The following is a 119,131-nucleotide window of genomic DNA, read 5'->3' on the forward strand; positions in this document are numbered from 1 at the left end:
TTCAGTACTGACACGGAAAGAGCCCAGGCTCTCAGCCAAAGATGATGCCCAAGTCCCAGGATGAAATCCTGCCTTTAAGCATCCTCTAACCTAGCCAGAGTCCAGAGGGCCGTCACCGACTGACCACAAGGTCCCGTGCTACCCACGCTCCTGCTGCTTAATGCCTTGCATGGCAAACAGCACCTTTTTCCCGTGCTGGCTCATGCTATTCCCTCTTTCAGTCCCACATGGGAGAGGACACAGGCTATGGGATCATTGCAGGGAACAATTCTAGTCGGTACTGAGAGAGTGGTACAGCCATATGAGCATTAAAATATCATCAGAAGAGCATTTGTCTTCCCAGGGCAGCTGCAGTTCCTATGTATATGTCAGGGGTGGCGGCAAACATCACTTGTTGGCAGACTGGAGAGAGATCAGTGTGAGGCCATGGAGATGGTCAGTGGGGCTGGAGCACCTGATGTATTGAGGAGAGATGGAGGGAACCAGGCTTCATTAGCCTGGAGAAGAGACGTCTCAGGGCAGACCTAATTGCAGATGTCCACTGCCTCACAGGCAGTTACCAACCTCCTCTCAGAAGTGCACAGGGATGTCTTGTCTTAAAACATCTTGTTTTGTTCCTTGTTGTAAAGGACAAAAGGGACACATAGCAGCACGGGAAATGCTGGTTGCACATAAGGAGAAAAACTCTTTCCCACGAGAGTGGTGCAGCCCTGGAACAGGGCCAAGAGAGGTGGTGGGATCTCCACTGCTGGACATGTTCAAAACTTAGCTGGACAAGGCCCTGACCAACCTGACCCTGCTTTGAAGTCAGTTGAGCTTGGAGAGGGGGGTTGGAGCGAAGACATCTAGATGTGCCTCCCCACATGAATGTTTCCGTGATTCTGTGCGCAAAGCCTGCAGCTCCCAGTCATGCATTAATCATGTCTTAAAAATTAATTTCTGAGTAATCCTGAGGATTATTTATGTGACCCTGGGGCTTACTCACATGAGTACTTAATTGAAGAGCTAAACATAAGTCAGCAGCCCAACAGGATTTTTCAGCCTGCAACAGAATCTGGTAGATGGGCATGCATGCTTTCCATCCATTCCTTCTCAGATGTTGCTCTGATATAGCATTTTCTCCAACATTGTGTAGCTATGTAGGAGAATGATTCAAATAGGCAGGCAATTATTCATGTGTTCCTGGTAGGAAGAAGGGTCATTTGCTAAACCCAAACTGCCATTTTTTAGTGTCTTCAGATCTATTTGCAGTGTGTGTTTCAGTTTCGTTTCACTTCTGCCAGGTTAGAGAAGTGCTAGAAATGAAGTTTTACATCCTTGATCTCCTGTTGATCTCTGTATTATCAAAATGTGTGGAGGCACCCACAGGAATCCCTAGTTCACCTTTACCAAGAACTCAGTACTTTGTTATTTCTCGGGAGTGGGTCTTCTCAGCACCTCTGCAACCGGTTGATCTGCCTCAGCTCTTACAGAGCAGGAAAGCAACTTCAATTTTAAGCAAAGCTGGTTTCATTCGCTCTTACTCGTTCACAAATTTCCCCTACCCCCTCACACCTATGTGTTCACAGACACGGAGAGGTGTATACCCAAGCAATCTGGCCAGGATCACTTGGGGTGACACAGTTGATGAGGGATGCCAGGTATCAAGTTCTCATCGAGCCTCCTGGGCCCCTCTTGATTGGTGATGGTAAGCTGGTTTTTGGGCAGGTCTCGTGTACTCGCACAGGTCTTGTGTGCTTGTGTAACGCCAGGGGTTACTAGAGGGTGATAGTTTTGCCTCAGAACTCTGCTTACTTCAGCATTGTTTCTCCTTGATTTGGGTTTCTTGAAGTATCAGAAAGAGGAAAGGCACAAGTGTGTTCTGGGACCTTGTTGCCATCCTGTTGTCAGAGCATGCGGCCTCCTGTTGGTAAATCACCACCTAATCTCAGCACAGGCCTCCTGGGCATGGCATAAGAAGCTGCATTCAGTCAAAACAAATTCTCCATCTCAACTTTAGTCCTGCTACAAAAGTCCTGTGAAATGTAATTAAAGGAGCTCAGAAAAATTTAGATTGGAAGGCATCTCTGGAGGTCCCTAGTCCAACCACCTGCTCCAAGCAGGGCTCACCACGAAGTTAGATCAGGTTATATCCAAGGATGGAGATCCCACCACCTCTCTGGGCCCTGTCCTAGGGCTGCACCATGCTTCTGCGGAAGATTTGTCTCTATTTTCTCAAAACTTCTCTTGGACTGGATGTCCCAAAATTGGACTTAATTCTGGATGCTGCCTGACGAGTGCCATGTAGCGGTGGAGATGCCCTTCCCTCCACTGGCTTGCAAGGACCACTCAGGCCCCTGTCAGCCACCGAGGCCACAGGGCCCCTAGCCGATGCCTGTGTCCCTTGCTGTCCACCAGGACCACAGAGCTGCTCTCCAGACCGTGGGTCCTACCCTGCACCACTGCTGGGCTCCTCCCAGCCAGGGGCAGGACACATCGTTTGCCCAGGCTGTGCTCCAGCAGATTCCTGGCAGCCCATTTCTGCAGCCTGCTGAGGCCCCTCTGAAGGGCTGCGCTCCCCTCCAGCTGCTCCCCCAGCGTGGTACCATCCCCAGTGCTCTACATCCCCTCTTCTAGCTTGTTGATAAAGATGTTAAAAAATATTGGCCTGGTATTGACCCCTGAGAAATGTCACTTGTAACTATCTGCCAGCTACTCTTTGACTGAGGGACTGCTATCCTTGAACCTGATGGTCCATCCAGTTTTCAGTCCACTTTGCAGTTCACCTGCGAAATCCGTAATTTCATCAGTTTAGCCGCAAAAGTAATGCTCAAAAACTCAAAAATAACTCCTGCAAAGATTTCCCTTCCTAAAACATCATCATTTGCAGACAGAAACGTTTCTTTTTTATCAGTTTGATGCTTTGGTGTTGACCCAGCCTAGGAATCAGCATGTCGGTATTGTGCCTGCTGTTCTGAATACCCTGTTATTGTAACAAAGAACACCCACTCGTAATTTCATACTGGCACCAGCAAAAAGGTTTTGTCATATGTGAAAACTAGCAGGGAAATCCATCTTTTGTAAACCCCTAGAGTTAGAAAGTTCATGTATTGTTGACCAGACAATAAAACATATAGCACGAAGGAAATGGACTGACAGTGCCTTGTAAACATAGTTTCACTAATTAGAAAAAAGGAGCATTGATGCTTTTATTATCTTGGGACAAAAAGTGAGCTACTGGAATGAGTTACATGCAGCAAAGAAACCTGGCTTAATCCGTAGGTTGGGCGTGCTTTAATCTGACGTCCTGACAAAGCTGTATGGTGAGTAATACCTAGAGTATGCCTGCCAAAGCTCTGCAGCCAAAGCACGACTCTACCTGTCACTCCAAAAAGGCCCAAATGAATAGCAGGACGCTAATCTCTAGGGCACCGCATAGCCTGCAGCATCTGGCTGCTACAGTAGGGAGCAGATGATGATTCCTTTCAGATTACTACAGGTGTGGAGCTCACACACACGCAGACAAATGCGTGGTTGCTCTTTGCTTGGGGTTAGCTAAAGATCTGGTATGGAAACTAACATGCTCAAACTCCCAGGGCACTTGTAGTTCACTGCCCACCATAGAGTTGCAGAACAAAAACTGACTCATCTTTCTTAGGATGACCCCATACCTCCATGCATTTCAAAGCTCGTTTTGCCATGATGAAGTATTAAGCGGGAAATTCAGACATTGTTTCTCTGCACGTTTCTCTAAAAGCTTAGGTTTCAGTGCTTTGCTGTTTTCTTAGGAAAAAGCATTACACTGACAAATGAATGAGTAGCTCATATAACTAGTGAATGCTGTAAGTTATTAGATCTGAACCAAGAAATGCCTTTTCCAAGTGAGATATATGAAAACTTTGATTTTACTTTACAGGAAATGTATCCAAAATTGTTCTTACAGCACAATAAAGGTTAAGAGAAGAGGTTACCTCTGTACCTGGTTCTTTCTGCAGGTCATCATCGAGTTCATACCGGTGCTTACTGGGTGAGGGACCCTCTCAATTAGCATTTCAGAGAATCCTTCATAGAAGATCCTGAGAAGACCCAGCACCACCTTCCTCCTGGAGGAGTCCTTCAACTGGGCTTTTTCTATCAGTTTCTCACTTCGGTCATCTTTATTTCCTTAACAAGCTGTTAGCACTGTGTGAGCCATGTGAATAGCTAGGAATCTCTGCTAGTAGCTAAAGGCTGTGGATTTCACCTATTTTAAAAGACAAACACATTTAATCATACCTAGAATGACTCCACTGCAAACTAAACAACAAATATAAGCTCTTGCCTGTGGGAACTTTCTGAGTTATGTCACCATAGATACAGTATTGTCATACCATTCTCACAGCTGAGAAAAGAAGCACATTTTAATTTTGAAAAAGTGTCCACAGACTGATAAAATGAAACAATTGGCTCCGTCACTGCATGGGTACAATATATTTCAAATCCATTGGATAATGACAGCTGCTGGGAGCTTTCCTGCAATTGCTCTCAGAAAAAAGTAATTTTAGTGCGGAGTCAACTTTGGATCTCTGCTTCTGCTACTGCCTGGAATGGCAGGACCTGCATTTGTTTGTATCATTTACTTACTGTCATGTACAGGACAGAAGAAAAAAGGTGCCTTTCTGGAGTGCTCAGGCACATATTTTAAATTGAGTCCTTTTTACTACCAAATCAATTAAGTGTATATGCTATCACAGTACAAAACATTTCAGTGAAAAGGATGAGGCAGGAACATTGCACCTGCCATCAGGATGGGCGTCCCTGACTTGCTTTCCGCCCCAGCCAACCCCACATCTCAGGTATACAAAAATTTTGTATCATGCTTCTGGGGTCACAGATTTGAGCTCTGCCGGTTCAGATCCCAGAGGTGTGAGATGTGTAAAGTTAAGAGTCGGCTGCAGGACACAGACCTTGAGCAGCTTACCCCTACTAAACCAAAAGGCCTCTCTGTTGAATACTTATTTAGTAGATCTGAGACAGCAGGGTACAAAGGCTTTACTGGTCAGAAGCCACATTTTGAACTCCACCCTGAAACCAGAGGCACGCTATGGTGTCATGTGCATGCAGAAAAATACCCAGCTTAGCAAGGAGCTGCCATATCCTGCCCTAACTTCAACTTTCAGGCTGATTTAAGGTGGAGCTCATGTGGAGTGACTGTGATGTTGTATCTCCAGGTGATAACTGCACTGCTGATGAAAAGCAGTGTCAGCATCTAAAAGCTGTGGCTGCGGTCTGCTGGCCAGTAGGAAGGAGAAGAAAGTCCCACCGAACTCACTGCTACTCAGTCCTCCAGGAACAACAAAGAACCCAGCTCCTCCACCTGGAGAGAGCTGCAGCTGCAAATGCAGACAACCCTCGGCTACAAAGCAGATATGCTTTATCCCCGTCTTTCAGGAAGCAGCCAACATCCCTTGTATCACAGCCACATTAAGCTTCGACCTGTTTCTCTCTTCTAGGCCCCAAGCTCATCCCTGTGCAGGGAAGAGCACAGAATTGCCCTGCCTGCGTTTGGCAGCCGTGGTAGAGTTTGGCACTGCTGGTAGACAAGAGACAGCACATCCCATATTCACTGATAAATGCCATGCAGAGAGGGAAGTGAAGTGGTAAGGGGAGAGAGGCGGTGGCAAGGCTAGGGCTGCTTCACAGTAACTTCTTGTGCTAGCAAGCTCCCCCTGACAAAGATCCCATCAGCTCCTCTGCCCAAGAAGAGACGTGACAAGTCGTTCCATTATTGGCCCCTTGCAGACCGGTGGGCTGCAGCTCCTGCTGGTTTCAGCTGAGATGTGGACTTTCCCATGTGCCTGATAACTAGAAGCAAGGAATCCCATCTCGGGCATTCAAAAGCAGAAGATATAAAAGCAGAGCTTTCTGGCCTCAGTGATCCTGTGTGTGTGAGCTGCTATCAGGGAAGTGACTCATGCAAAAGTGGCCAGAGATCGTAGAGGAGTCCAGATCCCAGCCAGATTCTGCACTTGGTCTGTGATAACTTTTGGGGGTACATTAAGCATACCACATTCAACAGGTTTAATTGTTGTAGTGGAAATATCTCTTTTGCTTATCTTTGGAAGCATTCCTCTCCCCTCCCCTCTGCATTTTGAAGGCTTGGGTTTCAAGTTCACATCTACCAGAACAGAAAATAGCAGGACGTGCCCTATCATGTCCTGGACACCCTAAGCCAAAAACGAGGGAGCTGCACCCTTTTCCCCTCATTCAGATTCTATCTCTTATATGCACTTAAAATGCGCACATAAAGCTTTATCACGCCCAAACCATTTCCGAAGCAACGAGCAGTCACATTAACTATTAGAATTTTGAAGGACTGTAATTCGAGGGCAATTTTACCACTCCCTCTGACAGTGTTTTGTATTTGAGATACTATATATGTCTCAAACAAAACAGCCTAGAACATATCAATCAAATTATCAGCATAGAGAGGATTACTTAGGCAGGCACTTAAAATTTGCTCTGCACTCCTGGTGAGTCCAGAACAGCAGGTAGCCCATCCTACTCTGTAATAGGATTAACACTGATGGAAAAAGTGTTAGTAACTTTCTGGTGTCCCTATAACCCACTTCTCCTATTAAGTTAGAGATGCATAAAATAACAGATATTTAAGTTAGATATGTATTTAAAAAAAAACCACCTCGGAGTAACTAAAACCATTCTTCATGTAAACTCCAAAGTTTGAGCTGAAATTGTGTTTTCCCTCGAGCAGTCATCAGGACAGTATGCTAATATGGTTTGTGAGCCCAGAAGTTTTACTCCTCCGTGTTTTTTCTGCCAGAGAAATGTTTTATTTTGGTGTATCATGGACCATTCTTTAAAATGAGCAATAGCTTTGAGGCTCAGCACTTCTGGAAAGGCTGTTTTGGGTGCACACACACTGATGATCTCAAGCACCAGGGGATTCAGTCCTTCCTGAATTTTGCAACCACAACGCAAAAGACCCAGGTGAGCAACTCCAGGAGCTAACTGGTTGTAACCAAACAGGTGGAATTTAGGTTTTGCCTGCCTATGTATCTCCTCAGGCATGTAGATGTGAGCACTTTCACAACAATGAAATTAAGCTGAGACAAAAAAGTCACAAAGACCTAGTGATTATTGAATAGTTGTAGGCATGAGCCAAGCACTACCTTCCTCTCTGTCTCCAGGCAAAATTTAATACAAAAACCACAGTGAATATTTTCTTAGAACATGCCTGCAATGTTGCTAGACACAAGTGTCATACCCCAGAGACGGAGGAATGTTCCTGGATTGAGACGTAACCTTCAGGTCCTGAAGAGCCCACAAGGCTCTACTGAGGTCCATCTAATAATATCATTAGAGTATTATCACCAGACCACTATGGCAGAAAGGCATGAGAAAAGAAATTTCTTGACCCTGTAGCAAACACCATCTTTGGGATAAAGCCTTACGGTTTTTTGACAGTGATCTGGGAAGTCCAATCCAAACAGCAGCAAGGTTTTCCTTAATGTGCAGAATCCAACATGCAAAACTCAGAGCAAGAAGTGTCAAAGAACAGTTCATGACTCCCCTCTCCCTTTTGTCTTTCCTTTTCTCAGTAAGAGATCGGGATTGCAGGTCAGCCCCTTTCCTGCTGAACACCTGAGAACTTTGCGCACTGGGTCACCAGCAGTGCATTTCCATTCCCTCCCCAAGGGGATTTCTGCCCCTGGGGAAGGACAGGGATGACCTTGGAGGTTATGGCCTGAGCCTGACTGCAGCAGGATCACTTGTAAATTATGTCTTCCCACATGTCTCCTTGTGTGCTGGCACACCTCTCATGAGTTGAGTGACTCTCAGTGGGGCTCAGTTCATTTTAGCACCTAACCACCAAAATGTGCTGCAGCATTGTGGCAGCTAGCACGTGGGGGGTGTGCTGCCACAAGCTTGGTTGGATTTCTCAGAGTCTTACATTGCTCCACACTTTCTAAAAAACCCTGCTTCCATAGACATAGGCTTGTATGGGCATCTCAGCTTTCAACTAGAACAACAGCAGTAATGGTGGTAGGGAAAATATGTGACACTTGAACCCAAAGGTTGGGGGAAAAAGGAATTTCACTTTCATTATTCATCAAAAATTCGCTATTATAAGACAACACCTTGCGTGTCAATTTGTTAATACTTCATAGAAGGCAATACTGGGCATAATGCCACAATCAGATATGGCTGTGTATGTATTACATTACAAAGTGAAGACACACACATCCAATTTAGCTACAAGCAAATACATTATGTGTAAGTGGCCACTCTCCTGGGAAGATGCATAGATCTGGATTTCACCCTAGATGCCTTTGCTGCTTATTTCTGAAGCCTGCCTATATATAAATGAACTACCCCAAACACACAAGCACAGCTTGACATGACTGTCTTCTGGGCATCTGATCTGTTCCTGGCATTTTAAAGCAATTCAGAGATGCAATGCACTGTCAAAGCACAAGGAAGCAGAAGAATCAACTTGTTATATATTCTTAATACATGAGCTCCTCGGATTTCAGCCATTCCTGAAATCTGTTTAATGGGAACAGATGAGTAATCTGCTATTCTGACTACCGAAAAGCTTGAAAATAACCCAGAAGTCATTCATTTCCAACAGGTGAAATACAGCTGCTCCTAAACTCTGCCTGCTTTGTGCAATCCTGGAAAAAACCCTGAATGCAAGGAAGTACACATCAACTTTAATACTGGAGAGCTCAGCAAGATCACTTCCAATCACCTCTGGGGAAATGCAAACTTGCTTTGCAGTGTACAGAATTTAGTCAGCTAGCAGCTTACAGGAGCAGCTTCTGGTTTTGGAGGATCGCAAGTGATGAGTCAAATCTCTTAGCTATTTCTACTAAAAAATAAATAATTTTCTGCATTTAAAAAAAACCCTTTCTGGTAGATGCAGGGGAGCAGGAAGGCTGTACAAGAGACTTGATCCTTTTTGTTCTTTTTTGTTTCTGCTCATGGTAACAACATCTCACTTCTCAGAGACAGCTGAATCTTCCAGAGCCTTGTCTCCTCCTTGCCTTGTACTGCTGCAGAAACAGGAGCAAATGAACAGAAAGCTGTACGAGAAGGCAAGACCCCTGTTCAAAGGCTGTTTTAACCTCTTCCAACAACCCGTTTGTCACAACGTAGTGAAGCAGAAGGACCGTCTTTCCTAGACAGAGGTTAAAGAGGCAGCTATAGCCGTGTAAAACCTCTGCCGTAAACAAAATCCCTGATGCTGGTACGGCATCTGTTGCTTTTACAGAGGGTTGACTACACAACTGCTTGGGGTGCTCCGCAGCCTCAAGTTGTATTCATCCGAGGAAGACCAGCCCAACTGAAAGCTGGGAGCAGACTCTAGTGTGCTGTACCATTGTGCCTATAAAGAGTTGGTCAAACTTGACTGCATACACAAAAAACCGTATCCCACACTACAGCAGCTAAAACCAGTGGGAAACAGAAAAATGTAGGTGCAGCTATTTCTTCCCCACAACCTTTCCTAATTAAGTCTAAAAATGTCTGTAAGGCGAGCCCTGCCCCATCTTTCTGAAACCAGTCGCTACATGTGCTTGTCAAAAGTACTTCTTGCACTCTGTTCTGTAAATAAATGCCAGTTAGAAATTGCAAGAACATAGAGTGAAATGATGTAAATATCAAATAATACAAAGCCTTTAAGGAATGTTTCCAAACACAGGGACAGTGGAAGTATGTCAGGCATATTGTACTTCCACAGAGGATTTCTAAAAACAGATTAGTTAATGTACGAGTCTGTAGGATGGAATACATGAATTGGGCAGGCAATATAGTCCTGTGCAGCTAGAGGTTTGTACAGGACTCTCAAAATGCATACAGCAAATAATGAGAGCTCTGAGCCAGTCTCGTGCTACTGTACACAAACATACTCCACTGTCCCCAAGCCATCTAGACAGTTTCCAGCAGCAGGAGGCATACAGTGTGAAGATGTGCCATCGCTTTCCTTTCTGCACAGCTTCTAGACCCAGCAACAAAAGATGACGTCAGCACACGTCTTGAAAACTGGCTAGTGTGAAGCATACCCAAACCTTGCGGAGAGCGACTGTGCCCCTCTGCTCAGCACATCTGGAGTTTTGAGACAAGTTTTGGGTTTCCCAAGACAGGAGGGATGTTGGTAAACTGAAGAGTTCAAATACAGGATCACAAAGATGTCCCATGGATGGGAGTGCAGGTCATTGTGGGAAGAAGTGGAGGGAACTGGGTTCGTTCAGCCTGAAGAAGACAAGGCTGCAGTGGGATCTATTTGCAGTCAGCCTTTGCCTACTTGAGCAAGACAAAAGACAGAGGTAGACTCTTCTCTGAGGTGCACAAGGAAATGGTGAGAGACAACAGGCATGTGTTGCAATAGGGGAAATTCTGGTTGGATATAAGGAAAAAATTCCTTCCCATCAGTGGGGCAGACAAGGCCCAGATGAGAGGTGGTGGGACCTCTGTCCTGGGACATACTCCAGACTTGACAGGACAAGGCCCTGAGCAACCTGGCCTAGCTTTGGTGAGCCCTGCTTCGAGCAGGGGGTTGGACCAGGGGCCTCCATGTGTTCCTTTTTTAATCTGTATTGTTTATGAGCCCCAGGTGTGAATTTTACAGTCGTTTGATTTGGGGATGTAGGGAGGCTTTCAGCGTTACTGAGCTTCATAGCCTTTGGAGTAATTGAAACATGGCTTGTTTTACATATGTCTGTGAACTCAGCTGGGGTCTGAGCATCCCTCATGAGCCACCTCTCGCTCAGCCACCATCACTGTTTGCCATAAGGCTTTCAGAGCCAGAAGTTAAAGAGCAATTCTGGACATGAGATACAAGTTTAAAAGATCTCAGCTCTCTTTCCACTAACAGCACTGAAAAAACTAAGTTGTTTGCCCTCCTTTAATCTTTCCTTAGCTCCAGTACCTACCTTCCATAGTGGCCCTCCGCACCTCAGTCTGCCACCAGACCCAGAGCCTGTGCTGAGCCACCCTGCCAGCAGGCTCAGCCGAGGCAGGGACACGGACCCTCGTGCTGCCTCTCACCCCGGTGCCCCCCCGTCCTGGATGCTCAGTGGTGGGGCAGGACGAAGGTGTACCACAGCAGCGCGGGGCAGTGCCATCCCTCCCGGCCCCCTTGCTGCGGGGTGGCTGCTAATGAACCCAGGCTGCGGAGCTGCTTTGGGCTGCCAGGGGAGCAATGGTGTCCAGGAGAGGGGACCTGCTGCTGGAGAGACCGTATCTCTCTTAGTCTTTGTGGTCCATGCCTTCACCCAGGCCTTTCCCTTTCCCTTCCCTCAACCCTGCTCATGCATTTCCATGCCCTGCTGCTGTAGAGGCACCCCCCTATGATGTTTTCCAAAAAAACAAAGCAGCAACCCATCCTTTGGCTTGTTAAGCTTGTTAACCCACTTAACAGCACTGCTGAAAGGGGAATGAAAATGAACCTCTGGAAGGGAAATACCTCTTCCACTCGTTTGTAACTGAAGTTTTTTCAACTAAAACATCAGGCACGTGCTAGTCTCACTCTTCCTCATTTAACACAAAGCAAAAAGTTGGAACAAGCCGGTAGGACGTGCTGCGGGAGGCTCAGGGCTACAGCCACTGGCCAGAAAGGTTTGGTTTCATAGGTGTGTTTCTTTGACTTGAAACATTATTATTATTCTAGATGGGTTGACAAAGCAAACAAGCACAATTGCTCGGTAGGCAGTCGGTACGGATGCTGAAAGCAGAGTCCCTTTGCCCATCCCTTCCCCGGACAGCTAGTGCGTTCCCGCAATGTTCCCAGCACAGAGCTCGTCTAACACGTTATTTTGTATGAAGAGTTCAGCCAAATGAACCGTGAAGCAATGAGACAGGCAGAAATGAAGCAAGTACAAACCATGCCCACAGCAGCAATCAGACAGGTTGAGAACTGTCTGCTTCTCCTTCATGGACGCTGTGACGAAGACTCGGCTGCACCAGCGTGGCAGAAGGACTCTCATGAATATTTTTCTCACCAGGAGCAAAGAGCAGAATATCAAAGAAATAAATATCCTCCTTGGCCCTTCTTCTCCCTTGCTGGCCCAAGTTCCCTCTCTCTTTGGTTTCCAGCTCCGCTCTTTTTGCTGGGCACAGCTGAGGAGCATCTCTGCCTGCCCAAGCAGCCAGCCAGCACCTGCACAGTGCTGTTCCTGCTGTTTAAAGGGTTGCTGCCCCCCGCCCGCCCCCAGCAAGAGTGGCAATACAGACAAGCCTGTTCTCACTATTGTTAACTTATCCTTAAGTTTCCCGTGTATTCCTGAGTGCTGGGGCACATGGCAGAAGAGGTAAAGCTGTCTGGGAGCTGGATCATCTGTGTGGCAACTCTTAGGTCTACACAAGGCACCAAAGCTGTCCTTACCTGGGCAAGGGCATGGAGGCTCCAGACTCCTTTCCCTTTGGTGGCTGCACCCCCTGTGATGCACAGCAGGTTGGGAGGTAGCAGGGAGAGAGGCACTCAGCCAGCTCCAGGGGATACCCCTGGGGGAAGCACCACAGCAGGCCGTGCTGTTTCTGTGTTATCACACATTGGTGTAGGTCTGTTCCCCACAGCCCTGGCAGGAACACATTCTAGCACCTGCGCAATGCTGACTGCAGGGCACCCCTCCAAGCGACATGTCACCTAAATATGTATAGACACTTGTACCGTCTGCTTTGCCAGTGTTGCTGCTTGGGAACTTGGGGCTGGCTTCAGTCAGTGGAATGAAGGGTGAAGGAAAAATGGTGCCCAAGGGCCAGGAGTGCAGGTAGTCTGGTGGGACACCTGTGCGACTGGGACCTTAGGTGTGCTTGACCTTGGCCTGACTTTGAAGGCATGCAGGTGAAGATGGTTACAGGAGCTTCCCAAAGGATGCACGACCATTCCACATCTTGGAGGCCAACCAGCTCAGCCCTACCCATGTCTGCACGGTTACATCCCCTTTCCCCTCCACCCCACCAGATGGCAACGTCCAGGCTGCGGATGGGGAGCACTCCCAGGCTTGGGTGTTGTTTGGAAGTGTCTGAGCCAAAGCAGCGGCAAGGACAGTGAGGAACACTGAACAAAAGTGATGGTGGTGGTGTGCTCAGGCTAGCACCCAGGACTTGTTTCATTCACCAGTGCAGACATACTTTGGTCTTGACACAGCTGGTGCATCTTCCTGTCCATCTTCCTCAGCACTGTTGTACGCCACAGTGTAAAACATCCGTACCCTGAAGAGCGGGGCTTCTTCTCCCTTCCTCCACCCCAGCAATCTCCATAGACTGAAAAAAGCTGGCAAAGCTGCTATAACATGGTCAGATAGATATCCACACAGATTCAGAGGCTGTATGAATGATATCTCCCTGCACCAGCCAGCTCTCCTCCACACCCCTGGGAGTCTGGATGCCACCTACCCCAGCGTTTCCTCTCATGGCATGTGTTTCAATTGCTGCCAGGAGAAGCAGCTTTATCCTGCCAGGACTTGGAAAGGAGGTTCATCTCCAATGACTCCTTGGACAAGAAAACCACCTGATTACCCCAGTGGGCATGCATTTGTTGCAAGGAATAACAGGGGAGCACAAAACCTCTGTCCATCTATGTTTGTTAAAACACTTTCTTGGGTATGCAGCCAGAGGAAGAAGCTCTCGTATGTACAAGATCCCCTGCAGGATTTGGTGGAAGTTAAAGGAAAGCACAGCGATGGTATTTAGGTGAAGATTTGGGTCACAAAACAGAACTGGGGGATGGAGAAGGACAGATGCCATAGGATTTAAGGCCAAAGCAGCATACATGTCATGTCTTCTCTTGGCACAGGTGACGCAGATCTCATGGCATTACAGAGCTGCCCATTGCTGTATGCGTATGTAAAGCATCACTGTAACCATTGTGCCTTGAACCATGGGGATGGCTCGTGGGCAAGGAGACCAGGAACGATGGTTTGAAAAAATGGTTTGCAAAAATCCGCTCTTTGCTGCTCTCTGGGCTATTCTTAAAGCAGCATTTTTGCTTTTCAGCTGTATTTTATGACTTTGAAGGAGAAAATATTCCAACAGCAAGAGAGGATAATTCTGTGAAAAGCACAGAGCATCTCACTAGCATATCATTCCTTGTAGAAAATTACAGACTACTGCTTCAGCTGTTCTGCTGCCCCCCTGAGTGCCTGTTGCTTACTTTAGGACAGCCACATCTGCACAAAGAGCAGCTCTTGCTCCGGCTGCCACAAGCTCTGTGCAATAAGCTTCTGAGATTTGGGCTGTGCCAGCAAAAATGGGGGCTGACTCTTGGGCCAAATCCAGACCCATGTACTTACAAATATTTAATAAATGCTGAAAGCAGATGGAAAATCTTGCCAGCCTTCCCCCACCTACAATCCTGAGTGCTTTTCAGCCTGAGCTGAGCTTTAAGGCTCCTCTCCCCAAACACCCCCCCCCGCCCCAACCTAGCTATTTCCACTGCAGAAGGCAACTCAGAAAATGAAATAGCTCTGTTTCTTCCAGGCATGTCTGAGAAGCCGTTTTCTAATAGTAAAACTGACGGATTCAGCTGCTTTAATAACTGCGGTATTAGCTTGACCTGAATTGCTTTCAGGCCTTGAGGATTCTGCTGTGACCCTCACACATGAAACTGCTTGCAGGGGAAATGACTCCAGTGTTACCTACAGCGGGGCTTCCAGGATTCATTGCGAGTCACTGCCAGAACTCTCTTCTCCTGCCAGATGTTTCTCCAGCAACCTCACTTCATGGGTCACATCATCTCTGAAGGGTCTCTCCTACTTTCCAGTCTTCCTAGTTCCATTGTAACTCTTGTGGGTGCCTCTGCCGTAGAGGCCGTCACTGAAATGCCCTGTCTTGTCTCAACACCTGGACCTGACAAAGCCATTTCCACACACAGGATTGGTCTGCATTCTGAAACCAGCCCCAGCAACAAATATGGAAAACATCTCCAGATTACATCTGTGGGGCCGTCATGGTACAATCTGTGTTAACCTCCCAGTGGCAACTGAGTGAGTTTTCAGATGCCACCTTGAAATAGTAGCTTTTGACCATTGTAGACAGGAAAGAAAGGAGGGGAATGAAATAAAAGGAGCAGTTTTTCTTCAAAAGTGGTCTCATAAGAATACAGTTCTCATCCTCGGGGCAGGGGAAGAGACTGTCTCTGTTTTCAAACACATCTTGGCAGGCAGCAAATTAGGCAACATGGAAATGGTTACAACACCACTGGGACCTTTACTGAAGATGCCTAAAGGACCAGGGCCTGGACAAAGGAGACGGTGACAGTGATGCTGGTAAGATCTTGTCCAGGTCATAATTTTTGCCTACATCACTGAGAAGCCTTAAACAACTATAGAAAACATTAGATAAACAGCCATCAACTGGCCAATTCTCTCCTCCTTGCTAAACATATCCAAACACCTCCTTTTAAGTCTCCTCTTCCACATGCCTCTTACAATGCCACTGGAGTAATATTTAACCTTTATCTCCCTGGCTCAGAAAGGAGAATGAAGAACTGGAAAAGGACAGAAAGATATTGGGAGGATGATGAGAAGGAAGAGTTTCTTTGTCAGCCAACTGTATTAAGACACATTGGTCTAGAAAAGAGATGACTAGGGTGAAAGTAGATCCCATCAGTGGTGAGGGGCAAAGAGAAGGTCAATAGGCAATAACTATTTATGTGTCTCTCAGTACAAGAACAAAGAGGCAACAAATGAAACTAGCAGACAGCAACTTCACATTCAGCCAGAGGAGGTATTTCTTCTTACCATACACAATCCAGCTGTGTGACCCATTACCGTTAGTTATTGTAGATCCAGCAGTTTTGCCTGGCTCAAAAACCTACAAGACAAACTCATGGAACTGGATGGACAAAGTAATGGGAGAAGAGAAAAGCCACCAAAGCAAATATTGCTGTCATCAGGAGGAACATACCCTGACCCAGCCAAGAGGGCCAAACTGTGATGCTGAGTAAGGAGGAGCATGAGACCCTCTCCTGGGGCAGGCAACCATGGCCAACCATTCACAGAGGATTACACCTCCCTGTTGCCCCGCCTCATCCCCACACATCATTAAATCATTACTATCATCACTAAAAAGTGGCCGCAGTGACTTCCAATCAGCACGTTGCCTCGTGCCATCTAAAGAAAATGCGCCCTGCCTTCACGCTGCCTGTTGCCAGCTGCTGACTGGAGATTAACGTATTCTTGACTGTGTTAAAGAGATGTTCTTGGCTGAAGCCATTCTGCAAAACATAGTTAATGACTTGTACGAAGGAAAGTTTGCTTAGTATGGAAAGGTGACAGCTGAGGGGGATCCTAGTTACAGTCTCCCAGTGCCTAAAGGGCACTGGGAGCCAGACTCTTCTCAGAGGTGCACAGTGACAGGGCAGAAGGCCCCGGGGCACAAGTTGCAAGAGGGGTTGGATGTGAGGAGAAAACTCTTTCCTGTGAGAGAAGTACAGCCCTGGGACAGGCACCAGAGAGGTGGTGGGACCTCTATCCTTGAAGATATCGAGTACTCAACTGGATGAGGGCCTGAGCTACCTGACCTAGCATTGTGGTGAGCCCTGCTAGGTGCACAGGGTCGGACTGGAAACTTCCAGAGATGCCTTCTGACATAAATCTTTGTCAGATTCTGGGAACCATATCCCATCTGGTGTGACCAGCCTTGCAAGCCAGGACTGATCATCCATGTTTAATCAAATACATAAGTGTTTTTGACAGAGGAACAACATCCTCCCTGCGCGACTGAGACACCAACCCACAGACTTCTTGGGTGGTTCAGTGCTCAGCCGTCAGCTCTCTGACTCACACAGTACCTCTGCACTGCTGCTTGCCCCGCAGTACTGGAAAGGATTTGCGTGAGGGAGGAGCTGTGCCTGGCACACATGCTGAAGCACCTTCAGCCACTTTTCTGACTATCTCATTGAAGGATTACCTGTAATAGTGATTCCCACAAATCTCACAGGTGTCGCCTTGTCCATGGTAAGGGTAGGAAGCTCTCAGGAGTCGCCCATAGGATCCTGCATGTAGCAGCCTTCACATGGGGCCCTCTGGGGAATACTTGAAGGTTTTAAAGAAAACAGAAGCAATCTCTTTTTTTTCAAATTACTGTTTAAACAAAAGTATCATCACCTACCAGTTCTACCGAAGCTCAGTGCCCCATTGAGCCAGGTATGCCAGGCTCTACAGCACCAGCTCCATTGCCCTGAGGAACTGTTGCCCAGATAGGAAAGGTGGGAACAGGCAATGACACTACTCCTGTTGTCCCACGTGGGATCAGGTGGACACTGGAAAGTGGTTCACTTTACCCCTAAAGGAGAGAAACGGGCAGCTCCTGTGATTCAGTCCTTCCTAAGACACAAAGTCCAAATCATCTGTAGCAGTCTCCCATGGACCCCAGTTAACGTCACGGACAGTTTAAAGGACCAGCTTAGATAAGAAGCCTGAATTTTTGCATGGCTGCGAGAGATGAGCAACATCATCACTCAGAGCGACACTTGCTGGAGCTAACAAAAGAAGTACGGTAAGCACATGAGAGCTCAGATCTGCGGCCTTAGCCGAACTCCTTCATGAAAATCCCCTCTAACCTCTCAGTAATAACAATAATATTATTTCTCTCTCTCTCTCTCCCCCTCTTCCCCCCTTCTGTCTGTAATTTGCTCTTCCTGGTGGAAGGGAAAGGAAGTGTAAATGATTGCAACACTGACAAGACCTGAATAGCATCTTCTGTCACTAACAGCAAACCTTAGGAAGCAGAACACACATTTGACAGAGCTTTGCAGAGTCTGGAGACGCTATCCATATGCTTGTTTACTGACTGAAAAGATAAGCATGAAAGCAATTCAAAGCATGTCCGTCTTTTTTATCTCACTTATTTCTCCAGTTTCTGGCACATCTCAGGTGTTTACCAAGCAAATTCACAATTGTTTAGCACTGAATGCACTGAGATGGGCCAGATCTGACTACTCAAGGAGGCAAACTCTAATGTACATTTGTCTTGTCCCTTTTGCAACCAATGAACTCAAATCACTTGCTCTTTCTGTGCAGCTGGAGGACCCAGAAGTAACAGAAACTGACCCAGCCATGTGTAGACCGCAGTCTTACAAGGGTGGTCAAATGTTGTTACCTTGTGAAAGATTCTTTACACATTGTGGTGGGAGCCAAAATGCCTGAAGCAGAAATTTGACATAGGATTTTTCATCCTGAATCAGACTGTCGGTTGGGGTAACGACATAATAATCACTAACACTTTTGTATAAGGCTCCCATATTTCTACCAGATGACGTCTCAACGCATATGTGTTGCGCAGCAGTTCCATAGTGAGCACTACATGCGCACGCTGGATTTACTGAGCACACACAGAGGATGTTTTTACGGGTGTGCCCAGAACACCCAGGACTGGTTGAGCACAAGCAGGTTGACCACGGAAATCATGGACCAAGGTTTTGCAGCTTTCAGGTCGTTTTGGATTCACTGGTCGTACACAGAAAAAATAGGTCTGCACATGTGTCGTGTTTGCCATTCAGGATGCCTGGATATTGACTGGGCATTCGGAGATATTTATTGCTGTGTTACACAGTGCTACTCTTTGAATAGACTAGCAGACACTCACAAATACTGGAAAAACAGCCCAGATTCTGTTTTTTGGCCTGGACAAAATTTCTGCAGGGGAAAAAGGGGGCTTGCTCAGGAATCCTGGTTCTAGAGCCACTCTCTAGATACTGAGGTTTCCAAAATTTAAGAAAGGCTACACTTATTTAGCTCATCCTGCATGGTTCTCCTCCTCCCTAGCTGGACTACACACTGCTAATCAACAGAGCTAGTGTATGACGAGAGACAAATGACGCATGACAATCCACCAGGGAGCCATGTTCTATAGAAGATGATTTTAGTGTAAGGATTCCAAGTGCTTTAAGATCCTGTGAGCCAGCAAGAGGACACCTGGAGCAGGCTCTGTTTAATTAATTGGTTGCTTGCTTCTGATAGGTGTCCAGAGATTTTTACTAGAACTGTGCTCCTAATCCTTTATGGGATCTTGTACCATCTTGCTAGCAGCTGTCTAGCACCAGTGGCACTAGACACTCCCAATAGAGAGCTCACCGAAGAGATATCACCGGGGGCTTGAGGACACTGTAACATGGGCCCGTCATTTAGACATGACTTTTATGCTGACTCAAAGTCACATTAAATACAGAGGAGTACACCACTGTTTGCCCTGGGGAGTCCACAGAAAGGATACACTTTTCTTAGGTGTTTGCCTTAAAGACCTATATTTTTAATCATCAGTAAGAAAGTCTAGGAAATGTGCTTCAACAAACTGGAGCTGAAATGGACAGAAAGGACCGATTTCAGTGAATGGACATTTTGGAGTAGTGTCAGGTCAGCAGGGCCTTCTCCAAGATGGCAGAGCAACTCCACGCTGCTAGCCCTAGCACAGACACGGCCGTTCCCTGCAGAGGCATCCCGGTGCTGCCGGAGGCCCCCTTGTAAGGACGGGACAGAGCCTTCGCTGCGCTGCCATGCTGGGTGGCAGTCCTAGCGTGCAGGCAAGCCCCTGGACTTCTGACTCCAGAATGACATAGCTGTGGTTTCAGTTAATTCAGCAGTACAGCAGCTTTCGCCTCAGTTGCTGTGCCTCTCAGGGCTGCCTCCTTTCAGTTTCAGAGAAAGAGAAAAAAGAATTTGGCCAGAAGCTGGCTGCTTCATTCAAAACTGCACAGTGTGACTTACAGCAGGAGTAAATCTCATCAGCTTCAGCTTCTACAGAGGAAAAATTCCCTCCTCTAGTCTCGATGCTCTTTTGTCAGCAGCACAAACACACAGAAAACTGAATGTTGCTACCATTATTTGCATCTATTGTTCTATAAACGACAGATTCAGAGGAACAGGATTTAAAAAAAGAAATAAAAAGGAAACAACCCAAAGATCTGTCAATTGTGTAAAAAGCATTCCTGCACTGCAGGGTGGGTGGTCCGCTTGGCAGTTGTTATGGTGTCAGCACAAACCGCCACAAAAGATTAGTGATGTGTGTGCAAATACAGCAGTCTGATCACTGCATTTGAAACCAGGTTAGCCAAGTGGCTTACCTGTGTATTGAGTCATGTTTAACACACATACTTCACCAACTGGCAGTCCAGTGGGAAGTGCCGCTCTAACGTTGCATCCACTCTCTGTTAGGAATGTAAGTGGCATTTTAAAACCAAGATGGATACACTCTCATTTTACACACAGGAAAACAGGCACAAAACTCACCAAAAATGATAGATCTGGGACATGGAAAACGAGGTATCTTTGAAAACGGAGCAGGAAGTTACTTGTCCAGCTTCACTGAATAAATCACTAACAAGATGGAATGCAAAATCAAGTCCTTCTGCAGTAGGTCGTCCAGTGCAAAAACTTGACCGCAGTATTTGCAGTACCAAACACTGACATTCTTTTTCTTTTTGGAAAAGAGCTATTGACTTTTGTATCAAATATGAAACATTTTAATATGTACTTTGTAGGTGTGAGACTTGTAACTAAAGTAAACGAAAATTCTTGCTATTCTTACAGCTGTGTTAATGTAAAAAACCACAATGCATTAAAGTGAAGCACCGTAACTGAAGAGATTGTCTGGCTTAGTGTCAAGTTAGAGGAAAGCGTATTTGGGTGGGGATTATACAACCAAGCATTATGGCTGATTTCTAATAACTTAGCAAGATTCCACTTATTACGAATTCACTTAAAGTTTTATAGTGGTAAAATTAGTTGTCCCATTAGCTCTGAGGATGAAAGTCCAACGGCATTCATGGAACAGTAATAAGAGTACCCTCTAGTGGTCATTATCACAGACACTGATTAAACCTTTTGAGTAAGCCGTTAGTGTATGCTTTCTCATGCAAACAGGGTACCCAGAAAGTTTATTACAATATGCACGTGAATACGCTGTGTTATTCATGCTATATCAGTCCAACAGACAGAACTGTAAGGTTTTATCTTGCTTATTCACCAAAAATGCTATGCATTTAATAAAAATATTTAAACACTTTCTGTAGCTTAGGGCAAAATAATTCTCTTATTTGCAATTTTCAAAATTGTCAAGGAAACCCTCATGAAGGATACAAAAAAATGACTGAGCAGTAAGTTTGGTCTCCATACCAGAGACCTTAGTAGAAACTATAACAGAGAAAGGAATTAATGTACAGCTGCATAAAGATGATCTGTTGAGAAGAAAGCAATGTGGCTACTGTAAAAGGGAGTCATGATTTACTGATCTTTACAGATCTGTTGCAGTTCTCTGAAGTAATCATGGAACGTGTAGACCTCCCATTTAATCATAACTTTTTAAAAATGCCGACGTATAGAATTTAGTATAATATAGAAATTAGTATCTGATAATCATTAAACATAAAAACAGAATCAGAACCTAAGTACTAGGTTGGAATGTATGAGCAGCTTACGGCAGCTTCAGTCAAGTTAGCTTTAGCTAGACTAAGCAGGAGTTACAGCATCAGAAACTGTCAAAGGTAAGGGACAGATGGATTGAGTCTTTCCAGAAGCAAAAGATTAGGAAGAATAGCTTGAATGCCAAGTAGCCAGCAAGCATGCTTTGTCTGCATTTAATTTCCAAACACACCTCCTAGACACGGACCACAGCACAAGAATTTGCCATATAACATTAATATCACACTGGTCTTCATTTAATCATTACATTGCGTGATTAAGTTAGTAAATAAAGTTCTTGTTATCTGCTACCATGAAAGCATACTACTTACCGGGTGGGTCCTCTGGGATTTGCCGCATAAACATATGAGTCAGGAGAACTGATGTCCTGTGTGAGAAACTTTGCAACCAGGATTCTGCATAAGTTAAGATGATTTTATGTTGTATGGAAGTTTACTGCAATGTGTAATTCTGAGCGATCACTTTGGGAAAGGTAAGACGTGGCAAGAAAGCATGTTTCAGAGTATCAAGTGAATTAATGAAACGATGAAAGAAAAAAGGAAAGGATTTAAATTATCAGGGTATTAGGGCAGAAACTGAGGTTGTACATCACAGCACAAAAATGTTCCAGAAGACCACTCCTATGGACGACAGGAGAGACAGACTCAGAAAACAAAGGAATTGGGATAAAGCATTCAGTGCTTTTGAATGTACCATGAGAAATTACATTGCTCAGAGAAGAGATGGAGTGGCTAGTGCAGACAAACGGTCCAAGTCCTTGGATGTTTGAGGTGATTTGTAGAGGCACTTTCAGACTTTGGTAAACACCAAGGTAAAAGTTAATGAATCCATGAGATGTTGCTGGGACTTCACCAACTCTGTTTTTCTCGCTTTCTCAGAAAAGCCAAAAAAAAAAAAAAAAAAAAAAAAGAAGAGTTGACACTCATAAAAATACCTCAAACATAACCTAGGAAAATGTGCAACATTCAGAACTTCCTGAAAATCTCAGGGGAAAAAAAAAAACCACAAAAAAACCCAAAACTGGAAAAACAAGAAGTGAAAAAATGTGACTTGCGGAAGACCCAAACTTTGACAGATCAAAATCCAGGCTGGCTGGGTTTAACACTAACCACGCTGGCATGCCCTAGAGAGACGGAGCACATCCAGCCTCATGAAAAAGTAACACATCCCTCCCAGCATGGGACTGCACCGGTGGTGCATCACCTGCAATGGCTAGCGGCTGTGTGTGTCAGGTCTCCAACCAGGGAAGAGCTAGATGCTAGACAGGATGCTTTCCTAGACAGGTGAAGATGCTTTCACTCAATGGTGAACCATTTCATTGCTGCCCAATTCAAAGAGGATGCTGGAAACAGGGAGCCTTTGACCTCTGTTGTAATTAAAACTCTGGCTGAGCGAAAACCAAGGAAGTGCAGTCTCCTGCAACGAAAGTGCTGTGTCACTAGATCACTAACTAGATCCCAAATCTGGTCAGGAAGAGAAAAAACACTTTTTTTTTTTTCCTCCCCTCTTTTTCATTTTTCTTCACAAATTACTTCCCAAGCTCTAGGCAATAACTGGGCATACCATGCTCTTCAGAAAAAGGGTTCCAGCAAATGGCAAAGCTCAGCGTACCTACACCACAAAGAAAACCAATTCTGAAAGAGAGCAAACCAATCTCAAAAATAAATGGGAGGATCTGGCTTTACCTTGCTGCTGCTATGCAAAAGTTTGATTTGAACAGATTAACCAGCACCATTTGGATGAAGGGGAAGTAAGACAGGAATGTAGTGTATGTCTCAAACCTGTAAGAAAGGAGTTAGGGGCATCAGGAACTCTTTTCATTTTCCTTCACTCATGAACAGTTTCAAGTAAATCAGGGGTATTAAAACCTTTGGAACCTATTTTTCCCTGTCCCAAGAGAGAAATCGATTAATGGTGCGTGTTAAATTGCTATGGTCACTGCTACTCTTTCTGGCCAGGAAAAGCCAAGTTTTCCCCTAGGGAAAAAAACCCCAAAACTAAGACAACAAAATCAACTAACTGAAGGAACCCACGTAGCAAGTGAAGAACCTGATCAGAAACTATTTCCTGGTCATGCTGAGAGTGCACGTTCAGATTATGTTCAAGATTCAAATGCTGTGGATGCCATAGTCCCTCAGAAGCACCTCCCACTGGTCCTGCATTCCTAGGAGGCTTAAGCCACATGTTGGCTCCATATTTCTCTCACAGGTAGGTTAGTGTGAACCTAAAATGCATGGTCCAGTCACTAAGATCAATGCCACATCCTCCTTCTCCTCCCATGCTTCAATGCGCTGAACTGGCCGTGGTTTCTGGTGACGTCTGTCCTGAAGAGCAGGACAGGGGCCTGAAGGTGCATGTGGCCAGCACTGTGAGATGAACTTCTCATCACATGTTTGCCGCTACCATTAGGAAACCAAATTCTGGGAAGAGGTCTGATCAAACCTGTGGAAAACAGCACCAAAATGTTTTGCAGAGATTTGCAAGTACCGGAAGAGACACATCTTGCTTAAATCCTGGTAACTGGGACATGATTTTCTTGCTACAGCAGACTTTGTCAGCTGTTTTACGGTTTTCTGTTCCAGCTATTCTGCACACAGGAACAAGTCAGGCTGACTTGGAAGCAATCGTAAAAAGAATCTCTTTATAGTATGGCTTGAAAAAAAAAGGTATAATACATTGAATGATATAAAGCAGAAATTTGAAGAATTTCTTTTTAAATACTTACGTTCCCCATCTCCTTAAATACTTCAGGAAGACCAGAATTTTACACACTCCAGAACGCTCAGCCTTTCACAATCAATACAGCTAGATCTCATGTCTCAGAGATTAGTATAATAGATGATCTACTGATTTGCTGTCTCAGAAATGCCCAAGATCCTCTTAATAGAAAGAAAAAGTGACTAAAGCATTAGGCAAAGTTTCTTAATGTTTCTAAGTTGCTATGGGAAAGGTTCTTGCATGGATTAAATAACTGGCCAGATAGGAATATTGACGGGGGAAAAAATCTGCCAATACACACACCCCTTTTACATGATACGCAAATATCCCTACGCATGACAAGCCTTGCACATTTGGGAAAAAAGCCCTGAAACCTGAAGAGTTCGACTTCATGACAGTTGAGACAGGTCTTCAAACCCATTTCCATAACATCTCCTCTACCAGCCATTGGCAGGGCAAGAAAAACCTCCCAGTACCTTAGTTTCAGAAAAAATACATACTTTCCTACTTTCCTACAATGTTTTTATTCTTTCTATTGAAGATACCAAATTGTCAAAGGCTGCTATGCGTCAGTAACAAAACATGTTTGTTGTTTTGCCACAGTTTCCCATTCTTTACGTGCACAGAACAGAAAGATGATTTTCTTGGTAAAATAGTGAAAGAAGATTTCTCTTTCTGGATTGCCAATCAACAACAAAAGTGTGCAGTCAGGTTTGTGGCGATCTCTGCAACAGTAAAAAGCAGCATTTTTTCATCATGCCTTGACATTTTCCTGTTCACAGATGTGAAACCAGTGTTTTCTGTTGATATTAAAAGCAAACATATTAAAGTCCTATTCAGTAAAAGTAATAAAACAGAAAAGTCATGTACAATGCTAGCAAATAAAAGATATTTACATTGTAATTTCACATTCTCTCGTCTCCTGTAATGAGAAAATAACAAACTTGCATTAAGATCTCCTGTCAGGGAAGAATGCCAATTTTTGTCTTTAAACATTTGCACTTCAATTCTTGCCTATCTGCTCTTTTCAGATCTGTTGCTCAAGCATTCAACACTTTATGTGTTTCCTCCATTATCTATCTGTTCAGCCAAGATTATATACATCAATTGGGAGATGATAAATGGAGCATGAAGACAGGTCACATTACTATGAAAATCCCCTCCTACAGGTAGTGAGCAAATGAGAAAATCTCACAGAGGGATGACAAACTTAATTTACTCTGCGTGTCCCATTCTGTCCAACAGGATGATTCACTGCGTATCTCTGATCCATGAGCTATGGCATAGGTGAATTCAGAAAGAGAACATACAAATCCAAGCAGGTGCACTCTCCAGTTTTAACAAGTTCCCTTCGTTTTTCATAGGTCACATGCTTCTTTTTCACCAAGAAGCCAGCAATACTTCGCCATTTATTTATTTAAGGTAACGTAAGAAATGAGTGTATCAAACTAAAAAACTGATGGAAACATAATCACAAAGGGCATCGTATTTTTTGCCTTACATCCGTAAGGATGCAATTGAACTGTTCCCTCCCATGAAAGCACTTGAAATTATTGGACAAAATCCAATGCCTTAGTCATGCTAAGAGGCAGCAGCCAACAGTCTGTGTGTATTGGCTGGTCAGTTGCTGGCTACAGAATTCAAATGTGGCTAAAACTGATGCTACCACCGGAACCATCAGAGGGAGAGGGAGAGGGAGGAGAGTGATAATAAGATTTTTCTCCGCAGCCACTACCTTCAAAAGACAAATCCATAGAAAAGTAAGGCTTTGTTAGATCTGTTTCTCATGGAACAAATATTTTTACTGAGGGAGGACAAAAACATGGTTTGGTTGTAGGTATGCAACTGCAATGCAACTGTATGCAGATTGCTATTAAGACTTCGTGGACACAGAGAAATAAGTATATCATGAGGCAAAATGGAAATACACAGCACAGCAGCTGCTCTGTAAGTAACTCGTGGTTATAGACGAACATCAAATCTGGTCTGAAAGACCCCATCACACAGGCTTACTTGCTATTATGTGGCTCCAGTTGTTTAAGTATCAGTTACAGCATGATTCTCCATGAATACAGGGGAAGAGCTGTACTGCCTCGGATGAGGAACCCGTTCAGTCCAACGTCCTGTTTCCACCACAGGCCACAGGCGAACATCAAGGGAAGAGGAAAAACAAGGCAAATATACAATACCTCCTCTGCAACACTCCCACAGCCTCCAACTGCTTTCAGCTCTGGGGGTTTCCTGAGCTTGACGGGGGTGTTTGTGCACCAACTCTCAACACAGCCCTCTTCCAAATACTTGGCCAATCTCCCCTGCACCCCAGAGAAACACCCTGTACCCAGCGTGCCATTCAGGAAGGCACCGCACACATCCGCCCCTGTGTCACTGTGCAAAGAACCATCTCCTCTTGTTTGTTTAGAGCCTGGCTCCCACTACCGCAAATCTGATGGTTTGTACTCAAAAAGCCAATTGCCATCCACCTTCTCCAAGTTACTTAGGATGTGACAGGCCTCAGGCATATCCTCCCTAAGTAATTTCTTTTGAGTGAAAACTCCGAGCCTACTCAATTGTTCCTTTCAGGGGACACGTAGCCAGACAGCTGAGCATCCTCATTATCCTTTTCCAGTTCCAGTATTTCCTTTCTAAGAAGCAGGAAACACAACCGGGCACTGTGCTCATGGTGCGAGCTCACCACAGATTTGTGGAGTGCCATAAATATGTTCCCTGTTTTGTTCTCCGTCCCTTTCCTTAAAACGTGCCTTGCTTTTCCAAACACCAAGCTGGTGTTTACGCAGGCCACACACACTCAAAGTCTCACTCTTGAGTAGCAGCGACCAATTCAGATATCGCTATCGTTTATGTAAAGTTAGGACTAGGTTTCCGCACATACATCATCTTGCATTTATCTACTCTGTATTTAATCTACTTTTTTACTGCCTAGTCAACCACAGTTCTTTACAGATGACCCTCACCCCTGCTAACTTAAAAAAGTTTTGTATAGTCAGCAAACATTCTCATCTTGCTGCTTACCCTTTTCTCCAAGGGAGTGATGAGTTGTCAAGCACTGCTTAGCTGCCTCCCTGCACTCAACTACTCACTGATGCTGTTCTCTGTGGCTATGAAATAATGCATGTCTACACTTGCCAATTAATGACAGCTACTTTTTAATACATGACTACCAGCAACCAAGTAATATCAAGTATTACTTGGCACACGGCACCTGAAGAACTATCTAAAACATAGATACCATTATGATTATCAACTCGTGCACCCATTAAGCCATGTATGTTTAATATTAAACAGGAGTATTATCGCATGACCAGAGGAGTGCATATGAGATAGTTTGTAACCCCTTGCTAATGCATAACTATTAGCTTTATTACCTTCTCATGACCATGAAAATTAGGAGCACTGTATCTGATTCATTCTGGTTGGAAGCAGAGCTGGGAAGAATATGCTGCTGTGATTGCCCAGTCAGACTGACCCTGAGAAAAAGAAAAAAATCTCTGGTATATGTTTCTAAAACAGTTTCACTTTGAATAAAGCACTAGCTGCATTGCATGGATAGTTGCGGCCCACAGCCAATTTTGTTTGAGTGCCTTGCCTCTGAATTTGCTTTTGTTTATATCTTCTGATTTCCTTTTACTCCTAATTCCAGTTTGGTTGCATAATAACAACGTCCTTCTGCCCTTAAAACCCTTACACAGGGTCCCAAACTTGACTTCACTTTAACGCAGTTTTGGTTTTGGTTTGTGAATGACACAGGACTATTTGTTACTGAAAAGTTCACTCTTCCCTAAATTTCTACTACAGAACAGGGGAGAAAAGATTGACACCAGAATAAAATAAGGAATCCATACATACCTGTGTTTGCTTTTCAAACAAACAATTCCATTACCAAGTCATCTAGTAAACACTTTGCTTCAAACTACTTTTATTTTACTTACTTCTAATGTATTTATTAATCTGTTTGTAACTCCATCGTCAGTAAGTCCGAAGGAGAGAGTAATGGAGGTTGGAGAAACGCATGTTCATACCGTGCCATTTAATAAGCTGCTTCCTGTAGGCCAGGATTACAATTTATATTTTCATCTATTAAATACCTTCTCTTATTAGACCCTTCTCTTTGACTGTGAGAGGTATTTGGACATGTTCATTGTGGCACTTTTCCAACTTTATACAAACACGGAAAAGCAATCTTGGTGAAAGTGGACAGTTTAGTGTGACTTGGTTATCAATTTTTAAGGAAGAGGTTCTGCGATCTGTGACAAGAGAAGTATTTTAATTGACGGGAGGAACTACGTACCACTCACGCAAATATGTGAACCACTTAAAATGTCTTCATCGGCGTTTAAATATACATACGTATATATTAAAAAAAAAAATTCCCAGAAGCAGGATGTTCCTTTCACAGCGTTCACAGCACACTCTGCTGGCTGCTGTTGAAAGTTAATACCAAGCGTGGACGACAGGCTAAAAAGAAATAAAATGTTTTTTCCCCCCAGCAGAAACACAGTCTATGCAGGTAATTACTGTGGGCAGTTAGGGCTGGAACGGCGAGGCACTAGGGATGCATTCTGAGGGCAGCAGGGAAGGGTGGGCAGGAAATTAGTTTCATGGAAGAGAGAGACCGTTGGGGGAGGAAGACTTCTTTCCGTGCTGTAAGGTCATAGCAATTCGGTATGGAGGCAGGGAGCAAACATCTGGACCAATGTCTTCATTTCTGTTGCTTCAAGGACAGGGCAGGCGCTGCCTAACGGACAAGCGAGGATCACTGGCTATTCAGTATTAAGCTGGCTTTATATGAAAGTGGCTTAGAGCCACATTTGCATGACAAAGCCATTTACGTGTATCTCATCAATAAGGAAGGCTACAGCCTCCATTTATTCTCCCTTTCCTCTTGCGCGTGGATCACGCGCAACCATTAGAGGTAGCGACGGGGATTTTGGTAAGAAAGCTCTCGGTCCCCACGCCGAGCATGGCTTGGATCACCCAGGGCTGTGAACAGCCATGGTACCAGTACAGCCGTGGTACTAGCGAAGCGTCTTTTTCAGGAAGGAAAACGTGGTCGTAGCTGTTCTGGCGGGCCCACCGAGGTGAGGTACGGCAGACCGCCCCCCCTCCCCCCGGCTCGGGGAAAAGCAGACCGACTTCCCCCGGGGCAGCAGCACCGCGCTCTTTTCGGGAGGACGAGCGACCCGGCCACCCCCGGCGGAACGCGGGCCCGCCGCAGGCTTGCCGGGCCCGGCGCCGGCTCGGGCCTCCCCGTCCGCCGGGCGTTGCCACATCCATGTTGTAACATCGCTCCGCGGGACGCTGGCAGGGCCGGGCCGAGGCCGCCGCATGCCGGCATTCGGGTACGGGAGCGCTGCCCCGGCTGCGTGCGGCGGACAAAAGGGGTATTTGCTGGGTGACGCTGTGAAGGAATTCCTGCCGCGGGGGGGGTGGAGTGGTGGTTTTTTTTTTTTTTTTTTTTTTTTACAGGGTTGCTCAAGTCTGAAGCGAAGGCTGGTGCAGAAAGCGCTCGAAACGGCACACGCGGCCCAGCGCGGAAATCGCAGGGTCATCGGCTCCCCTCCCCCACCCCGCCCCGCCGGACTGAAATACCCGGCCCCGGCCCCGCCGCGGCCGGGCCCCCACCGACACCCCCCCCCCCCCCGCTTCGCCCCCCTCCCCCCCCGGGCGTGCCCCCCCCCCCCCGGGCCGGGCGGCGCCCCCCGCCCCCCCCCCCGTGGCCGGGCGCCACGCAGGCCCCAGCCCCCGCCCCGCCAGGCCCCGCGCGCCCCCTCCCCCCCGCTTCCCGGCACCCCCCGCGCGGCGGCGGGGCGGAGCCCGCCGTGGCGGTGCGGGGAGGCGAGGCGGCGGCTGCGCGCCTGCGCGGGGGGCCTCGCCCCTTTCGCCCCCTCCCCCGCCTCCCTCTCTGCGCAGGCGCAGTGCGGCGGCGGCTCGGCGAGGGGAAGGGCGAGTCGCCGCTGCCGGAGCGGGGGGATTCGCGGGGCTCCGCGGCTCCGCCGCCGCCATGGCGGGCGCGGCCCCGGCCCCGGCGAAGGACGAGGCGGCTTTGGTCGCGGCGGGCGAGCGGCCGCCCCTCTCGGCGGCGGCGCTGGCGAAGATCGAGCGGAACCGGCAGCGGGCGCTGGCACTGCGGCAGGCGCGGCTGGCGGCCCGGCCCTACCCTGCCGCAGGTCGGATGGCGGCGGCGGACGGGCCCGGCCTCGCCGGGCGGCTCCCCGCGCCCTTTTTCTTTTCGGGGGGACGGGAGGGAAGGGGGGGTGCGCCGCGCCGCCGTTGGGCGCGAGGCGGCGGGGGCGGCGGGGAGGGGGAGCGGGAAGGGGGGGGGGGGGGGAAGCCGCCGCCGCGGCGCGCGAGGGCCCCCTCCCCCCACGTGGGGGGAGGGGGGCCCTCGCGCGCGCGCGCGCACCGCGGCCCCCCGCCTCGCGCCGCGGGGGAGCGCGCGCGCGCCCCCTGCCGGCGGCGGCTCCCGCCGCGGCGCTAACGCGGCGTCTCGTTTGTCTTCTGCAGGCGGCGTGCGGGCGCGGGCCCCCCCAAGGTCGTCGACACGGGAGGGGGCTTCTTCCTGGAGGAGGAGGAGGAGGAAGAGCCCGGCGCCGCCGAGAAAATCGTGCATCCCCCCGGTAAAAAAACCTCGAGGGAGCCGTGCAGGAAAGAGGTGGCTGGGGCGCCGGGAGGAGGCGGTGCCGTGTGCGTGGAGCTGGCGAGGGAGGGCAGGAAGGCGCGGGGGCGACAGCGAGCCGGGTTCGGGCTGAGCGAGCAGGGCGGGTTGGGCGCCTTTTTTTTTTTTTTCCCGGGCTTTTTTTTCCCTTTCTTCCCCCCCTCCCCCCCCCCCTTTTTTTTTCTTTTTCTTTTTTCTCTTCCTTCTTCCTCCTAACGCGTGTTTCTGGATGTGCTCGATATCTGGCGCGTCCGATTCTTTCAGCATTAAAGCGGCTAGCAAATACGCGGTAATTAAAAATGAAGAATTTTAAGCCGCGGAAGTGGGACACAGTCAGTGCCCTTGGGTATAGCAGTTTTTTTCTTTCACCGATAAACGTTATTTCCACTATTTCTTTCGGGAATTTGAATTTTAAGATCAAAATACGTGTAAATCTTCGCGGCTTCGTCGGTTCTGGGAATTTTGAGGTTGATACCGTTTGTGCCAAGATCAGAGCACTGCTGCAGTGCCAGCTTTTATCGTTATAAAACGTACTGACGCCAAGTTGCTGATCGTTTGGTGGAGGATTTCGACATATTGTCTTGTGATATTCTCCCTCCAAAAAGCAAATGGAGAAGTAAGGATCCCAAAATAGATTCACTTTCTTCTCTGGGATTGTCTTTGTCTTGCTTTGTTCTGCTCTGAATCAGCTGCGGGGCTGTTGGTGCAGTGTATCTCTTTGTTAGAAATCACCACCAGATTTCATTAAGAGTGTAAACAACTAGCAGCCCTACTTCTTTTGAGGGGCTAACGTTTAACAATAAATTAAGTAGATCTGGGATGCCTTTGCACTGGGGGTATTTTTGCTGTGTAATTCATCATGTCATTGTCTTAATAAAATGTCTTTATGTTCGGGAGTACTGCCTTAAATGACGAAATGTGATGTAAGAGCATGACTATGTGAAGTACTGAGCATCCCACTGTCGCTAGTAGGACTGAATTGGCATAAAATGTCGTCTTTGCTAGATCGAATCTGCTATAAATGCAAACGCAATTAAAAATGTATGGTGCTGCATGTCAAGCATTAATCTTCTGTTTCAGGTATTGTTAGTATTCTGCAGCATTACCTCACTTTCAGCTTGTGAAATTGTATACAAATGTTAATTTTCTGCTAGAATTACAATGTTACTGTTAAGGGAACCTTCCTTATAGCTGCGGTTACCTGAATCAGTATTTCTTGGTGTCCTATGGAACATAAAGCAGATGGCGATGACGCTGGAGGTGATCTACCCGGCGAGGATGCGGCCAGAAGTGATGGCCGGCACTGGGATGAGTCTGGGCTTGGAGCAGTGCTGAGAGGGCTTGGGGAGAGGATTGTAGTGGAGCTCCATCCCCATTCCACTCCTAGCAGCTCTCTGGCCATCCACCTCCATTTCTGCCGGCTGGAATGGACAAGAGCCTTGCCAACCGCCCCAGGCCTCCATTGAGCTCATTTAGGGAGAGGCAGGTGTGGCTGAGCTAGGAAAAAAACTGGAGCAGAGCTGAGACGACTATGATGCCAGTGCAGCTCCTGTACTGCTTCCTGCTCTAGCCACCCTCTTCGAACTGCATCCCCTTCTCTGCTTACTCCTGTTCCTGCCTGCACGTCCTCTGTAAATCAGGACATATTTTGGAGGGCCGGAATGGAGGAAGCTGTAGGAGGGGATATGAAGTGCTTTATGGGGAAATGCGGAGAATTTTTTTTTTTTTTAACAATGGCTAAGTTGAAACAAATGTCTGCATTTGAATGTTGAAATCCAATACTTAATACAGTGAACCTTCCAGCAAGAACAGAAATATACCAGCAGAGATGGGATTGCATGATAATGGGTTTGAATTTGTACTGTATCTTTCTGGAAAACTTCAATAGAGGACTGAAACTAGTCTGTAACAAATATTATAAGAACTATAATGTAAATTTTAGTAAAATTGCCTGTAACACCAATTCCAGATGCTTGTTTTTAACGTCGTAGTTCCTTTAAAAAAAAAAAATTTCTTTCCATTAGCACCTGTACTAGAATTTGACTATCTCATCTGTGGAGACTGTGGCAAAGAATTCATGGATTCCTACCTTATGCAGCACTTTGATTGGGCAACATGTGATAATTGCAGGTATTACAAATAATCAGGAGAGGGAAGCTTTATTTTGCGTGAAGATTGCTGGCTGTAATTTCGTTAATTACAATAATTCTGTTTAATTAAAAAGGCTGTCAGCAAAGAGACATTTTTCAGTAACAATACTTACTGAAACAGTAAGTGGAAGTTGGCTTGATAACCCCTGTATTTTCCGTTATGGAAGTGAAGAACAGCAGCATTGTCTCGTGAGCCTGTCTGAGGATAGGGGACATCAGTGGATTTTTACGTAACATTATGGAAACATGGTATCTTGAGAGCAGTTAGTGCGTTTGTCAGTGTGGAAATTAATGTCTGGTTGCAGACTAGAGCTATTTGAAAAACTAGTAGAACACAGAATATCTGCTTTCTGAAGCAGAGCGGGGATTAGGAGAGTATTTGCTGTCCTAGTGAGTTAACACAAGTGAAGTTAGTACTTTGGTCAGCGTGAGTGGGCTGGGAGCGTGGCAGCCAAGGGCAGAACCCCCACGGGAGGTTACTGGTTGACCTGCAGGGTAAGCAGGAGTTTGACCTTGAGTGGAAGGCAATCTCTGTGCTCTCTTATCTTCAACACAGAAAATGCTCCAAAAGCCATCAAGATAACTAGGGCAATGAAACCAATGCTGAAGCAGCCAACCACCCATGAGTGTAAGAATGAAGGGGGGGGAGGGGGGGAGGTTGTGGCTACGAGTTTGTTCTGAGAGCTTCCCTGCTTACTACAGGGAGCCGTGGGGTGTGCACATGGTGTAGGCAGTTACCAGTCATTAGAGACAAAAGTGCTCTCTTGGAGGTAAGATGGGTGGAAAAAGGATGTTAAGGAGAGGGCTTGGAGCATTAGGAGTGGTTTTCCTTTGGACTAAGTAGCTCTTGTAGCTGAATGTTAGAGATTCCTTGGTGCATTAGCTCTTACTGTGAACTTTGAATTACAGTAAAGCTACATTGACAGCAGTACTTCCTTGATGACCGTTGCTAGCACTTACTGTTTGGCAGATTGTTCCTGCTCAAGCAATTCAAGTTATACTTCAGCCAGGATTGCGTAAATGTAATTTTTTTCATTAACTGATAAATGCTGCTGTGGTTACACAGTTTTTCATTATCTGTCTGGTAAAAGTAACAATCTTTTAAGGTCTTTATTTTATGGTTCCTCTGCCTACTGTCTTACATTTAGAAACAAGCGCTCTGTCTGTGTTGCTAATCTGTTTCTGGGATCTGGAAGCATATGGAGTGTGTATATTCTCAGGTGATCTGACCAGTCTCATGTTACACATTCTTTCTCTCTTGACCATGTGTCAGGCTTGTATTTTTGTCCTCTTGAATTGCATCTGAGTTAGGTGAATACTGAAAAGTATTCATACTCCTCCTAAGTTTCAGTTACTCCCTCTTGTAAGAAAATAGGGTGAATACTGAAAATTATTCATACTCCTTTTAAGTTTGTTACTCCCTCTTGTAAGAAAATAGAAGAAATGCCCTTCTAGAAAAACAGGCTTCTCAGCCTATGTTTGCTCAAATGAGAGAGTTTGTAAGTTTAATTTCAGTAAACCTATCCTGGAGTTTAGCTAGATTGTTGGAATCCAAAGTTATTTGCATACATAAAAACTGAGATGATGAGGGCTGCCTGTATTTCAGGAATGTTAGAAGTGATGGAGGCTTAGATGTTAATAACGTGGTTTTCAGGTGTAGCTTTCTCATCGTTATTTTACATCTTGCAGAGATGCTGAAGATAAACATAAGCTTATAACAAGGACAGAAGCGAAAGAAGAGTATCTTCTTAAAGACTGTGACTTAGACAAGAGGGAACCAGTGCTCAGATTCATTGTGAAGAAAAACCCTCATAATGCACGATGGGGTGACATGAAACTTTATTTAAAACTACAGGTATAGAAACTGTTAGCATATTTCAGACCCTCTTTTTACCTTCATATGACTTCAGTAGCCAAAATGGTGTCGCTTTGGTTCTGATTTCTGAATGATGTTGTCAAAGCTAAGTATATTATGCATAGCTTGTGTAAATTGTACAGTTAAAATAAAGAGCCATGGTCCAAATCATGAAAATGTCTGTGTCTGAGGGCATTTTAAAGATGTTCATGGCCCACAACCTCAGTGGTTTGCACAATTACAGGTCATGAAGTGTATGGCCTTTCAATGCTATGCTGAAGTGTGTGGTGCAGCTGCTGCTGTGTGTGGCCCTTTGTAGCTGTGGTCTCATCTTTGCAGCTCTGCCCTCAGAGGCAGCAGGAAAGGCAAGTAGATTTTCCAGGGCTCTTGTAATTTCGTGTTCGCTACTTTTATAGGAATGCTGCTGCTTTCGTGGAATATGCACAAAATCAGCTGGGTTTGACTTTCTTGCGTAATTTACATCTAGCTGATACTAAAGATCAATGTTACCTCTTACTGTGGAAGGAATGCCATGTTTGTGGGTCAAGAGCAAAGAGATAGATGGGAAGCAGAGGCAAGATTGGGTTGGCTTGTGTATGTGTAGGGAAAAAACTAGATTTGTGAGTCAGAATAGTTTACTTCTATCGTTTCAGGGGAAAAAGAAACACATTTATGTCCACCCTGTAGGTAATCAAGCGTTCTCTTGAAGTCTGGGGTAGTGAAGAATCATTGCAAGAAGCAAAGGAGCTCCGCCGTGACAGCAGAGAGAAGATGAAACAGAAGAAGTTTGATAAGAAAGTTAAAGGTAAAGGGTTAAACGTACATACTGCAGTACCTGAAGTACAGTACAGTTGTGTTTGAATTTGTTTCTGCATCTGATTAAAGTATTTAGAAAATCTTCAGTGTGGCAAAATGGAGGTTTTGAAGAGCTGTGTGGGTAAGCCTGGAGCAGTCTGGGCTGACCTCATAGCTGACTATTTTGGGCAGAGGGTTGGACCGGAGTTCTGAGGTCCCTTCCAACCTGAATTACCCTGTTGTCGTATGGACATGATGTAAGCGACAGAAATCAATTACAGCGGTTCATTATGGGGTTTTTTACATTTTTTGGTATGACCCAGAATGTGCTATAGATTGTTCCTGTTACTTTTCCTGACTTGCAGAGAACGTGGATTTTTGTGGCAGTGGGTTAGAATTCTGACATACGTATGCCTTCAGGTGGAGTAACTGCAAATGAAGGTAGAAAATGCATTTTCCCACTCTTCACAGTATTCCCGGCTGCAGTTTTTACTGCTCATTATCCTTTTTTCCTGATAAATTAGTACTTAGGAGAGTATTCAGTGGGTAGAACTTTTGAAAAATACTTTGAGCACAGACATGCTAGTAATTTTAAAAAAGACCACGTTTGTTTCTTTGCAAGAGCTGTAGCTTACCCTGATGTCTGTGCTGCCCATAGCATCTGTGCTTCACTTTGGGTCGGCATTCAGAGAGGCAGAAAGCTCAAGCTGGCTGTACTGGTATTGTCTGGAGGAGGCAGAATGTGAGACTGAGCCAAGAACCCCTGTCTTGCCCATTGATGTTCAGCGCACAGAAGGACTGGCAGCGGACTGTAGCCAAGATGCCAGAGTTCAGTGCAAGTACAGGCCTTAACGTGACAAAGTTTGCAGCCTGAATGGCTTGGCTCAAAACGCGACTACGTTTTGCTGTTCGGTATGCTTGCCACCCACTTGCGACATCCGGATAATATCTTGGGCTCGGCTGCCAGCCTGTGCTCTCTTGAAAACCCACTGACTTCACTGCGGCTGCTGCAGAGGCAACTCGCATTATTGGGCATAAAGCTTAGAGATTGCCAAGTCATTTGGGAGGCTTACTGTGACCTGAATGAAAAGTACTCTTTCTTGGTCATGTAAAACAAATGAGGTGTTCTTTAAAAACTTTTCCTCTGCGTTCCACCTACCCTTTTTGGATACCTTTCAATGGCTTCCTGTAAAAAGGCAGTGGGCAACACGTCCTTAGTCCAGATGGAAAATCTTGGAGATCTCGTCAGTGTAGTTCTTACCCTTTAAAATATGCAAACGAGGTGAAGATTGCAAGGCAAGTCAAAGCTTGTTCTTGCAATAGCAGACTCTCACCCAGAATTTACGGAAGACAGGCAACAAGCAGATTGTCATCTGTAGTCCTCAGAAAGGTGGCTAACTTGAATTTTATTAACCATTATTTAAGATTTATTAAATTCTTAAAATTCTCCTGTATTTCTCATCAGAACTCCGCCGTGCCGTGAGGAGTAGTTTGTGGAAGAAAGAAGCTAGTATCCATGAACATGAATATGGACCAGAAGAAAACATTGATGAAGATACATACAAAAAGACATGTACTGTATGTGGCCATGAATTAACTTACGAGAAGATGTAGTGTTACTCTGTTCTGTTTTTTTTAATTTCATTATCTTTTAAATGGTATTTTGTATTAAAGTCAAATAAATGCTAATTATGAACAAGCTGTTGTGAAATTCTGTGAAGAATGTTGTTCCTCAGTTGTAAGTAGTTCTGTACAGAACAATAAGCTTTGGCTTTTAAGGTAGCTCTTGGGGTAGAATATCACACATTTTTAGCAGTTGAATAAATTGGTACCTTGTAGGCCAAAAGGCAAGTTGGTATCATTCTGCTTCATATGCTGATGAAATTGAGGTGAACTTCCCCCTACTTGTCTGCTTCCATTAGAGGAGGAAGGTTCCATATTTCATCCTAACTAACTGGTCTGGTTTCCAGTTACTGTGCCTGGTCATGGATGGGCAGAGGGCTGATAAAGCACCTCCTCTGGTGCCTGGAGGCTGTGTCAGGAGGCAGGTTCTCCTGCTTGGATTTGGAGACTCCATTAAAGGAGAATTCTCTCTCAAAAGGGAGGTTCTGACACCTCTACTGTGTTTTGTAGGGGACAGTCCTTAAGTGTATCCTCTACTGCCTTCCCCCCCCCAAGTTTTGGACCGGAGATGAAGGTGACTCTTACAACTTTGTCAGAAATTTGTAAATGAAAAGGGTATTTACCCTGTCCTTGGGGGAGAAGGGGGAAGTAGCAGTCCAAGGTAGATCTCTCTAAGCGTACCTAAATGACGTTTGCTTTCAGCAGAGGGTGGATTTACTTTCAAGTTCAAATTGCTCAAATTTCAAATCTTCAGTTCTTACAGCTGTTGAAGAATGCTTGTGGGAATGGCTGGAGTGCTTTAGGCAGCAGCTCTGCATTTGTTCACCATTGTAAATGTGGCAGATCTCAGTGAAGTCTCTGGAGGCTTTTTAGGGGAGCCTGAGCCACTGTGCCCGAAACCGAAATGTGTGAACTGAAATGCTACAGGAGGAGAGAAAGTGTTGGGGGGGGGGAGGGGGGCAGATGATGGTTCCACTAACAGGTCTTCACTTCTCCAAAGCTCTCCCACGGTCTGCAGCCCTCAGTGACCTGCCTTACCACCAAGCAGAGAAGACTTGGGGGCCCTGCAAGGCCTAGGAAAGCGGCATGTGGGGCTGGCCGCAGGGCAGGTCCTGCCAGAGCTTTTGGAGGTAGTCCTCTGCCTCGTGGTTCCATGCCCCGGCATTGTCTTGGATCCCCAAACCCCTCCCCAGAGCAGCCGAGTGGCTTGCGCTGGCTGCCGAATCACTTACCTGTGGGCAGGCCGCAGCAGCCACCCCTCAGCAAGCACCACCGCCCCGCCTCCCCTCCTGCAGCAGCACCGCCCAGAAGGCAGGAGGCAGCAAGGGAGAATTTCCACATCAGCACCCTCCTGCCACCCAGCAGCACGCATGCTTGCCTCACTTGGCCACGCAGGTGGGGGAAGCGTGTTCGATCAGGCCCTAGCGCAAGGAGGTGAAGGCTCGTGTGTCAGTCAGGGTACCAGCAACAGTGCAGGGGAAACAAAACTGCTCCAAACACGACAGCATTTAATACCAGCGTAACCCTGCCATGACTGCTTTGCTTCAGTGGCCCCCCCAAAACAGGTAGAACAAACACTCCCAGTAGCAACCCGCTTCACCTTCATTTATTTTTGTCTTTAATTGTGCATTTTTTCCAACCACGCCACATTTCTACAGCATCTGTACACTATCCGCCACCTCATGCTTCAGCAGTTCCAAGTTTCTCCAGTTAGCTGCTGGTATCACTATGCAAACATCTCGTTCTCTTTCCTATGGATGCGACCAGTTTCCCAGTCAAGTCAGGTGTATGCCACTGGACCTACAAAGAGGGGAAGGTGTCCAGCAGACTCAAGAAATGTAATCGAAGCCCATGCTCACCATGGAAGTCAAATCAATTTTGAAAGACATTGCTATTTGGTTTTAAATCATAGGATTACACTCAGGCATTTGCAACTGGATCCCCAGCACCCGTGTTTGTCAAGGCTCAGAGGAAGTTACAGGTTTGCAAGTTCTAACTGCATTATCAGTTTTACAGAAGTCACATTTATAGTTGGACCCCTACCATTAGCTAATATCAGAAACTCTGATATTGATCCGAGACAGTGAAAAAACTATTAAACCCCAATTAAAACCGCTACAGTATTAATTTTTTTTTTAAAAACCAAAACAACTATTTGATTACTCAAGAACATTAACAGAGAAAGATTTGAAGCAGAAGTCTGTGCATGACTGGCAAAATCCTTGCGTAAAGCAAATTTACAACAATTAACAGTATACCCTGAAAGAATGGAGGGATCAGTCAAATCAGAAAGGGCAAGCAGAGAAAGCAGAAGTAACAGATCTAAGTCTATGAGGATATATCAGATTGCTACAGGCCACACACAAACTTAGGTCAACACTCAGAAAATTCCATTTTTTACCCTCCTCTCTTGATCAGGAGGTCAATTGGTCAATGTACGGATAAAATGCATTACTAGGTATAATACTTGAAAAAATAATTTGTACAGGAACAAAATTACTCAAAGCTCATCACTTTCTAAGCTTAAACTGAATAGCACTGGGTATGAAATTCTTTAAACATTCATCTGCAAAATGAAGAGACCATAAACAGCTTGGAAATACACTGCACAGTGATGGACTTGAGCACCTAAGGCAGTGTCTTTGCCGTTCATCACTGCTTACTGTAATACAGACCACCCTGGTTTGGTGTTTATGTACGTAATGTTATTTGCATAACTCAAAACTAAGGCTACTCTATTTTCAGGTTGTGTTTTCCCAGTCTAAGTCTCTGGTGAGATATCACTTAATTTAGCATTAAAACGCTTTCTGGGAGCCACGTGCTGTTGTCACATTTTACAGCAAGGGAAGGGTAGCAGATGCAGCCACTGCAAAGCAGTTGTTACTAAGCCAGATGAGGTGAGGGCACTTGGTTCATCCACCGTCACTACCAGAAAGATTTCTGGCATCACTGCAGGCCCAGCCCTGCCCAAGCTTGGCAGCCCAGCTAGTTACAGGCTGAAATAAAGGAACAAGCTGAACGCTGCCCTGCCCGCTCCCCTGGCATCTGGGGCCAGAGTTCCCAACACCCCGGTAAGGCTTGCAGCACGGAAGTTAAAAGTTTGTTCCACTCCGACTCATGCTTACTGTCTCTATTCACCAGTGAAGAATGCTGCCAGGAGCAGTTCACGATTCTCTGACCGTACTGCAAAAAGGATTGCATTTTTCAGAAGTTGTCCATGAAGTTCCTCTACTGATTGTTTGCAGCTACTGTAATAAGAGACTAGACAATACATTTAAAAAACATACTTCAATTGTATTACAACAATGTTCTTTCAAACTGAAAATCTAGCTGGCTTGGTAATAAACAGATCCATATGCTCTATACTACTTTGAAAGTTTAACTCAAGTGTTTCACATGCCCAAAGTTAGGACACTTCTCCTGTGCCATGCTAGAGAGCTTATCACACTGCTCACTGAGAAGGTGCATTCCCTTTCATACTCACAAAACACTATGAATTGTTTCTCATTTCTGCAGTTCCTTTGATTTAAGGGCCAGGCAGAGGTAACATTCTGTTGTTTGGGGTTTTTTGTGTGTTTGGGTTTTTTGTGTGGTTTTTTTGCCTGATTTTTGTTTTTATATAAACAACAGGGGAGAAACAAAAATACTATCATGAAGTCAAGAGTCAAAGCAGATTAAAAGACAATGAAAAGAATTAATATTTTACTTCACATCTATCCCCTATCAGTCATATCTTGTAAGGCTTATGATGCTTACACAGTTTGCTGTTGGTTAGAGTACTGTATTGTTTTATATAGGAGCACATGAAAGCCAGTTTTAGTCAAAAAATTCTTCCATCCCCATGTCAAGTTTTCCCATTTAAAAAAAAAAAAATTAGATTCATTAAAGTCCTGCAGACAAGATTTTGCCCGTGAATAATCCTCAGGCCTGCAGAGCGCAGAACTGCTGAAACACAGCCAGTATGTGGTGGTCCAGTTCAGCTGTAAACAGCAGGTTCTCTAGGGTCACCATGTACTGCTGGATTATCTGGTGATGCTGGCAGATAAAAAACAAAAACAAAAAACACAAACCTTTATTGTTTTCATTTATCTTTATATAAGAACAGGCAGAGAAGTCAAGACATGTAAGAATCACAGGTCAAATGTTTTCATCAAAGTTGTTAAGCACATCTCATTTCCACAACACAGTAGCCACTGACAAGAAAAGAATAATGCAGGGCCACTACTGACTGCAAGAAGCAAGCATGTGCTGAAATCCTGTCTTGAGAAGCACTGTGCTCCCTATAGCTCTTCACTCCTGGACCCTGAATTGTGTGCAGGATACCATGCAACTGCAGAGATATCCTAGTAGAAGCATGGTATTCGCTTTCCTCTGAAGCCACATCTACTACCAGGGAAGGGTTCAGCCCAGGGGAGAATTATACCACCACTCCCATTCTTCAACATATCTTCTGCTCGCACAGGTATAATTTTCTATTACTATCACTTTCATCCAGCCACCTGTGCTTGTTACCTGATTTAATACAGAGCCAAGAATTCAAGAATGATTTTTAATAGATATTTACACATCTTATTAAAAGGAATTCGGCAATATTTCAATCCGCCTATTTAGAAGACAACTATTTTATTATTCTTGTTTGCTCACAACTTTGCCCTTACTATAAACACACAGTTAAGAGGAGCTCAGCGAAATTAATAATCACATCTTGGTATCTTTCTGCAGTCTGCTCACAGCGTGGGAATTCATCAAGGACCAGTCACTCCACCAGTCTGTGGCAGAGGTGTGGCCAGAACCAGAGTTGCCACCTAGCCCCACACTAGCCTTCAGAGAAGACGTGCTGCTGCCACCTACTGCTACTCTCACGGAGTGCTCGGTTCTCCAGCCACAAAGCGTGTCTAACCAGCAGGTCCCTGCCCACAGCCTTCCAAACTGAGAAACGAAACTTACCTGCAGGAAGATCTGCTGCAACCTCTCTATACAGCTCTTGTACCAAGGTGTAAATACATCAATGCCACCAGTCTCACAGCGCACTAAGTGCTCAGTTAACAACATAATGAAACGCTGCAGGAGAGGAAAAAGAATGCTTATTCAGCCTCGCCAAATGAAAGAAGGATCCTAACCTCAGGTAAGAGGGTCTGGGGGACAGAAGCTTTGAACAGCAATGTGAAAATAATTATTTTGCTTGGCAAACACTGAATTTAGTAAGCAAATAAAATCCAGTTACCTTCTGGTTGTTCAGGAAACTGTATGCTAGCAGAACTCCTCTGCTCCTGAGCACTTGAAACTGAACAGATCCTGCTCAGAAGCAGTCTCTGCTGAAGGATGATCTGGATTGACTCTAACCCATAGTAAACCCATCAACCCCTTCCCATATTCTTATTCCAAGAAGATGCCTGAGATACAAGTAACACTGAAAGCTTATAAATCCAGTAACTTTAAATCTGAAAGTGAGAAAAGACTTTGGCCATCATTACCTGGAATATAACAAGGAAGAGATTCTTTTGCTCGCTCTGGGCTGACTCTACTTTTTCCTGCAAGCGTTCTATCTGCTCTTCTAGCGGTCCATCTTCCCGATCGCTGCTTCGGTCATCGTCATCATCGTCATCATCACTGTCTCGCTGTAAGTGACAACAACACAAGACTAACTAGCAACCTGGCTACCTGTGGACACTGTTAATGCCCTCTGGTTCCACACGTGAAAAGGTCTGCAGAGCAACTGAAGAGCAGCAACTGAAGCTGCTCTGTAGCTTGGTAAGTATTATATTTTGAAGGACATTTACTCCGAGTATAATTCAGGAAAGAAATTTGGAAGGAAAAATGCCAATATGGGAAAGCCCTGAAAAAAAAAAAAAAAAAGATTTCAGCAAAACCAGAGCAAGCTTAAAGATTTACCAGTCCTTTATTTAGTGGAACACAGTAAAAGGTAATACCCCTGCTGACTTTATCATTACCAGAAAATGAACAGCTTTTTAAAAAAGAATCTGGTGTAAATTTTTTAAAATTGTGTCTACTCCAGCAGGGCAGGTAATTCATTCAATGAACAGTTCTGAAATCTCAGGGCTCCAAAAAATAAAGCACTTTGTGCAAGAACTCGGATGAATCCAGCTGGTTAGCACAACAGGAAGACTAGAGACTGTAGCCCGTGGTGTTAAAGTGGGGACTCCCTATATCCATGATCAAAAAGGATGCTCTCAGACTAGAAAGGGTCAGCATGGAAACCAAACTACTAACTAGGAGCATGGCATGTTTTCATTGCCTCAAAGACAAAACAACACAACAACAACAAAAAAACCAAAATACGCCTAAGTACCAGACTTGGGAGCTCGTGTAATGAAGTCTTACACAAGACTACAAGAGATATAGAAGGAAAGGCAGCATCTGATGGACTAGGTACATTGCAATACAGATATTGCTTCAGTCTCATAGGATTGTTTCTGTGCAAAAATACCCATAAATTAACAGCTCAAAACTTCAAATATTTGTAAAAGGAGCATGTGCAACTTGTGACAAATATAGGGCCATGTATTAACTCACTTACTGCATAGCAAATGAAACTCACAATCAGAAGATAGTTACAGCTCTGAATCAGCATGAAAAATAAAAACGACTTACCAGAGCAAGTGAGAATTTACTTTTATTCTCTCTATAGGAACTTGCTTCCTATTCAGGAACAGGATTCCTGAACTCTAAATGCTAAAGCCCCAATAGGACCTAAGAGAAAGCATGTAAGCCTTGGACTCATTCCGCAGTAAGGCAATCCACTTCATGATGGGGACATCAAAACTTGACGGCTTACTTCCTCTAAAAGAAACGGTCATGCAGCAGAGCAACAGCCTGCAGAACTACTCACTGTTGCATACAAATGTTTCTTCCTGGCACAATACTCATTTAAAGTACTCAGTAATAAAGAGCTGCAGCAAGAGGCAAGTACAGAAATGAAAACACTGGTATATTTGTTTAGAGACGCCAGAGAAGCTCTTTGTCTCACAGTACGATCAATGACTGCATCTAGGTCTTCAATAATCACAGGCATTTATTAACTGCTGATCAATGTAGATTGAGGATGCAAGCAACTAGGATGGCTGTTGCTGGGAGTGAAGGAAACAAGATGAAGGGGCTGGGATGAACCAACACTGGCAAACTGTGAGGTATTAGTGATCTCTCAACAGAAACTTCTGGAAAAATGACTGACTTGTGCAGGTTTCTTCAAAAACCCTTAGCAGCCTTTGTGCCATGTGCCAAATTCTGACATAAACTTTGTCCAAAGTTTTGGAGATAGCTAAGGGTTTTATGCAGGTAATCATAATCACAGGCTACATATAAACATGGAAATTCTCTCACTCTCTGCAACTCTCAACGTGTTTATAAACTGACTTCATTCTATCACAACTAAGTATTGCATTCAGCCAAGCTTCCTTGGGCCCTGTCTTTTGCAGCTGCCACGGAAGACACTCTCTCACCCCATTTTACTGTCCCACTTGGGACAACAGAACACAACAGGGGCTGCTTGCTCATCAGTTTGTTGTATATAGTAACCCAGATCATGCAAAGGTATTCAGAAAAGCAAGCTGGAATAAGGAAGTGACAGATGCCAGTGTCAGAATCCAGCAGCATCCATCAGAAGAACAGTAACAGCCAACTTTTCAATAGCAAATAGCTGTTTCCGTGCACTTCTGCATGGAAGCCACAAGAGTACTCTTTAAAAGAACTTACTATAAATAATTTGTAACTGTTCTTATTGTTATCTAATAAGGTAACTGGAATCCAGATTAGAAGGCAAGTGGAAGACACACTTGTATTGGAAGACAAACTTGTGAGAGAGAGCTTGAACAGAGCAAATACATATGAAATCCCTTAAAGATTTTACTGAATTCTTAGGTTAGAGCTACCATTAGAAAGGTGGACTGCGAACATGCATCCATTTTCAATGTCTTAGTGCTACAGATGACCACATGTCTGCAGACATGCTTCCTAATAAATGTATCAGTCCTTCCCAAAACCAACTGTGCATCAGTCTCACAGCATGCAGGTTTGTGTAACTTAGCTTAAAATAATTAAAAATTACAAACAAATTACTCACTCTTTTGTGCTGCCTGGCCAATCTTGCCTTAGTCTCCTCCAGTTCTTTGTGGATCTTCAGAACATGCTTATTCATCTTACGAATTGTGGAATGTAAGATCTCCCAGATGTAAAACCTAGGAAAGACACAAAGCTCAAAACACTACGTTACACACTACTTCAAGACAGAAAACTAAATGTAGTTTCTTACAGAAAAATGTATCTGGGGGAATTTAAAAAAAAAAACTTAGTATCATCTAAGACATCGACTAGACTGAGCAAACACTCAGCATATAGGAAAGTATACCTGTAATGTAAGAAAGCTTAACAATCATTTCTTTCCTATTTTTTGCAGTACACTTCCAAACCAGCATTATATGTCATACACATACTGCGAGACTACCAACGTCAAATTGACTTCTCAGACCAAACACTTCTCCCGTTCTCAATAAGCAATGTATCAATGGTGGTACAAGTTACATGCCTCAACCAAAGACCAGGACCACACTAAGCTAGCAGCTATGTAACACACAGCAATGGACTTTGTCTAGAAATAGTTTCAGTAGTGTTCTTCTTTGGCAGGCTTAGAGACTACTTGCAAAATAACATGCTAGCAACGTTCTTGCACTGTCACATAAACACTCATACCCCGACTCAGAAAGAAAAATGCTGAAGTACATATTTTGTAGAAGAAGTAAAAGCTTAATTGTACCTTTTTCTTTCACTATTCAGTTGTCATAGATTAAACTATGTACTGGCCACTTAAAATAGTAATTCAAAGACAAATAACCCAAGACAAATTCTTGTTACCTAGTAAAATCATGTGCAAGCTCTGAAGAGAAGATCCAGTTTGCTACTGCAGCACAGTCAACAATTTGTGTTCGGATCATCTTGTCCACAAGCACAGCAATCATCTATATTTTGTGAAAGACATTTGCACACACAATCTGTGTAAAGTATTCCAGCCTCAGATAAAACCAGAGATGGTTTGATGCAACTCTACATTAGTGATATTACTGGGTAATTTCAAATACTTTAGGAAGCTGGGCAGTCTAGCCTAAAACTGCTCAAATTAGGGGATCTATATCAATTACATAAAGCATTCTGATTTTGTTTAACAACCATTTCTACTTCTTGTGAAAGTGATGTACCACTCTTTGTTAACATACATACTTCCATACAAAAGCAAAAAATACAAGCATCATAGTTAGAAGTGAGGCCTTAGAGACGCAAGTCCTAGTATTTGACACCGAAGTACTCAAACCAGAGCACATACACCTGTCAGATCACCATAATGAAGGAGCGACTGTTAGCCTACTCTCCTTGAACTGCAACAGCCTTCAAACGTGACACTAAGCTCTTCTCTACAGGACCTATTCATTTCAGGACAGAGCCAGTGCTGTGTAGTCAGTGGAAGTGCTTACTTGCTACAGGCACTGCTGTCATTCTGGGCAGGTTGCAAGCAACCTAGCAGGCAACTGCAGAGAGGAGTTACTGACTAAAGCAGTTGCAAGCTGTTCAGAAAAAAGGCTTATCTTAGTTACTCATGTGCTTGAATGCCACAGTATCCAAGAACCACAGCCTGCACTGTATTTATCCTTACAAGAACCCATTGTCAAATAAGGAAGTGTAACAAAGCTCCTTTTAAGGAAGGAAAATTAAAATAACTGAATGAATCATACAGAAGACTCAGCACTCAACTTTCAAGTCCCAGGATAGCATCCTATGCTCTATTTGTCTTCCTGTATTGTCAGGAATAATTTCTGATTATTTAGCCTGATCTTCCAAGAAACACAGACCTAGGATTTTGAGAAAACATTTCACCTCAACATTAAAAGTTTCTCTTCATGAAGTCACCACTGCAACCTTGCTTATAGGCCCAGGGACTACTGATTCCTATTGCTAAATCACTATTTGCAGCATAGATCACTCATTAGCACTATATGCCTTGTGAACACTACTGGTAGTCTGAACCAAATCAAAGGACGTTCCCATAGGCATGGGATTAGGGGGAGCAGCATGAACACAGACTCGGAACAAGAGTCCTGCTGTCCAGGCACCACTTCTTCTGTGTGCCAGGGAGGTTGTGGACTCAGGAAAAAAAACAAGTGCTTGACCAGAAGCAAAACACTGAACTGCGATAAATGCAAGAGAGGAAAATTTAAGTTCCATGATCAAGTAGAACAGCAGACCTTTATAACTTTTGCACTTGGTATTTTTTAAAGTGATCTTGATTTATTCATAAAAATCTAACATGACTGTTTAGCCTGGGTTTGAAACCTCCATCTCAGTTTGGTCATGCCGCAATACAAAGGAACGAAGAGGAAGAGGATACGGATATTAGATTGCAGTAATGTAATTTCTTCTGATCCAGTTAAATGGCAGTAAAAAGTAGGTCGACTGTAATCGTCACATTTTCAAGGTCAGTAATTTGGGTAGGAAGTTTAATATATTTTTAAAAATCTTGCTTTTTTGATGTTTTTACTGTAATTCAAAGAGAGGCGACATCTTGCATAGGTAACTTCTAGGTGCTCAGTTTTTCCCCTAGGGAATGGGCCACAGGTCCAGCAGCAGATGCAAGGATTACCCCTTGTTCTCAGTGGCATCGCTTCGGAAAGTCTGGCCTATGCAGCTGTGAGGTACAGTCCACTTTCAAGCACAATAAAGTAACACAAACACACCAGTAAGGAATACATGAAATAATTAATACAGGCAAATTCAGCTTGAGTTCCTTATCGATTTCTATTTATAGAAGAATGACAGTTGAGGGAGAAAACAACTGCTGTGAAGAAACTGAACTGCTTAAACAACTGAGGCATTTTTCATAGGTCTTTTAGGGTGTTATTTCCTCTGGCTCAAGAATGAACATAATCATGGCACTGTCAGACAGATCTGTTCTAACAGTCACTGACTGCAGCTCTACTCACTCTGCCCACACACAACAGTGACTCCAACATGAGCTTTGCGGAATAACTGTATGGCTTTCACCAGCAATTGGGAAAAAAAAAAAATCCCTAAAACCCCCCAGGTTTCCACATTTCTAAGAATGTGGCCTGCTTTTGATACGAGATCTACATCTTATTTCAATTTACACATCTACACTGTTTTCCAATTTTGAACAGAAACATGATTTTAGCAAAAGTTATTCTCTTGTACGACAAACAGCATAGCATGAATCTCAGTCAGAATGACAGCCTTTGCCCTCCCACAATGAACTCTGAGGAAGAAGTAGCCTCACTGACGGTATATATTTCATGTCCAGCCTTCATTTTAGTCACTAGTAACAACAGTAAATATAATTTGAACTTTCCTTCAAATAAGACAACAATAGACAAGTTATTTTTAAAGTATATAAAGCAAACTGTAATGTTTTTTATTAAATATGACCTCTGTGAGTTGAAACTCACAAAGATACTTGACGTTGCAACCTCTTACCTGTGGATGATTCTTCCAAACCTCATATACAACCCTCAGAACATGGAGTTTCCCCTCATCACTTTCAGCAAGCGTTTTGAAGACTTCATGAAACCTTTTAATACATGCAAGTAGTCAGTGGAGGGGTTGGGATCAGGTCAAAAAAGCAGCAGATACAAGGCAAGTGGTTTAGATGGGCCAAAAGAAAATTTTGTGACTATCTGCAGCAATTCTTGAACAACTATTCCCTGGAAAATATAACCATCCTGAGCTAAAATAGGCTACAAAGACATGACAGCTCCTAAAAGTAACTTAAATCTTAGTGGTGAACCTATTCCCTGAAGCTGGGCTACATTTCTCATACTCTTCAAAGCAGGAGGCACTTTCATGCTTCATGTGCCTATCTATACACAGCTGGAGCAAAATTTGCTGCCTTTTGAGCCTTAGACCTTCCTCTTGCTATGCGTTTCCATAACTTTAAACACTTATCCAATCTGCCTTTTTGAAGGAAATGCTGCTAAAAGCCTCTATTTTAGCAGAGTTACACTGACTGCTACACAGCATTCATAACCCAGCTTATTGTAATATAACTATAAAGCATAAGAGGCTCTTTTTGATCTCATGGCTGCCACTGTTGGTGCGTAGCAGTGAAAATACCATGGCTCTAAGTATTCATGTCACCCTGCCTCTTGTACCACTGATTGCAGGTTACTATCTACAGCTTCTTATCAACATTGCCTCTATAAACCTCCTAGGTGCATGTTTTTGTAACAGCTTTATATATCTTTAAGGACATATAGAAAAATAATTCATTAAGATGCACGTGACTACCTTTCATGTATCAAGGTCACTTAAGTGCAACTCCAAAGCACACAGGATTAAAAATTAGTTATTTTATCTCATTTTACTAAAAAAGGTGCAGTAAATTCTTTAGAAGTTAAAGCATATCTTTAAGGGATGCACTCTGAAGTATTTTAGAATGGGCTTTACTGTGCTTTGGTAGACAGAAGAAGTTTACAGCAGACTGTTTTGAAGTTTCATGTTTTCTTTTTCTTTCCTCATCTTTTATATAGATGTAACTGTTCTAGAGTCATATTCATAGTACAAGATATCGCGGTGGGAGCTACCCAGTCATTCAAGCATAAGGAGAAACCCTTGTTCCTCACCATAATCAGCAAATGAGTACTTCTGAAATGGAGTAATGTTCCAAACCTGTCCCATTTGTTTGATTTACAGCACGTGGCTGTAATATACACACTTCTCTTAATTCCATTCACATATATAACCTAGGATTTACACTACCATTCCTTCAGCAAGCAGTGTCATTAGTTCTCCTAACCATATTGCATTGTGGAGCACCTAAAACATCGCTGAAGCTTGCAGTCCAGTTCTTTTATCACGCATTTCACTGTCAGAATTAAACAGTTCTGTAAGCCCCAAAATAATGCACATATTACACTTACTTTGCCAGGGCACTGAAGGAGTGGCTGAAAGATTTTGCAGCTAGATGGAGCAGAGTCTGAACAAAGACTTCTATTTTCAGAGGGTTGAAGGTAAATCCTTCATCTGCAAGTTATTTAAAGTTGAAACTATAAGTACTTCAAGCAAAGCACGTACGCTACTCATAAAACTGTAGAGATAACTTATGGTTTGAACTCATTTCACAAAAAAAAGTTTCATCAATAGGGTTTTGCAAGGCTGAGCAGGGAGCTAGTAACGACTTTACAAAATGTGCAGATCTTCAGGCTCCCATTTTGCCATGGAGAAAACATGCAGAAAGAATTCCAGGTCAGTGAAGAAGCTATCAGAGACACAGCCACCCGACCAACATGTAACAGCACTGATGGACAGCGACAGAGAAAGACAGCAAAGGAAACTGCAGAGTTATGCATCAAGCTGAAGGCCTGGCAGACCATAACGAAGGGAGAATGGATGAGGAGAGGGGAAGGTAAGGATGATTAGGATACAGAGGTTGGTTGGTTATGACATGGGAGAAGGGTCCAGCAAGCACGCATAGCAAATATGGGTACTAGGAGCGAACGGTGCCTCCCCCTGAAGACAGGCAGGAGAGAGAGCACCCACATGAGTGGGTGATGCCTAAAGCAAATCAGGAAACATGACAGTGGATCCCAGGGCAAAAAACCAGATCGTTGCTGCTCTCTGCTTGCATAACAGAACACTTGCAAATGTTACAGAAATATGGAAGCTGTCCCCATTGTAAAGATCATTTCTTAATTCTCTGTCTTGCACTCCTTCTCACTCCCTAAAACACACAGGGTTTAGGAATCAATGCTGTCTGTGGCTGCAAAGCTAAAATGAACGTGAGTGGAGTCCCATCATGAGTTTGTATCTATGGAAGACTACAGCCAGCAGGCTGGCTATCTTATCTGTTGTGGGACTGCACCAAGGGGAGAGAAGCTCTTAGACAGGGCACAAGCACTGAATCTCAGGGGTGAGGATAACAGCATGAACTGCACTCTGTTGCTGAAGGAAAAGGAAATGTTGAATTCTTTCATGCTACCTCTGTCAATAATCACAAGAAAACACACCTCAAGCACCAGATTACCTCTGTTAAGAAAAACAGGCCTGCCTCTGCATGTAAGATGTTTACAAAAAAAACCTAACAATGGTGTATTATTTCCATTTACTGATAAATTGAAACCAGCTATTAGAAGGAAAAGCATACAGTTCTGTTAACCACCACACTCATAGCTCCAAAGAATGGCAGATCGGTCTACACACAAAAGAAATTACAGCCTGCCACAGCCTAACAGCATATATCTTACCATCATCATCATCCTGGTTTGGATTAGGCACATCTTTTAAAATGCTGAAGATTTCATCATTACTGGCCTTATTTTTAATTGCAATTGTTAAACAGAGTGCCACAGTATATCCAGGAAGAGACCCTAAACAAAAGCAAAGAGGTAACAAATATGTAGAAGGCAAGTGAGTGTTTTTAACATCAGTCTGCGTCTCAGAGAAACAAGTACACTTCCCAGCTACACCTAAAACTAGCTGTTTCCAATACCATTGTCCACATCACTATTCCATAAAATTGCTCAACACATTTCCTGGTCTTCACATTAAATTCAAAACTTTCAGCAGAACCTTTAGCGCTGAGGTCAGGTAATCACTCTCCTGTCTGAAGCTCTACTTCAGCTTCCACCAATTTCCTAAAAATACAATACTTTCTTGTTTTTCCTCACTGTATCTTTGATGATGACACTTTTATGCTTAGGATTGTCTTTACACTGAGTAATAAAAGGAATAATAAGGGTATCTCTCTACCTCAATCTTTACATCATCTGCTGCCTCTGTATGCTTCATTAAACCAAGTTTACTGGTAGAAGTTTCATGAAGTTCAAAAAATAAACTCACATTATCACTTCGTATGCTGACTTTTGCATAGTATTGTGCCCAAACAGGGGAAATAGATGAATTTTCCAATTTCAGACTTCTGGCAAACAATGCTGCACAACACCACAACCACCTCAGCAAGAGTAACTTCATGTATCTGGATTTTCTTTTCTTCATAAAGTAACAAAGAGGATTATATTACAGAGATCCAGGCTTAATATATATTAATTGCTCACGTGAAGCATATTTACCCATATGAAAATAATGCATATTTATTTCAGCTGTATTCCTCTTTATGAAGACAACTGACACTACAGTCAATCTAGTGTTCTCCCTTGCTCTGAAACACTATTTTCTTCAACTTGACCCCTCAGTAACTTTAATACTTACTATTACTTTCATCTCCGTATTTGTAAATGCACACTGGATTAGCAGGACTGAGGACAGAAAAACTTGCAGGAACAATGTCTATTATTCGCTGATGGTAGGAGAGTCTGGAAATAACAAGTTTCACATCAGTAGAATTAAAATGGGAATAACACCAGGGCTAATTCTAAAGTGACTGCTTTATAATGGTTTTCCTGTATTTAACTTTCACAGAACAAAAATCAGGATGTTTATACAACAGAATGGTAGTTTCTGCTGGGTAGTAAGAGCTAAGTAAACCAAACTTACTAGTAGATGCTTTCTATTTGAACTCTGTGATGCTAGACTTTCATCCTCATACAATTAATTTAGCTTGTGAAAAGATTTAGAGACTGCCTGGTAGGATGTTTTATGCAAAAGCCTAAAGATGCGCTGCAGAAAACTAGTAAGATGTTGGTGCTCAAAGCAGAAAAAATACTAAACTGGATGTCTTCATTTTACTTTCCAGCTTTCACTCCCACAAAGGCTTAATTTTGCTACCAGAGTTTTCAGTGAAATGGAAGTATGCCACAGAAAAACTGCATTTGCTTTGCAGCACAATACTTTCACACTTCCTATACTGAATTCACACAAAAACAGATAAATGTTTTCATGTAGGATGCTGAATAACATAGGCTTTTGAACATTTTGCTCTTTCTCCTATATCCCTCTGCCTCAACAATTGTAAGTCTAGCCCTGATTGTGTACTCTTGTTGTTGGGTTTGAGGTTTTTGCTTGTTTGTTTGGAGGGCTGTTTGTTTTAAGGTCAATCAACATCAGAGGCACCTAGAAGAATCAAGATTAGATTCTCAGTTTTTAGTATAACTAATGATCAGTTCCCTCCATTTCTGTGGATACTGAATACTTACCAGGAATATTGCCTAAACTCTATTTCTGTCCATGCCTACAGTGAAGCATGTCTTTTTGTAACTACAGGTGTGCATACCTGGGATAGCTCACTACCATCTGCTCCACCTGTTTCTCTCTCTCTCTAAAGTAGTGTCCTAAGTGTCCTACAGCAGGTAAACCAGATTAAAATCATACAAACAACAGACTCATCTCTTAAGTGAAACTGCATTGTAAGAACAGATGTGCGTAAGACAAGAGTCAAGTTAAAAGGAAGCTGACAGTATCCAGAAGCAAAGATCAAACTTTGCCTTGAATGCAACTATCAAAAGATCTTACTTACCGCATGCACTTTTCCAAAACCTCTCTCACAAATTTGGGTTTGGGCTTTTCAAGGTCCTGAGTAAGACAATCTGACCTATCAAAGGACAGGATGCAACAGCTTTTAGCAAAAAGAATTTGTGCTTTAGTCTCTTTTTGGCTTGATCTAATAGGTACAAAACAATATGGTCTAAGGACAACTGGAGTGCTTGACAGTTTTACAGTGTAGGCAATTTTAAGACAATGAGGTAAGTTTATCATTATTTCCTTATTGGCCATTAGCATTCTTGGAATCTCATCTCTGTGTGATATATTTTCAAGTAGCTTCCCTTCCCCCACTAGATTAAAAATAATTTGTCCTTATGGTTGGCTGGCTTTCATTTTCCTTAGGAAAGGAACCTTGTGTGATTTCATAGTCTGTTCCTCCCTCACAGGAATTTTTGAACTTCTGGCTGATTTCAAACGCATTTCAGATAAAGAAAAGTCTCAAATACAGTCACTTGCGAGATTTGTGAAAAATGCTAGCTTGTGAGAGAGACCCACAGAAGCACTGCCATCAAGAAACATCCAGGCAAAGAAAAACCAGCTCTTTGACAACTGCTGCCTGGTCAGTCAACACGGATGTATACTAGGATAGCCAGCAAGCACTTAACTTCACATGAGGACAACATAAGTAAAGCCACAAAAACATATCACAAGAAGGGCTGCACCCTTCTCCACATGGACACTTGGGCAGATCAGCTACGGAAAGCATGTACGGTAGCAGGCTGTGGAAGTTACTGTAGGGAGGACTTAACCCCAAGGTGATCTCTCCTGCTACATGAGTGCCTGGAATGGAGAGCTCAGGGGAACCTGTGGTAGACATTGATGGAGTCCAGGAAGCTCCTGCTAGAGATACGAGTTCAAGATTTGGCATGGGAAGAATGGATGGCAGGGCCAGCTCTGATGGAACCTCAGGCGCTAGGATTTGGCAGGAGGGAAACAGATCACAAGGTCTCAAGGATAAAGGTTATAATGAAAGGTTTAGGGTAGAACAGAGAGCAAGATTACAGAACCAATACAGGATACAAAGAGTTAGGGCAAACCATTAAAAGTAAATTGGGGAGTCATTTTGGAAAATTTGCTAGCAACTGGCTGAGGGTGCAGGACAAATTAAAGAAATTATGTTCCTACTTCCCCTGTTTAAGGAATGCTTACACTGGCTTGAGATTTATCACAACGTTCACCAGGGACAATACAGTGACTAAAGAGATTATCAAGATAACCTACTACTGAGTGGTGGTGAACAGATTAAGAAAGATCTCTAAGAGTTGGAGGAAAGCAATTAACAGGGCCACTATGCTGTGACACTTTCTGGATAAGTTTGAAATTTTAAGGTTTTTGCAATATCAGGTTCGAATCAAAAGGAGAGAAACTTACCAATCTTCCCAGCTCCAACGGAACTGAAAGTTGCTCAAGTGGTGAGAAAACCAGTTAATAAATCTTTATTAAAAGAAAAAGAAAGCTCCATTAAATGTCAGATGTGCAGGAAAACTTTCAGCTGAGATTTTCTTATAAATGCATTCTACTTTTCAAAGGCAAGCCTAAACTCTAAAGCTATTACAGCATTAAACAGGCGTTTGTATTCACAGATACAAAAGACTAAGTTCAGAGAGTCAGAAAGAAGCTTTTATGGACAAATAGACAGCCTGTCATGTTCTGTTGTTTCATACAAAGAGATGACCTATTAAACTAACAATTAAAGTGTAAACTTACTGTGAATATGAAACTTTCATATTTTTGATGAGTAATTAACAGCTTTCCTACACAATGCAGACTTCACTCAAAGGGCAAAATCACCACCACTCTCCTCCTCTGGGTGGCACATATGCCATTAACTCCACTTCCAAGTCGCCTCCCAGACTACTAGGGAGCAGGCATAGTACCAGATAACAGAGTACTATGCAACTATGAACAGCTTTGAACACAGAAAAGTTGTCACCAATCTTAACTGTCCTGTACAGACAGCTAGACTCACGACCTCCGGGGGAGTGTTTCTGGGAAGGAGAGGCAACGAGTCAGTCCTCCACCTTCTCTTCAGATTGCTCAAAGCCAGAGCCCAGAAAACATTTTGAATAGCACCAAGAAGTTCTAACAAGGATTTCTGACTACTCTTTCCATAGCGTCTTCATTTTTCCTGTACATTCGATACTGAGGAATATTTTCCATCGTCTCCAAAACACATTTACCTGTCCACACATGTTGTATTCATTGTATCCAAACGCATGTAGAGCATTTCTGTGGCTTGTGCAAGCTGAAAGTTTCTTATTAAGGTTTACAGAAAAGCACTAGGTAAGTCAGATGTTATTCCTTTCAGTTTTTTAACAGAATGTCATCAACTTTTTGTACCGAAAGCTCCCTGGGTCTACTCCAAAATCAGGTAAATGACAGTAAATCAACAGTGGAAAAAATGAAGCTTATTGTGAGTTCTACCTTCTCATCCCAATCTGTTTTTCTTCCATTGCAATGAGACTGTTGGCTTCTTCCATAGAAGCCAGAATTCGCATCATGTGACAAGCAAAACTGCATTGATATGAACAGACACCAACCTCCTTATGGTGTACTTCTCTAATCTCACCAGTCTAGCTTCACAGGCTGCTGTTGATGATTATCCACAAACAATCTCTGATCATCACTGAAGGCTTAGAGAAAGTATGTCTATACTGACTTTACCCAAGAAGGCCTTTATCCTTCTTATGGTGTCCCTATTAACATTAGAAACTTTCTGCATGGACATCCACCCAATTCTAGAAACAGACTTGGCTCTAATCATTGAGATTATGTGATTTGTAAACAGTGAGTGGTATCATGAAATAGAATGAAAGTTTGGGCATGAAATGAACTGTGGATAGACATCTGTTAACTGTCCTCCATTCTCAGTCTGTAGCTTGATCTAAAACAATGACCTAACACGATCTAAAGTGGCAGCAAAGTAGGGGCAATGTAATAGCCAGAATTAGCTGGGAGTCATGCCTCCTTCCTCAGCATTTAGCCACCCTGTCTGAGCTGACAGATGATTATTGACATTTTGAATGCTCCTAGTGGGAGCACTGAGTGGGAACTCAGGCAAGTTCCTTTAAATCATCTGCTACACCTCCTACTAAAAAAAGAGCAGGAGCACTCACACAGTTGTTAGAACAAAAGATCAAGTCTGTCACTTCCTTTCCTTCTCAGCCTTTATTGTGTCTGTGACCATGCCACACACTGTCCAGACCTAAACAGGCTGTAGTGACAAACAGGAGTACTGTATTTTACCCCCTCACCAAGACAGCACTTCTTGGGAAGGTCAGACAAAGTACCAGAACATTGTCCAGAAAGCTGAAGAGTCTTGCCCACTTGGCAAATCTAGACCTGTGCTAAGTGGGCTGTGCTGTTCTTCCATGTGAGTGTTCCAGTTTCGTGCAGCTGCTGTAAAATATTAATACTGCAGTATTTATTGCTATCCTATCATCTACAGAACAAACAGAATAAAGACTGCATTTTATAAATGCTCTCCAGCAGCACAGAAAGGATACTACTTGTGGTAAAGAGCCAGGCTGAAGTTTGCACAGTTCAATCAGGAGCGTTGTGTACATGACTTCAATGTGTGGTGGAGATGGAAGTTGAAACAATTCTGCAAATATCACCTGTAGGAGAGGAAGGCACAGAATCAGAGCACAGTCTGACATGCTGTGCCTGCACAACCCTCAGCTTCGCAATAGTGGCCATCAATCTTAAACAGTTACATACCCAAAAAGGCCCATATTATTCTGTCAAATGCATGTTCCAGGAAAAAGAGAGAGAAACTTAAAGGTAGTGGTAACCCTACGCTGTACTAATACAGTCCACTCTAACTGCCCTTATTTCATACTAACGCAACACCAGCATCATAAATATATTACGTCTAACAAATACACCACGTAACTGTAGAAATGGGCATAGTTATAATATGACCTACTGCAGTGCTACCACATGATCTGAGAAAAGTGGAAATCATCTGATCCTCTTAAATAATAGATATAAATATTGAACATATTAAATGAAGCCTAAGCATTTAGTATGAAAGAGTATTTGCATTAAAATTACATCTATATCTTTTCCATTGTGTCCTCTTTTCTCTTACACAAAAACTTACATAAATAAAGCCACAAGCTGCAACTGAAGATTACAACCAACATTTCATACAACAAAAATATATGCTCAGAACCCCTTGGCAAAGGATCCTTCTAAGAAAACTGAAAACAATCCTGCAGTCAGCATTCGTGTTTTTATTTTCACGTTTGCCTATAATAACAGCATGTCAGTCTTTGAGGGCTACGAAAAGATCACCATTGTACAATACTAATTTCCGAGTTTCTGTTTATTTTGCATGCCATTCTCAACTAGATTTAAATTACATCAAAGGAATCAGGAAACTTTGATTCATTATGGTTGGTCAATTTCCTCTTTAAACTTCTGTATAAACATGGAAGAATTGAAGCTTAAATGAGTAAGCTTTAGAAAGTCTTCTTACTGGTGTAAGAAATCAACATCCATTTATAGACTCCACAAACAGCACATGGAAACACATTGACTAGAACTTGTTATTCTGAGGAAGGACTTGAAAGCATGAAGAGACTATAAGGAGGTGGAGAACCTTTCCATGACAGTATAATTTGGACATACTGTTAAGACAGATATGGCAAAAAGGTAGGGGGGGACCCTGTTAGGTAGAAAACTGCTCCTTTTCTCAAAACAGGAAATAACAACTGGATGATCAGTCATGACCTGTTTGAGATACTGCATAAAACTGTATTTGTGATATTCATCACATGTTCATTATCAAATGTTCAGATTAAGTGTTTCAAACTGGCATATCATACTTTGTGAAAACAACAAGGCCACAAGAAAGATCAGGACACCAATGATCTGAATGTCCAATCTCTGTCGAGTGTAAGTTGTACCAAAAGCACAACGGGGCATAGCAGTCCAACAAGCCAATGACACTGCCCAGACATTCTCTGTTCACAGCTACCAGAAATATCTACATACACGTCTACAAGAAGCTACTAAGAGATAGGTGCCACATTTCAGTGTTTCACACAGATTCCAGGTAGCATGGAGCATTCTGTGCTCGGCTTGACAAACTACAACGTGGAGCCTCAAGGGACCTCAAAAGTAGGCATACTTGGGAAGGTACCGACAACCACTTTCAGGCTACATTTACTTCTGCCTGTTACGTTCTGAACCTTAAATAACACTTTCTTTTATTTGTTTCACCATATTATTTCTACAGTTCTGTGACTTACTGAAAAAGTTAGTGAAATTTCACAGATTAAACTGTTATTGAAAGCAACATATCACCAAGTTGACTGTTAAGAGAGACCTTACAAGGAAGCAGTAGTAAGCAGAATGAACAGAAGCCTGAAAAAAGCATGCTAAGCCTTAAAAGCTCTGGACCTTCATTAAAAGTAAGCAGTCGTAGACAAGTAATAAAGTTAATATTCTAAAATAACTCAAAATTGCAAGAAAAGGGAAATTATTACAGTAATAGTCAAAGAATTTGTACACCAGTCTTGCACTTCTTTCCAGTAATTTCATCTACACAAACCTTTGCTGTTTTCACATCCTACAAATTTCTGAATCAAAGAATTTCCAGGGCCTTTATGTAACTTATTTCATCAGGAATTGCAGTGACTATTTGTTGTCATTAGTGTACAGCTGAGCATAAAGCACACAGCCATATAGCCATATACAGCACCTGAAGATATTGAAGATAAGACCACTGAAGATACTATGATGTTAAGGCATAAAATTATTGTTGATTTTAAGCTTCCTCTGTTCTGAATTCAGAGTACAAAAAGAACAAGCTGACCAAAAGTAATGTAACTTTACAGCATTCAGAATATTTGGCATTTTGGTGCCAAGAGGAATTCTCAATCTCACTTTTATTAAGATAAATCTTCTACATAAGATTATTTCTTGTTATAATTAGCTCTGAAATTCCTACTTATAGTTACTTCTTCACAAAGCCTTTATATGACAAGTTGCCATTATTACTGAAATATCTTAATCCCTTTCAACTTTTGATGGAAATTAATGAAGTTTTATACAGCTCTGCATCTTGAAAACAGACCCTTAAAAGGAGGCAGCAAAAGAAAACCTATGCTGCTTTTCTGATACACATTATGGTTCTTTAAAATTCTTTAATATGGAGGATGACCTGGAGGAAACACACCACTATTTCACTGCAAGTTCTTTTCAGGGCCAGTAGAACAAAATCATTTAGAAGATCCAAAGATAAAATCATGCAGAACAGCTGAGTCTGGCTGGAGTTCATCGAGTCAAAAGTCCCCTGCATAAGGCAGGGTCACCTAGAGCAGGTTGCTCAGGGCTCTGTCCTATTAGTTTTGAACTTCCCCAAGGACAGAAACTCCACAACTTCTCTGGGCAAACTCTTCCAGTGTTTAATCACCTTCACAGTAAAAAAAGATTTTTCTTATGTTTAAATGGAGTTTCTTGTATTTTAATTTGTGGCCATTTCCTCTTGTATTTTAATTCAATTTTTTAAAAACTAAAAGTGACTCAAATGTAGCCATCTCTTAGACTGCGTGATACATTAGAAGCATCAAATGTTAAACCTTAAAAGTTTGAGAAACGCCACAATCTGGATTACTAGTGCACTAAGAAATTTTGGTACTTGACCAAAGGTCCCATGCACCAAGTTAAAATGACAACAAAAAGCATAAAACTAATACTCAACTGCATATAACCCACTCATTTAAAAGTCATTGGTTGAATTCAACAAGGTTCTGGTTGACTCCCAAATGAAACTGTAATTTAATGGACCCAACTAGGACATGTTACTTGTGAAATAACAGAGCTACAAAAGAGGTTATATATAAAATCCATACCTCTACTATGTGGTAGTTCAAGGGGATCTTGTTATTTCCTGGATAGCTCAACAGCTGTGCAGCACTGCAAAACCATAGATACATTTAGTTCAGAAAATAACACAGCAAATGTGATGTAAAGATCAAGTAACAAAGTTACAGAAAATGCTTAATTCTGGGCAAGAGTTCACACAAAAGCAGCACAAACAAACCAACAATCCTTCCAAAGTCTGTCCATCAATCCATAGAACACTTAAAACAGAAACAGCACAAGAACACACCAGCATTGCCTAAACTATGATTTGTAATGATGTATTTTATCTCTATGTAGTTACATCACTTGAACACTATACTGCTACGCAAAATAGTTTTGCGTAAATAGTCATGGTAATCTGTAATTCTGGTATGCATATATGAAAAGGAAAAAAAAACCACAAACAACAGATGTTCAGAGTGACTTGAAAGCACAATTAGGCTAATGGGTTATATAAGAAACTCTCAGGCTTCAAATGCTTCATCTTTTAATCAGCTCATTATCACCTATCATTAGCACAAAGCAAACAACTGCTACTTCCTTGATTTTATTTCTACCTCTGGCAAATTTTCTATCTCCCTCTAGTCTTTTACCTTCCTCTGAGAATTAACAAAGACTATCCCAGTAACTGCAACCACCCTGAATTTCTAGTTTCTACTGAATCAAACAGCTGCAACCAAAAAACTTCATCACATGCCATCACCAAAAACATTGTTGCTGCCCATTTTTTGCATACTATACAAAGTTCAGTGGTTTTCATTTGGAAGCATGACACAGCCAATTACCTGTGGCAAACCATCTCGGCTATCCATTACCCACATCAGATATTGCTGAGGCAGATACGAAGAAAAGTGCCCGAACTGCTTCCTGGCACACCTGAATTCAAACTAATGAAATCTGCTGGCCCTGCAATGACTCTCCAGAGCGAGCTCAATTATCTCTGCCATGTAATCCCAAAGAGAAGAATGCAACAAGGAGGAGTAGGAAGCAGAAGTGTGATCATAAACACCAGTGCGCAGTCACCTGCAGATGAACCAGCTCAAGGCTCACTATGCCCCAACAAATCGGCTGCTTCAAAATTCCAGGAAGCATAACACAGCCACACTCTCCACAGTGCTCCCATGAAGAATAAGGTGTGTCTGCATATTTTTTTCAGCACATCCTGTATTATCAAGCAATTCCCTTCCCAAGGAGCCACTGTCCCCCTGGATCATACAGACTCTCCATTATCTGGATATTACAGATCCACAGTATTCCAGGCAACAGTTTTAATATAGTTAAATGTAGTAAATCAAGTTTCATCAAATGCTCTAGGAAATGTTTATTCTTGAGCTTTTGTCTAACCAGTGCAGGACTCTGCATATCCCTGATGGCACAGAAGCCATGGTAGCATATAAAAAGGGCCAGGGCCCCATAGTGCTAAGCTCTTCCTACCAAGTCTTTCTCTCTTTCCAGTGGGATTTGATGATGCAGTGAAGGTTCTCTTCTATTACAAATCGTTCAACAGAGTGGCTGCCAGGCATGACGGGGCCCTGGTAAGAAAGAATTAAGACTCATGAAAGATCACTGCTATTGCAGTGGTACTACAGGTAGCAAGCTATCCTACATATATTTACAGGTGGAAAAAATAGTCCAGCTTCCACATAAACACCGTGAGGTCTCAGCCGCCCTGTATCCTTCAGGACTGAGAAGCCGGTGTGACACAGTTCCACACAAACCTCAGAGTGATGTTTAAAACAAAATGAATACTAGGACTCATTACAAAAAGAAATGGGAACAAAATTAGAGAACATGATTATAAGGTCACGGAGCATCCGCTTCCTCCTTTGCTCTGTGGAGCCATCAGGCAGGCTACCACCATGCAGCCTGGGAAAAAAAAAAAAAAAAAAAAAAAAAAAAATCACAGTTGAGCTGCAATATGATAAAGAAATAAAGCCAGGAATGGCCAGGACAGCGTGGAAAGAATACACAGTCATAGTCTCGTTCATTGCAAAAAACAGGGGCCAATAAATGAAGGTAAAAGGCAGCAGACGTAAAGCAAAGGGAGGTATAAAAGCACTTGGGGAAAACAGTATGTATTCTTTTCCTATTGCTATACACTTTTGTCTATATACCTGCTGTTGACCAATGCTGGAGGCAGACTGTTGAGATAGATGGATCTTTCACCCACCTCAATTGAGCACTCCTTTGTTCCATAATATGCATCAACAAATTTTAACAGATGAGTAAATAACAGCCTTTAAACATTACAATAAATACCTAGCCTGGAAAAAGACTCAAGTCACCAACTTTATGGGAGGAAAGTCTAACTCGGTGAACGTAGTTTTACTACAGGCAGTAGAGAATTCAATCAACATTGTCATTCTAAATGAAAGCATCACAACATCTCACTCCCTAAATTCTGCTCCTCACAGATTTGCTTTGTACAGTAACTTGGTCACTTAGTTCATTTCTGCAGAAGTACCAAAGCAGAACTGCTGCTGGTCTTCAAACCACTCACCATCCTGGGAGAGGAGACATCACATTTTGACCAGTACTACCCCAGGAACCTAACTGTGAAATCTGCTTACCATCCCCCACAGCAGTCACATACCTCAGGGTCATCTGTATAGTCAAACATCCTAAAAATAACCCTTGGCATCGGGTACACTGAATCTTCGGTGTGAGGTGGAGGAGTGAACGGAGGCAGATTGTGTTGCAGCGCTTCACAAAGAATGCTGTCAAAAGCCAAGTAGGGCCTCAGAATGTGTCGTTCTTGCCAACGGTCTTTTTTCAACTTCTGAATCTGAGACCAAAGGCAGTCTAAATACTGAAGGAAAAAGGTGAGAAACATCAGATGTGCCGCATCTCATAACAAAGCTGGCAGCTCCCTGAACTATCAGAAATGTATTTCTTAAATTCTGTATTCCATTCAGAAAAAAACAGTTTCTTAAACTGCTGATTCAGTAAACCAAGAAATAATTTAAGAACTCCAAACACCAGAGCTGCTCCTACTTCCACACAACATTGTGTCAGTAAAATTTAACCGCTGGCAGGTTTTTAAACACCAACAGGCAGCCCAGGAGTCTCAGCATGATGGCCATTCTTTGAATCTGCCAGCGAAACTACAGCAGTGAACATTACTTCAGTCACTACTCATTGGTGGTACTAAAACAGACATAATATCAACATTAAAATTGGAAAGACATTCCATAGGACTGCCATGCTGTTCCCAGAGCAATCAAAACTACCAGCTACTGCATATTGAAGACAAGTACAATACTATCAAATATTAAATACCTTTGCCATGGTTTTCAACACAATTGTGAGTCCCAGCATTCTCCCACAGATGGCACAGACACCTGTGCAACCAGCAATAGTCTTGCTTTGTTTAATTACTCTCTTGCTAAAAGCAGTCCAAGAACTCTGGAGGCCTGTGGCCTTGCTGAATGCAAGTTTCAAGTTACAAGTGGTGCAAGAAATGTCTTTACATGGAAGTGCTTTGCATTTACTGAAATTATCACACTACAAAATGGGAACAAAACTAGTAACAACTAGCACCTGGAGTCAACAGCCATGTTTGCAGTACTCTGGGTAACACATGGTCTCAAACACACTCTGCTAATCTCTCCTCTACTGAACTAAATAAGGAAATCCAGATATTGGGCAGGCAGAATACTCATGTTGACAAATCAATCATAATCAGACAGCCTCTCTCTCCAAATTATGATTAACAAGACAATTGTTAAGACTGTGATTTAATCAGAACAGCGAACAAAACTTAAGAGGGCCATGTTCCGAGACTTCCGCAAAGATCAATTTAGATGTCAGCTTCCAACTAAGTTTGTCCTCAAACTTAGGGGAAAGAAAAAACCCCAAGAATATCTGAGAAGGCAAATTCCACCCCAAACTAGCCAGATGCCCCTTCTCCCCTTCATTATTTTTGGCTTAATTGTGAAAGACGGCACGGTAACTGCTGCATACAGTTTCTACGTATTTTTTTAGCACTTCCTAGAGCTGAGAAAGCAAAGCCACTACAAAGGTTTCTTTCTTGCAGAGGGAAAACATTGAGGGATAAGTAAGGAATTACATTCTGCTTCTCACAAAGGTCCTTTTAACATGAAGCCCTGTACCTGCAATTCCAAAACAAATACTACAATCCACAGCCATTCCTCACTTCATAACATTTCCTTAGGGGCCTGTCAGCAAACAACAAAACACTCTCCTACTCACCCCATACAACCTTATATTTAGTCCCAAGACTTAGAAGAGAATTCCTCATGTAGCACTTGTTAGAATAAGTGACAAACAGGAGACAATTCAAAGCATTAATACTCTTAGACGTGCCTTTTAATTTCATGATAGAAGAACCCCTTAGTAAAAAACTGTTTTTCAAACTTTCTGAAAGAATGCAGTGTAAAGTCCACTCACCTCTTCCTGTGGATGTGGTTTATCAGCAGTCCAAACTTGTAGCATGGGTACATGAATCTTCTGGCGGCGTCTATTTACACAGGAAAGAAAAGCTGACCTTTAAAAGACTAGTTTAGGGCAGCAATTTTTTTCTTATTGTGAGTGTACTACTATTTGATCTCCTCAGCTGATGAAGTCTACAGTATGTAAAAACCAGGTTTGTGATTACTTAAAATACCTCTATTATCATATCTTGACAACGTTAACTTGAAGCACCGAGAGAGAAAGCACTCACACTGCAGAGCACTAACGTAGCAACCTATCAGTATTCACAGCACACTTACAACTGCAGCTGCTCCAGCATGAGCAGAACAAGACCTTCAACATACCCTAGAACTAGACAAGACAATAAAACTTTTCAAATTCAAAAAATCTCTCCACCTATTCTATTTTCAGGGTTTTTTTTTCCCCCACAGAATGGTTCAGACCTAAGGCTTTAGAATACTTTTAAGTGAGCAATAATCAAAGCTATCAATCCACACTTGAATAGATACCGTTAAAGAGTTTTTTTAATGGGTTACAACTTACTTCAAATAGCTTTCTGTCTGAGATAAGAGACGATCCATTTCAGCATCCTTTTTCTCATATAACTCCTTTCCAACCCAAGGCAAAGATGACAGAAATGCAAACATATACCAGTCACACCGTACCTATAGGAAAGAAATATACTGAAATCTAAGTATACAAGTAAGCTCGAAAAGATTTTGTACATACACCCCATTTTAATTTAAAATAAAACATTACCAAAACTATTCTTTTGGGAGGATGTAAAAACAAGTAGTTAAAGACTGGATTGGCAAGCCATGAAAAAAAATACATTCTTGCTTGAAATGTATCATTTTTAACTTGAACCGTGACAAGTGACTTAAAAAACGGTATCATTTTCACAGTCCTGCAGATTATCGATATTGCAGAACAAGCCAGGCACTATACACTTGCCAAAGTAAAGTAAAATGAATTCACTTCAGCTACCTCACTATAAAGGACCAAACTTTCTTACTGTATGCATGTATTTGCTAATTGCTACAGGCTCCTTTTACTCACACTAAGGAAACTGCACATGACAGTCCATTTAGTTTGCTCTCTCTAAAACTTCCCCGTTCTAAGCATAAGGAAACAGAAAAATTGTGAAAACAGCACTGGAGGAGCCTACAGATCTTTTGCTTACTTGGGGTACGTCTTCCTCCTGTGTCACACTCACAAAGTTCTCAAACATAGCTACCATTGAAGGTGCAGCTATTACGTGACAATTCACAAGATCAGACAGAAAACGAACCTAAAAAAGACCAAAAAAATTGTTTTAAATGAATATTTTTTAAATTGACTGCACAAGAACAAATAAACATTACTTAAACAACTAAAGCAAACCATCAATAAAAGTACAATATTCATTCAGTACTAGGAAGGCAGAAATACTGCAAGCTGTACAGACCCACCTTTCAACCCTGGAAAACAAGTACTGTAAGTGCTGCCTAATACATTGTTCATTATAATGTCTGTAGTCTGTTTCACTGCAATAACATTGCAAGGATAGTATTTCTAATTAAGGAAGAGTGGGAAACACCAGTATGCATTCAAAGACATGCAAACCGATACTACAGGAAAAAACCTTGCGCTTCTATCTACTCTAAATGGCATCAGCTCACTAAAATTACAGAATTGGAAGGAAAAAAAACTTCTAAAAAGCTGAAGATGGATTGATCCACTGCTTCATGAGTCCAGATGTGCATCAGGAAACAGCAGTGCTGAATCTGTATGCCATTATACACGATTAATTTCTATAATTATTTATTCATAAATACAGATACACAGATAGAGCCTATGTAAAAACTGCTGGCATTTTCAGGTTTGTCGTGGTTTAACCCCAGTCAGCAACTCAGCACCACACAGCCACTTCCCCCTCCCCCCTCCCAGTGGGATGGGGAGGAGGAAAAAAGGTAAAACTCATGGGTTGAGATAAGAACAGTTTAATAACTAAAGTAAAATAAAATATCCTACTAAGAATAACAATAATATAATAATTGTAATGAAAAGGAATATAACAAAAAAAAAAAGAGAAATAAAACCCAAGAAAAGACAAGTGATGCACAATGCAATTGCTCACCACCCACTGACCGATGCCAGAGCAGCGATCCGCCCCTCCTGGCCAACTCCCCCCGTTTATATACTGGGCATGACATCCTATGGTATGGAATAGCCCTTTGGCTAGTTCAGGTCAGCTGCCCCAGCTCTGCTCCCTCCCAGCTTCTTGCACACCTGCTTGCTGGCAGAGCATGGGAAACTGAAAAGTCCTTGGCTTAAGATAAGCGCTACTTAACAACAACTAAAACATCAGCATGTTATCAACAGTATTCTCACACTAAATCCAAGACACAGCACTGTACCAGCTATTAAGAAAAAATAAACTCTATCCCAGCCAAAACCAGGACAAGGTTTCAGAAATGTGACAGACTGATGGTGTGCTGGGAATCAAATGGCCTTATTTGCCTGGGAAGAAAAAAATCTCCACGGCAGCAATATATCCTTGATTGGCTGCACTCTAGTAAGAAATCCAGACCAACAGAAATGAGAATTTAAGTAGAAAACAGGGCAGTGCTCCTTTTTTTTTTTTTCCTCTCCCCTCTCTTTTGATTTGTATCCTGCCTTCAGACTTAAACAAGGCCCTAGTAGGACCCAAGCTCTCCCAATATCACCACAATCTTAACAGACAATATAGGCTGAAATTCTAGCAATTAAAATCTCACATATTTTTTCTTAAAGGCTCATTTTTTCTTAAGGGCTCATTCACAAAAAGTAGTCCAAAAAACCAACACAGGTATTTCGATCTGAAGGTAGATCACTGGGAAGAAGTCTTGGGAAAGCAATTTGGGCTAAGCAGACATTTCAGTACTCAAAGAGCAACTGCAATAAAGAAAAGTACCAAACGCTTACTTTCCAGATATTCATTGCTCTGAACAGTCTTTGACAAAGCTGAGGAAAGATTTCCACCGCTACTCCCTTAGTTGTTACTCTCACAGGTCATTTGTATATGCGCGTGACCAGAGAAGGTGAAGGTGAAGCTGAAGCCAAGGGACAGTACATTCAGAGTTCTAAAGAGGATTTTATTAGCAAAACTGTCCCACAATTGAACAGCATTCTCTTGACAAAATACATTGAAATACTAGAATCTTAATTTTCACCAGTGGGCTTCAAAAGAAGCTAGGGAGCTTGGCACTGGGCTTCTAAATCAGACACCGCTGAAGTCCTAATACCTTTTTGCAGACAAAATCTATAAGCAGCAAGAGCTGAGCAAATGGTTTCAAAGACAGACAGCACTTAAAACTGCCTGCTTGATTTTCATCCCTAATTAGCAGAATGAAAACGCAGGCCTGATAACAGCCATCAAAAATAGCTTTTAAGAACCAAACTGTTCATTTTCTTTTCAGTTTTTTTTTTCATGGGAGCCACAAGAAGATCATACACCTCTGAACACAATAAAAGTGCATGACTTTCATCTATAACATTTGACTGTAGAACAGGTGGGGGGGAGCACGTCTGTTTACTGCAAATCAATTTGTCACTGGGAAAATATACAGTTGGAAGTCAATTTTGCAACTGTAATATGATTTCTCTTCCCTGAGGAAGGAAATAATTCTCACATAACGCATGTTTGCTCCTGGTATATCTACAGTGCACTGCACGTTGATGCTAGAAGAGACTGTAATACACACTGAAATGCCCAGCTCTTCTGGAACAAAAAGGTGAAAAAAGGAGGAGAGAAAAAGGATGAAGAAAAATGTAAAACAAACAAAAAACCACTTACTAAATGCACAGCTTCATTATACATATTGACTTTCAGACATTCTTTAAGCTGACGAATCATGGCTTCTACAAATTCCCCACCAAAATTGTAGTTCCTGGCATTCAGCAACCCAACTAGTGTCGTGTAAACAGTAAGCTTTTCTGGTAACAGACGTGCACTGACACAGAAAAAGAAATATGGTGTTAGTTGTTTATTCATCATATGCCAATTGGCAACTGCATAGCATCTTAGAATCTGCTTATTGTAAGTTAAACTTGTCTCACAAGGAAATAAGAAAAAAGTGCTAGCGTGATCTTACAGTTCTATCCTGTGGTTAATATTTTACAGACAATCTTTTTTTTAACTACAGTCATTTAGAAAGGCAGGTGCCACTTTCAAGTACACCTTGAAATATCTTAAGGTATTTGCTTTTTAATTATATCCAATTGCTGAGTATTCCAGAGGGTTGGCCAAAGTGACAGAATTTATGCAAGGATGTAAGAAGTTGTTTTAAGTTTGTAATTTAGAAATAATTTTATTATACAGCATCAGCAAGATTACACAAGGGGCATACACATTTTACGCTCTTAATTTTGATTCCAAGTTTCTGAAGTCAAAGTAACTTGATTTTAAGCACAGCATAGGGAAGGCTAGGTCCTACTGAAAGAATTGATTTTCCTCAACCATTTTTGTATGCATGTAAGCTAACCCTACACTTTCAGAAGCGTCTTACTGCTACAGGAAAAAAATGTACTATTTGCCTTATATTAACAACCATTGCTACAAAATAGATTTAAAGTATCTGCAAAAGCATAGCATAGGCTAGGGCTGGAACACTCTGCCTTTTCACCACACCTCTCCTTCATACTTCTCTTACCTACTACCACAGGCCCTGCACAACCCCTCCCTCAGACGCCGCTCAGTGACCCTGACACAGGGCACCTCTGCTCCTGCGCTTTGCTAGGGAGAGGAAGGAGAGCCGTCGGCCACCGGAGAGCCTGCTTTCAGCTCTTCGTGTTCCCAGCTCCCCTCCTCTAGCAAATGGGCTTACAAAGACATGAGCATCTCACTGCCAGAGAAGCGGAACGCAAAAACAGCACAGATAATAAGACTAAATAAGCGTTAGCAGCCAATAGCTTCGGCACTTTTAAGCATTTCATTGGGAAACAGGATATTGCCCAGCATCACTGTGTTCTCACTGCTACTGAAGAGCAGCTCTGAGGTTTCTTCTACCTGCTTTGAGCCTTTGTACATATTTCAAGTCAAAGTAATGTAAAGAGGTATTTTCTTTGAATTATACCTAGTATGTAATAAGTTTATTCCTCTATTTCTTTTCTTTGTAGTAAAACAAACTCTACGCTATAACAGCACTCAGGAACTAAAGCTATTGGCATTTAAACTACCTTAAACACTCAAACTTAGGCACAGAGAAGAAAGCACCTCCCAGCTTCCCAGACCCCCTGCATACGTACACAGTACATAGTATTCTTAGTATCTTGCTTTTGTAATTTGGCAGATCAGCTTCCAAAACACCAGCTAGGCCCTCCAAGTTGCTCTCCAAAGATGAATTACTCTAAAATAAAAAACATAAAAAAAATTTCATCATCAACCAGGCAATACAAAGCAGCCCCTGTACTCTCACATGGAAAACAAGGAAGTTGGGTGAGAGCATCCTTTTATGTCACCTCCTTTTTCAGAGCAACAATTCAGCTCCATTAGCAGTAAAGAACCGCTCTCGCTTGCCTGAAAGAAGGAGCAGCTACTCCTCAGAAGAGCTGCACCTGATCACCCACCTCCCCCGCAAGGAACTCCAGTGCTCCCCTGGGATGCAAGACCTAACACTGCCTCAGGGACATCTTGGTAAGGCAATTGAGCCTTGATTAATGATACAGCATGAAACGAAACACCTTCGCGACTTGTTTTTCAGTGCACCATCATTTTTGTCCTTGTCGTTTTACCCCCCTTTCTATTAGCCTCACATCCTGTCAGGACTTGAAACGTGTGCCACAGGCAGACCAACTTAACTCCTCCACGTCCTTGGCAAACCGGAACCAGCAATAACATCCACAGATGCAAAGTGATAACTATTCACTGGCTGTTTATCATTGCTTGGAAGATACAACACTACTGGCTAAGCACTTGCCCCTTTTAGCCATAGTTTTGCAAAAGCTGACAACTTTCCAACTACCTTATAAAAAAAGATCTTTTCTTTTTGGGTAGTTACGACAGACGAACCACTAACACATAACACACAGAAAGGGGGGGAAAAAACCAAATTGCTTTAACTTTCTCGAGCTGCCGCCCGGGCCCGGGCCCCGGTCCCGGCCCCGGCCGGGAGGCGGCCCGCCTACCTTCTCTCCCACCCTGCAGATGAGCGACTCGAGCCTTTCCTCGATCTCCGACGGCTCAGACGTCCTCCGCCTCTTGTGGGGCTGCCCTGCTCCAACACACCGAGTACACCGTTACCGCCGGAGAGCCCCCACCCCAGCCGCCCTCCATCCCGCCCAAACTCCCCTCCCGCGGCGGGACGCTCCGGCCCGCGCCGCCCCCGCCCCCGCCACTTCGGGGGGTGCGGGTGGGGATGGGGGGGGGGGGCGGCCGGCGGGAGGGCTGCCGCGGCGCTCACCGTCGCTGTCGTCGCTGTGCCGCCGCCGCGACATGTCGGGAGGCGGGGAGGGGCGGGGAGAGGAGCGGGGAGAGGAGCGGCCAGGAGCGGCGGAGAGCGGCGGCCGCGCAGAGCCCAGCCGGGACGCCTCGCGCGGGCCAGACAGCAGCGCGGTCCTTCCTAACCGCCCGCTTCCGGCCCGCCGCACCTCTGCTTCCGGGACAAAGGGCGCGCGGCGCGGCACCTCTCTGCCTGCCGCTCTATGATGCGCGCGCGAGAACCGGAGGACTTCCGGGGCGTGAGGCCGGGCCGGGGCGGGGGGGTGAGGAGGGACCGGCGCGAAGAGGAAACCGGGCGTTTCCCGGGCGACGGGCCCCTGCCCGGCCGCCTCAGGCGGAGATGGTGCCGGGCGAGGCGCCGCCGCCCGGCCCGGGGTCGCCGCGGGGCAGCGCCGCGGCCGAGGCGGTCGCCGCCAGGAAGCAGCGCGCGTTCGCCCGGAGGAAGGTGGGTCGGTGCCGGGTGTCCGAGGCCCGCGGCTGGCCCCGCCAGCGGGAGCAGCCGCCCTCGGGTCGAGGGGAGGGGGCCGGCGTTTCCCCGGGTGGGGCCGCGGCGGACCTCGGAGTCGGTCTCCCGGCCCGGGGGGTGGTGGGGGATGCCGGGCAGCAGCGGGGAGCGCTGGTAACGGGTGGCGCTTGTGGTGCGTTTCAGGCCTTTTCCCTGTTCGTCAAAGCAAAGGAGGTGCCGGCCGCAGCCCGGTGTCCCGCCGGCGGAGAGGGCGTGCGGTGGCGGTGCTGCCGGCAGGCGTTTGAAGAGCTGTCCGGCATTCACAGGCATGTGGCTCTGCAGCATGCCGGAGACATCGGGCAGCAGGCAGGGCTGACTGACGCCGGGCAGCAGGCAGGGCTGACTGCAAAGCAGGCAGCTGCTGAAGTGAGCCCCTCGAGTGGCCCAGCTCCGGCGGGCAACACACACGGGCTAAATGGGCGCCCTCGTAGCAGCCCTGAGATCTCCTATACGCTCCCAGACACAAGCCACGTTAGCTGTGATGATCTGACAAGGTAAGAAAGTCCCTCAGCGGTTTGGGGGTCCGGTACTGGCCGGGAGTGGGGTGTTGGGCTGCTTACACTTTATATGATCTTCTGCTAATACTACTTTTTCTTTTTATGAAGTTCCATCAAGTGACACTTTAAGATATAGAAAGAGTCTTCCCTGATATTCCTTTAGATCTGCAGATGCTGGGGATACCTTCCTGAGATACTTCATTAGATTAACGGTGTAGGTTAGATCAAGGTGTAGGTACCCTCCAGGAGTCACTTGGTTTATTTGAATTCCTTTCACAACTGCTCACATCTGTACAAAACATGCAAATTACCCCTGTGCTGATAAAGAAGTAGATATGCTGCATTTTTTTGATGGTAAAGGTGGGAATTTCAGAGGATTGAACTATCAGAGCTGTGTGATCCCACATTGGTAGAGCAGACCTGTACAGGTCTTACTTGACAGCTTACATCTATAAGTAAGGAAGGACCTTAACAGAAAAGAGCAGAACAGCAGGGTGTGCTCTGCACAGGTCCCTTTTCTCTGCTCATTCAAGTACCTTAAGGGCTTGTTAGTTATGAATAAGTAGGTTCACGAAAATGTTTCTGACTGTGAGAGAATTCACCTTGTGCTGCTCAGAGTGCCAGTGCACGCAATCTCACTGAAAATTTTGGCTTTGTAAATTTAGATAGCTCAAGCACTTGAACTTTCAAGTGCAGGTCTGTCGAATTAAGCATTTAGTGGGACACTTGTGTGCACAGAAAACAGCAGTTCTTGTGTCCTGTGTATTGAGAGAAACCTGAGTAGATCACACAGAAGGCCACTGGCAGAGATGTCCCATGCAGCACAGATGAGTTCATTTTGTAGCCAGTCCTGAGAACTAGGAGTATGGGAGCTTTTTTTAATTCATTTTCTTTCTCTTTGAAATAAATCAAACTCAACAGTGCCAGTCCCTCCAAAGTTTGGTTTTTTGTTTTGTTTTTCTCCCCGCATCTGCTAGAAGAAAATTGGCTACTTTTTGAATGGTTACTGCTAATAGTATATTTTTGTGCTTTCAACCCTAACATCCTTTTCCTATTTGTTCATCTTTGCCATGCTATGGACAGCAAGGTGGGAGAAGTACTTCTGTATTACTGTTACTGTGAGGTGAAGGATCCAGAGAAACTCTGTGCTTGGCAAAAGGCTCTGTGCCAGCATCTACATCTCACTGGCAAGGTAAGGTTTTAAGCAATGGTTGTATTCTTAACAAAAAAACATGTTCTTTGCTTAGTGCAGGACAATGGGGAACATGGAGAACCGAGTGTTTTGCACCAGAAGGTGCTAGTCTGTTATGATCCCGTTAAGAAAGGCACTTAGACTCTGTAAAGTATCATTTAAAATGCTATTTAAGAGCTAACGCTACAAAGAAAAAGAAAATAATACAGATAATCTTATATCCCTTTCCATGCTGGAAACTCTGAGTTGTGCAGCATTGAGCGAGCCTCTGATCCACGCACAGCATGCTGTGCAGATCCTGTCCTTGCAATTGTTACCCCATTTCCATCATTCAAACTGTTACAGATTTTTTTTTTTACAGGAAAACAAGTCTTTTCATCCCTCCTACTGTCAAATGGAAAGGCTATTCACATGAGAACTTCTTGATGCACTTTTAGATAAAGGCAAGGACACGCAGATGGCATAATCACTGGTATCAACAGGGAGCTGCATGCAGGCATCTCTGTTAGGATTATTGGGCTGGGTTTATCCTGCAACTAAATGATATGTGCAGCACAACACAGCCTGAAGGCCAAGCTGGAGGTGCAGTGCCGTGCAGCATGGGTCTGGACTTGCTCTGGTTAACTGTTATGTGTATCACTAACTCCGCAATGCGCAATGGTCTTCCAGTCAGAATCACTACACCAAGCTGTAATCCGTACTGTCAGGAATGAGACGAAAGCAACTGACACCTTAGACCACACCATAGGATAGCAGTGTTCATTCCTGCACAGAGTCTTTGTTCTTTTCATTCCTGGCAGACTAGACCAAGGACGTGAGTTGGCTCATCTAGCTGGCCTCTTGAGGCTGTGGGCAAAGGTGAATTTTAGCCTCACGAAGCTGATGTTCTTAGGCTGTCTGTGGGGAGAAGGATTTTTCGAGAGGGCAGCTCAGAGCGGGACACTACTTTTATCTTTGACTTGTCTTCCTAAGTAGCTTCTTTTTCTCTGCCAGTGGTAGGCACCTTCCCTGTTCTACATCAGCACAAGTCTGGGGGTGAAATGTCCTGATGCATTCACTTCTTTTTTTGCTCAGCTATCTTGTCTGGTGGTTGGTATTTTTCTCAGTTCCCCCCCCCCATCTCCCAAACAGGTACAGCATTTGCCTTCTCAACCAGTTGGTTTTTTCCTTGCCTCTTATATTCAATCTTTGGGTTTTTTTCACCACTTCAGAGTTTTCGTTCGTTTGTCAGTGCTGGAGATAAAATGACTCACACTGAAATTTAATATTACATGCAATATTATGTGTATTCACATTTTCCTTTTAGCTGTGTGAGTCATTGGGCACAATCCCATTGTTCTTCCTGAGGCAGACTTCCAGTGGGAATTTTAATGCTGACTGCAGAATTTGCCTGTTAACCAGTTAGCATTCATCTGTTCATTGCACAAACTTTTCTGACTGTCTTGATGTCATTCTTTTGAAATGGCTGTCCTAGTTTCAGCTGGGATGGAGTTAATTTTCTTCTTAGTAGCTGGTACAGTGCTGTGTCTTGGATTTAGTGTGAGAATAATGTTGATAACACGCTGATGTTTTAGTTGTTGCTAAGTAGCGCTTATCCTAAGTCAAGGATTTTTCAGTTTCCATGCTCTGCCAGCAAGCAGGTGTGCAAGAAGCTGGGAGGGAGCAGAGCCGGGGCAGCTGACCTGAACTAGCCAAAGGGCTATTCCATACCATATGGATGTCATGCCCAGTATATAAACGGGGGGGAGTTGGCCAGGATGGGCAGATCGCAGCTCTGGCATCAGTCAGTGGGTGGTGAGCAATTGCATTGTGCATCACTGTTTTTTTTTTCTTTTTTTTTTTTCCTCCTCTTCTTTTTTTGTTATATTCCTTTTCATTACTATTATTATTATATTTCATTATTATTATTGCTAGTATTATATTTTACTTTAGTTATTAAACCGTTCTTATCTCAACCCACGAGTTTTACCTTCTTTCCCGTTTCTCTTCCCCATCCCACTGGGAGCTGACGGCAGGGAATGAGGGAGCAGCTGCGTGGTGCTTAGCTGCTGACTGGGGTTAAACCACAACAAACCTCAAAAGTGATTACTGGGTTTTTATTCCTATTTTATTTACTGTCTTCTTTATGTTCAAGTTCAGTGTAACCATATTTTCCTTCCTTCCTCAGGAGTCTCTTTTCTGAACATACTTCTGTGTCTGCCTTTTGTCACCCAGTCATATTTTGCTAATTTCACTGTGATCTGGATTTGCTGTTACTAAGCCTTAGCCCCAGCTTTTCCTCTTGCCTTTTAGGTACGAGTTGCTTCAGAAGGGATTAATGGGACAGTTGGTGGAAGCAAAGTAGCTACCAGTCTCTACATTGAAGTTATGCTTTCCCAGCCTCTGTTCAAAGACATTTTGTGTCAAGAGGATTTCAAGGTATGAAAAAATAATTTCTACATAGACATTGTTAATGCAGGACATTCAATTTTAAAGAAATAATCACATTGCTTCTTGATAGTATTTCTTCTGCTCTAGCAGTTCTGCTCTCCCAGCACTGATCTAAGCCAAGGGTTCCTAACCTTACTTTGTTTAGATCTCTCTGCTGGTTTTCACCAGCAGTAGCAGTTATCGTGAGCAGTGATAGCAGCTGCTACAAGCTTTGGCAGCTGTGGGTGCAGCTGCAAAACCCCCCATACAGGTGAATGAAGGAGTGTACTTCAGCCCCACCATTCTTCAATAAGCATCTACTCCAACTTCACTGCCAAAACCAAGGCATCACAACATACACTTACGCAAGCAAACTATTCCCATGCTCTCCTCTTCACCCCGATTTGAGATCCTTGCCTAGAAGCCTGCTGGTTTAGATTCATGCAGGCTTTGGTGTCCATATAGGTGCGCTGTCAGTTCCATGAATTCGATGTCTTCTAGGGAAAATATACAGGCAAAGTCGAGAGATTTCTCCCTACTCCAGTTAGTGCCTGACTGGAGGGAGAGTGAGGTGCTAACTTCTGCTTGAGCCTGAGCATATGCGCTGATTGCTGTCTTCAGATGGTGATGGCAGCTGTGGCTGGCACCGTATGGCATTCTGCTAGGCTTTTGCTGCCCCAGCACTGTAGGTACTTGCTTCTCTGTGAGGAAGGAAAGCTGCTGCTTCTACAGCATTTTTCTTTTCCACACAGTTTTATTTGCAGGGAATACTATTTTTTTTTCCATGAATAACTAGATCAAAGGAGTTAGCAAAACTTGTGAAAGTCAAATCCCATGTAGAGCTGCAGTGCTGATTCAGTCTTAGCTTTTTAACTGTCTGTTGTGCTTGGCTGAATTTCAAGAGGAAATGTGACCTGTTAGTTACAGTCATGTGTAGATGCAAAAACAGAACAGGGATGGAATTTTACCTTGACCTTGGCAAAACCTCCAACCCTGCACGATCTCTCTGGGCATCAACATTCATGCATTAGTACATGATGGTATTTTCTGTCTTACAGTTCCTCTGCATGCTGTATAACTAAGTGGGGGTTTCAGGTCCCTGTGCCATGAAGACATGGGCATAGAGGAGTGAAAATTGTGCTTGGGGCTATGAAAATATTCAGTAGGCACTCTAGTTGTTGCAGACTGATTTTCGTGATAGCTGGGACAGTGCTGCACAGCACTGCACTTTTGTTTGAGTGTTTATATGCTTGATAGTGTCTAAGCCATGTTTGAGGCCCAGCCCTGCAGAAGTTCTCACTTCCTGTCACCTGCAGTGGGGCTGCCTACCAAAAAGGGCTTGCTGAGACCTCCAAAGGGGAAATCCTGCACTTGAGTTTGGGGGGTGGGGGGTGTCAGACTCCACTGTTAGCAAATCCTGAGCCTGGCTGACCTCCCATATGTCTCTTTCACACCCATGAACCACTGCAGTTCCCATCACACATGTCATGACTGGAGGCCTAGCTGTGCTTGTGTCACGCGTCACAGGGGCTGAAGAGAACTGCAGGGCCTGGATGTGTCAACATGATCCGTTACTGGAGGAGGTTATTTAATATTCCTGTCAGGTTCAGCATGCTCTGTAGGGACCTTGACTTTCTCATGATAGGTGCTAGTGACATTGTTTCTGACTAAGATCTGTTCTCCTTCCCACTTGTCGGTGACTCCACACCTCATGGCAAATGGTGCCTGTCTCGCCTGCAGAGTAGTCATTGGGCCTAAGACACCTGTCTGCCAGGTCGTGGTAGGGGTCCACTGCCTAAACCTCGGGATTTAGAGTGTGGATTTCAGCGGGAGAGACATTTCTTTCCCTCAGCCACTGAGACACTTTCATATTCTAGTGAGTTGGAGAAATTAATGTGAGTGGGTAATTTTAATCTTGACACCTGGCAAATTTTGGTGGATTGTTTTTGTTTTTAATTTCCTAGAGCAGTGCAGGAGGAGCTCACTGTTTCCCAGACCTTCGAGTTGGAGTATTCAAAGAAATTGTACCTATGGGCATTGATCCAAAACTAGTGTCTTATAAAGAAACTGGTAAGTTGATTTAATGAGAAATGAAGCCTCTCACCTGTGAGAGGTAGTGAAGTGAGAGGTAAGTGAAGAATAAAGTACCTTCATCAAAAATACTTCCTTCTGCACAGTGGCCAGGACACAGGAGAAGTAGATACGGAAATTTATTTCTTACTCGTAGTCAAAAGTTACTGGTGTAACTTGTTTTGGGGTAGGGACATACCTTGTGCTTTAGTCAGGGAGTAAGTCAGTCATTGGACATCTGCTAAAGGAAAATGTAAGGTGAAACTGTGTATGATGGTTAGGAAAGACATTTCAATGCATAAATATATTCATATTTGTTCTAAATATTCTGTAGGTGCTTGAGACTGCTCAGAAATGATACCATATAAAGAGCTCCAATGCTCTCTCATTGTGGTTAGCTGTATAGGAAGAGCTTTCCATGGAGTCTTGTGGATCCAGTGGATGCTGGTGCTGTGGATGCTGAGAGCTTCTTTTTTAGAAAAGGCTAGAATCCCACTGAAACTTACAGTTGAGTATATACATGTTCCTGTGTTAGGGACTGCTGACTTGGCTTTACTTCTGTTGAAGTTAACAGCCATGCTCCTGCTTTTTACACTAAAGCAGAGCCAAGTTCTGCATCAGGTTCATGGCACTCCCCTAACACAGGCTGCATTTGTTTTCTGCTACCTGTAGTGGCTTAGTATGGATTATGCCCGATAAGATGTTACTGGCTATGCATCTGCTATGAGGACACTTACGTAGGTGGTAAGCAGGAGCAGAGCAAATAGCAATTAACAGAGCAGTTTTGGGCTTTTTTTTTCCTCCAAGAGGTTTTGTTTTTGGTAAATTTCTACAGCATCTTTTTGTGGTTTTGGCAGAGGATTATTTTTTTTCCCCTTTTTTTGGCAGCTTGTGGGATGTATGTTTGGATATTTCTTTCCTTTTTTTCCTTTTTCCTCCTATTTTACAGCATTTTATGGAGGTGGTTCCCGTTGTGGTGGGGGAGGTTTTTTGTTTTTCAGTAGATTGGGAGTCCTAAGTCCTGAGCAACCTGAAAGCTGAGAAACTTTATGTAAATTGAAGTTGTACTGGAAGTAATACATGCTTATGGAAATTTTCCATTTTTATCAGCAGAGAAGAATTTCACTGAAAAAATTGCATTTCTGTACACTTCTGCGCCTCCAAATGTAATGAAAGATGAGCAAAGGGAAGGGAAACATTTTTCACTCTTTCTTTTACAACTGTAAGAGTTTCCAGGGGGACATAACAAAGATCATAGAGACAGGCGCCTGTCTGCTGCTTCTTCTGTCATGTGGAACAGTGTTGTGTTTTCTTTCATTTGCCGATATGAAGCCAAACATGGATAAACTTGGCTGGTTGAGTTGGGATGAAAAGTCTGTGAACCATCACAGAAAATTTTTGTTTGGAAATCTAAGGAGAATCTGGATCAGTGAGATCATACATAACATTGTTTTGTAGTTCTGCTTCTCACTTCTTTCTCTTATTTTTCTTCTTTTTTTTCTTCTTTTCTTTCTTTTTTTTTTTTCCCCCCCTTCTTTTTTCTGTTAAAGGAATCCATTTATCCCCTCAGGAATTTCATAGAGAAGTAGAACAGTATTTGTCTCAGGCCAGTCAAGGACAAAGTGATACCATCTTGCTGGACTGTAGGAACTTCTATGAAAGTAAAATAGTAAGTGTTGTTTGCCTGCTTCTTGCAGTGTGTTACAGGTGCTGGGGGGAAGCATTTCACATTGTGAGGGTGTAACCTTACTGAAAGAAGAGATTCCATATTCCAGATTGACTGTAATATGTACAAAGTTCAGTTTAGTAATGAATATTAGACACAAGCAGTGGAGGACCTGCTCAGCGACTCAGCATGGAGCCTGCCCAGCTAAGTGCTTATACAGCTTGGGGCAGGAAGAAGACAAAGTGGTCCATTCAACATTAGCAGTGAATACCATATAGTTTGAAGTAAAAGTAGCATAATTTGTAGGGATGTTTTCCAGCATTTTTGCCTTGTCCCATATGTCAAAAAGAATCGGGGCATCCTGCTGTCACACCGACCAGCCCTCCTGCACTGTTGTGGCTCGTCCTCTGACTGACAGTTCTGTTCTGCTTAGCTCCCTCTTTTATGTTCGGATGAGGAGACATGCTGTGTCCAGAATCCTCTTACAGATTTTAACAGGTGTTTTGATACATAAATGCAGCTGAGGAACTGCCTAAAGCAGCTGCAGTGAGCTGAGTGTTCTGACCCAAAGGTTTGTTACTTCCTCTAGTTCGAGGCACAGACCTTACCATGTAAGACTGCTTGTAACTGGTCACGTGGCCATCTGTTGTTATTGCAGGGACATTTCCAGGGCTGTCTGGCTCCAGATATCAGGAAGTTCAGCTATTTTCCCAGCTACGTAGATGAAAACGTGGAGCTTTTTAAAGACAAGCGTGTCCTGATGTACTGCACAGGAGGGATTCGTTGTGAAAGAGGCTCTGCTTACCTACGGAGCAAGGTGAGATGTCATTCTGAGGGCACAAGTGTCGCGGAGTTGAGACTGCTTGAAGGGCAGCTGTCTTTTCTTTTGCTGGTAAATTCTTATGGAGCACAAACTGCTCAATGAGCAGGTGGGGAGATAACTGTCTCTGACGCACACTTGCCTCTTGTCTGTCAAGGACGTGGGTAGTTTAATGCAGCTCAGGATGATCTGCATGGACTAGTGTCACAGCAGTGATTGCTCTGTGAAAATAGTTATATAACCGATTTGCTGAGAAGAGGTATTTGTAAGTCTGCCCTGCCCATTGTAGTGGCGTTTTAGGAGGGCTTGAGAGCATTCTGCAGTGTTTCCACAAGCTCTGTCTGGGTTATGCTCTGTGGTCATTACTGCACAGCTTGGGCATCTCAGAGTGCTGAAAATCAGCCAGTCAGTACTTTCCCAGTGTTGTGGCATTAAATCCAGCACAGTGGATTGTTCTAATTGTGCTTTCCATCCCACTCTTCTCCTGATCCTTCCCTCGAGGAGCAAGGGAACAGCACACATAGATGTTCCCCAGAGGTTTAAACCTTGATTTTTTTCTCTGCTGCACCAATGTGAACCCTGAGAAATTCTGCTCTGGCTAACAGCTCACTACATAAAAACAGAATAAGCAGCGGTTCACAGAGGTTCAAAAGCATTTGATCTGTGATGCGGCAAACCTCCCTCAGCTGAGGAGGTTACCAGCCTTTTTTTGCCTGTAACATTAAAGGCACATTTGGGTTCACATCAACAAGCCAGCATTGTGGAGCTGCCCAGTAATCCCTGGTGGCACTGGTGCCTAGAGTTGTGGGTGTGCATGGTGCCATCTGATGGTCACTGAGAAGCTGCTGCTTTTCATTGACCCCTGGCATTTATAACATTTGCTTTGGGAACTCTGGCACTCCACCACTGCTGCTGTCTCCTTCAGCTTTTCTGCTCATATGCTTTAAACAGGCAGTGTGCAGAGAGGTTTACCAGCTAAAAGGTGGAATTCACAAGTACCTGGAAGAGTTTCCAGATGGATTCTACAGGGGGAAGCTGTTTGTATTTGATGATCGTTACGCCATTTGTTCCAATGAAGATGTCATCTCAGGTAGGACTAGATAACGTATAGTGCAGAAGGCTGGGAAGCTATTGCAATTGTTTCCACAGAAATGTGCAGGATAGGGGCAGCCACACTGGTCTGTGTAGTTCTTCCTCATACTCCCTTTGATTTTTTAGTGCTGTCACTTTTCATGATGATTACCAACTCTATGGCTTTAACGCATAAAACAGAAATGATAGAAAAAGGGGTCACCAAACAGAGTTCTCTAAAACTGGAGCAGTAAAAGGAAGCATCCCCTGCAGAACAGGTGCTGTTATGAGCCATGTGCAGCTATAGAGATGTATGTCAAGCACTACTGCTGTCATTACCCACTTGTTGCCCACAGTACTGATCAGACTGTGGTTGGCCAAATGACCAAAGCATTAAATAGTTCTCCTGCTGTCAGCTTTTCTCTGCTCCAGTAATCTCACAGAACATCAGCACAGACTGCCAGGCATTGGGAGAGTAGCAGCGCTGAGTTTGTTATTTTCATGCTTTAAAAGTTTCTGTAGCCTGTAGAATTTCAGTGACCTCTAGCTGAAGTTAAGAACATTGCCTGGTCTTCTGGCTGGGGTCGCTCTTCAGATATCACAAATGAAATATCTGTTTTCTTCTTCTCAGTTGCCAGGTACAAATAGATGGAATTTGGCTCTAGCCTTTTTTAGGAAGCAGTGCTGGTTTATGTCTGAGTGAGTAACTTTTTAAGCATAACCTCCCATTCCTCCTCTGCAATTACTGTATACATCTTGAAGGTGCCTGGCTTGGTGTAGAAACAGAACACACTCTGGATACATCACAGCCATCCCTACAGAAGTTTCAAGGGGAACTGTTGGGCTAGGCACCTTCTTGATGGTACAGCTAAACTGGGCTGTAGCTTTCAGTTAAAGGGTTAAAACCTGTCTGATGTGGAAGGACTTTACCAGGACTGCAAATGACACCCCATCTGCACAAGCCATTTCTTTTAGGTGGAAGGAAGTCCCATGGCACCCCCTTCCCCAGCACGCAACATTCCTGTGTATTGGCTTAATTACTACCAGCATATCTTTCTTCTTCTCTTGGCAGCAAGAATCTTTAAATCTGTCTAATCTGAACTAGAGGAAGCACTAGTGAGCACTTTTTTCTTTTCCTGAGAGACAGCTGTCCTAAGTTTTTTACATCAAAATCAGAAGTTTAAAAATGAACTAGGTTCTAGAAGATCAAGCTAAAGCAGGAATTAAAAACCTAGAAGACAATAGATAGCCATTTAAATGAGAGATTGCAGGCCCCTGGTGTCACGGAGAACCCTCTGCAAGGGGGACAGATGGGGCAATGTGGGTGTTAACTTTTTCTTTTCCTCCTCCCTTCAGCATGCAGATACTGTGGGACACTGTGGGACCAGTATAAACTTTGTTCCAGCCAGCACTGCCGGCAGCTTGTCCTGACATGTCCAAGTTGTCGCAACAAAGGTCTTACAGCTTGCTGTCCTGTTTGTCAAGAGAAAGAGCTCAAGGTGACTTCAAGGGCTTCAGGACAGACACTTAAGGAGGAATGTGAATGTACAAGGAGACGGCCAAGGGTACCTATTGAACATGTCTCGCGAAGGACGCTGGACGCAGGAAAAGATTAAGCTGTTTCATTAGCTGATCTGACACGTACTAATGCAAGGGCTTCTATAACCAGATCCCTGTCTGTTATTCAGTTAGGTCTGGAAATCATGAAAATGTGTTGGCTTGGAAAGTCTTGTTCATGCACTGCCTTTAAGCCTAGAGTATGCCCTGAAAACCATCCATTACTTGACCGTGAATTACCAGAGTGCCCAGCCCTTCACCAGCACTACAGGATTCCTCACCCTGGGTACAGTCCTGTAGCGTGGCCTCTACTGTGGGGATTTTGGAGCAGAGTATGTGCAATGGGACACAGCTGCTCACAATTCAAAAGAAACTGAAGGGACATAAGAACAATTCCATTCTTTTCATCCTGCATGGAGATGGATCTGTCCGGCCTCTCCACTGATCATGCATTTGCTTCAATAGCTAGTGCTAGGGTGTGAAAACAGCAGATGGATCAGTTGGGTGTGGGTACGTGACTGGATTAGAGCTGAAGATATTTTCCATGTACCCGCCATCTGCCTGCGTCTCTTGCTTTATACCAGTGAGAAGCAAAGGGTAGTTACCTGAAGTCACTGACTTGACTCCTGTGTAAAACTGGCTGAAAGCAGTGTAAGGAGCCCTCTTGTAAGTGGAGCAGCGGCCCACAGATACTGCCTGCCCAGCCGTACTTGTTGTGTGTGACCTGTAGGATGAACAGCAAAAGTAATCCTCATTCCCATGCTCTGTCTCCCCAGGAACTGTTGTTTCCCTCAATTTGTCAGTACATGCAATATCCAGGGCTCAGCTCTGCTTGCACTAGAAAAAACCGACAGCTTGAAGCATGTTGAAACTGAGACACAGAGAGGGGAGCACACAGACTGTCAAAATACCAGCATTATGGCACTGGAAGTGATGCTGACGTGTGCATAAATGTCAGCAACAGCTGTAAGGAGATTGCAGGGTCCTTCATCCAAGTTAAATAATTCAAGATTTGGGGAGCATTTGTGCTTTGTAAACATGGGTTAAGTTTTTCGAAAGCTGTGAGATGTTTATGCATTTTCCAGCTCCTATTAATGGAGAAATTGTCTTTGAATTTGAAGGGATCCACAGCATATGAGCTCAGAATACTTCTCCGCCTGCTGCTTTGTGTGCCTGATGCTGTAGAATGTACAGAAAGGTCTTATTAATAGTGTAGAAGATGTGTCGTCTTTGAAACTTACTGTCATTCTTGGTACTAAATAGTAGTGAGTCATTAGGAAATCAAAATCACTGGTTTGTTGGGGTTTTTTACTGGCAACTCCTTTTAAAAGCAAGAAAGCAGTTTACTCAGGTTTCTGCAGTTGCTTAATGACAGTTAGGGCAATGTTGTTTTCATATAGATGGTAACTTTCTCCCACAGTGCTATGAATTCAGCAAGGCCTCGTTGTTGGCTTGACTAGCAACATGGGCATTGGTTCCATTAAAGCCATGGGAAGCATTTCTTCTTACTGCCAGTATTACTACCATGAAATCAACGGTTCAGCAACTGTCTTTATGACCATTCCTTTCATGAAGCAAAAGTTTGAAAATTATGAATGTCTCCTTTAGGAATCTTTCTAGGATGGTATTTAATAGTAAATCCGTGCACAGTCCATACTGGAGAAGAAATTGGAAAATTGCCATCAGTAGACATCTTCAGTAGAAGTCTAAGCAGTACCCATCGTCCCCTGGCATCTTGCCTCCCAAGCTTTGCTGGCCAGTTAACCTCTGTGCTTTTGAGGACTGGAATATTTGTGGAAAAACATGCAAGCTCTACTTGCAGGCCTGGTCTAGAGCAGTGATGAGAGTGCCCCAACTTGCATATTATACTCTTTCTTGTCTTCATGTATTAGGCTAAAAAGAACACAATTTTATAATTTAGTCTATCAGCAAGTCTGGGACACTAATCTATTTGGAAGGCTGTTTCTGTGTCACTTATCAGTACAAAATGGCAACAACTATATTTTGTATGTAAACTTCTGAAACTCTTATGATGATAACCTTTAGTGCTTCCATTGTAATTTTGAAGTACTGCACAAATACACTTCACCTGTTATGTTGGAGGTGCTCAATTCTGCAGAGGTAAACACTGAAACCTAGCTAGCTGTCTGCCATGTGGTAGACCTGGCTACAAGGTACAATTCTCCTGAGAGCTCCTAGCAGCTGGAGATTCTACCTCAAAGGCAGAGGGGAGCCATGGGGCCTCTTTGGTCCTTGCTACACTAAGGCAAGGGAGGAGAAGGGTTTGAGATGTACAGGTGGAGGCCCATAAAGCCATAAACCTGCTGCTGCAGAGAGGGGAGAAGGGGGTAAGAGACATCCTTAGCCTCCCTCTTGCAAGTTAGCCCATGAGCAGCTTCTGTGTCCTGGCTTCTGGATTAGTTTTGTCAGATTAATACAAATAAGGACTTGCCGTGTGAAATGCTGTGTGGTGGGATCCAGGCTCCCCAGTGGTAATGCCTGAGAGAAGGCGCATTAGCTCCAGGAGAGGTGAGAGTTAAGCAGGACTGGCTGTGACTGCCAGACACTGCAGTCAGCAGATGGCTTTTTCCCCTTTTCCTGGAGAGCTGCTGGGACAAACAGTGATCCATTTGCTCCTAAGTATCACCATTTTGTAGCTCTATCACTGCACAGCTTCATGCCTTTCACCACAAAGCCTGATGCCTCTCAGCACAGCCTGTCTCTGCTGCACAGCTCTCAGCTCACACATGCATCTTTCAGCAAAGCAGCTCTGTAAGGATCAGCTGAGGAACCTGGAGTGATCCTGTCAGCTTAATACATGTTTGGGCTGCATGGTTAATTTGGATGCTGCTACAGTGAAACACAGGACAAGGTTCTTGCTTTTTTTTTCCCTTTTGGTTTTTTTAAGGGCTATTTTTTTTCATTCAGGAAAAAATGCTGTTGTAGTATCCATGGTAGTGCGCCCTGCTCTGCAGATGCATCTTCTTGCGTCTGGGTTTCTTAGCACCATCAGGATTTCCCAGGATAAGAGTCATTTATGTTCTTCTGAAGCCAGTGGAAGAGCTGAGCCTGTACCATGCAAATCTGAGTGGATAGCTCAGCTGAAACTGTGGGGCTCTGGTTTGATTAGTTGACTGGTTTGAAGTCTTTGCAGTGCATAGGGAAGAAAGAGGCTGTCTGCCAGTTTGGTTATTTTTTTTAAATGTGTTTTCAAGTATTTTTCTTCTGTATTTTCATTTTCTGATACGGAACTTGCAGGGTGGGGGGAAGAAGCTATAGTGAAGCATTTTATTTGACACCATTGGCGCATTTATGAAGATTTGAAGAGCAACAAATATGTTTCCCACGTTGCTGAAAGTACAGTGTTTCTCTGCTTCGTTGGTCAGAGCTAAATCGTGGGTGGTATTTGCGCACAAGCTCTGAAGAAATCTGTGGGCCTTTTGCTGGAATATGTCTAAAAGGCTGCAAAACTTCACTCTTAACAGATGTGTACAGACAGATTTCTAGGAAGTGAGAACGTTTTCTAGGACACGTTGTCATCAGACCAAGAATAAGGCTTCAGTATGGCAATGCTTCTGCCATGAGACTCTTCCTACCAAGCACGATCCTACCCACCTTCCTAGCAGGAGTTTTGGATGGGATAGTGCTGGGTCCAATCCACTGCATGTCTGGGAGCTACACAAGCCTGTGGGGAATTCCTCCCAGGCTAGATGGTGGGTAGTAGGCTGTCTGACAAAAAGCTGTCAGACTGTATGCAGTGTAAGTTCAGGGCTTACAGTAAGTGAAGGGCTCACAGGGTAAGTGAAGGGTATTTCACTTAACAGCTTTTCTAGGGCACAACATTTATAGTTGCATTTATGCAGACATTAGGGACGGCAGTGAAAGAAACAATCCCTACCAGAACAAAATTTAATGAATGGACATGGTCATCTAGACAAAACAGCAAAGAGAGAATTTGACTTGTTTCCTGTGAATATCTGGACACACACTTTTAACATTAGGGAACTGAAGGGAGTGGGGATTAGAAGAGAGGGCTCTGGTTTGCTGATTAGTTTGGCCATCTCTGTGGGGTTAGGATTTGCATAACATCTCTAAAGATGACAGTTTTCTTCAGACATGCATAGGATAGAAGGATATTAACCCATCCTAAACCACTCAATTTCTGAGACTCTGTTTTATAATTGGTGGCCTTAAGTTCCATTTAATCAGAAGGTGGAGATCAGTTTTTCTAAGAAACACAGGGATGCATTTGAAACAGCATCTCCAACTGAGTCAGCAACTGTCAGTAAAAAATTGTAATTCACAATTCTTGAAATTAGCCATGTTTCCAGGTAGTAGAAGTGCTTGTTAAACTAGTTGCTCCTCTATAGTTACTTGAGATCAATTTGGAAAAAACAAAAATAAAGTATTTTTTTAATACTTCTATAATTTGTGTGGAACAGTTGTATCTTTCACTCATGCATACCACATCCTAACTGTATGAAACACCGTGCAGGAAGTTTATAGAAAAATTAGGTCCCAGGTTAATTAAGAGTCACTTTTACCCTGGGATGTACTCTAAACTGAGATGATTGCATAAAATTGGCAGGTTGTTACTGGCTTGAATAGTTTCCAACTCTACAGAAAACATCAACAGTCCTACTGGATAAAATCTTCAACTACAGCCACTGTTAATTTAAACTGTTAGTGCATAAAACAGAACCGAGGCACCACAAATACTCTGTCAAGGCACTTATTGCCTTTAGATTTCCACAGCGTAGCACAGATCACTGGGAATGACCTCCATAGCCAGGAACTACACTCCAGTTCTGCACTTGGGAAAAATAGGCCCGTTCAACTCTGCAAGTCTTCTCTTCCTCACTGAAAAAGAAGAGGAAGAGGAGTCAGTCATGGCACGGGGAAGATGTGGATGGCAGGCTTGGCTTACCCGCTGTGGAAAGGAGCTGAGAGACGTACTTTCTGCCAGGAAAGAAACAAGATAGCATCAGCTTCTGAATTCCTGCCTTAAGCAGCAGGCACAGCCTTACGCAGTTTAAAATCAAGGAAGGTAAGATGAGGTTTCTGTCCCTATGAATTTCTAAGGCCAGAAGCTACTTTCAGCCTTACCTCCTTTATTCTGCAGTCAATTGTATTTCACACAGTTTGTCTTTGTAATCTGACTTTGGATCATCTGATGCTGACTGATGTAAAGACAGCAGGAGACAGGTGCCACAGTTTTCCCTTTGCTAGTTTTTCTAAATTACCATTTTAAATTAAAAAAAAAAAAATTCTGTCTCATTTCTTATCTTAAGCCTTTAGCCTCCAGCCCTCTGATCATGGTTAACATGATCAAAGCAGTCTCATATCTAGTGTTAAAGCTGAGGTACAGCTCTGACAGCTACACTCATGACTTTTCAAGAAATATGTGCAAGGAAAAAAGGAAAAAAAAAAAAAGGTACAAAGAGGATGCAGAAGTTAGCTCATGAGGATGAACAGAAAAGCCTTCATAGTTGGTTCATATAGAGCATCTTAGAGGAAAGAAGCTATAGGACCAAAACCAAGTTCTGGTAGCATCACGTGATGGTAGGCAAGAGCACTGGAGTAGAGCACAAGCAGAGAGCTATTGCTGACAGGGAGGAAAACAAAGTATTTCTATACTTATACATTGTCCAGGTGTGGAGCTGAGATGCTATTGCCAGAGACCATCACACCGATGAATACGAGCTGCAAACAAGAACCAAATCAGACAAAAATGCAGATCTTAACGGCCAAAGAGGCAAAACGCACAACTGTTAAATGGAAGGCAAGGTATGAATTCCTCCTCTCACAGCAGGAACAGTTAAAACACTAGATCCAAATCTTCCAGCTGATTACTCTGTATGCCAGGTGCTGCATGGTCATTAAACCCCTTGCTCTGTTTCAAAGGACAGGAAATAGCAAGCCTTTCCTGGTGCAGCTCTCTAGTGACCAGGAATGCAGCCGCAAGCAGAATAAATATGCAGTGAACCGCAATACTGAGTATTCTGTGTTGTCATTGAAGAACTGGCACATACCTCTATGCTTGGCTGTGCTTCCTAGGAGCACGGTACTGGCTGAAGCAAGATTGATTTTTTTTTTTTTTTTTTTTAAAAACACAACATAGTTATCATCTGTCTAAATATGGCAGCCACTTAAAGCTTTTTTTCCTGTGGCTTTTAAACCTGAAGTTGATTCATGAAGGGACAGAAGACCTTGTCTGTGGTGAACGATATGCAGATCAAAATACGTGGTTCCAGTTTTCCACCGTTTCTTCACAGCTGGCATTTGTACATTAGGTCTTTTCTCAGACCCTGCCTGTTAGCCCTTGCTTTCTAGGTGTGTCTGGCAGAACCCAGCAGTGCTAGCGGTGGGGGGTGTCCCTGGGAGCCTCCAGCCCAACCTCCCGCTCGCAGCAGGGCTCTGCCTAGCACTGGGTCAGGGCAGCGGCTGGCTCTGTCCCTCGGAGAGGAAGGACCCACCCTCCGAGAGCAAACCCCCACCCTCCCGGGGAAGGGGTTCTTCCTAACGTATAAAAAGAACAGTCTGCAGACTTTTGCTTATTCCTTCCGGATATATTGTCTGCCGCTGCCGAGAAGGAGTTTGGTGCTGTCATGTTTTTAACCACCCTGCCTATGCAGTTAGGAGCTGTTGAGTACAGCGTGGCTGGTACGTTGGCTGCATTCAACGCTGCTCTGCTGGACTGATTTCCAGTGCTCTACAGCAGCCTGTAGCCAAGCAATGGAAAGCCTCTGCCGCATACATCGGCTGAAATGGCAGTTTGCAGACTTGGCCACATGTTGCTTCACAAGCACTTCTGATGACTTCACCGAGGGTATAAAGATAACTCAAAGCCATGTGGCTTCCCACCTCTCCCTAGAAACACTTTCAATTTGTTTTGCTGAAGGGGATGGGACAAGTCCCACCGTCATCAAAGTTCAATTCTACTACTTTTCATCTCCTTGTTAAAGTGGGAATGAAGCTGGAGGAAGACAAGCATTTGGCAGGAATCACAAGTGCTGGCAGCTCACAACCCATGTGCCATATGCTGTATCATCACGCGCCATACTGAAGCACGTTAGCAGCTCTCGCGCCTTCCCAACAAGACCCACTGTTACTGCCAAAAATGCTGCCTCTTCTGGGAGTTTTAGCTGCCCAGTGTCTCCAGGTTTGGAGCACAACCCGTTGCCTGGCCGACAGCAGCTGCGTTAGGGAACCGGTCAGTGAAGGCTGCTTTCCTCCTCAAGGGGCAAGGCACCATCAGGCCCTTCAAGAGGTGGTTTCTAATTCAAGCACATCCACCGGAGCCTTCAAGTGAGCAGTTCTGCCCTCCTCCCACCAGGAATTGCCCACAGGACCTTCCCGTGCTCCCTGGCTTGCAGCCAGCCTGACTCACCTAGGTCATTGTTATTCATCATGGCATTGGAGGCGCGGAGCCGGGGACCTTGCTGGGTGAAATGGTACCCGAACTTCAGCAGGGAGGTGTTTTTTTCCAACATGTCCGCGATTTCCATTTCTACTTTGTTGCCCAAGGGCTGGCTCTTTTGAAAACAGAAAACACAAAAGCTGGTCAGGTCAGAGGGTGATCCAGAGCGAGCACTTAGATCTGCAATCTCCACGCCTTCCTTCCTTCTTTGGACCTGTTGGTCCCTTTGGCATTTCTGACTTGGAGCTGGTGAAACAAAGTGGTGGCCTGTTCGTGGTACAACCAAGTGGCTCCAACTCCTCCAGCAGACATTCCCACAAGTCCTCTTGCCCAAAGACTTTATTTCTTGGACATATTTGCAGCTAAGAGATGTCTGGATAAACTATGATTTTGAACTCCCAGTCACCTGTCCCTGAGCACCCCATAGCTCAGCTGCTTCATTACTACCCCCTGTGTTTCTGGGGGAGCTAAACTTGCCACGGCATCTGTATCACTGCACACTCTGGAGCTCCCCTTCTCTTCCCCTTGCATTGTAGCAAAAATTTCAGGTTTATTAAATAGACATTATTATTTAAGTCCCTGCAAGAGCTCGGAGCAAGGCGTGATATCGGACAGGTGCATCACCACTTTCCAGGGCAGCACCAGGAACACAGAAAGGTGCTTGCACTGCTACAGCCTTTGTTAATTACTGTAGGTAGTAGCAGATACTGCCCAGGAACTGCAGCAGAAACAGGGGGCTGAAACCTCTTCAAAGCAACCTGGCAGTGGTGGCGGGCTGCCACCCTCCACCTTGACCAGCCACCCAACTTCCCACAACCAGCACTCGATCAACGCTCCCGCATGCTTTACCTGGTTGTCAATGCGCAGCTCTATGAGCGATGTGTTGCCCTGGAGCGCTTCGACAACAGCCAGGATCCCTGACCCAGAAATGAAGTTCGATTCCACGTTCAGGCTCTTCAGCGTGTTATTGACCTTCAGCATTTCTGCCAGTGCCTGTGGGCAGAGGTGGGGGGGAAGAGCTGGCAGGGGCAGAGCACCCTGGAGCAGGAGGGGTTCAACTCCCCTCACCTCCGGAGGACACCAGGAGGACCCCACGTGCTGAGCGGTTTCACTGCCACCAGATGGGTGAGCTATGTGCAGGGCAAAGGGGTTCCCCCCTCTTGCAGGGGGATTCTTGAACAGGAGCATGCTGGAGGCCACAGTAAAACCTCCTATGGAGAAACCCTTAGGGCCGCCCCGAAAGGTGACAGTCCACGCCTGTGGCTGCCCCGTGACAGCTTCCTCTGTCCCTCTTCTAAAGCCAGCATGGTGATGGCAGGGATGCTGGCCAGTGTCAGCCCTGTCTCCTGCCTGACCGGCTCCCTGCCTGCACTGCTCCTTCTGCACGGGGCTGAGATGCTTCCCGTCACAGCAGGCAGAGAGAGGAGTGTCTGTCTTGAACAACAAGGTGTTCTCCACATCCAAGATGTCTTCCCAAGTGGCATCACAACTATATTAATCACTTTTGCTTCCCTCAGCAGGTAAGACCAGAAGTGGGCTGGCACACACTCCCAAACCCCCGCAACCTGATCTGATGATCTCATTTCATAAGCTGCATGGGAGGACCCATCTACATCATGAAACAGAAGGACCAGAAAGTGATGCCCAAGCAGCAGGGTTGACCTGTACCCACTCACACGGTACTTGGCTCCACAGCTCCTCTAGTCCTGCACAGTGCCCCACAGGCCCTCAGACAGCTCCAGTGCTGCCTGCAAAGGCTTTTTCCCCAGTCCAGAGTGCCTGAAATAACGTGAGGGCTGTACTCACTCTCCAAAAAGAAGTTTTTTTCTAACAGGAAACTGGCGTGCACATGTGTGCGTGGAGGTAGGTAGGGGGTGGCCTGGATGAAGAAGAGCAAAAATTGGCTGCAATGGTGCTGGAGGAATGTGCAAGGATGCAGCCTGGAAGGTAGCACGAGGGCCAGGCAGAACGCTCAGCACCTCTCTGCATCCCTACTGATACTTAAGACCACTCGCAGCAGCCAGAAAGACCCTTTATCACCCACAGAGGCCACACATAAGAAATGCAAAGTCCTGCTTCTGCACAGGTCTGCACAAAGGAATATATGAAAGAGAGCTGGAGCAGACATGTGCAAGGGAAGGGATGGGTGTGCACACAGCAGCGTATGGCTTTGTACCAACAGAAACAAATGGGGTGGCCCTGATATAGGATAAATTGAGAGAGAAAAACTGCTTTTACAAAATGCCACTCGGAAGTCAGTTCTTGTCTCTCGCTCCTTTTCTGGGAGATCCTTGAGGACAAACATGAGACCAAATGGGATTAAAGGATTGTGTCCTGAAATCTCCACAGCTGAAAAAGGAAGCAAAAGAACCAAAGCCTGTCTGTCACTGGCTTTCACTAGCGCTCCTGAAACTGAAGCACCTGCACCAAACGCCAGAGGCGCAGAACGTGCCAAATGTACCATAAGCTGCAAAAGCAGTCAGTCAGTAAGTCCGAAAATACCTTGCCCAAGAACAGCTCCTGTCACAACTTGATGATGATGAGCCGACAGTACTTACGAAAGCAACAGGATCGTTGCTCCGTGTCCCAACTATACTGAACTTCTTCACGTAGGTGTTATTTTTCAGCGCTTCCGCAAAAGCTTTTAAAGTTGGTATGGGAATATTCTGTGAAAAGAAATGCAGAAAACCTGTGTTACGCCATCACCCGTATGAAGGAACATGCTATACATTTAAACGATATTTTAAATTTCTTATCAAGGTCAAACCACCAAATGCACTGAAGTAATTTAGGAAGGCGTCGATAAATGTTTTTACAAGTTTTCTTGCTATAATCAGCATGGCCTGAGGAGCACAGCAATATCTTCATCCTATTTCCCACTCTGCTGAATAGCTCACTGCCTTGATTTGAAGCTACAATATTTCTGCTGTTTAATTGCCCAGAAACTCAGCTACTTAAGAACGCAGGCGTTGCGGGGATGTATGTAACTAGGATCCATGAGCCTACAAAGCACTGCTCCTGCGCTTTTTAATACGAATGACAGCACTGAGCAACATTCATGTCGTGTTCAGGAAAATTTCCACCTACGGGGCCTGATCCAGAAAGACCTGAAATGATCTCCTTGTAGTACCAGTCACAGACACCTCTGACTGCTTTACACAACATCTTTCAGGCTAACATTTGCCATGCTAGGTCTCAGCCCAGAAAATAAATCCATGCTGCTTATTCTGAGCTCCTACAAAATGAGTATTTTTCACTTATCAAGCACCTTAGATACCCTTTTCAGATGCACAAATTTTCACCTGTCTAAAGTTTTAAGTGGTATCCTCAGCTTGGACTTCTTGCCACACCATTTGGATCCCACCATGTGGAATCATCTATAGTCAAAGCCATCTGCAGAGCCATAACACAGAGCCCAGCAGCTCACCATCTCCACTGCCGCTCCCCAGTTCTCCAAACTGTGTCCCAAACTCATGAGTCCAACACAGAAAAAAAGTGCCTGCCTGCCAGATCCTCAGCCTGGTGTCCTCAAGGGACATTCAGGGTTACTAGCCAGAACCAAATACATGAAAGTAAAGATCTTTATGTTATAGAAAGGTGCAGGTGGCATGGCACAAGTGCTTTTAATGTGCACATGCAGTTAACCATGTTCTTGCTATTTGAATACGTCATCATTCAACAGACCCCATGGGATGGGGGTCCTGGAGTCAGGGAGGACAGATGGAAACTGTATTTTTTAGCGTGTGTATGTGTCCCAGAGGCAACATAAGAAGTAGTGCTGTGTCCTGATTTGCATTCTACAATAAGTAAAGGAGTCCCATAGAAGGGATGGGTGGGAGATGAACAGGGCTACCTGCAAGAAGGGAGGTTTCTTCATATTTTCATGGCAAGTGTCAGGATTACGAAGCCTTTTTCCTCCCACCATTTTATCTTACATAAACAGCCCCTCCACCAAATGTGCCTGACTAAACCATTAAAGCAACCTAGAACGCCTTTAGCCAGACAGGCTGGAGACGGGTCTCCCAAACTACCCTCAACACAGCTCCGCTCTTCCAGGCATCTACAGGAGTCCTCCTGCTACCAACCCCACATTGTTGTCCCACAGCAGGTAACAACCGCTGTTGCCCAACATGGAGATGGGAAGCACTGGTGTTTCTTGTCTGGCTATGTGCAGTGTTACGTTATTACTCTGTGCAGCCAAACAGACTTTGTCTCTGCCTTCTGTGTATCAAATGTTTGGTCCTGTTACTAAAAGAGGAGAGTAGAAAGGAGCAAATACCATAATATTGTTAAGGTTGACTTCCTCAAGGTCAGGATCATTGCTTTGTATTCGTTTCAGAGTTTCCTCCACATCCGTTGAGTTTGGTTCCTCATCAGGAACTGGTTTGTACTGTGTGGGCTTAATCACACCTGCAAGTGAAAAGCAAGACATGTGAAACCGAAAGCACTCTGAGCAGCAGCATGTTCTCTTTGGGTGTGTTTCTCCTATTCCAGAAGCACTGGCGTGGGGGGGAAGCATGACCTGACAAACAGACGCAAGATGAGAGACTGAACAAGCACTCGTCAGCTCCATCTACGCTTACGTGCATCCAGAAACGCTGCCCAGCACTGGCGCCAACCAGCACAGGACAGCCAGTGCCTGCTGCTATGTGCTCTCAGGGTCCAAAACTGGGCGATGGAGGGCACACCGCGTGCGTGGGGCTGTTCCCTGGGCTGTGCTAGCTCCCAGACAGCACCAGGACAGTGGCTGAGACTGTACTGGCTTGCACAGGGCAAGGATGCGCCAGAGACGGCCCCAGCAATCACAGGCTGCTCTGACATTCACGGTTCCAACCTTCAGCCTAAAAATAATTCCCACTTTGCCTCTGCTAGCAGCTCCAAAGCCAAACACTGCAGCCTGCTAACATTCTAAATCACTTACTGTTGAGTCCTTCTTTGTTCACAATAGTGGTGCTCCCCAGTGCCTCATAGTACTGCTGGTTACTCATCAAGGTGTGCATGCCAAGGATGGCTACAGAAAAAGAAAAGGAGAACACAACTTGAGTTATTGCAGGCTGCAAAGCCAGGAAAAGACACATAGACACTGTGCTGCCCGGGATGGGCAGCATTAAAAACATTAGTTTTCCCTGTGCAAGCACAGAACAACATACAAAGTTGGGACCATGGCCCCCAGCTGTCATAAATACACAACAGGGCTCAAATATGCTCCCTTGTTTATTCCAATGCAGCATGATTCGTAGGAGAAGAGGAACCTCATCTTGCGAACAACAAACAGACAAACAGCCAAGGTGTCCCAGTAGCCAACTTGATTCAGCATCATGCAAAAATAGCGAGGGGAAGACAGTAAAAGACAAAAAAAAAATGTCGTTGGTAGGATTTAATCTAACTGGTCCACTCCAGCAGGAGCCTGCGCATCCTCATCACCCTTGCTCACCTGGGCACGTGCCACACACTGCGACAGCCCAGTTTTTGAGATGAGCTGTGCCCCACGCAGAACCAAACCAGCCCCTCTCAGGCAGCAACATACAAGGTGACTGTCATCTGAAGCATGGCAACGCACATCATGTTTTTACTAAACAACAAGGTGGGGGTGGCGACAGTGTGCTTTAAATTGATCTTTGTACGCTTGGAAGTTGACATTGTGAGAAGCTGAAGCTCTGCTGGCTCCGTCGAAATGCAGAAAGTGATGGTATGAACAAAATTCAAAGACTGTAAGAGCCCAAAAGCCAAACTTCTGCCAATTTGTGTATCTCAGGCTCATGGCTGCAAAACCAATATGCAAATGCACATTGAAACATGCCCAGGGGGATCTGCTGACATTCTTGCCTGCTGCAAATGAACAGTGGGAAGCCAATGGCTTAGAAACATTTGGGCAAAGATTCTGTGTATAAAAATAACCCTGCTACTCACAGAAAGTTCATGTTTGAAAATAAACTGGTTTTTTAATCAACTTTTTTTTTTTAAATAACTGTAAGATTTGCTAAAGAAAAACACAGACTCGTGAATACTTGTTATAAACAGACACATTTGAACAAATCTTGACCTCCAGATGGGCACAGTGGTTAACATAAATAAAGGACAAATCTCTCCCTAAAATTCAAGCATGCCACTACGAAGGCACTTTGCTTTCCCATGAGCTGCTCCTCTTATGCTTGGTTGGCACCAGTCCATCACCATTGGCTTGGCGCTTTGGCCAAGATGGGCTGGGAGTTGCAGGAGAAGGCTGTCCCTGAGGCCCATCACAAGAATGGCATCTGTTACGGTGACAATTCACTGTGACTCTGGGTTTGGGTTGCATGGGCAGGACAGCCTGCAGCAAAGGGTGTCAACGAACATCACTGTCCACTTCCCCACACCCCCCCAGCACATCCCTGGTTGGATTGTGCAGAGCCAAGCAGTCTCTGTCTGAAAGCCTGAGTGAGGTTGGGCACTTTGAGTTTGCTTGTTTGTATTTTAGCTGGCTCTTTTCTCTGCCATGTACTCACAGCTGAAATTTTCAGGAGTGCAACCCAGCTCGGAAAAGTCATTTGCAGGCTCAGCATTTTGGGGACACACATACACCCCAAATGCAGCTTACTCTGGCAACAAAATCTCTCCACCAGCCAGGACTGTGAATATCTGGACTGCAGACAGAGGGAAGGGTCTGCTGTTATGACCACGTGGGGTTTTTGGGGGCTAGGGTTTGTGCTGGTAGACAAGAGGGACCCCCTGTTTCTAAGTCTGGTGCTTACTCTGTATTGCCCAAAGGAACTCATGCAGAATGAAGGCATCCCATTGCTGCCTCCCCCAGCTGATCAAAGGCACAGGAGCCCTCCCAGGACTTGCTGGGAGCCACCCACAAGAGCTATCCTACTGGCCTTGCCAAGGAACGGATCCAACACACCATGGCTGACAACGAGCCCTGCTAAATAAGCAGGAGCAATGCTGTCACTGTCAATATTGAGATTTCAGCACAGCTTGTATCACATCAGTTCTCCTGCTGCCGCTTCAAGTGTATTCTCCCAACAATTGCAGAACAAGCTGCCCCGAACAGCATTTCTCTGTGAAAATAATTGCTGCACAAATCTGGCGCTTAGAAAGGCAGATTTTATAGGATAGGTCTTTATAGGACTCTAAGAGTACAGTAAAAAAACAAAATCCAGAGATGCAATGCTTGGCCAGGGTACGTATGTTGGAAGCCTTAATGCAGAAACACATTTCTAAGCCAGAATATGATATGATTATGTAGCAGATGTCTAGTTGGTGTGGTTATTCTACAGGCTATCTTACAGACTTCTGGCAAGGAGGATACTGCTAGGGAGTACGGAAGTCTGAAGGAGACAGAACTGGAAGAAGCAGCCAGTAGCACTGAAACACTCATCGACTGCTAGATCAGCAGGGGACACGTGAGCTCGGTAAAGCACCAAGGGGGTGTTCATATGCTCCTTTGGCCAAGGCATATCCTATACCAGTCACAGGGCTAAGTCCACGCTACTGGCTTCGGCAGGATACCAATATTGCCATCTCTAAAGTGGCAGAGCAAGGAGGCTTGAAGGGGGTCACCTCCACTCAGACAACACTGCCTGAAAACCAGCAATGGAACACTGCTTGAACTGGTCTAGCATGGAGGCATAAACCCTTCGGATAGGGACAATGTCTGTCCTTGGTTTGCACGGGGCTTGTTTAGCCTGGTGAAGAGCACGCTGTCGGGGCATGAAGAGCACACTGTCGGGGCTCGAACAGCACCTGCAATCACTCTGTCGCCCTCTCCAGCTTGCTATGCATTCCAACCTGCTTCTAAGTCATCATGAAGTATACCAACATTTTAATGCTGGATTCTCCCACCACTGAGCTAACACTCACAAAACCAACTGACCGCACAAATCGCAAGAAATCTGTAGCTTTAAAATGTGCTGGAAAAGTTCTTTAACAAACAGCAGCCCTGAGCGTCCATTGAAAGACTACTCTAACCTGACAGCTCCTTTAATAGGTTGCACAAGAAATCCACATTCTCACTGGGTCTGTTTGATTGTTTCCTAGAGGTTTGGCTTGAAGAAAGCTGTGCTCTTGGAAGTGACAGGCCACAATTTGCAAGATTCAGCGGCAGAGAGAGGAGAAGAGATCAAACAGCACACTCTGTTCCCTTGATAAATCCTTATTCTTCCTCCTCAGCTTTGGTCCATGCTCCTGATTTAAATCACATGGGCTGAGAGTAACTTTAAATATACACTTCTTTTTTAACAAAGAAATAAATCCTGTCAAAACTGACAGCATTCAAATAAACAGCAAAAAGCTCAATACCTTATTTCCCACAAAAGAACAAACAAAGAGAAACTAGTAGTCAAACAACTTGAACCCCCAATTCGCGTGAAACTATTTTACCAGCAATGTCACAGAGCTCTGCATCAGAGGCATTAGCAAGGGCTTCCTCCAGTTCCGGCTCCAGAGTCACACTTTCCAAAACAGGATCCATCGGCTTCTGCTTGGGGATCCAAGCTTTTCCTATAAATGCAAAGTGAGGTCACTCTCAGTATAGCTATAGCACCTGTTTCACAACTAGCTGTGCAGATGCATTTCCGTGGGGTGAGATTTGCACAGTGGAAAGGACGGGGGGGGGGCACAAGGACCTAGAGAAAAATCAGAGGAGACACTGCATCCCTTCCCATTAGCTCAGCCTGAGTTCTGCTGCGATATGAGCCAGGAGGCACCTGCCAGACACCTCCAACTGTGGAGCTGGACTCTTTCACCAGCACAGAGGGCTGCATCTACAAAAGCCCAATAGTGCATTTGTACAGGATGGTGACTGTTCAATGCACAGCACTCAGAAAGCCACGCACAGCCTGACCCTGCAGGACTTCACTTCTTTGAAGGCTGCATAAAAGAGATGGAGATTTGCCAGCACTCACACGGACCGAGAGAGGCCAGTGGCCCAGATCCAGCACTGTGCAGGATCGGTCCTGCCACTGAGACAGCTCCTGCTGCTAATTCCAAATGCATGGTGGCAGGGCAGATGGCACAGTAGTCAAAAGAGGGTGGAAAGGAGGTGGTGGAGGGGGTCTGGCAGCAGGCATGGGTAGCAGTCGGTCGTCCAGCAAGTGCATGGGATGCAAGGAGGAGCAGGCTTGGGGCAGCTGGTCTGGCTCAACGTTGCTGCAGAGGACAGTAGGGCAGCGGGGAGACACACAGAGGGCATGTCAGATGGAGACCTCCGTGCTCTATCTCCCAGGACAGCAACAGGCCAAAGAACAGGCCTTTTCCCTACAAGTCAGAGGTGCAAAGCAACAGGTACACCTGGTAACACAAAGCTGCCATCTCAGCTGCTCGCTTGTGGCCTTTTCCTAAACAGGGGCTGTCCATGTGGACAAGGGGCTGCGCAGCGAGTGATGCAGCTCCAGCCCAGCTCTGAAGGCCATGGGCTCCCTGGCATTCCCTCATCCCAGGATGATCACCAGGCAGGCCACGACCCTTTCTCTGCTGGAGCCGGCTGCGTCCCAGGGAGGCATGGGGCAGTGGATGGGGTTCATGGCACTGCAGGGCTGCTCCCAGCTCCTAACTGCTCGCACCGCCAACGGGCGGGCAGATCTCTTTGCAGAGGCTAAAAGGGTCAGGTCTGAGATTTCACAACAGGGCAGGTACCTGCGACTGCCCCCACCACCAAAGAAAAAAGAGAGGTTAGCGGTGTTTTAACACACCACGGCAGGGAGCACTCTGTTGGGTAAACCCAGCGCTGCTGCAGGACGGAAGGAGGAGGAGGAGGAGGGATCCCAGAGCATTTCAGAGCAGTCCCCTCCCCTGAAATAGTCCAGGATCATTGCAGAGAGATAGCGAGTGCAAAGCTCTTGGCCTGGCATGCTAGCCAGGACTATTTTTGTCCTTTCTCTGAAACCAGAGTCAGTGCCACCAAAGGGGAGAAACAAAGATCCTGCTGCTCAGGGATGTGCAGAAACAGAAGAGGCTAAATTTAACCTGAAGGAAGAAGCAACTGCGCTTCAGGCTTCCCTGGTACGAAATGGAGGCTGCTATAAACAACCTTTTTCAAAACTGCCCGTCTCCTGCCTGCGCGCTGCCGCCCTGACGAAGAGGGCAGGAATCTGCCTCCTGGGACACAGCTGCTCTCGCAAAAATAGGCAGAGTGTCATGTGTGCCTGCATGGCCAGGCACCTTCTGGGTATTCTGCAGCAAAATGTCTGAGGAGGGCTGGTCCCCTCAGCTCTGGCTTGGTGCGGAGACCCGGAACCGTTGTCCCACCAGACACGCGGCTCGGCAAATTGTACGCACCATCCGGTCGGTTCAGCAGGTAATAGGAAAAACAGGGCAAACTTAATTCTGCCGCTACACAGTCACTCCTTTTGACATCTCAGTGTCATCGAAACTTCTGGGTTTTAATTTTAGAAAGTTTCATATCTCAGTCATGCTTTATTACAAGTTTGAACTTTAAATTAAATGGTGCATGCAAACACAGCATTATATATCATAAGACAGCATGTGTGCGCACACCAACTCCTACTCTGTCCAGCAGCATGGCCGGGGAGAGCACCTCCCATGGCAAACCAGTAAATCACCCTCTGAACTGCAAACGTGGTGATTTATTTCCAGCCCTGCCACAACTGTGAGTATGTAATTTACCATCTCTGGCTCACAGTCAATGTAAGTAGTTTCTTCACTCAACAGCATGTTAGCAGTGAAAATATGTTTAACGTGTTTGAGATCACATCAGATTGAACTATGATTAGCTCAGACCAGAAGCTGAAGACTCAAAAAAATGCCTGAAATACTTCCGTCTCCTGCAGAGCACTGCTACTACCTGTTGGGCTAGCCAGGTGGGTAGCCAACACTGGGCTGGGGTACATTTGAAGTTGCTAAATCATTCTTCCTGATAGCACTCAATTCACTCTTTTCATGTACTTCTCTCAAGGAGAACTCATTTTTTTTGCTAAAAATACCACCTCAAGTTTTATTAAATTGACAGATTTACCACAAGCTCTTTCTCAGAGATGCACATGGATCAGTAAGGAGGCAGCTTTGAGAAAGACTTCAATTGGGAAACATACTCACATGCCCGCATTTTCATGCACTTCTTTTTTGATGTGGGGCAACCAGTAGTGCAAACAGCGTACAACCAGATATTCTGCTGCAGGGGGACCATGGTACAGAGGAAGACACAACAGCAGAAAAAAGCTGCTGAGAAGCTCCTGGAACCCAGAGGCAAGGACTGACTGGACCACTTCCCATGTCAGATGATATTCAGAGTGCTAATGGGAGCAGGAAAGTCCTCTGGATAAAGGGACATGTCCCAGGATAACAGGAAAAGATGCAATAACGAGAGGAAAGGGAAGAGGCAGAGCAAACCCCTTGCTCACAGGCCCCAGGGCCATGCAGAGCAGGGGTGCAGCAGCCGCCGCAGGGTACGGTGCAGGAAAACAGAAATGTGCAAGCTGCAGGAGACTGGGAAATGAGGCCAGGGTTGTCAAGAGGTGATGAAGACTAGACGGGAACTGTTGGGATCATCAGGCTGAGGGGAGCTGTGGAGTTTCTCTGTACCAAGATGAAGTTCAGAGTGTAGGGATGGAGCATTAAAGGCAACGGTGGAAGACAGAGCCCAGCCTGCAGAGCTCACAGGAGGACAGGGCAGAGGAGGAACAAGAAAGGACAGAAGATGATGTCTTCTCCAGAGCTTAATACAGCTGCAGTGGGATGGGGACGAAAAGAGGCTGCACGGTGGTACAGCCTCTGTCCATCACTTAACAACGTATCAGGTGGTACTCAAATCAGCAAGCGCATGGACCTCTTGGGCACACCTCAGTTTATTAGCCAGACTGGGCTGGGGCTAGACAGCAGAGAGAGCAGATCCACCACCCCAGTGGTGTCAAAATGAAGTCGTGCTTAGCAAGGCAGGTCAGACACAACCCTTCTGCTGTACACCCACTGTGCCTTCATCGCAACACACTCAGCAAGGTGCAAAGGGTGACCCTACCTCTCTTTTCACCCGTGAAAGGAACCAAGTCTTCTCTGTCTTTAACATCCTTCGCCTGCTTTTCTAGGTGGGCCATGAGTTCCTCCCTTTTGAACGGGCCAGTTGGTGGCTTTTGCGTCTGATCCCGCTGCCTGAGCCCTGCTGGCAGCAATGCATTCTAGGCACAGAGGGGAGAAACATGGGTTATCTCTGCAGGCCATGATCCCCATCCATCAAACGCTCTCCCCCCTCCACTTTCTTCATTGCACTGTATTTCTTCCACATTGCTGGACAACTTGCTTTTCCTTGTGTCAAAGGTTATCTCCATCCAGCCCCACTGATTCCCACATCATCTAAGACACATGATGCTCCTTTCCCTCTCCAATTTCAAATGCTGGCTCCATTACAAGATCTCCGTGCTGCCAAGTGGATGTTTCTCTACAACAGCAGCTCCAACCCTTTCTCTGGATGCTCTCAGCCATCACGTCCTGCTCCTCCTAGCCTCTTCCCACACCCTCACCATTTCTGCTGCCTCTTTGCAACAGTCACAGTGCCAGAACCAAGCTGCTAAACTCAACGGATCATCTCCTCCCTATACGTGTCTGTCCGAGTGCTCACATGCCATGCGTGTCCCAACAAGAATAAGTTCAGGGAAATCCCATGGTCTTTCACAGAGCAGACCAGAAAGCCACGGTGGTCTCTTTTGCCTTTCATGATTCATCACAAAACTACAGGCAGGGTCTCACAGAGAAGGTCACTCCACTGCAGAACAAAACCCCTGCGAACCTCAGCCCTTTTTCAAACTGCTTCCTTGTTATTCAGTCACATTAGCCACCATGGGAAGTTGCTTTGTGCCTGACCCATACGGCACGTAAGCACCTGCTTATATTTAAATATAGAACAGCCTTAATGCAGTAAGACTATTCCCAGATTTGACACTAAGCATGTTCTTTAAAGCTTTGCTGGATAGAAGTCGACATTTACTTTTTAAGACATCCAAGGTGATTTTGAACAACATGCTGATTCTTCCATGCCCGCCTAATAAAAGTAATTCATTATAATTTAAATCTGTATCAGTGAAAAGCCTGGGAAGGAAAATGACTAATAGGAAGCAATTAGACTTGGGCAACCTTGGAGGGCAACAGAGGAGAACGGTGCTAATGCACAAGCAGGGAGGCACAGGAAACAGCTTGCTTCCTCAGGCTTCATGCTGTGAGAGGCAACTGTGCAATCTTCATGCTTTAACTCCTGTACTCAGACTACACCTGTACTGACAGATGCTCGCAATTATTTTACCTTTCTGCATCTTTCACAGAATGCTGCCTGACTCTGTGTCTTCTGAGGCAGCTGTAACCAGCCCATCAGCCCATACGCTCAATCCCAGGAGCTAGCCTGCCACCTCTTAATTATTTTCCTCTGTTGCAATTAAAAATACTGATGATGCAATCTACACTGCCCATCATTTCCCCCAGAAACACTAACTACATGTTGCAGGAACAATTTCTCACTTGGCAGTGCCCAGCCTCATCATCTAACGTTGCTGTAACCCAGAGGCCTGCCAGTTGGCTCTGCACATCCCCTGCTAGGGCCACAGGACAACGTTGCCTCCAAAAAGCTTTCATTGCTTGGCACCAGCACGCCCAGTGTTTGCATATGCGCAGCTCCTACTGATGTCAGGAGGTTGCTAAAAAACAATTGTCCCATTTCGCTAAACTCTGGGATTTGGATTTCTGCCTAAATGGAGGAAAATACAGACCATTTGAGGTCTGCTACGAAAAAAACCCCAAACAACCCATAAAACCCAAAACATTCCCTCCAAGGTGGCCTGACGAGAAGCAGAGATCCAGTTTCTGCAGGTTTACTGCCCTGCACCAGCACTGGCTCACATCAGTGCTGCAAATCACAGTGCTCGTCACACCGGGGCATGCACGCCAGGGCAAGGGCAGAGGAATATCACAGAAACGAAGTCCCATGTGTAGCCCGCACTTGCAATGGCAAAACTGCTTCTGCTCATCTGCGGACAGTCTCTTCCATCCTTGCACTGAGTACAGGCTCTGCAAAGGATCCCACTTAAATACAGATAGATTACTAATGCAGCCCGTTCCCCCACAACTACTGAGATTTACCACCTAGCAAATCTCATGTAAAAAATGACTTACATCAGGATCCAGCTCTTCCAGTTCATTCTCTAACTTCCTGAGCTCCTCCTCTGTCAGAGCTCCAAGGATCTTGTCTTCATCCAGGTCTCGGTATTTTTCTAGCTCCTTTCTGTAAGACATCTTAGAGGAGTCTCGTGAATCTCACTTTTATGCCGAAACAGGACCTGAAATGAAAACAAGAAGCGTAACACTGAATACGTGAAACATGACACTACAGCCCGGCTGATCAGGGAATGCTGAATGCCACAGAGTTGTAGAAGATTTATGCTTAAAGCATGGCTGACTTCAAAGCCAGGTCAGATTGCTCAGGGCCCCCTGTCCATATCCTACATGCAAGTAACGGCCCACGGTCATGAGAGCGGCACAACTTCAGTAGCGCATTGCCCCATCATGGACTTACAGGGGCAGCACTGAGGAATTACTTTGTACAGGACCCTGGCAAGAGATGTCTTTCTCCAAGTAATGCTAGATGTTAACGAAGTGTCCTAGGCATTTATGTCCTTGAAGGACAATAAAACACAAATCATAAAGTCTGCAGTTCTCATGCCCTTACAAGCCACCAGTAACACCTCCCTGCTCATGGCACTCCAGATAACATTGTCACCAGGTGGGAAAAGATTTGTAGCACCCCTGAGTACCTCTGAGCCCTGAAAACCTCCACGAGGCTACAGTGCGCGGCACTCCTTCCCATGTTTTAAAGCCACAAGGAGATCAGAAGTATTATCCACTTGTGTTCAGGAGGCTGCCAGTTAAATGTGCTGTTTAGTGACCCACCTTCCCTGAGACAACACGTTTGCCCTGCTGCAAGCTGAGCAGCTGACCTGAGCGTTACTGCACGCCTAAACCAACCCTTCAAGAAAAGAAGTGGGAGTAATGTACTAAATGACCTATCCGGATAATCCCTGCTGACCCAGTGGTTTGTCCCATGTCTCCTAATATAAAATGCCACACACAATCACACGCACATAACTGGACCTCTGCCAGCTCTAAAAGACTGTAGTAGACCTTCTACGAAGGTCAACTTGTTTAAAATATGCAGGTGGGTTAAAAATACACTAACTACAACACACAAGAGTGTATCCGACTCTGCTTTTTTGCTGAAAGTTTCCTTCTGTTCCATAGCACTATCTGTATATTCACATTTTTTAGCTCAATTTTTGCAGAGAATATTGAACTCTAGATAATTTAAAGTGACTTTTCCTACAGTTTAAAAAAAACTTCTGCTATTCTCTCAAGTGGCATTTACGTTAAAATAACAGCAAGGCCTGTGCTTTTTTCAAGGAGCCAAACATCTTTTGAGTTTCTATAAATGGCTTCTTTTCAGCTTCTGCGGAGCATCAGAGTCCTACCCCGAGTCACATCTCTCCAGCTTTGCTCATCCTCTCAGAGCAGATCGTGCTCTTATGATTGCTCTTCATTAGCGGAGAAGTCTCTTTATACAACTTACAATGCAGCTGCTCTTCCAGATAGGAAAATTATCTTTAGCTTGGTCACAAAAGGGCACATTAACACACACATGGCTCAACAGCAAGCCCTTAAATTTAGAGCTGTCATCTGGTCAGACGTTTGGTTTCCCACTGGTGCGATGGCAATTCCTGCATCACTCGCATTCCTGCCACTCACCACTTAGGAGGTGGAGCGCCAGGAGATGGTGCCTCCTTGATGGGAGGAAGAGCCTCCCAGGCTCCCACAGCTGGGAGCTGAGAGGGTGAAAACTAGCTTTTCGTTGGGCTGGTTTGTGCCACACAGCGACAGTCAACCTGCGGGCACCAGGGCCAAGGGCAGGGGGAGGGTGAAGGAGGAAGCACGGGCTATGGGGCTCGGTGGGTTTGGCTAGAAGCGAGGCGGTAGGGACCCCGGCAACTCCTGTGCTTTACCAATCCCCTGCAGCAGTCAGTGCAAGGCACCTCGAGCCGCCACACTGATGTGCAGCAGCCGTGCAACCGTGCACTGGTCAGGCTAGGAGCCACATCCAGCAGCTCAGCCCCAGCAAGGCTGCCCTTCTGGTTGGCATAGAGAAAAGCAGAGCCTGTATCACAATTACTAATGAACAAACGTTTGTCATTACAGCAATTGTTATTACTCTGATGCAGGAGATCCAAGAGAAGCAGCCCGGACCCGGATCTGGAGATGTGCTGTGCCACTGCGACCTTAGATTGAAGTGCATGAACCATGACTAGTCTGTACTTCATATTCAATTTTTAGTTTTGACTATTCTGCTGTGGAAGGAGCTGGAGCTAAGAGCAGGCAGGAAAGCAGAGGATAACCCACCTTCGGCTGCTAAATTCCCTGTAATGGCTTAAAATACCCACACCTGCCACGCACATGGCAATCTCCATCTTGCCTACATGGGGACAACTACTCCCAGAGGCAGCCACAGCCCCTTCCTAGCAATCATCAGGGGCAGCCTGCAAGCAGCGGCTCGGCTGGGACCAGAGTGCAGCCTCCGCAGGGCTGACCTTGTTGCCTCCCGCTAGAAGGACGGAGACTGTCAGCACCGAGAGGCGAAAGGCAGGACAGACGTCGGATGTCAGCGCGCACAGGCAACGCTTCTGGAAAACGCTTCAGGTTTCAAAGCATCTTGCAGTGATATGAAGCCGGAGCTGCATATAGCAAAGGCCCTGAGGGTTGAGGACAGGTGCAGAGCCTGCTGAAACACAGTTGAAATCCCTGCGGGGAGAATTCTGTTTGCTGCGTACCCCAAGCAGAGCTGCTGGGAGGGGACAGTGCCCTCACAGCCTCGCCAGTGCAGCAGGACAGCGCCGACGCTTGCGCAGCTCCTGCAGCGAGCACATCGGGAGCACTGGCTGTGCCTGCGGCGGCAGGACATTTTGTACCACTCCCTGTCCGCCAAACAAGCTGTGCGGGTTTAGCATCACATCCTCCAGCACAGCCTCCAGGACCAGTACGTTCACTGGCTCTCCCTTATCTCCACATCCCAGGCCTCTTCTACCCTATCTTGCTAATGAGTGCCGGGAGAAAAAGCAAACAGCCCGTCTGCTGTAAATGGCAAGAGGGCTTTGTACTGCCAAAAATAAGAAAGTGGGTAAATTCTGCCTAAGCATAACTGGTTTTATTTATAACTGTTTTCATGCTAGCGTTCAAGCATGGTTTAGCACAGGTCCTCCCCACACCTGCGCTCCAAAAAAGTTACAAGATCCTCCAGCACAACTGCAATATTATATTAAAATTTTAAATCCACACACTTCTGGACATTCAGGAAAATTAACCCTAATTCACCATAAATCTGTTCCATCAAATCTGTTCTCAATGCCTTTCTAAGATGGCAGCTTTGATTTCTTGCTATTTTTCATTAAACCTACCAATACATATTTCATTCAATCAACAAAGGAAGCAACACAACAAAATATATATGTAATATAGAGAAGCTGCACAGGACTGACGCTACTGCAACTTCACGTCCCCAGAAAATTGAAATTCATATTGACTACCAAGATAGCAAGATATTAGGTCTCATTGTCCAAAGTATTCATCAGACACAGCACAAGACAGCCCAAACACTTGCACTTGGTAAGCCTGAAGAGCACACAAGTTGGTATGCATGAAGACCAATAAAAAGGTTCAAGGGGAAAAATGAAATCAGACAGGAGATGAACATACACCATAGGTCATCTACAGGGAAGACTGTTCCTATCATGAATATAGGAAAACAAAACAAAACAAAACGAAAGGCAACATTTGTGATTATGAGGGGGATGGAATAGTTTCTTTCTGAAGGGTCCAAAACTGCTGAACAAATAAATGGATGCTGTAGAACAAGTGAAAATGAAAAGCATCCTGTACCACACTGGAAATACTCCTTTCACTGCTCTGCACCGGTACGGCCCCCCTGCAGCACTGTGCCCTTTCTGGGGCATCGAAACCCGAGAGCAGCACCGACCTCCGCGCAGGGAACCAGCGGAGACCTGGGAAGGTGGCCCACGCAGGACCACTGTGTCCCGTTCACAGTGGAGAGCAGGCACGGGGACACGGTCGTGCTCCTCAGGTGGGCGAGCAGGGAGGGCAGGAGCAGGGCAGCAATGGGCTCAGGCTGCAACAGGCTGCTTGGGGAGGCTGCAGAGCAGCACAGGTACCGCCGAGTCGGAGGATCTGCAGGATCATCCCTCAATGCTCTGACAACCCCAGGAAAAAGAACAAACGAGAAAGCAGAACTGGGTAAAGCGACAGAAACAGCAGCGAGCAAGACAAATTCCAAGAAAACACAAAAATGTCATAGAGAAAACATAAAGACTGATTTCCCCTGGGCGCTGTGTAACGCGGTGTGACGGCGGTCTTGCACATGCTCGTGCTGGGAAGCCCAGCCTCTAACTGCACAACCTCCCATGTGCACTAGCATGCTAACAGCAGGAAATTACGGAAAGCCCTTTTCTTTTCATACGCACACGGGGAGAAAGAGCAACTAACCTTAGTGAAGATACAGAGCTTTTTGGTGATAAATTCTGTTATCAGTCCAAGCCAACCCCGATTTCAGCGTTTTGCGGCAGGCTGCAGCATGCAGCTGTCACTTCCACGGCCGCAGGGACTGCAGCATGTGAGAGGGTTTGGTGCATACCGAGCCACTGGCCACACCAAATCGCCAGCGAAAGGCAGAGGACGGGAACTCTGTGTACTCTGCCCCCCGATGAGAGCCACAGCTGAAAAAATGAACATCCCCCGCCCCAGACAACCCTCAAATCTACTGGGAAACTTTTTCAATGCTTTGAAATAAGAAAGCAGACCGAGGGCTTGGTTTCTGAGATAACGAGGCGGCCAACAAGTGTCACCAGCATAGATATCAATGATTCTTGGAAAAGCTGCCAAGTTTGAAGGCAGAAGGCTATTCAGGATGAAAGCTGTTTTTAAGCAGCACCGGAGGCAGGAGTTAACCTCGTGAGGCATAGCCTGGCTCGAGAACAGTTCCTATTTGACTCATGAAGGGTTTTGATTTATGAGATTTTTTCATAGCTTAAGTATGAACCTGAGTCAAAGTTCAGAGCTATTATTTTTACAGTATAAAAATAACAAACCAATGTCAACCAACCCGTCTGTAGTTGCTACAATTTCTTTTTTCTTTTCTTTGACTTTTAGAGTAACTTTAAAGATAAATGCCAGGGCTTTTTTTGAGAAACTATACATACCTCAAGTGACCATTTCCTATAAACTCAAGAGAAGTTAAGTACTTTCTGTGCATACACTTAGACCTCACTGAATGACCCAGGTGTAAATCCGAGATGCATGCTGTGCAGATGAGAGGAGCAAACCAGCTCCATCTGGTTTCCTAAATAAACACTGTATTTTTATGTGGCCTCTCGGTCCTCTGGAAAACCTTAAAGCCATTAGCTAACTCTAGTGAAAGCCCATAAAGGACTCAAAACCCTAATTTCTTGTCAAGCTGCACATGTGTGCAAAGGGTCTGTCAGCACAGGTGTAACGTGGAGCAAGCCTAGGCATCTCCTTCGGCTGACAGTCAGGGAACGAAGGAGAGAGCTGGGGCGTTTGCAGGGAGGTCTAGGGGACGGGGGGTTACCAGAAGGACTTGGAGAAGGGGGAGCTGTTACAAGTGGTAGAGCTGGGGCAGACACAGTGGGGATGTAGGGATGAAGGACATCAGTCCACCAAAAAGTAGGTCTCTGCCGGTTTTGCCGCTTATGGGACAACTTGCAAGCCCTGGGCTTGCATCCCAGTGTGCTTGGGTGCTGGTGTGCAAGAGCCTGACTCCACAGCCGCCCTGCTGTTTGAGTCACTGAGCATCCCAACATCACCAGTTTCCAGGAGTTTCAAGAAGGGACCAACAAATTACAGCCAGATCCAGTAACAACAGAGGGAAAGATGCACATCCGCTCCTTCTGAGACCACTCTAAAAACAGGAGTCTATGCGAATTTTGCAAAACCCAGTAGGAAATCAGAGCAGAGCACAGGAGGAGCTGGATCCATCCCCAGTGTCATCACACAGCCTTACACATCCTAAGTCTTGACTTCTGGGTGCTTCCTATCACTAGTTACCCTGGTCACGAGAGAAGCAAATGCAGATGTGCTGGTACAGGAATGCTCTCCTCCCAGTGCACAGGTACAAATGGTACACCTGGAGCCAGCGGTCCCTTCTCTGGCAGACACAACTAGAGCCCAGCAGTGGCCTTGCAGGAGACCCCGTGCCCCATACCTGTGGTACAGACATTCAGAAGTTCGCCCCATTTCAAATGAACATACTTTGTTCTCAAGTCCTTGGCTTGGAGAAATGAAAGGAAGATAAATATCTAAAGTCAGTCCTTTTAAGGGAATGGTCTCCTGCACATTTTTTGTAGATTCTTTTTTAGGCTGATCTCATTTTCTCAGCCAGAGAGGAAAGCACCTTTTTAGCAAGCCATAAACAGAGACCCGGGCTGCAGCTTCAAGCGCTGTTGGTCTGCTTGGGCTCTGCATCACCAGCTTGAATGTTCATGTTGAAACATCTTGTTAAAGCTACAAGAGACTTCCTATGGACTCTGCACTGGACTAGTCAGAAAGCATCTAGCCAGGAGGTCCACAGAGGCGGGTATTCCCCTCTGCTTAGCACCACTGAGGCTGCAGCTGGATGCTGCATCCAGTTTGATGCCCCCCAGTAGAAGACAGGAATTGACAAGATAAAGAGACTCCAGTGCAGGACCATCAGGATGGGTAGGAGGCTGGGATGCAGAAGATGCGAGGAGAAACGGAGGGAACTGGACTTCTTCAGCCTCAAGAGGGGAAGGCTGCAGTGGGATCTAATTGCAGTCAGTCATCTGCTGTCTAAAGGGAAAGGATTTCTAGAGAAGGCAGAACCAGGCTTTCCTCAGAGGTGCACAGGGGAAGGACAAGGGGTGATAGGAACAAGTTGTGGCAAGGGGAAAACTCCTTGCTGCAAGAGTGGTGCAGCCCTTGGACAGTGACTAGAGAGGTGGTGGGATGTCCATCCTTGGATATTCAATACTGAATTGGGCAAGGCCCTGGGCAACCTGATCCAACTCTGGGGCTAGGCCTGCTCAGAGGAGGACACTGGACTAGGAACTTCCAGAAGTCCCTTCCCACCTAAACTTTCTGTGACTTGGTCTCAGAAGAATGCGTAGGTCTGTCCAGCTGTCCAGGTTCCTCCTCTGAATGCCAGGAGGTTACACAGGATGGGAACTGATCCTTTACATTTCACAAAAACTTGTTTTCTTCACTCACTTGATTTATCCAGCTGAAGCAAAGTCCTCACTGCTGTGATTCAAGTTTGAATTCTGATTCTAGTTCAACACAAGGGGGTTTAGCGGCCTTCCCCTGAAACAAACTGTTAAACCACCGTGAGATCAGACATGGTTGAAGGTCACCTTGGCTAACCCTCTTGCTTCTGTAGCATGAGAGTGAGTCACTCAGCCTCCAGGAGAGCATCATAGTATCTTGCTTCGCAGCTTTCTCATGCTGAGAAGCCCTTGTGCTGCTTGCAGAGTAGCCAAGCATCGTCTTGAACAATTCTCAATAAAATAGAGCATACAAGGTAGTTGATTTCCCCAGCCCCTGCTCAGCAAACAGTGCCCACCAGGCGTGTCTTCATCCCTTAGCCTTTCCACAGCAGAGCTGGGCAGTGCCAGCACATTCATGCCCTGGATGAGAAGAATGGACAGAGAAAAGACGAGGGATGCTCCAGACAGTGAGAAGCTCTGTCATATCAGATGCAGAAAGCAGAGCTCAGCAAGCCCCTCATCGCAAGCCAGTCACGAACTAGACAGACTGAGGCCCTCTCAGCCTCCCTGCAAGAGGCTCATGCCTAATGAAATCCAATGGGGAATCTACTGTCCCTTCAGGAAACTCAGACTTCTCCAAGGAAGATCTGGGTTTCCTCTAGTTTGATAAAAACCTCACAACCAGCAGCTGTTAACCTAAAACACACTGAAATTTGTATTTGAAAAGAAACATCTGGGAGGAGACGTTTTGGATCTATCAAAGCACACCGTGACTTCTGCCTCTCTAAATGACATGCCGGCCATGCAAAACACGTAACGCTATCTGGAGTTATCGTCACCACCCAGAACCCTACAGCAATGAAGTCCAATATGCTCTAGACAACACTTACTGATGATGATGCTTCATTCCCATGGGGATCCTCATGCGCGTGCTGACATTCCCATCCGTGCACTTGACAGCTCCACAGTAAACAGCCTGTTGTCCGAAGTCATGCAAGCACCAGGGGAAGCTCCCTATGCTTGACCAAAGTGACCTCTCCCTTCATCCACTGGTGCTGAGGGAAGTCTTACGCTGGTTGTACTCTCCTGGACCTTCCTCTCTCCTTGCATGCCAGGAGGTGCAGCTCACCCACTTCCTAACCCGATACTCAGAAACTGCCTGTAGTTTCTCACTCCTGCAGCCTGCGAGCCACACAACTCAATACTAGCTGTTACCAAGCGGTCTTTCTTATCAGGGCCATCCAGCAAATAGACTGGGTGTTTGGTGACCAGGCAACACGTAACGGGGTCAAACACAGCCAAAGCCCAAATACAAACCATCCCAGCTGTATCTTCCCTTTCCATATTTTTAAGGCACACACCTGTAAACAGAGTTATGTGTTCTCCTATTTGGGGTGAGGTTGTCTCATGCACCTGGCATGTACTTAATTGCTTAATTACTAATCTCTATGAAAAGTGTGTGGGCACACTTGAGTCATTAGTGACACCACGCACTCAGCTCCCGCTCTGTAACTTGAAACCTTCCACTTGGAAACTTCACAGCCAGCACAATCTCCTCTGAAAAGGGATCCTGGGTTTCTTGCCTGAACTTCTGTTGGTCCTCAGAGGGACTCCTGCTTCTCTGGCACACTCTAGTTGCAGGGAGCAGCTGAACCTGATGGATGCCGTGTGAACACAGGAGCAGAAAGGCTCCTGTCTTGCACTGAGCAGTGCCCTGGACCGTTCAACAGCCGATGGCGATGTCCTGTAAAACAGAAGCCCTGCCAGACTGCCCGGAGCAAAGTACAGCAAGCTGTTAGCAACACACCTACGTCTGCATGTTCCTGATCCCACCCTACTGCTAGCGCAGCTGAAGCAGAGGAAGTGGAAGTGAAATGCTCCATCAACGTGCAGCTAAAAAGCCCTAGATAGATTGACGCTTAATGAGCACCAGAGCAAAATGAGTACTGTTCCAGCAGCAATGAGCATGTGGTGTACACTGTGCACCAAATCTGAGCGAGACATTTGACAGACGTGGGACCCTCACACAATCCCATGCCTGAAGAAACAAAGATACCACGGCCAGCTGGGAGAGCTACTAAACCGCACAGTGCTGGAACGGGGCAGAGCTCTGGGGAAGCATCGCTGTAGCCTTATTTCCATGCTTCTCCCAGGGCATCTGCTACTGGTTGCTGCCAGCCCGAGTATCCTGGGCTGGACAGACTTCGGTCTGACCCAGGATAGCCTCTATATGTGTTTATCTCATTCACCATGAACAAGTAGGAAGAACTCCCTCCCAGGAGGGTGATGCAGCTCTGAGACAGGGCACCAGGGAGGTAGGGTCTCTATCTTTGCGAGTTACTAGACATAGGTCATATGAAGCCAGAACCGCCCTGGCTGAGGAGAGATCTGCTCTGAGCTGGGGATGGACTAGAGAACCGCTGAGCCACCAGCTGTGCTGGGGTCCTGTGACAAAAAACATGTGGCCCTTCAGCAACACGGAGCCATGGAACACAATTTTAATCTCCTGTTTCTTCCAAAAGTCTGGTAATTTTACAAAGTAAATGCATTTTGACTACAAGTCCCTGCCTGGAATAGAGAAGTGAAGACAGAGGCTTCCCAGCTCATGATTTGCAAATGGCTGTCAACAGAGGAAAAAAATCAGAAAGCAGATCCCAGCCTCCTCCCCTTGAGCTGCGCTGGGCTTTCACAAAAACTCCACATGCCTGGAAAACAGTGAAGCAGCAAACAGAAAAGCAAAACAATTCATCTGCAAACATTACATTCAGTGGCACATCGCTCTGGGGGATGGTTACACATCTAGCAACAGGGGACAGATGCTTCTTACAAAAGTATCATTCAGGATCTCTTGGAAAGAGAAATCAAACTGTCCTTCAGGTGAATGAAAGTAAAACATGGGCAAGCAAAATCAGTAGTGAGATAGACCACGCTGTCTCCACATTTGTTTGACTTTCCCAAATACACCAAGCAGGAGTGAAGGCAGCAGCATATTCCCAGTATTATGCAAAAACATATCATCTGGAGAAAAGCCAGCAGACCTTCACAGCTGAGAAATGTGTGGAGAAAAGAACAAGATGAGTCAGGCTGGAAAACAAAGCAATGCTGAAGGGGGAAAAAAAGAAGAGCCCTGACAGGAGGAAAACAGAGACCTTGAAATGAGCAGCAGTGAGCATACGATGCAGCATGCTTGTTGGAATACCCAAATGCACGTACATTAGGGCAACAGGTACAGAGGCCGTCAAGAGACAACAGTGCAGCCTCTTCTACACCACAGCAAAAGGCATTCAGCCCTGGGCACCGTGGTGCTAGCAAGACAGCTCTTGGCTCTAATGTTGTAGCCTAGCTCCTCCTTCCAAGAAGACAAAAGATGAAGGGCTCACCACCATAACCTCAAGTAGGGCTTGCATGCTCAAAACCTTGTCCAATATTTGCTCTGTCAGCTAGTCTGAGAGAAGGTGCCACCTCTCGGCACAAGTCTTGCCTCTTCGATGAGAAATGAGGAATTCATTCTTCACTGCCGCGTGAGCTGGCGGGTCACATATGAGGAAGGGATTTTATATACACTTAAAAATAACCTCAGCCACATGGCTGAGCACCTTTCTGGCTCAAGGCCCAATACCCAAGGAAAGATGTAAAGCAACTAGAGAGAGGACCTCTGCCTAGGGGTAGGGCAGCCACTCCAGAAGGGGGGCAGTGGGCAACGGGTTCTGCCCAACAAACCATCCGGGACCATTTCAAAAGCAGAAGCAGATAGATGAGCACATCAGGATGGCACATGAGTGGGGGCGGAAGCTGTGTCCAGTTGAGTGAAGGAAAGTTGTCTTCGAGATAGGTAGCACCTTTCAAGCAAGGCAGTGACTAATTCAAGCCGGACAAAGTATGGCCATGTAAAATACATCACAAGGACTCAAGGAATCTTCCCCCCCACTAATTTCTACTTTTCCTGTACAGAAGCAGTGCAGCTTCCTATTGATCCATCCCCTGGAGAACCATTTCCTAGCAGAGCTCCCAGGATTACAAAAGCAACAGCAGTAAAAAAGAACTCCCAGCGCCCTTCTCAACCCGCTCAGCGCGGCGCAGGGCCCCCTTCCCCCCCGCCAGCACCTCCCGGCGCTGCCCCGAGGTCCCTGCCGGGCCGGGGAGCGCCCACCGCGCTCTGCCGCGGACACGCGTGAGCGCCGCCGGCTGCCAGCCCAGCGCTTCCCCCGCCGGCTCTCGGCTGCCTGCCGGGGGCACAGCCGCCCGGAGCCCGGGGACACCGGCTGCCACTGCGGCTCCGCGCATCCCGGCGCAGCGCTCCGACCCTCTGGGCACGGCCGCTCGGCAGGCAGGCAGGCAGGCAGGCAGGCAGGCAGGCAGGCAGGCAGGCAGGCAGGCAGGCAGGCAGGCAGGCAGGCAGGCAGGCAGAGAGGGAGGGCGCCCCAGCACCCAGCCAGTCACCCCTGCGCGCTGCCGGGCGCACGCAGCGCGGAGGCGGCCGCTATTTATGTCGAGCCGGTGCCGCCCGGTGCCGGCCAAATATTCTGCCCAGATAAGGGCCGGGCCGGGCCCGCCACCCCGCCGCCCGCTTACCGCACCCGTGAGCCGAGCCGAGCCGAGCCGTGCCGAGCCCGGGCGGCGCGTCCTGCCGGCGCCGGCTCCGCCGCTGCGGGGGGCGGGGGTCCGTCCCCAGCCCCGGCCCCGGCCCCGGCCCCGGCCCCGGCCCCGGCCGGCCGTCACTCAGCGGGGGCCGGCCCCGTCGCCCCTCCCGGCCGGGAACAGCTGTGCCCGGCTCGGCCCCCGCCCCGGGTCCCGGGTTTGGTCTGTCCTTACCCTCCGCCCGCACCCGGGACGGCAAACTTGCCTCTTCCATCCCCAGGGCACGGTGGGCGCTGCGGAGGGTGGCAGGGCTGCACGGGCGGCAGCCCCGGAGCAGCAAGGGCAGCATTTGCTGCCAAAGGGTCTTTCCAGGGTCTTTAACGATTTAGGCACGCTGGAGCCTGCCTTCTGTCCCCGTGGCAACTTCCTTCAGAGTGCCGAGCCAGGCGCCTCGGCAAACCGCCTTTTGGAAAGCCCCGCAAGATGTGCACGCCTCGGTTCATGGGGACCCAGGCCACTGCAAAGCACCCTGAGGCTGCGGCGGGGAAAACTCCTTCCCTGGGAGGAGTGGTGCAGCCCTGGGATGGGGGGAGCGGGGGGGTCTCAAGGCTCAGCCACACCAAGTCGCCGCCGCCCTGGCCTCTGGCTGGGGATGGCCCTGCTACCAGTGCTGCTGGGGCCCTGCGGCTGCAACCGTGGGCACTTTATAAAAGCTGCTTCCCCACAAATGCCATCTGTATCAATGCACCTACCAATTCCGTGTCTTATTTTACTCCCTGTCAGTGTGCCCCATACATCCAGTGACAGCCACCTCCTAAAGCAGCTCCAAGTCCGCCACCAGCCCAGACAGCTGCCTTCCAGCCTCATGGTGTCAACAGTTTTAATAACATTGCTGCCAAATCTCCTTTCCTCTATCTCACCTTTGAGTCACCGTAAAGCCCCATGGATTTGTCCTATAATCTTTTTTAACAAATCTCCCACAAAGTATCAGCCCCAAGCTCCTCCTTATCTCCGCTGTCCGGTCTCCACCAGCAGCCACAAGCCAAGAGTGGAGAGGGCTCCAAGCGCATCAGAGGAGGGCAGTCCATCTGAACACTTCAGCCCCACACTTCCCAGGCCTAGCGATGTCCTTCATCTGAAAACGCCCCCAACCTCCATGAGATGGTACCTGGCTTTTTTTTCACAGCTTTTCATACAGCTGACCTGGCTGGCGCCGAGGTTCTGTCCCCCATGGCATTTGGAGAAAGATCCGCGGTTAGCCCTGGAAATACGGCTCATGGCTAGGCCAAAGGAAGGATACAAATGGGGACCCTGCCAAGCAGTGGATTCAGTGCATACCTCGTAGAGGTGAGCAGGATTATGGCCCAAGTCACTGGCATCATCCCAGCTGCTGGCAGGAATGAAAAGGGCACTTAGAACCACCCAATTCACCCACTGGCTGGCCCAAATGCCTGAATTTCTTCAGGCTGAAGAAGCCTGATGGGTACCAGATCAGACAAACCTAGGCGCCAGTATCTATGCCACCTGCTTACCAACGGTCCTTCTCAAGGGTATGCAAGCTGTGAGCAGCTCAGGAAGAGATCCACCGGCGCCACCAAGCTTCCCTACAAGCCCATGTTGGCTTTGCACTCTGAGATACACATGAGCCACTTAATTTTTTTCCCATCTGGCTGCTGTCAGGTCCAGCTTTGTGGGCACCAGAAGCTCGTCCAAGGGGAGTGCTACAGTCCCCTTAGAATGCACTCAGCCTGTCTCCATCAGGCAAGACATTAACCCAGCTTCTCAGCTCATTTGTTTTCAGCGTAAGTATCAGCGATGCTTCTTTTTTAGCTGTCTACCATGACACACTGCCGTAATGAATGCTGCAAGTAACGCACCTTGCAGCACTGTTCACAAGACACTAAGTATTCCTGACTCCAACTACACCTAAGCTCCTCTTCAAAACAGCTCTCTAGGTAATGGCTTGGCACGCTTGAAGTGTGTCCGCTCAGGTCACAAGCTCCTCTTGCCCTAGCCATGTTCTAACCTCACAGAGCAGGACAACTGTCCTATTCAAGACTTCCAGTCTGAAAATATCAGCAATGAACAAAAGAACACAAAAGGAAGCTTTCAGGCATTATGAAGTTTTAAAGTGAGGGTTTTTTTAATTGCATGATTCTTCTTCACTTTTCTTGTCTAACACTATCAGCACATGACAATCTAGGCTCTCAAAGGCTTGCCTGATGCACAGCAATTGTGAGAACAAAGGATGAGTGTGGTGAAAACACAGAGACAAAAGAGCTTTGCAACAAAAGTCTCCCCAAATGGCAAAAGAGTAGTCCAGGAGTGGAAACCCTGGAGATAGGAAGTCATTTTGGGATGCTAAAGAGGGTTCTCCCATTTCTCTGACGAAATAGAGTTCCTCAAAACGAGCTGGGGTGAACACACTCGGAGATGAAAACAGGTAAACTTAAACTTTGTAAATTTAACAAAATACAGCTGAGATGGAATAAACAGAAAAGAGGTGGTTTGAAAGTGCTTATTGCTCACAGCCTTGGGAAAGTAAGAGATCTGCTTTGTTTTTTTTAATTATTACAGTGTCATCTGTTTTCCCTAGGTAATGAATGCTCATTTCCCAGTTTATAAAATTCACAATGATCC

General features: G+C 45.2%; 4 protein-coding genes across 10 annotated transcripts; 2 read left to right on the forward strand and 2 right to left on the reverse strand.

The window, feature by feature from the left end:
• Window positions 1-30,107: 30,107 nt before the first annotated feature.
• Window positions 30,108-37,297, forward strand: XPA (XPA, DNA damage recognition and repair factor). Its single transcript, XM_050913238.1, is given in 7 exon segments — window positions 30,108-30,304; window positions 30,642-30,653; window positions 30,656-30,754; window positions 32,817-32,922; window positions 34,632-34,797; window positions 35,485-35,602; window positions 37,058-37,297. Coding segments are annotated over 7 exon segments (816 nt in total). The 5' UTR covers window positions 30,108-30,138; the 3' UTR covers window positions 37,207-37,297.
• A 3,598-nt stretch (window positions 37,298-40,895) lies between these two features.
• On the reverse strand, window positions 40,896-71,453 carry NCBP1 (nuclear cap binding protein subunit 1). Of its 4 annotated transcripts, none has more exons than XM_050913668.1 (23): window positions 71,400-71,453; window positions 71,125-71,210; window positions 70,246-70,346; window positions 68,795-68,951; window positions 66,161-66,268; window positions 65,521-65,642; window positions 64,954-65,023; window positions 63,137-63,352; window positions 61,978-62,075; window positions 60,531-60,594; window positions 57,174-57,284; window positions 55,848-55,912; window positions 55,039-55,101; window positions 53,642-53,716; window positions 52,438-52,541; window positions 51,474-51,596; window positions 50,151-50,253; window positions 48,709-48,802; window positions 46,084-46,187; window positions 45,296-45,410; window positions 42,690-42,833; window positions 42,163-42,276; window positions 40,896-41,250 (listed from the first exon to the last, which is right to left on the reverse strand). In XM_050913668.1, exons 1-23 carry the CDS (start codon window positions 71,431-71,433, stop codon window positions 41,137-41,139), a joined length of 2,385 nt encoding a protein of 794 aa, XP_050769625.1. In that variant the 5' UTR covers window positions 71,434-71,453; the 3' UTR covers window positions 40,896-41,136. The 4 variants fall into 4 exon arrangements, with proteins under 4 accessions (XP_050769625.1, XP_050769627.1, XP_050769626.1 ...); XM_050913670.1 differs by having other exon boundaries at window positions 71,125-71,213; window positions 71,400-71,433; XM_050913669.1 differs by having other exon boundaries at window positions 71,125-71,213; window positions 71,394-71,433.
• A 324-nt stretch (window positions 71,454-71,777) lies between these two features.
• On the forward strand, window positions 71,778-87,099 carry TSTD2 (thiosulfate sulfurtransferase like domain containing 2). Its single transcript, XM_050913672.1, has 10 exons — window positions 71,778-71,882; window positions 72,087-72,308; window positions 72,384-72,436; window positions 73,523-73,631; window positions 75,924-76,049; window positions 78,005-78,110; window positions 79,661-79,779; window positions 80,435-80,593; window positions 81,548-81,686; window positions 83,024-87,099. Exons 1-10 carry the CDS (start codon window positions 71,778-71,780, stop codon window positions 83,281-83,283), a joined length of 1,398 nt encoding a protein of 465 aa, XP_050769629.1. The 3' UTR covers window positions 83,284-87,099.
• Window positions 87,100-87,870: 771 nt separating this feature from the next.
• On the reverse strand, window positions 87,871-116,536 carry TMOD1 (tropomodulin 1). 4 transcript variants are annotated; one of them, XM_050913677.1, is made up of 11 exons: window positions 109,161-109,286; window positions 104,736-104,899; window positions 102,598-102,754; window positions 99,006-99,125; window positions 95,566-95,655; window positions 94,924-95,054; window positions 93,203-93,310; window positions 91,494-91,637; window positions 90,615-90,759; window positions 88,868-88,927; window positions 88,022-88,084 (listed from the first exon to the last, which is right to left on the reverse strand). In XM_050913677.1, the coding sequence occupies exons 2-10, from the start codon at window positions 104,853-104,855 to the stop codon at window positions 88,893-88,895; spliced, it is 1,050 nt and encodes a 349-aa protein (XP_050769634.1). In that variant the 5' UTR covers window positions 104,856-104,899; window positions 109,161-109,286; the 3' UTR covers window positions 88,022-88,084; window positions 88,868-88,892. The 4 variants fall into 4 exon arrangements, with proteins under 4 accessions (XP_050769631.1, XP_050769632.1, XP_050769633.1 ...); XM_050913674.1 differs by lacking the exons at window positions 88,868-88,927; window positions 109,161-109,286 and adding an exon at window positions 116,486-116,536 and having other exon boundaries at window positions 87,871-88,084; XM_050913675.1 differs by lacking the exons at window positions 88,868-88,927; window positions 109,161-109,286 and adding an exon at window positions 112,804-113,001 and having other exon boundaries at window positions 87,871-88,084.
• Between the last annotated feature and the right edge of the window lie 2,595 nt (window positions 116,537-119,131).

The sequence above is a fragment of the Gymnogyps californianus genome, chromosome Z (genome assembly GCF_018139145.2).
Source record: "Gymnogyps californianus isolate 813 chromosome Z, ASM1813914v2, whole genome shotgun sequence".
Taxonomy (NCBI): domain Eukaryota; kingdom Metazoa; phylum Chordata; class Aves; order Accipitriformes; family Cathartidae; genus Gymnogyps; species Gymnogyps californianus.

What these genes read in the sequence shown, in the direction of transcription:
- TSTD2 (XM_050913672.1), top strand. Translation starts at nt 71,778, where the DNA reads ATGGTGCCGGGCGAGGCGCCGCCGCCCGGCCCGGGGTCGCCGCGGGGC. An exon ending in AGTGTCTTATAAAGAAACTG is followed by an intron (nt 78,111 to 79,660) that starts GTAAGTTGATTT and finishes TTTCTGTTAAAG; the next exon opens with GAATCCATTTATCCCCTCAG. An exon ending in CAATGAAGATGTCATCTCAG is followed by an intron (nt 81,687 to 83,023) that starts GTAGGACTAGAT and finishes TCCTCCCTTCAG; the next exon opens with CATGCAGATACTGTGGGACA.
- TMOD1 (XM_050913674.1), bottom strand. Translation starts at nt 104,855, where the DNA reads ATGTCTTACAGAAAGGAGCTAGAAAAATACCGAGACCTGGATGAAGAC. An exon ending in TTTCACGGGTGAAAAGAGAG is followed by an intron (nt 99,126 to 102,597) that starts GTAGGGTCACCC and finishes TTGCATTTATAG; the next exon opens with GAAAAGCTTGGATCCCCAAG. An exon ending in TCAACCTTAACAATATTATG is followed by an intron (nt 93,311 to 94,923) that starts GTATTTGCTCCT and finishes TTCTTTTCACAG; the next exon opens with AATATTCCCATACCAACTTT.
- NCBP1 (XM_050913669.1), bottom strand. Translation starts at nt 71,433, where the DNA reads ATGTCGCGGCGGCGGCACAGCGACGACAGCGACGGTGAGC. An exon ending in AAACCAGGATGATGATGATG is followed by an intron (nt 50,254 to 51,473) that starts GTAAGATATATG and finishes AATAACTTGCAG; the next exon opens with ATGAAGGATTTACCTTCAAC. An exon ending in CTTGCACATGATTTTACTAG is followed by an intron (nt 45,411 to 46,083) that starts GTAACAAGAATT and finishes TGTCTTTCCTAG; the next exon opens with GTTTTACATCTGGGAGATCT.